The 127,444-nt window shown below is 45.3% G+C and overlaps 1 protein-coding gene across 1 annotated transcript; it reads right to left on the bottom strand.

The window, feature by feature from the left end:
• Positions 1 to 27,335: 27,335 nt before the first annotated feature.
• Positions 27,336 to 115,729, bottom strand: GALM (galactose mutarotase). Its single transcript, XM_038750724.1, has 8 exons — positions 115,531 to 115,729; positions 95,406 to 95,560; positions 92,207 to 92,413; positions 72,241 to 72,322; positions 35,628 to 35,769; positions 30,078 to 30,252; positions 27,870 to 27,951; positions 27,336 to 27,503 (listed from the first exon to the last, which is right to left on the bottom strand). Coding segments are annotated over exons 1-8 (1,044 nt in total). The 3' UTR covers positions 27,336 to 27,501.
• Positions 115,730 to 127,444: the final 11,715 nt, after the last annotated feature.

The following is a 127,444-nucleotide window of genomic DNA, read 5'->3' as shown; positions in this document are numbered from 1 at the left end:
CAGGACTAAATAGTAAGACCTAAACCAGCTTGGCAAAATTAGTCCAAATACCTCCCCACACTGAGGTGCAAAAGTCTTCCCCTTAGTCCACAAAAACATATTACCGGTTTGCTGCCAGGCTGGTGTAAGCCCAGGTAAACTGAAGATTTTAAAAGGTTAGAGCACATAACGGCTACGCTCATTTTTCCCATTATTTTTCCACACTCGACATTACATTTTTGTTTTAGCGTGGCTTGGGTCTCTAGGGTGTGGAATTCATCGAAGTGCACACCGGTTTCTTCATTCGGTGTAAAGAGCTGCAACTTTAATCCATATTGGTTCCTTCGGGGCTGTTTTCAGAACAGGCAAACGGCCCGCGGTTGCCACCCTGCTGCACCCTGGTTTTTTTTCAGGTTTGACGGCTCTGCGTAATCGTCCTGTCCACTGTGAGTAACAGAATTACAGCGGGAGGAGTAGCCAGGAGTCATAAGGTCCTTTGATTTGCTAAAGTATCGTACTTGAGACATTCCTACTATCCAGAGGCTAAGACAGAGCTTCATTCAGTATTTTGAGTGTTGATGGATTGAGCGGTGTAACTGGTTCTACAGCCACCCACGATGGTGTCAGCAGGCTCTTCGGTTGCGTTTCATCAGCTTCGACTGTTCCGTACTGTCTCGAGACAGACCTCAACAAAATCTCCAGAGACCAAAAAAAAACCCAGTGCTGCTCTATTTTTGGAAAAGCCGGAGATTCTGGGAGTGTTGGAAGAGTCCTGCCATGATGTTTTCTTCATGTGGATTGGCTGGAACGTAATGTTTCTCGTAATGTGGATACGGGGCAATCCAAGTCAGGCAAGTAGGTGGGTCAGAAGAAAGTTTTACACATGAAAGAGCGCAACCTTTGTGCCGTAGAACTGACAGGCTCGAATTTCGCTTTGGGTTCTGGAAAACCAAGACGGTAAGCCCTAGTGACCCTGAACCCCTTAATACCTTAGTATGTTTGGTTTTGTTCTCTGTCTCCCCCCTTTTAGACTGTGAGCCCACTGTTGGGTAGGGACTGTCTCTATATGTTGCCGTCTTGTACTGCCCAAGCGCTTAGTACAGTGCTCTGCACACAGTAAGCGCTCAATAAATGCGATTGATTAATGAGTTGGACGTGTTTCCGTGGAGCTGGCCTGCTGCTAAAGTAAGCCCACGGGTAAACTCGGTCCTTGAGATGTAAGGACCGTGAGACTCTGTACCTCAGTTCATCATCATCAATCATATTTATTGAGCGCTTACTGTGTGCAGAGCACTGTACTAAGCGCTTGGGAAGTACAAGTTGGCAACATACAGAGACGGTCCCTACCCAACAGTGGGTTCAGTTCCATCATCTACAACACCTACTTTGTCTTCTAGACTGCGAGCCCACTGTTGGGTAGGGACCGTCTCTATATGTTGCCAACCTGTACTTCCCAAGCGCTTAGTCCAGTGCTCTGCACACAGTAAGTGCTCAATAAATACGACTGAATGAATGGAAGCCCCATGTGGGACCTGATTTAGGGTAAGTGCTTAAATATTATTTGTCCTGGGTGCCCTGAGGCGTGGATGATGGCTAGGTTTGATGCTAGGTTCCTGCAGCTTCTCAGATGGGTTGGGAAGGAGTGGTGTCAATTGATGAGGGACCTGTGAATGATAATGGAGAAGCAGCGTGGCTCAGTGGAAAGAGCCCTGGCTTGGGAGGCAGAGGTCATGGGTTCAAATCCCGGCTCCGCCAACTGTCAGCTGGGTGACTTGGGGCAAGTCACTTCTGTGCCTCAGTGACCTCATCTGTAAAATGGGGATTAAAACCGTGAGCCCCCCCGTGGGACAACCCAATCACCTTGTAACCTCCCCAGTGCTTTGCACATAAGTGCTTAACAAATATGATCGTTATTATAATCGCACCCACCTTCCCACACTCAGCCATTGGCGTAATCAGCTTGAGGCCTGATTTGAAATGGGGACCCATCTGTTGATAGATTCATTGTCGTATTTATTGAGTGCTTACTGTGTGCAGAGCACTGTACTAAGCGCTTGGGAAGGACAAATCGGGAACATATAGATAGGCCGGCACTTGATAAATGCTTAACTGCTACTGTAGATATATTTTTGATCCTTACTGACCACTTAATATGTGTGGAGTACTGTCCTTATAGACTGAGAGCCCGTTGTTGAGTAGGGACCATCTCTATATGTTGCCAACTTGTAGTTCCCAAGCGCTTAGTACAGTGATCTGCGCACAGTAAGCGCTCAATAAATACGATTGAATGCATGAGTGAATGAAGTAAAATGCTTGGAAGTGTACAATCCAGGGCTCAGTGCCCATAACAAACTTAGTTTCTAAAGGTATTGTTGTATCCTAAGTGTCTGAAGATATTTGCTAAGGTTTATGAATTCAAAGTTGTGTACTGAAATGAGGGTTCCTGGGTTACTCAAGTTCATTGGCGGCTGGCTTTCTGATGGAATGTTGTTTTGGATTTCCCTTCGAGAAGCAGCGTGGCTCCGTGGAAAGAGCCCGAGCTTGGGAGTCAGAGGTCATGGGTTCAAATCCCAGCTCCTCCACTTATCAGCTGTGTGACTTTGGGCAAGTCACTTGCCTCTGTGCCTCAGTTCCCTCATCTGGAAAATGGGGATGAAGACCGGGAGCCCCACGTGGAACAACCTGATCAGCTGGTATCCTCCCCAGCGCTTGGAATGGTGCTTTGCACGTAGTAAGCGCTTAACAAATGCCATTATTATTCAATCAATCAATTGTATTGAGTGCTTACTGTGTGCTAAGCACTTGGGAAGTACAAGTTGAGCGCTTACTGTGTGCAGAACACTACTAAGCACTTCAGAAGTACGAGTTGGCAACATACAGACAATCCCTACGCAACAGTGGGCTCACAGTCTAGAAGGGGGAGACAGAGACCAAAACCAAACATATTAACAAAATAAAATAAATTTGTACAAGTAAAATAGAGTAATACATACATACACACATATACATATATACAGGTGCTGTGGCGAAGGGAAGGAGGTAAGATGGGGGTGGGGGATGGAGATGGTCCCTACCCAACAGTGGGCTCACAGTCTAGAAGAATTATTATCATTTTTATTGTGCAAATGCTGCCGGTAAAATTTGGCAAGAGTATCCTGATTGGAAAATATTTCTGAAGGGAAATTCCACTGAAATGAAAGGCTACGATCAGCTTTTTCCCTGCTGGACTAACCGGGCTGCCTGTCAGTTTGCCATGATATCAGTTGGCTGCAAATGAATAATAATAATAATGGTATTTATCAAGCGCTTACTATGTACAAAGCACTGTTCTAAGTGCTGGGGAGTTTACAAGGTGATCAGGAAGAAGCATGGGTTTGGGGGGATTTTTGTGATCAAGAAGCTTGAGACCTAAGTTGTTTGCCAAGTCCTGAACTGTTCACCTTTAGTAATAATAATAATAATGATGGCATTTATTAAGTGCTTACTATGTGCAAAGCACTGTTCTAAGCGCTGGGGAGTTTACAAGGTGATCAGGTTGTCCCATGGGCTCACAGTCTTAATCCCCATTTTCCAGATGAGGGAACTGAGGCCCAGAGAAGTGAAGTGACTTACCCAAAGTCACACAGCTGACAGTTGGCGGAGCTGGGATTTGAACCCATGACCTCTGACTCCAAAGCCCGGGCTCTTTCCAGTGAGCCACGCTGCTGGATCCAACGAGTAGAAATACCTGGTCCGATTGCTTGTCACCGCTCCTTTGACCCCGGCCAGCTCGGCCAAGGCAGAAGAGCAGCAGGTCTCAATAATAATAATAATGGTATTTGTTAAGTGCTTACTATGTGCAAAGCACTGCTCTAAGCACTGGGGAGATTACAAGGTGATCAGGTTGTCCCACGGGGGGCTCACAGTCTCAATCCTCATTTTACAGATGAGGGAACTGAGGCCCAGTGAAGTGACTTGCCCAAAGTCACACAGCTGACAATTGGCGGAGCCCGGATTTGAACCCATGACCTCGGACTCCAAAGCCCGGGCTCCTTCCACTGAGCCACGCTGCTTCTCATCTCGGTATAAGGATAATATTTGTTATGTGCTTATTACGTGCCAGGCACTGTACTAAGTGTGGCGGTAGATACAAGCAAATCAGGTTGGACAAAGTCCCTGTCTCCCGTGGTGCTGATGGTTTGAATCCTCATTTTACAGATGAGGTAACTGAGGCCCAGAGAAGTGACTTACTCAAGGTCACACAACAGACAAGTGGCAGCGCCGGGATTAGAACCCAGGTCCTTTGGACTCCCGGGTGCGTGCTCTATCCGCTCGGCAACACTGCTTTCTGGACCTTCCTGCCTCTCTTGTCCCTAGAGAAGCAGCGTGGCTCAGTGGAAAGAGCTTGGGAGGCAAGTCGCTTCTCCGGGCCTCAGTTCCCTCATCTGTAAAATGGGGATTAAAACTGTGAGCCCTCTGTGGGACAACCTGATCACTTTGTAACCTCCCCAGCGTGGAGGTTGTGGGTTCAGATCCCGGCTCTGCCACTTGTCAGCTGTGTGACTCGGGGCAAGTCACTTCACTTCTCTGGGCCTCAGTTCCCTCATCTATAAAATGGGGATTGAGACTGTGAGCCCCGCGTGGGAAAACCTGATTATCTTGTATCTCCCCCAGTGCTTAGGACAGTGTTTGGCACATAGTAAACATCTTACTATATCACTTACATACAACATACATACTTACATGTATGTTACTTTATCATCTTAAAGATCCCCATCTTACCTCCTTCCCTTCCCCACAGCACCTGTATATATGTATATATGTTTGTACATATTTATTATTCTATTTATTTTACTTGTACATATCTATTCTATTTATTTTGTCAGTATGTTTGGTTTTGTTCTCTGTCTCCCCCTTTTAGACTGTGACCCCGCTGTTGGGTCGGGACTGTCTCTATATGTTGCCAACTTGTACTTCCCAAGCACTTAGTACAGTGCTCTGCACACAGTAAGTGCTCAATAAATACGATTGATTGATTGATTAAACACTTAAGAAATACTATTGTTATTATTATGGAGGGGAGCTGTATTGAGCTAGTCCACGATTGATTGATTGATCGCTAAGCAGAGCGCTTAGTACAGTGCTCTGCACATAGTAAGCGCTCAATAAATACGATTGATGATGATGATGATTAAACACTGTAAGAAATACTATTATTATTGTAGAGGGGAGCTGTATTGAGCCAGTCCACACACATTGTATAAACCGTGCAGGGTTTGCAATGACAGGTTCTGGGGGAGGTGATTCATACAGTCAACTAGCCAAGCGCTTAGTACAGTGCTCTGCACTCAGTAAGCGCTCAATAAATACGATTGAAGGAATGAGGGCTTAGGAGGAAAGGCAAAGTGAAAGGAGCCCTGCTTTGCCACAAGACTTCTGTCCAGTTGTCTACCATCCTCCTTTCCTCCAAAAATACCTTATATTTGTGAAGCGCCTTTCTTTTTCCAAGGAAGACGAAACAGCCCAAGAAGACCAAAGCGACAGGAGTTCTGCTTGGCTGTAGGACTTCACTCTCCAGTTTTCTGCCTTCCTCCCTCCCTCCCTCCAAGAATACCTTACGTGTGGGGAAAAGTGTCTTTCTTTTTTCAAAAAGTGCATTCAAAATCATTCCATCCTCGCCATCCCTGTTGGGTAGTTTTCTGTGCCACAGTTACCTCATCTGTAAAAATGGAGATTGAGACTGTGAGCCCCTCATGGGACAGGGACCGTGTCCAACCCGATTTGCTTGTATCCACCCCAGCGCTTAGTACAGCGCCTGGCACATAGCAAGCACCTGACAAATATTAATATGGAAGCACAGAGAGGTTATGTAAGTTGACTTGGGTCACACAGCAGGCCAAAGAAGACCCAGGTGTGCTGACTCTCTACCCTAGTTTTCTCTGGAAATCTCAGTCAAGCCCAGACCTGTAAAGTGGAAGACCTCGGAGGAGGAAAAAGGTCATATAGGGATTGGTTTATCAGCACATCCTAGAAGATAACTCCCGGTCCTTGTTATTCCCACCTAGCACTCTAATACCTGGTTAGTATTTAAAACTGTGATGTGCATCTATCTATAATTCACTCATTCAATCGTATTGAGCGCTTACTGTGTGCAGAGCATTGTACTAAGCACTTGGGAAGTACAAGTTGGCAACATAATTCTATTTGTCCTGATGTTTTTGACACCTGTCTACATGTTTTGTTGTCTGTCTCCCCCCTTTTAGCCTGTAAGCCCGTTGTTGGGTAGGGACTGTCTCTATATGGTGCTGACTTGTACTTCCCAAGCGCTTAGTACAGTGCTTTGCACACAGTAAGCACTCATCCCCCCATCTTACCTCCTTCCCTTCCCCACAGCACATGTATATATGTTTGTACATATTTATTACTCTATTTATTTTACTTTGTACATATCTATTCTATTTTGTTAGTATGTTTGGTTTTGTCTCCCCCTTTTAGACTGTGAGCCCACTGCTGGGTAGGGACTGTCTCTATAGGTTGCCAATTTGTACTTCCCAAGCGCTTAGTACAGTGCTCTGCACACAGTAAGCGCTCAATAAATACGATTGATGATGATGATGATGATAAATGCAATTGAATGAATGAAGTAGAAAGCTAGATCCCTGCCTTATTGAGAAATTGAGAAGCAGCAAGGTGTAGTGGACAATAATAATGATGGTATTTGTTAACGATGGCATATATTAAGTGCTTACTATGCATAAAGAACTGTTCTAAGCGCTGGGGAGGTTACAAGGTGATCAGGTCGTGCCACAGGGGGCTCACAGTCTTTATCCCCATTTTACAGATGAGGGAACTGAGGCCCAGAGAAGTGAAGTGACTTGCCCAAAGTCACACAGCTGACAGTTGGCGGAGCTGGGATTCGAACCCACGACCTCTGACTCCAAAGCCCGGGCTCTTTCCACTGAGCCACGCTGCTTCTGTTAAGCGCTTACTATGTGCCAAGCACTGTTCTAAGCGCTGAATAGAGCACGTGTCTTGGAGTCAGAAGGTCGTGGGTCCTAATTACAGCTCCGCCACTGGGTCTGCTGTGACCTTGGGCAAGTCAGTTCACTTCCTGGGCCTCAGTTACCGCAAATGTAAAATGGGGATTGAGACTGTGAGCCCCATGTGGGGCAGGGACTGCTTTGCTTCATTCAATCGTATTTATTGAGCACTTACTGTGTGCAGAGCACTGTACTAACCGCTTATTTGCTTGTATCCACCCCAGCTTTTAGTACTGTGCCTGGCACATAGTAAGCGCTTAACAAATACCACAATTATTATTAGTTTGGAAAGCAGACTGGCAACTCTGCCTCTTCTCCTCACCCTCAGGGCCCATGAAGCAACTCCTGATGTTTGGGGAGCTTCTTGGATTACTGAGCAGCAAGTTGCTTACAGATCATTAATTAGTGGTATTTAAGTGCTTATAATAATAATTATTATTAATTAATCAATCAATCGTATTTATTGAGCGCTTACTGTGTGCAGAGCACTGGACTAAGCGCTTGGGAAGTCCAAGTTGGCAACATATAGAGACAGTCCCTACCCAGCAGTGGGCTCACAGTCTAAAAGGGGGAGATGGAGAACAAAACCAAACATACTAATAAAATAAATAGAATAGATATGTACAAGTAATATAAATAAATAGAGTAATAAATATGTACAAACATATATACAGGTGCTGTGGGGAAGGGAATATTATTATGGTATTAAGCTCTTACTATGTGCCAAGCACCGTTCTAAGCGTGGGGCAGGGGTGGGGGGATACAAGGTGATCAGGTTGTCCCACATGGGGCTCACAATTTTAATCCCCATTTTACAGATGAGGGAACTGAGGCACAGAGAAGTGACTTACCCAAGGTCACACAGCTGACAAGTGGCGGAGCTGGGATTAATAATAATAATAATAATAATAATAATAATAATGGTATTTAAGTGCTTACTATGGAGAAGCAGCATGGCTCAATGGAAAGAGCCCAGGCTTTGGAGTCAGAGGTCATGGAATCAAATCCCAGCTCTCCCACTTGTCAGCTGTGTGACTTTGGGCAAGTCACTTAATCAATCAATCAATAGTATTAAGCGCTTACTGTGTGCAGAGCAGTGTACTAAGTGCTTGGGAAGTACAAGTTGGCAACATCTAGAGACGGTCCCTACCCAACAGTGGGCTCACAGTCTAGAAGGAGGAGACAGAGAACAAAACCAAACTTATTAACAAAATAAAATAAATAGAATAGATAGGTACAAGTAAAATAAATAAATAGAGTTCTCTGGGCCTCAGTGACCTCATCTGTAAAATGGGGATTAAGACTATGAGCCCCCCGTGGGACAACCTGATCACCTGGTAACCTTCCCAGCGCTTAGAACAGTGCTTTGCACATAGTAAGTGCTTAATAAATGCTATCATTATTATTATTATTTGCAAAGCACTGTTCTAAGCGCGGCGGGGGGTGGGTGGGGTACAAGGTGATCAAGTTGTCCCACGTGGGGCTCACAATCTTAATCCCCGTTTTACAGATGGGTTAACTGAGGCCCAGAGAAGTGAAGTGACTTGCCCAAAGTCACCCAGCTGACAAGCGGCGGAGCCGGGATTAGAACCCCTGGCCTCTGACTCCAAAGCCCGGGCTCTTTCCACTGAGCCACGCTGCTTCTCATGCTGCTTATGCGTGAAGAGTATCATACTAAGCGGTTGGGAGAGTCCAGTAGAGTTAGAAACATTCCCTGCCCCCAACCAATGATATTGAGACCTTACTATAATAATAACAATAATAATAACGATGGCATTTGTTAAGCGATTACTATGTGCCAAGCACTGTTCTAAGCACTGGGGGGGGGGGGGGGAGATGCAAGGTAATCAGATTGTCCCACATGGGACTCACAGTCTTAATCCCCATTTTAAAGATGAGGTAACTGAGGCCCAGAGAAGTTAAAAGTGACTGGCCCAAAGTCACACAGCAGACAAGCCGGAATTAGAACCCATGACCTCCTAAGCCCTTACTCTTTCCACTAAGCCACCCTGCTGCTTCTTACTATGTGCAGGCCACTGTATTAAGCACTTGGGAAGGTACAATCTTAACAGAGTTGGTAGACACTTTCCCTCCTTACAATAATTTTTTAGCTTCTAGCTTCCTTAGAGGGAAGCAGCTTTCAGTTCTACTTAGCTTCCCTCCCACTGTGAGCCCGGGGTTGGGAGTCAGGAGGACCTGGGTTCTAATCCCAGCTCCGCCACTGGTCTTTCATTCATTCATTTAATCGCATTTATTGAGCGCTCACTGTGTGCAGACCACTGTACTAAGCGCTTGGGAAGAACAAGTTGGCAACCTATAGAGACGGTCCCTACCCAACAATGGGCTCACAGTCTAGAAGACAGACAACAAAACAAAACAAAACATGTGGAGAGGTGTGTTATGGGACCTCGGGTAAATCACTTTACTTATCTGGGCTTCAACTATCTCACCTATAAAATGGGGATTATTAGTACAGTAAGCGCTTAGTACCGTGCTCTGCACACAGTAAGCGCTCAGTAAATGTGATTGATTACTGTGAACCCCGCATAATAATTATTAAGTGCTTACTATGTGCAAAGCACTGTTCTAAGCGCTGGGGAGGTTACAAGGTTCATTCATTCATGCATTGTCGTATTTATTGAGCGCTTACTGCGTGCAGAGCACTTGGGAAGTACAAGTTGGCAACATAGAGAGATCGTCCCTACCCAACAGTGGGCTCACAGTCTAGAAGGGGGGGACAGACAACGAAACAAAACATATTAACAAAATAAATAGAATAATAAATACGTACAAACATACATATATACAGGTGCTGTGGGGAGGGGAAGGAGGTAAGGTGGAGGGGATGGGGAGGGGGCTCAGGTTGTCCCAAGAGGGGCTCATAGTCTTCATCCCCATTTTACAGATGAGGGAACTGAGGCCCAGAGAAGTGAAATGACTTGCCCAAAGTCACCCAGCTGACGATTGGCGGAGGCGGAATTTGAACCCATGACCTCTGACTCCCAAGCCCGGGCTCTTTCTACTGAGCCAAGATTCTGTTCAACCTGTTTAGCTTGTATCTGCCGCCGTGCTGAATACAGTGCCTGCTACATAGTAAGCCCTTAAGTAGGAAGCAGGGAGTGACTGCTATAGGTTGTGGACTTGCGCCTTCCCTTCAAGGCCCTACTGAGAGCTCACCTCCTCCAGGAGGCCTTCCCACACTGAGCCCCCTCCTTCCTTTCCCCCTCGTCCCCCTCTCCATCCCCCCTGTCTTACCTCCTTCCCTTCTCCACAGCACCGGTATATATGGATATATGTTTGTACATAGTTATTACTCTATTTATTTATTTTACTTGTACATATCTATTTATTTTATTTTGTTAGTATGTTTGGTTTTGTTCCCTGTCTCCCCCTTCTAGACTGTGAGCCCACTGTTGGGTAGGGACCGTCTCTATATGGTGCCAACTTGGACTTCCCAAGCGCTTAGTACAGTGCTCTGCACACAGTAAGCGCTCAATAAATATGATTGATTGATTAGCACCATTTTAGTTTGGAGGGCAGAACGGCCCCCTTTCCCCTTACCTCCGGAGCACAGAGGATGCGGGGGAATAGAGAGACCTATTTCCATGATGCCGATGTGTGCTATTTTTTTTCCACTTTTCCATCCTCTTCATCATCATCATCATCATCAATCGTATTTATTGAGCGCTTACTGTGTGCAGAGCACTGTACTAAGCGCTTGGGAAGTCCAAGTTGGCAACATCTAGAGACAGTCCCTACCAACAGTGGGCTCACAGTCTAAAAGGGGGAGACAGAGAACAAAACCAAACATACTAACAAAATAAAATAAATAGAATAGATATGCACAAGTAAAATAAATAAAAATATGGAACGCTTCACAAATTTGCGTGTCATTCTTGCGCATCTTCAGACACCAGTCATTCCAAAGAGCTGGAATAGGCCACAATAGTCACAACAGGGTGGCCAAGACTCCTGTCGTGGGTTCTAATAATAATAATGATAGCATTTATTAAGCACTTACTATGTGCAAAGCACTGTTCTAAGCGCTGGGGAGGTTACACGGTGATCAGGTTGTCCCACGGGGGGCTCACAGTCTTCATCCCCATTTTACAGATGAGGTAACAGTCTCAGAGAATAATAATACTAATAATGATGGTATTTGTTAAGCGCTTACTATGTGCAAAGCACTGTTCTAAGCGCCGGGGAGGTTACACGGTGATCAGGTTGTCCCACAGGGGGCTCGCAGTCTTCATCCCCATTTTACAGATGAGGGAACTGAGGCCCAGAGAAGTGAAGTGACTTGCCCAAAGTCACACAGCTGGCAATTGGCAGAGCTGGGATTTGAACCCAGGACCTCTGACTCCAAAGCCCAGGCTCATTCCACTGAGCCACGCTGCTTCTAATCCCAGCTCCGCCGCTTGTCAGCTGCCTGACTCTGGGCAAGTCACTTCACTTCTCCGGGCCTCAGTTCCCTCATCTGTAAAATGGGGATTAAGACTGTGAGCCCACCGTGGGACAACCTGATCACCTTGTATCCCCCCCCAGCGCTTAGAACAGTGCTTTGCTCATAGTAAGCGCTTAACAAATGCCATTATTATTATTATTATTATTATTATTCCCTCAACTGTAAAATGGGGATACAGACTGTGAGCCCCACGTAGGACAACCTGATCACCTTGTATCTCCCTCAGTGCTTAGAACAGTGCTTGGCACATAGTAAGCGCTTAACAAATACCATCATCATCATCATCCTGTGCTTTGTGCTGTAGCGTGGATGACTGAGCCCCACGTGGGACAGGAACAGTGTCTGATCTGATTAACTTGTATCTACCCCAGTGCTTAGAACAGTGCTCAACACCTGGTAAGTGCTTGACCCGTTTATTATTATTATCATTATTATTATTGTTATTATCATTATAACATTAATTTAAAATATATTATTTATTATAATATATCACAATACAAATATATTATATCTGTGATATTATAATATAATATGCCATATCGTATAATTATATATTAACTATATATAATATAACATATAATATATTATATTGCATATTATAATAATATATTATAATATTATAATACAAATATATATTAAATGCAATGTATTATAATATATTATTAATAAATAATATAATGATGGAGCTGGGAGTCAGAAGGACCTGAGTTCCAATGCTGGTTCCACCACTTGCCAGTTGTGTGACCTTGGGCAAGTCACTTCACTCTGCCTGTTTCCTCATGGCTCAGTGGAAAGAGCCCGGGCTTTGGAGTCAGAGGTCATGGGTTCAAATCCCGGCTCTGCCAATTGTCAGCTGGGTGACTTTGGGTAAGTCACTTCACTTCTCTGGGCCTGTTACCTCAACTGTAAAATGGGGATGAAGACTGTGGTGAGCGCCCCGTGGGACAACCTGATCACCTTGTAACCTCCCCAGCGCTTAGAAAAGTGCTTTGCACATAGTAAGCGCTTAATAAATGCCATTACTATTTTTATTATTTGTAAAATGGATGAAGAATGAAGATTGAGCCTCATGTGGGACAGGGACTGTATTCAACCTGATTAACTTGTATCTACCTCAGCGCTTAGTATAGTCCCTGACACATAGTGAGGGCTTAACAAATACCATTAAAAAAAAAAAAAGGATTTGGCAGTGCCTGCTTGGAGGTAAGTCACAGCTTAACCTGACGAGTTGGTTGGCAGCTCTTTAGCTATTTTTATTTTCTGGTACTTTTTAAGTGCTTGTAACTTGTACTTTAAAGTAACTTTAACTTGTACTTCCCAAGCTCTGCACACAGTAAGTGCTCAATAAATACGATTGAATGAATGAAGTGCTAACTATGAGCTAGGTACTGTACTAAACACTGTACTAATGCCCTTTGCACATAGTAAACGCTTAACAAATGCCATCATTTGTTTTGTTTCCCAGACTGAGCCCCCCTTTTCCTCTCCTCCTCCCCATCCCCCGTTGCCCTACCTCCTTTCCCTCCCCACAGCCCTTGTATATATTTGTACAGATTTATCACCCTATTTTACTTGTACGTATTTATTACTCATTAATGAAGTGCTTATTGCTGTAATTCTATTTATTTTGACGATTTTGACACGTCTCCATGTTTTGTTTTGTTGTCTGTCTCCCCCTTCTAGACTGTGAGCCCGCTGTTGGGTAGGAACCGGCTCTACTTGCACTTCCCAAGCGCTTAATACAGTGCTCTGCATACAGTAAGTGCTCAATAAATACGATTGAATGAATGAAGTGCTAACTATGAGCTAGGTACTGTACTAAACACTGTACTATTGCCCTTTGCTGTAATTCTATTTATTCTGACAATTTTGACACGTCTCCATGTTTTGTTTTGTCGTCTGTCTCCCCCTTCTAGACTGTAAGCCTGTTATTGGGAAGGGACCGTCTCTAGATGTTGCCAATTTGTACTTCCCAAGCGCTTAGTACAGTGCTCTGCATACAATAAGTGCTCAATAAATAAAATTGAGTGAGACTGAGTAAGCCCTGGGGTAGATAGGTGGGATACAGTTTCTGTCCAATACATGAGGCTCACTGTCTTAATCAGAGGGAGAAGGATTTAATTCTCATTTTACAGATGAGGTAACTGAGGTACAGAGAAGTTAAGTGACTTGCCCAAGGTCACACAGCAGGTACGGGGCAGAACTGGGATAAGGACCCACGTCTTCTGGCTCTTAGGTCTATGCCCTTCCTGCTAGGCTATGCTGCAATTGGACCAAGGTGTCCAATCAATCCATCACCTTATAATAATATATATATATAAGATTTACTTTGCCCTTCCTGTGTGCAGAGCGCTGTACTAAGCACTTGGGAAAATACAATACAATACTGTTCATAGATGTGATCCCTTCCCACTATGAATTTATTAATATTAATAATGATTGTGGTATTAGAGAAGCAGCGTGGCTCAGTGGAAAGGGCCCGGGCTTTGGAGTCAGAGGTCATGGGTTCAAATCCCGGCTCCACCACTGGTCAGCTGTGTGACTTGTTATTACCTCTATCCATCTAGCTGCCTGTCTGCCTCTTCCATGTTTTCCCTGGAAGAGAAGAGCATTAGTGTGTTCTCCAGATAATTAGTCCTCCTGATTATGTATCCCAAATATGCTAAGTCGAGTCGTTTGGCCTGCTTCATCATCATCATCATCATCATCAGTCGTGTTTATTGAGCGCTTACTGTGTGCAGAGCACTGTACTAAGCGCTTGGGAAGTACAAGTTGGCAACATATAGAGACAGTCCCTACCCAACAGTGGGCTCACAGTCTAAACTTCACTTCTCTGGGCCTCAGTTACCTCATCTGTAAAATGGGGATAAAGACCGTGAGCCCCCCGTGGGACAACATGATCACCTTGTTGCCTCCCCAGCGCTTAGAACAGTGCTTTGCACATAATAAGCGCTTAATAAATGCCGTCATTATTATTAAAGTGCTTACTTTTAGACTGTGAGCCCACTGTTGGGTAGGGACTGTCTCTATATGTTGCCAATTTGTACTTCCCAAGCACTTAGTACAGTGCTCTGCACATAGTAAGCGCTCAATAAATACGATTGATTGATTGATTGATTACTATGTTCCAGGCACTGTAGTTAGTGCTGGGGTAGATACAAGCAAATCAGGTTGAACACAGTCCCTGTCACACATGGGGCTCACGGTCTCAATCCCCATTTTCCAGATGAGGGAACTGAGGCTCAGAGAAGTGAAGTGACTTACCCAAGGTCACGCAGCAGAAAAGTGGCGGAGCTGCCAGGCCTGAGCTCTAATCACTAGGCCATGCTGCTTTTCGACTGTCAGTTTACCATTGACGGGGAGAAACATACATTAAGATAAATTAAGAGAAGCAGCATGGCTCAGTGGAAAGAGCCCGGGCTTGGGAGCCAGAGGTCATGGGTTCTAATCTCGGCTCCGCCACTTGTCAGCTGTGTGACTTTGGGCAAGTTACTTCGCTTCTCTGGGCCTCAGTTCCCTCATCTGTAAAATGGGGATGAAGACTGGTGAGCCCCACGTGGGACAACCTGATCACCTTGTATCCCCCCCCAGCGCTTAGAACAGTGCTTTGCACATAGTGAGCACTTAATAAATTCCATTATTATTATTATTATAAATTGCAGACAGGAGAAATGGAGTATAAGAATATGTATAAGAATGTGAATATGAATATGTATAAGAATATGTATAAGTATAAGAATATGTCACTTCACTTTTCTGTGCTTCAGTTCCCTCATCTGTAAAATGGAGATGAAGACTGTGAGCCCCCCGTGGGACAACCAGATCACCTTGTAATCTCCCCAGCGCTTAGAACAGTGCTTTGCACATAGTAAGCGCTTAATAAATGCCATTATTATTTATTATTATTATTATATATGAATAAGAATATGAATAAAAATATGGACTGCCTGAAAGACATACATGGATTTGGGAGCAAATTAAACCAAAGCGGTCTTTGGCAGGCCAAATGACTCGACTTAGATTAGCATATTTGGGATACATAATCAGGAGGACTAATTATCTGGAGAACACACCGATGCTCTTCTCTTCCAGGGAAAACATGGAAGAGGCAGACAGGCAGCTAGATGGACAGAGATCATAACAACGAGAACGGAAGAACCACTAGAAAGTTTAGAGATGATGGCAGAGGCCAGGACGTTCTGGAGAAAGTATATCCATGGAGTCGCTATGAATCAGAAACGACTCGATGGCACTTAATAATAATAATAAAAAAGAATATGTACGTAAGTATCGTGGGGCTGAAGTGCATTAGATGAGGCAGAGGAAAAATGAGGATTTAGGGAAGGCCTCTTGGAGATGTGATTTTAGAAGGATTATGAAATTGGGGAGAGTGGTGTATATATGTATATATGTTTGTACATATTTATTACTCTATTTTACTTGTACATATCTATTCTATTTTATTTTGTTAGTATGTTTGGTTTTGTTCTCTGTCTCCCCCTTTTAGACTGTGAGCCCACTGTTGGGTAGGGACTGTCTCTATATGTTGCCAACTTGGACTTCCCAAGCGCTTAGTCCAGTGCTCTGCACACAGTAAGCGCTCAATAAATACTATTGATTGATTGATTGATTGTTTTGTCAGATATGAAGAGCCCACTGTTGGGTAGGGACTGTCTCTATATGTTGCCAACTTGTACTTCCCAAGCGCTTAGTACAGTGCTCTGCACACAGTAAGCGCTCAATAAATACTATTGAATGATTCCAAGGGAGGATGTGGGCAAGGGATTGACGATGAGATAGATGAAATTGAGGTACGGAGAGTAGACAAAATTGAGGTACAGAGGTTGGCGTTAGCGGAGCAGAATATGCAGTTTAGATTGTATTTATGTTGCCAACTTGTACTTCCCAAGAGCTTAGTACAGTGCTCTGCACACAGTAAGCGCTCAATAACTACGATTGAATGAATGAATGGGTGAATTGTAGGAGATCAGCTAGGTAAAGAAGAGAGGAAGCTTGCTTGAGTGCTTAGAGCTGATGATAAAGGAGTTTCTTTTTGAGGCAGAGGATGGGCAACCACTTGGACGTTTTTGAAGTTTATGGAGATGCGCGCTGAACATTTTTTTCAGAAAAAATGATCTGGGCAGCAATCCCTGCTCTCTCGGGAGTTTGCAATCTAGCACGGGACCCAAGCCCAGGGTCAGGCAAAACGAAGGACAATTGCCAGGGGAGAGTAGACAAAATAGAGGTACAATCAATCAATCAATCAATCGTATTTATTGAGCACTTACTGTGTGCAGAACAGTGTACTAAGCGCTTGGGAAGTACAAGCTGGCAACATATAGAGACAGTCCCTACCCAACAGTAGGCTCACAGTCTAGAAGGGGGAGACAGAGAACAAAACCAAACATACTAAAAAAATAAAATAAATAGAATAGGTACAAGTAAAATAAATAAATAGAGTAATAAATATGTACAAACGTATATACATATATACAGGTGCTGTGGGGAAGGGAAGGAGGTAAGATGCGGGGGATGGACAGGGGGACGAGGGGGAGAGGAAGGAAGGGGCTCAAGTACAGAGGTTGGCGTTAGCGGAGCAGAATATGCAGTTTAGATTGTAGGAGATCAACTAGGTAAAATAGAGAGGAAGCTTGCTTGAGTGCTTAGAGCTGATGATAAAGGAGTTTCTTCTTGAGGCAGAGGTGGATGGGCAACCACTTGGACGTTTTTGAAGTTTATGGAGATGCGCGCTGAACATTTTTTTCAGAAAAAATGATCTGGGCAGCAATCCCTGCTCTCTCGGGAGTTTGCAATCTAGCATGGGACCCAAGCCCAGGGTCAGGCAAAACGAAGGACAATTGCCAGGGGCAAGAAATTCAAATATCATAAAAAGACTATAGTCAGCTCTCCTAGAAGAAGCTAGCATTGCGGTAATCTTGCCCTGAGCGATGTACAAAGTCGTTTCCTCCAACACTGGTGTCCAGGCAGGTTTGAGTTTTCCGGAGAACGTGGCATATTCTGCCACAGCGTTCTCTCCAAACCATGCAGGGGATCTGGCTGCGTGGACAAAAAAATTTACATGGAAAAATGCGAGCGTTAGGACAACTGGAAAAGATAGAAGGAGGAGGATAATACCAAGGAAGCAGCCTGGCCTGGTGGGAAGAACACAGACTTGGGAATGGAGGGGCTGGATTCTAATCCCAGCCCTGTCACTTGCCATCTGGGTGATCTTGAGCAACTCGCTGTACTTCCCTGTGCCTCAGTTTCCTCATTTGTCAAACGGGGATTAAATCTTGCTCCCTCCTACTTAGACTGTGAGTCCCATACGGAACAGAGACTGTCTGACGTGATTATCTTCTGTCTACCTCAGCACTTAGTACTAATAATAATGGTATTTGTATATATGTATATATGTTTGTACATATTTATTGCTCCATTTATTTTACTTGTACATATCTATTCTATTTATTTTATTTTGTTAATATGTTTGGTTTTGTTCTCTGTCTCCCCCTTCTAGACTGTGAGCCCACTGTTGGGTAGGGACCATCTCTATATGTTGCCAACTTGTACTTCCCAAGCACTTAGTACAGTGCTCTGCACACAGTAAGCGCTCAATAAATATGATTGATAAATTATGTGCCAGGCACCATTCTAAGCACTGGAATAATAATAATAAAAATGATGACATTTATTAAGCACTTACTATGTACAAAGCACTGTTCTAAGCACTGGGGAGGTTACAAGGTGATCAAGTTGTCCCACTGGGGGCTCACAGTCTTAATCCCCATTTTACAGATGAGGTCACTGAGGCCCAGAGAAGTGAAGTGACTTGCCCAAAGTCACACAGCTGACAATTGGCAGAGCCGGGATTTGAACCCATGATCTCTGACTCCAAAGCCCGGGCTCTTTCCACTGAGCCATGCTGCTCCTCTAACGGTTACAAGCAAATCAGGTTGGACACAGTCCCTGATCCACGTGGGACTCACAGTCTCAATCAGTACAGCTTCTCTGTGCCTCAGTTCCCTCATCTGTAAAATGGGGATTAAGACTGTGAGCCCCCTGAGGGACAACCTGATCTCCTTGTAACCTCCCCAGTGCTTAGAGCAGTGCTTTGCACATAGTAAGCGCTTAATAAATGCTATTATTATTATTATCATTATTATTATTATTATTATTATTATTATTACAGTTCTTGGCACTTAGTAAATGCTTCACCAATCCCACAACTATTATTATTACCGTTATTGTGATAGTAGGGCTCGATCTGAGATGGTTTCAGAGAGGCCCTGAATCTGATATATATATATATGTCGATATATATGGGGTGAGCCCTATGTGGGATAGGGACTGTGTCCAAACTGACTAGCTCATATCTACCTCAGTGCTTAGAACAGTCCTTGGCATATAGTAAGTGCTTAAAAGTACCATAACAATAATAATAATATATATGTAGAGATATATGTGTGTGTGTGTGTGTGTATAGATAGGTGTATATATATATATATACACCTATCTATCTATCTATCTAGGTATATACACATATACATCTCTCTCTATATATATATATAGCTCGTATATATACGAGCTAGTCAGTTTGGACACAGTCCCTATCCCACGTAGGGCTCACCCCATATATATCGACATATATACACCTATCTATCTATCTATCTATCTATCTATCTATCTATCTATCTATCTATCTATCTATCTATATCTATCTATCTATCTATCTATCTATGTATATGCACATATCTATGTATATACACATACACCTCTCTCTCTCTCTCTCTCTCTCTATATATATATATATATAGAGAGAGAGAGAGGTATATGTGTATATATAGAGAGAGGTATATGTGTGTATGTGTATATATATATATGTACATATAGGTATACAGAGAAGCAGCAGGGCTTATTGGAAAGAGCCTGGGCTTGGGAGTCAGAAGACGTGGGTTCTAATCCCGCCTCCACCACTTGTCTGCTGTGTGACCTTGGGCAAACCACTTAACTTCTCTGTGCCTCAATTACCTCATCTGTAAAATGGGGATTAAGGCTGAGCCCCACTTGGGACAATCTGCTTACCTTGTATCTACCCCAGCACTTAGTACAGTGCTTGGCACAGAGTAAGCGCTTAAGAAATACCATCATTATTTGCTATTATGTACATATCCATATCTACATATATAATATATATATATATGTGTGTGTATTTATCAGCGTGCCACTGATGCTCCTTACAACAAACAGCTTCTTGATAGCCAGGCCACTCTGATTTTCCGCTTGAGAGTCTGATTTTTGCCACTTGCAACAGGTTCGTTGGTCAAATTCACCTGGGGTTCCACTTGCATGTATCACAGATGTCTTCATTTATAAATATATTTATTTATAGCGATGGTATTGGTGCCTGTCTCCTTGTTTTGTTTTGTCTGTCTCCCCCACTTCTAGACCGTGAGCCCGTTGGTGGGCAGGGATTGTCTCTATCTGCTGCCGAACTGTACTTTCCAAGCGCTTAGTCCAGTGCTCTGCACACAGTAAGTGCTCAATAATAATAATAATAATAATGATGGTATTTGTTAAGCGCTTACTATGTGCCAAGCACTGTTCTTAATCAATACGATGGAATGAATGAATTTCTGGGGAGGAAACACCCGCAGCTCCCAAGCAGATGATCCGAGCGGGAATCCATTCCCTCCACAGTGGTGTGGTGGTGGATGTGTCATTGACACTATTCCTTCATTCAGTCATATTTATTGAGCGCTTACTATGTGCAGAGCACTGGACTAAGCGCTTGGGAAGTCCAAGTCGGCAACATATAGAGACGGTCCCTACCCACCAACGGGCTCACAGTCTAGAAGAAGCAGCGTGGCTCAGTGGAAAAGAGCCCGGGCTTTGGAATCAGAGGTCATGGGTTCAAATCCTGGCTCCGCCAATTGCCAGCTGGGTGACTTTGGGCAAGTCACTTCACTTCTCTGTGTCTCAGTGACCTCATCTGTAAAATGGGGATTAAGTAAATGGGGATTTGAACCCATGACCTCTGACTCCAAAGCCCGTGCTCTTTCCACTGAGCCACGCTGCTTCTCGGCGCTTAGAACAGCGCTCAGCGCTTAGAACAGTGCTTTGCACATAGTAAGTGCTTAATAAATGCCATCATCATCATCATCATAATAATAATTGGCATTTGTTAAGTGCTTACTATGTGCAAAGCACTGTTCTAAGCGCTGGGGAGGTTACAGGGTGATCAGGTTGTCCCACAGGGGGCTCACAGTCTTCATCCCCATTTTACAGATGAGGTAACTGAGGCTCAGAGAAGTTAAGTGACTTGCCCAAGATCACACAGCAGACATGTGGCGGAGCTGGGATTCGAACTCATGACCTCTGACTCCAAAGCCCAGGCTCTTTCCACTGAGCCACGCTGCTTCTCTGATGGATACAAGCAAATCAGGTTGGACACAGTCCCTGTCCCAAGTGGGACTCACAGTTCCAATCAGTACAGCTTCTCTGAGCCCCCCGTGGGACAACCTGATCACCTTGTAACCTCCCCAGCGCTTAGAACAGTGCTTTGCACATAGTAAACGCTTAATAAATGCCATCATCATCATTATTATTATTATTAGAAGGGGGAGACAGACAACAAAACGAAACCTGGAGATGGGTGTCAAAACCGTCAGAACAAATAGAATTCAAGCTATATGCCCATCATTAACAAAATAAATAGTAAATATGTACAAGTAATAATAATAATATTATTTAAAGATTATTATTAATAATAATATTAAGTAAAATAGAGTAATAAATCTGTACAAATATATAGACAGGTGCTGTGGGGAGGGCAAGGAGGTAGGGCGGGGGGATGGGGAGGAGGTGAGGGAAAAGGGGGCCAAGTCTGGGAAGGCCTCCTGGAGGAGGTGAGCGCTCACTAGCCCCCAGGACCTTCCCTGTGCCTCAGTTTCCTCATTTGTCAAACGGGGATTAAATCTTGCTCCCTCCTACTTAGACTGTGAGTCCCATATGGAACAGGAACTGTCTGACGGGATTATCTTCTGTCTACCTCAGCACTTAGTACTAATAATAATGGTATTTGTATATATGTATACATGTATATATGTATATATGTTTGTACATATTTATTGCTCTATTTATTTATTTTACTTGTACACATCTATTCTATTTATTTTATTTTGTTAGTATGTTTGGTTTCGTTCTCTGTCTCCCCCTTTTAGACTGTGAGCCCACTGTTGGGTAGGGATCGTCTCTATATGTTGCCAACTTGTACTTCCCAGGCGCTTAGTCCAGTGCTCTGCACACAGTAAGCGCTCAATAAATACGATTGATTGATTGATTGACCAGACTCTCGGGTCGCCCAGTTCCCTTCTGTGGTAGCCAGAAATTTACCCAGTAGGGGGGAGTGTCTTCCAAGTAATATAAGCATCAGCCTCCTGGCCAGCCAGTATATGATACAGGAATCTGCCTTTTCATGTTATTCCCGGAATTCCCGGTTTCATTGGCCCATTCATTCATTCGATCGTATTTATTGAGCGCTTACTGTGTGCAGAGCACTGGACTAAGCGCTTGGGAAGTCCAAGTCGGCAACATAGAGAGACGGTCCCTACCCAACAGCGGGCTCGCAGTCTAGAAGAGTAGGCTCACAAATCCCCTTTGCGTCAGTGGGCTAACGCAATCCGGTATTAGCTCCATGAAGATCAATCAATTAATCAATCAATCGTATTTATTGAACGCTTACTGTGTGCAGAGCACTGGACTAAGCGCTTGGGAAGTACAAGTTGGCAACATATAGAGACGGTCCTTACCCAACAACGGGCTCACAAATCCCCTTTGCGACAGTGCTAACGAAATCCAGTATTAACTCCATGAAGATGCCAGCGGCTGGCACGGATCCCCAGAGTGGGTGGAACCCGAACAAATATGTTTTCGTTTGGAGCGATTTGCGACTCAACGATCGGTTTGGGAGGGGGATGCAACCTTTCAAAATGACAGGGACCCACCCGGGACCTATCAATTTGGTTTTGTTTTATAATGGCATTTATTAAGCGCTTACAATGTGCAAAGCACTGTTCTAAGTGCTGGGGTTGATACGAGGTAATCAGGTTGTCCCACGGGGGGCTCACAGTCTTCATCCCCATTTGACAGATGAGGGAACTGAGGCACAGTGAAGTGACTTGCCCGAAGTCACACAGCTGATAAGTGGAGGAGCTGGGATTTGAACCCATGACCTCTGACTCCAAAGCCCGGGCTCTTTCCATTCCCGGCCTGCTGCTGATTCTTATTTCCCTCACAGAGAGGGCCACGTGTGATTAGTCCCGCTTCACGACAGCGTTATGTTTAGTACAGTCCGATTCACGCTGTGGGGGCTGCGTAATCAATCAATCATATTTATTGAGCGCTTACTGTGTGCAGAGCACTGTACTAAGTGCTTGGGAAGTACAAGTTGGCGACAAAGTTGCTTCACTTCTCTGTTCCTCAGTTTCCTCATCTGTAAAATGCGGATTAAGACTGGTGAGCCCCACGTGGGACAACCTGATCACCTTGTATCCCCCCCAATGCTTAGAACAGTGCTTCACACATAGTGAGCACTTAATAAATTCCATTATTATTATTATTATAAATTGCAGACAGGAGAAATAGAGTATAATAATATGAATATATATATATGTTGCCAACTTGTACTTCCCAAGCGGTTAGTACAGTGCTCTGCACACAGTAAGCGCTCAATAAATATGATAGATTGATTGAATAAGAACATGAATAAAAATATGGACTGCCGGAAAGACAGACATGGATTTGGGAGCAAATTAAACCAAAGCGGTCTTTGGCAGGCCAAATGACTCGACTTAGATTAGCATATTTGGGATACATAATCAAGAGGACTAATTATCTGGAGAACACACCGATGCTCTTCTCTCCCAGAAGATGGAAGAGCATGGAAGAGGCAGACAGGCAGCTAGAGGGATAGAGATCATAACAACGAGAACGGAAGAACCACTAGAAAGTTTACAGATTATGGCAGAGGCCAGGACGTTCTGGAGAAAGTATATCCATGGAGTCACTATGAATCAGAAACGACTCGACGGCACTTAATAATAATAATAAAAAAGAATATGCACGTAAGTATCGTGGGGCTTAAGGGCTTAGATGAGGCAGAGGGCAAACGAGGATTTAGGGAAGGCCTCTTGGAGGAGATATGATTTTAGAAGGATTATGAAATTGGGGAGAGTGGTGTATATATGTATATATGTTTGTACATATTTATTACTCTCTTTTACTTGTACATATCTATTCTATTTATTTTATTTTGTTAGTATGGTTTTGTTCTCTGTCTCCCCCTTTTAGACTGTGAGCCCACTGTTGGGTAGGGACCGTCTCTATATGGTGCCAACTTGGACTTGCCAAGCGCTTAGTACAGTGCTCTGCACACGGTAAGCGCTCAATAAATACAGTTGATTGATTGATATAGAGATGGTCCCTACCCAACAATGGGCTCATGGTCTAGAAGACTGTGCATAAATGTTGGCGTTTCCAGACGTAAGTGACGGTTGAGTCTCTCGGTCTAGGCATGAAGACTTGGGGACTGAGGACCGGCGCGAGGAACTCGATAATAATTCTGGTATTCGTGAAGTGCTTATTGTGTGCCGGCTTTGCACTAAGCGCCGGGGTGGATACAAGCAAATTGGGTTGGACGCAGTCCCTGTCCCACGTGGGGCTCACAGTCTCAATCCTCATTTTACGGAAGAGGAAACTGAGGCCCGGGGAAGTGAAGTGACTTGCCCAGGGGCAAGCAGCAGACAAGTGGCAGAGCCGGGATTTGAACCCATGACCTTCTGATGCCCAGGCTCGTGCTCTATCCACTAGGCCATGCTGCTTGGGGTTTGAGCAGTGCCATTTGCAAGCCCTTATCCCTCCTGGTCGTGTTCCCGCTGGAACTGACTGGATGACTGCATCGGCCTCCTCTCTGATCTCCCATCCTACTGTCTCTCCCCACTTCAGTCTATACTTCACGCCGCTGCCCGGATCATCTTTGTCCAGAAATGCTCTGGGCATATTACTCCCCTCCTCAAAAATCTCCAGTGGCTACCAATCAATCTGTGCATCAGGCAGAAACTCCTCACCCTGGGCTTCAAGGTTCTCCATCCCCTCGCCCCCTCCTCCCTCACCTCCCTTCTCTCCTTCTACTGCCCAGCCCGCACCCTCCTCTCCTCCGCCGCTAATCTCCTCCCCGTACCTCGTTCTCGCCTGTCCCGCCATCGACCCCCGGCCCACATCCTCCCCCTGGCCCGGAATGCCCTCCCTCCGCACATAATAATAATAATAATAATCATCATCAATCGTATTTATTGAGCGCTTACTATGTGCAGAGCACTGTACTAAGCGCTTGGGAAGTACAAATTGGCAACATATAGAGACAGTCCCTACCCAACAGTGGGCTCACAGTCTACAAGGGGGAGACAGAGAACAAAACCAAACATACTAACAAAATAAAATAAATAGAATAGATATGTACAAATAAAATAAATAAATAAATAGAGTAATAAATATGTACGTGCAAAGCACTGTTCTAAGCGCTGGGGAGGATACAAGGTGATCAGGTTGTCCCCCGTGGGGCTCACAGTCCTCATCCCCATTTTCCAGATGAGGCAACTGAGGCCCAGAGAACTGAAGTGGCTTGCCCCAAGTCACACAGATGACAAGCGGCAGAGCTGGGATTAGAACCCATAATAATAATAATAATAATAATAATAATAATAATAATAATAATAATATTTGTTAAGCGCTTACTACATGCAAAGCACCGTTCTAAGCGCTGGGGAGGTTACAAAGTGATCAGGTTGTCCCACGTGGGGCTCACAGTCCTCATCCCCATTTTCCAGATGAGGTAGCTGAGGCCCAGAGAAGTGAAGTGGCTTGCCCCAAGTCAAACTAGCTCTCTTTCTCCCTTCAAAGCCCTACTGAGAGCTCACCTCCTCCAGGAGGCCTTCCCACACTGAGCCCCCCTTTTCCTCTGTGCCTCCTCCCCTCCCCATTGCCCCTACTCCCTCCCTCTGCTATACTTCCTTCCTTGCCCCACAGCACTTGTGTATATATGTACATATTTATTACTCTATTAATTTTATTAATGATGTGTATATATCTATAATTCTATTTACATTGATGCCTGTCCACTTGCTTTGTTTTGTCGTCTGTCTCCCCCCTTCTAGACTGTGAGCCCGTTGGGCAGGGATCGTCTCTATTTGTCACCGAACTGCACTTTCCAAGCGCTTAGTACAGTGCTCTGCACGCAGTAAGCGCTCAATAAATACGATTGAATGAATGAATGAGCCACAGTGCTTCTCTGATCTCCTGGCTTCCAGGCCCTCGCGCCTTAGACGAGGTCATACTGCTTCTGGTCTCTGTTCCTTTGGTTTAGGACAAAAATCAGCAGTTTAAACCAATCTCCGGGCCTTTTATTGTTCTGGGAAACAGGCTACTGGTGAAATCTGCGCAAGTGGACAACGGCTGGGGATTGGATAATAATAATAATAATAATAATGATGGTATTTGTTAAGTACTTACTTTGTGCGAAGCCCAGTGATACTCACCACTTCTCCAGGTTCTCTCGAGCCCCGCTAACTCTAGGACTCTATTTCATTTAGTTATGAGCAACACCCTATTAATCACGGCTATTTTTTGAGCATCTGCTGGGTGACAAACATGAACTAGAGAGAGAAGCAGCGTGGCTCAGTGGAATGAGCCCGGGCTTGGGAGTCAGAGGTCATGGGTTCTAATTCTGACTCCGCCACATGTCAGCTGTGTGACCTTGGGCAAGCCACTTAACTTCTCTGAGCCTCAGTTCCCTCATCTGGAAAATGGGGGTGAAGACTGTGAGCCCCACGAGGGACAACCTGATCACCTTGAATCCCCCCCCAGCGCTTAGAACAGTGCTTGGCACATAGTAAGCGCTTAACAAATGCCACCATTATTATTACTAAGTGGGATATTAAGTACCAGAAAGGGAAAAGATGCTCTTCAGGTGAAAATCGAAACCAGCTAGGTCGGCTCTACTTTCCCGTTACAGAAGCAGGATGGCCTAATGGATACAGCCCAGGTTTGGGAATCAGAGGACGTGGGTTCTAATCTCGGCTCCGCTACCTGTCTGCTGTGTGACCTGGGGCAAGTCACTTCATTTCTCTGGGCCTCAGTTCCCTCATTTGTAAAATGGGGATGAAGACTGTGAGCGCTATGTGGGGCATGGACTGTGTCCAACCTGATTGCCTTGTATCTACCCCAGGCTTGGTACAGCGCCCGACACATAGTAAGCGCTTAACAGATACCATCAAATAAAAATAAAACAACGGGTGGGGATTCTCCTATGAATCGATGCCTTATCATGGCTGGAGAGTTTGCGTGCTGTGATGAAGCTTAGAGCTGCGTCATATAAGACTATTCAGAATGTGAAGCAGAAGCAACGGACAAGGTCGATTCACCTGTGCTGGACGGCAGTGGCATGGGAGAGTCAGAGGCGGATAATCAAGTGCTCAAAATGCTGATCAAAGACAACAGCAGAGACTCAAGTTTTTACTGCGCAAAAGAAGGCGAGGGTTTCTCCTTGCAACTTCCGTTTCTCTGCCAAGAAAACCCTATGGATGCACATGCCAGAATGACTTTACGACAGAAGAAGGGACGTTCTGAGGAGGATATATCCGCGGAGTCGCTATCGGTTGGACTCGATGGCATTTGAAGAAGAGGAGGCGGAAATCAACAACTACGGGGTGGGGCGAACTAGGATTTTCCCCAGTGGAGCACAAACGCTTGTTTCTATACAATCCAGATGAAGCGCGTTTCTCCAAAAAGCACGGACAATGAGTGAGGTACTAGGTGGCTATTTCAACAGTTGCAACTTTATTGCATTTTGAGGTGCCGCAAACCACAGGCCTCCAAGCCTCCCCTTTATCTGGCTCCCTGTGGGAGAAGATGACGGCAGGCAGACACAGCTTCGGTGCCCAGACGCTTTGTCCTCGGCCCAGGGCTGCGGGAGACTCGGGGCTACTGTTTTTTGACCACGGAAAAGTTGAACCAGGTGGTGTGATTATATTCTTCTCCCGGCTGCAGTAACACGCTTGGAAAATGGGGCTGTTGGAAAGAAAACACCTCAGGTCACAAACAGCAAGCCTCACCCTTACTCAGGGATGAGCTCTAGGCCTCTTTTTAAGAGGAAAAAAATTGTGAGGGAACAAGCTGGAGGGGAGAAGATCCTGAGAAAAGTCAAATTCCTTTGTCCCCATCGGTTGGGATGGTCACCGGGTGAATTCCCGAGGGAACCCTTGCCCACGTCCTCCCACGGGCCTTGAACTCCCCCGTCGTATCTAATGGACCATCGATCAATCAATTGGATTTACTGAGCACTTAGGGCGAATATTTTTTGACCACGGAAAAGTTGAACCAGGTGGTGTGATTATATTCTTCTCCCGGCTGCAGTAACACGCTTGGAAAATGGGGCTGTTGGAAAGAAAACACCTCAGGTCACAAACAGCAAGCCTCGCCCTCACCCAGGGATGAGCTCTAGGCCTCTTTTTAAGAGGAAAAAAATTGTGAGGGAACAAGCTGGAGGGGAGAAGATCCTGAGAAAAGTCAATTCCTTTGTCCCCGTCGGGCGGGATGGACACCGGGTGAATTCCTGAAGGAACCCTTGCCCACGTCCTTCCTCGGGCCTTGAACTCCCCTGTCGTATCTAATGGACCTTCAATCAATCAATTGGATTTACTGAGCGCTTACTATGTGCAGAGCACTGTACTAAGTGCTTGGGAGAGTATAATACAACAATAAACACACATTCCCTGCCCACAATGACTGTTCCCACCCTCAAAACCTTATTAAAATGACATCTCCAAGAGGCCTTTCCAGTCTCCTCATCTCCCCTACTTCCTCTCCCTTCCGCGTCGCTTTTGCAGTTGGATTTATCCTCTATATTCACTCTCCCTTCAGCCTCCCACCTCTTACGTTCCCAGCCGCAATTTTAACGCCTGTCTCCCCTTCGAGATTGTAAGCTTGCTGTGGGCAGGGAACGTGTCTCCCAACTCTCCTAAGCACTTAATACACAGCACTTTATGTACGTGAGAAGCGGCGCGGCTCAGTGGAAAGAGTGCGGGCTTTGGAGTCAGAGGTCGTGGCTTCAAATCCCGGCTCTGCTAATTGTCAGCTGTGTGACTTTGGGCAAGTCACAGTGCTTTGCACATAGTAAGAGCTTAATAAATGCCATCATTATTATCACTGTTATTTTCTGGGCCTCAGTTCCCTCATCTGTAAAATGGGGATTAAGACTTTGAGCCCCCCGTGGGACAACTGTATCACTTTATAACCTCCCCAGCGCTTAGAACAGTCTTAATAGTAAGTGCTTAATAAATGCCATCATTATTATATCCAGAGCACTTATGTACATATCTGTAATTTATTTATATTAATATTAATGCCTCTCTCGCCCTTTAGACTGTAAGCTTGTTGCGGGCGGGGAACGTGTCTACCAACTCTGTTACAGTGTCCTCTCCCAAGCGCTTAGTACAGTGCTCTGTGCGCAGTAAGCGCTCAATAAATAAGGACAAGCAGCGTGGCTCAATGGAACGAGCGCAGGCTTTGGAGTCAGAGGTCATGGGTTCAAATCCCGGCTCAGCCAATTGTCAGCCGTGTGACTTTGGGCAAGTCACTTAACTTCTCTGGGCCTCAGTTACCTCATCTGTAAAATGGGGATTAAGACTGTGAGCGCCCCGTGGGACAACCTGATCACTTTGTAACCTCCCCAGCGCTTAGAACAGTGCTTTGCACATAGTAAGTGCTTAATAAATGCCATTAATATTATTAATAAATACCATCGATTGAAATACTGTTGATTGTTCGATGGTCCCAAGAAAATCTGCCTCCTTAGCCCACTGTGGGCAGGGAGACTGGGCTTCCAGTGGTTTTGCCGTAACTCGGCACTGAACTACTGGATCGAGATGGGGGAGATTTTTGGTAAGGTGACCTGGGCGCAGATTTGAGTCAGAAAAGGCGTTTTCCGCTTGGTTGGTTAAAGCGCCTGTCTAGTAAACAGGAGATCCTGGGTTCGAATCCCAGTAGGGCCTGGTTATTTTCCCCTTCCTTCCTCTCCCCCTCGTCCCCCTCTCCATCCCCCCATCTTACCTCCTTCCCTTCCCCACAGCACCTGTATATATGTATCTATGTTTGTACATATTTATTACTCTATTTATTTATTTTACTTGTACATATCGATTCTATTTATTTTATTTTGTTAGTATGTTTGGTTTTGTTCTCCTTCTACCCCTTTTAGACTGCGAGCCCGCCGTTGGGTAGGGACCGTCTCTATTATATGGTGCCAACTTGGACTTGCCAAGCGCTTAGTCCAGTGCTCTGCACACGGTAAGCGCTCAATAAATACGATTGATTGATTGATTAGATACGATTAAATGAAATACAGTTGAATACCGTACTCTCCCAGGTGCTTAGTACAGTGCTCTGCACGCGGGAAGCCACTGATCGACCGATGGATGGATCTTCCCTGTGCTGCTACTGTGGGGGTGGGCCCTGCCTCCCCCGGACGCCCGGGCTGCGGCCCCCCCGAGGCTGCGCCTTACCTTATTGACCGCGTCCGGCCAGTTTTGGGTCTCCAGGCAGAAGCCGGAGTGCTTGGGATAGCTGACACCGCCTTTCCCCTTCAGCGATTCTTCCAGGAAATTGCCAGTGTAAAACTGGACCCCGGGCTGCGTGGTGTACACCTCTAGCTGCCGGCCGCTGGGAGGGTGGTACACCCTGGGAAAGGTCAAAGGTTACGCGGGCACCGCCGGGGCAGGTGGTGGTCGGCGGCCGGGGGGGACCAGAGATGGGAGGTAGGGAAGGAGCGAGGGTCGGTCGATCAATCATTCAATCCCTCCTTTCCTCCCCATCCAAATTGCTGCCACTTTCTTCTAGACTGGGAGCCCACTGTCGGGTAGGGACCGTCTCTATACGTTGCCAACTTGGACTTCCCAAGCGCTTAGTCCAGTGCTCCGCACACAGTAAGCGCTCGATAAATACGATTGATTGATTTCATCCAAGCACTCGTCCTAGCCCGCCTTGATTACTGTATAATAATAATGATGATGGCATTTGTTAAGCGCTTACTACGTGCCAAGCACCGTCCTAAGCGCTGGGGGAGGATACAAGGGCATCAGGTTGTCCCACGTGGGGCTCCCAGGCTTCATCCCCATTTTACAGATGAGGTAACTGAGGCTCAGAGAAGTTAAGTGACTTGCCCACTGTCACCCAGATGACAAGTGGCGGAGCCAGGATTAGAACTCATGGCCTTCCCAGACTGAGCCCCCTCCTTCCTCTCCCCCTCACCCCCCTCTCCATCCCCCCGTCTTACCTCGTTCCCTTCCCCACAGCACCAGTATATATGTATATATGTTTGTACATATTTATTACTCTATTTATTTATTTATTTTACTTGTACATATCTATTCTATTTATTTTATTTTGTTACTATGTTTTGTTTTGTTGTCTGTCTCCCCCTTCTAGACTGTGAGCCCACTGTTGGGTAGGGACTTTATATGTTGCCAACTTGTACTTCCCAAGCGCTTAGTACAGTGCTCTGCACACAGTAAGCGCTCAATAAATACGATTGATGATTGATTGATTGATTGATTGACCTCTTCCCCCAAGCCCGGGCTCTTGCAGCTGAGCCACGCTGCTTCTCATTAGCCTCCTCGCTGACCTCCCTGCCTCCTGTCTCTCCCCACTACAGTCAGTCAGTAGATCGGATTTTATGAGAAGCAGCGTGGCTCAGTGGAAAGAGGCCGGGCTTTGGAGTCAGAGGTCATGGGTTCAAATCCCGGCTCCGCCACTTGTCAGCTGGGTGACTTTGGGCAAGTCACTTCACTTCTCTGGGCCTCAGTTCCCTCATCTGTAAAATGGGGATGAAGACTGTGAGCCCCCCATCGGACAACCTGATCACCTTGTAACCTCTCCAGTGCTTAGAACAGTGATTTGCACATAGTAAGTGCTTAATAAATGCCATCATTATTATTGAGCACTTACCGTGTGCAGAGCACTGGACTAAGCGCTTGGGAAGTACAAGTTGGCAACATATAGAGACGGTCCCTACCCAACAGCGGGCTCAAGGCCCATCTCCTCCAAGAGGCCTTCCCTGACTAAGCCCGCCTCTACTCTTCTTCCATTCCCTTTCATTCATTCATTCATTCATTCATTCATTCGTCCCCCTCTCCATCCCCACCGTCTTACCTCCTTCCCTTCCCCACAGCACCTGTATATATGGATATATGCTTGTACATATTTATTACTCTATTTATTTATTTATTTATTTATTTTACTTGTACATATCTATTCTATTTATTTTATTTTGTTAATATGTTTGGTTTTGTTCTCTGTCTCCCGCTTCTAGACTGTGAGCCCGCTGTTGGGTAGGGACCGTCTCTATATGTTGCCAACTTGGGCTTCCCAAGCGCTTAGCACAGTGCTCTGCACACAGTAAGCACTCAATAAATACGATTGATTAATTCATTCATTCAATCATATTTATTGAGCGCTTACTGTGTGCAGAGCACTGGACTAAGCGCTTGGGAAGTTCTGTGTCATCCTGATCCGTTCCCTTTATTTACCAGCCCCCCGGCCCCACAACACTTCTGTACATATCTGTAATTTATTTATTTATATTAATGTCTGTCCCTACCTCTAAACTATCAACTCACTGTGGGCAGGGAACAAGTCTGTTATATAGTTATAATGCACTCTCCCAAGCGCTTAGCACAGTGCTCCGCACACAATAATGTTGCCAACTTGTACTTCCCAGGGCTCTGCACACAATAACGTTGCCAACTTGTACTTCCCAGTGCTCTGCACACAGTAAGCGCTCAATAAATACGATTGAATGAATGAATGAATAAGTACTCAATAAATGCGACCGATTGATTGATTGATTGACTGAAAATATTAGTGGTATTTACTGAGCATTTTACTGGGTGCATTTTACCCCTCAGTGGAGTTGGAAGACACATTCCCTGCCCGGTAGGCACTTACCGGGGGGAGACAGACATTTGTATGTTTGGTTTTGTTCTCTGTCTTCCCCCTTTTAGACTGTGAGCCCACTGTTGGGTCTCTATATGTTGCCAATTTGTACTTCCCAAGAGCTTAGTACAGTGCTCTGCACATAGTAAGTGCTCAATAAATACGATTGATGATGATGATTTGAATAAATACCACATGGGGAAATAGAAAAGTTTAAGGGGATGTACATAAGTGCTCTGGGGCTGGGGGGGAGTATCAAAGTGCATAAAGGAAGCATCATGGCCTAGTGGAAAGAGCCTTGGAGTCAGAGGCCCCCGATTCTAATCCTGACTCCACCACTTGTCTGCCCGGTGACCTTGGGTAAGTCACTTCACTCCTCTGTGCCTCCGTTTCTTCAACTGTAAAACGCGGATTCAACACCAGTTCTCCCTTCTACTTCGGTTAGGGCTGGGGTACCGTCCGCTGTGTAACCTCGGGCGAGTCATTTTACTTCTCCGTGCCTCAGTTGCCTCATCTGAATAATGGGGGTTAAGACTGTGAGTCCCATATAATAATAATAATAATGATGGCATTTGTTAAGCGCTTACTATGTGCAAAGCACTGTTCTAAGCGCTGGGGAGGCTACAATAATAATAATAATAATGGCATTTGTTAAGCACTTACTATGTGCAAAGCACTGTTCTAAGCGCTGGGGGGGGGATACAAGGTGATCAGGTTGCCCCGCGCGGGGCTCACAGCCTTCACCCCCATTTTACAGATGAGGGAACTGAGGCTCTGAGAAGTGAAGTGATTTGCCCAAGGTCACATAGCAGACATGTGGCGGAGCCGGGATTCGAACCCACGACCTCTGACTCCAAAGCCCGTGCTCTTTCCACTGAGCCATGCTGCTTCACCTCAAGGTGATGAGGTTGTCCCACGGGGGGCTCACAGTCAATCCCCATTTTACAGATGAGGTAACTGAGGCCCAGAGAAGGGACTGTGCCTGACCTGACTTTTTCTGTTGTTTTTTTTATATTTGTTCAGTATGTGCCAGACACTGTACTAAAAACTGGGGTAGATAATAATAATAATAATAATAATAATAATGGCATTTATTAAGCGCTTACTATTCATTCATTCATTCAATCGTACTTATTGAGCACTTACTGTGTGCAGAGCACTGTACTAAGCGCTTGGGAAGTACAAGTTGGCAACATATAGAGACGGTCCCTACCCGACAGTGGGCTCACAGTCTAGAAGTGGGCTTACTCTGTGCAAAGCACTGTTCTAAGCGCCGGGGAGGTTACAAGGTGATCGGGTTGTCCCACGGGGGGCTCACAGTCTTAATCCCCATTTTACAGATGAGGGTACTGAGGCACAGAGAAGTTAAGTGACTTGCCCAAAGTCACACTGCTGACAATTAATAATAATAGTAATAATAATAACGTTGGTATTTGTTAAGCGCTTACTATGTGCAAAGCACTGTTCTAAGCGCTGGGGTAGAAACAAGGTGATCAGGTTGTCCCACATGGGGCTCACAGTCTTCATCCCCATTTTACAGATGAGGGAACTGAGGCCCAGAGAAGTAAAGTGACTTGCCCAAAGTCACACAGCTGACAAGTAGCGGAGCCAGGATTTGAACCCACGACCTCTGACTCCAAAGCCCGGGCTCTTTCCACTGAGCCACACTGCTTCCCAATTGGCAGAGCCGGGATTTGAACCCCTGACCTCTGACTCCAAAGCCCGGGCTCTTTCCACTGAGCCACGCTGTAGACACCAGTTTATCAGGTTGGACACAGTCCACGGCCACACGGGGCTCACAGTCTTAATCCCCGTTTTCCAGGTGAGGCAACTGAGGCCCAGAGAAGTAAAGTGACTTGCCAAGGTCCCACAGCAGACAAGATAAGTGGTGGAGAGCCCGGACCTGGGCTCTCTAGCCTCATGGAGGACCAGTCTCAAAAAGGGGCTGGGAAATCAATCAATCAATCAATCATATTTACTGAGCGCTTACTGTGTGCAGAGCACTGTACTAAGCGCTTGGGAAGTCCAAGTTGGCAACATATAGAGACGGTGTTCTTACCAAACAGAAATTCGGTGTTTCTGGGGTCCCGGGGTGGGCTCAGACAGCCCGAAGCCTGCCACGGGGGAACCTATCTCTAGACTGTGAGCCCACTGTTGGGTAGGGACCGTCTCTCTATGTTGCCAACTTGGACTTCCCAAGCGCTTAGTCCAGTGCTCTGCACACAGTAAGCGCTCAATAAATACGATTGAATGAATGAATGAATGAACCTATTGGGGTTTTAGCCTTCAGGACCACCCCCCACCCCCACCAATCTCCCCCAACCGAACCTGGGGCCAACAGGTTGTCCCACGGGGGGCTCACAGTCTTCATCCCCATTTTACAGATGAGGGAACTGAGGCCCAGAGAAGTGAAGTGACTTGCCCAAAGTCACCCAGCTGACAAGTGGCGGAGCCGGGATTTGAACCCGTGACCTCCGACTCCAAAGCCCGGGCTCTTTCCACTGAGCCACGCTGCTTCTCAGATTAAAGACAGATAGGATTTAAGGCTACGCCGAGTACTACAGATGATCACTTAATGCGAATTGTACTGTCCAAGGGCTTTGTACAGTGCTGTGCACACAGTAAGCGCTCAATAAATACGACTGAATGAATGAATGACGTGGAAGGGGCGCTTCGCTTCTGACTCTTTTCCAGAAATGTGTCCAGTGGGTTGCCCCATCCGCCAAGCTAGCTCTCTTCCTCCCTTCAAGGCCCTACTGAGAGCTCACCTCCTCCAGGAGGCCTTCCCAGACTGAGCCCCTTCCTTCCTCTCCCCCTCGTCCCCCTCTCCATCCCCCATCTTACCTCCTTCCCTTCCCCACAGCACCTGTATATATGTATATATGTTTGTATATATTTATTACTCTATTTATTTTACTTGTACATATCTATTCTATTCATTTTATTTTGTTAGTATGTTTGGTTTTGTTCTCTGTCTCCCCCTTTTAGACTGGGAGCCCACGGTTGGGTAGGGACTGTCTCTCTATGTTGCCAACTTGGACTTCCCAAGCGCTTAGTACAGTGCTCTGCACACAGTAAGCGCTCAGTAAATACGATTGATGATGGTGATGATAGCATCTGACCTGGCGCAGAAGTGTTTTTCGTTGGTTTGCTTCAGGCAGAAATTGTGATCAAAGCCGTCAATCTGAAACTTCTTCATCTGCTCTCCAAGGTTCACGGGCTTTCTCAGATCGAAGGCGGTTCCCTGCACCGAAGCAACCTCTCCTGCGGGGAAGGGGATGATAAAAATCAAGATTCAATCTGTCAATGGTACGGACTGAACGTTTCTGCAGATCCTAAGAGCCGACGTGGCGTTCATTCATTCATTCAATCGTATTTATTGAGCGCTTACTGTGTGCAGAGCACTGGACTAAGCGCCTGGGAGGTACAAGGTGCAGCAGCGCTTGCAACCATTAAGGCCATTCACGGGGCTCTAATTCCATTTCCGTCCAGAATTGGCTGTGTGACCCTGCGAAACTCACTCCCTCTTTCTGAGCCTTGGTTTCTTCATCTGTAAAATGGGAATTTCAATCAATCAATCAATCAATTGCATTTATTGAGCACTTACTGTGTGCAGAGCACTGTACTAAGCGGTTGGGAAGTACAAGTTGGCAACATATAGAGGCAGTCCCTACCCAACAGTGGGCTCACAGTCCATTCATTCAATCATATTTATTGAGCACTTACTGTGTGCAGAGCACTGTACTAAGCACTTGGGAAGTCCAAGTTGGCGACATGTAGAGACGGTCCCTACCCGACAGTGGGCTCACAGTCTAGAAGGGGGAGACGGACAACAAAACAAAACATATTAACAAAATAAAATAAATAGAATAGTAAATATGTACGAGCAAAATGGAGTAATCAATCTGTACAAACATATATATAGGTGCTGTGGGGAGGGGAAGGACGTAAGGTGGGGGGATTCATTCATTCAATTCTATTTATTGAGCGCTTACTGTGTGCAGAGCACTGTACTAAGCGCTTGGGATGTACAAGTTGGCAACATCTAGAGACGGTTCCTACCCAACAGCGGGCTCACAGTCTAGAAGGGGGGAGATGGAGAACAAAACAAAACATATTAAGAAACTAAAATAGATAGAATAAATATGTACAAATAAAATAAGTAAATAAATGGAGTAATAAGTACATACAAACATATATCCATATATACAGGTGCTGTGGGGAGGGGAAGGAGGTAAGGCGGGGGGGATGGAGAGGGGGAAGAAGGATTAGAACCCGTGTCCTCTGACTCCCCCGTGCATGCTCTTTCGGATACAGTCCCCTGTGCCACATGAGGCTTACAGTTTAAGTGACCTTATTTCCTGCACTATTTTACCCAACTGTAATTATTTTAACGTGTGTCTCCCCCTGTAGATTATACGCTCCTTGTGGGCAGGAAATGAGTTTACCACCTCGTATATTCCCAAGCACTTGGTACAGTGCTCTCTATAATCAATCAATCAATCATATTTATTGAGTGCTTACTGTGGGAAGAGCACTGTACTAAGCGCTTGGGAGTGTACAGTATGACAGCGTTGGTAAACAAGCTTCCTGCCCACAATAAGCTTACAGTCTAGAGAGGGGGACAGACGTTAAAATAAATAGATTACAGATATGTACGTTAAGTGGTGTGGGGCTGAAGGAGGGGTGAATAAATCAATCAATCGTATTTATTGAACGCTTACTGTGTGCAGAGCGCTGTACTAAGCGCTTGGGAAGTCCAAGTTGGCAACATATAGAGACAGTCCCTACCCAACAGTGGGCTTACGGTCTAGAAGGGGGAGACAGAGAACAAAGCCAAACATATTAACAAAATAGAATAGATATGTACAAGTAAAATAAATAAATAAATAAATAAATAAATAAATAAATAAATAAATAAATAAATAAAAAGAGTAATAAATAATGCAAGTACAAGGGTGATGCAGAAATGAGTGGGAAAAGATGAAATGAAGGCTTAGTCAGGGAAGGCCTCTTGGAGGAGACGGGCCTTCAATAAGAGGCTTTGAAGGGGGGGAGTGTGATCGTCTGACAAATATGAAGAGGGAAGGCGTTCCAGGCCAGAGGCAGGATATGAGTGAGAAGTCGAGGTACAGTGAGTAGGTTGCCTTAGAGGAGTGACATTCATTCATTCAATCGTATTTATTGAGCACTTACTGTGTGCAGAGCCCTGTACTAAGCGCTTGGGAAGTACAAGTTGGCAGCATATAGAGATGGTCCCTACCCAACAGCGGGCTCACAGTCTAGTGACGTGCGCCGGCGGGGTTGTGGTAAGAAATCGCGGAGGTAAGGTAGGAGGGGGCGAGGTGATTGAGTGTTTTAAAGTCGACTGTAAGGAGTTTTAGTTTGGTGCGGAGGAGTGTGGGCAACCAGTGGGGGTTCTTGAGGAGTGGGGAAACATGGACTGAACGTTTTCATAGAAAAATGATCCAGCCAGCAGAGTGAAGAACGGTCTGGAGTGGGGAGAGACCGGAGGCAGAGAGGTCAGCAAGGAGGCTGATACAGTAATTCCCATCTGTTTGTTCCTTTCTCCTCAGGGATACCACTGACAGTGACACCAAATCCAGCCTGAGGGACCCTGTTCTGGATTGGGGGGATGGGGGATGCTCAGAAATCACTCCAATGAAAAATGATCCGGGCAGCCGAGTGAAGAACGGTCTGGAGTGGGGAGAGACAGGAGGCAGAGAGGTCAGCAAGGAGGCTGATACAGTAATTCCCGTCTGTTTTTTCCTGTCTCCTCAGGCAGACCATTGACAGTGACATCCAAACCCATCTGAGGGACCCCATTCTGGATTGGGAGGATGGGGGGTGCTCAGAAATCACTCCAATAAGGCCAAGGTCACCCAGGGCTACCTAAGGGAGCAATCCTTTCGCAGGGAGGGGTGGGGAGCTGGTGGAATATTTTGGATATTTCAGGTCCAGCGGGGGGCTCGTCCTGCCATCAGCCTCAGGAAAGACCCTACTCCGGTTGGGAGTGCTCAATAAATGCCACTGATTGATCGGAAGATGGGGGACTGTACATGAGACCCAAACAGGCCTGTGATCCAGGACAGAGCTGCTTAGCTGCTGCTAATTCTGCTGTACTCTCCCGAGTGCTCCGCATTCATTCATTCATTCAATCGTATTTATTGAGCGCTTACTGTGTGCAGAGCACTGTACTAAGCGCTTGGGAAGTACAAGTCGGCAGCATATAGAGACAGTCCCTACCCAACAGCGGGCTCACGGTCTAGAAGGGGGAGACAGACAACAAAACGAAACATGTGGACAGGTGTCAAGTCATCAGAATAAAGAGAAGGAAAGCTAGATTCATTCATTCACTCATTCAATCGTATTAATTGAGCGCTTACCGTGTGCAGAGCACTGGACTAAGCGCTTGGGAAGAACAAGTCGGCAACATATAGAGATGGTCCCTACCCAACAGCGGGTTCACAGTCTAGAAGGATGATGGCAGAGGCCAGGACTTTCTGCAGAAAATGTATCCACGGAGTCGCTATGAATCAGAAACGCCTCGATGGCACTTGGTAACAATAAATGTACAGTGCCCGGCCCAGAGTAAGCGCTTAATAAATAGTCAGCGCTCAAAAAATACCATTGATTCATTGATTGATTGATTGATTGGACGCTCCTCAGCAAGCCAGTCCCTGCCCTCCAGAGGAATACACTCTTGCCAGCCCCGCAAGAGCTCACGAATGGCACCTCCCGGCATCAAGGCAACTGCCCAGGTTTTCTTCCTTCCCATCGGGGAGCCTGGGCAAACTCAGATTTCCCAACTGGCGAGCGGGAACGGCCCGGGATGGGAAGTTCTGAGGGTTCTGGGAAAAAGGGGAACCAGAAACTTGGGCCAGGTGGCGGAGAGAGAAAACAGAACTGCTCAGAAACCACCCCGCAGCTGGTTCTGCTGAGAGGCAGCCAGTGGGGAAGTCCAAAACCGCTACTCCGCTGTCTCTGGGAGGGAAACCGACTGTCCGTCCCCTTGGCTGAAAGCCCTTCTTTCATTCATTCAATCGTATTTATTGAGCGCTTACTGTGTGCAGAGCACTGTACTAGGCTCTTGGGAAGTACAAGTTTTGGCAACATCTGTCCGGCCCTGCTTTTGGGGAGACGGACCAGCCCCTCGTGGGGAGCCCGGCCACTTCACGGCTCCTGGCGCGGGGAGACTGGTGTTTCCCTTAACCTCCCCAGTGCTTAGAACAGTGCTTTGCACATAGTAAGCGCTTAATAAATGCCTTAGTAGTAGTAGTACTAGTATTCATTGGGAATGTAATAATGATGGTATGAAGCGCTTACTATGTGATAAACACTGTTCTAAGTACCGGAATGTGTCCACCAACCCTTCTAGACTGTGAGCTCGTTGTTGGGGAGGGACCGTCTCTATATGTTGCCAACTTGTACTTCCCTAGCGCTTAGTACAGTGCCCTGCACACAGTAAGCGCTCAATAAATACGATTGAATGAATGAATGAACCCTGTTGTACTCTCTCAAGTGTTTAGTCCAGTGCTCTGCATACGGTAAACGCTCAATAAATACCATTGATTGATGAAGTACTGTGTTCAGAGCACTGCATTAAGTGCCGGGAAAGAGAATACACGGACAGATTCTGTCCTTCGGGGATGCACAGTCTCCGAATACTGGGAGGGCACACTGGTGATAAACGCTTTGGGAGCAATGAAACATCAAAACATTAAAAGAGCACAGGGGACGAGGAACTGTAAACCAGTACACAGAATTAAAAAGTCATTAGGAAGCTGAAAAGAGGAGCAGAATTTCTCAGCCACCGTGGAAAAAAGTGCAATTCAGGCCCGGGTGGGAGATGGGATAAGATGTTTAGAGCCTGGCTTTTTTCTCTTTTCCTGTTGCCTAAGCGATTTTCCTCTCATCGAATCTCAGGATATCTTGCCCCATTTGCGGGATTTATGATGTTCTCCTTTCCGAGTGGCAGTCAGATTGCATTAATAATAATAATAATGATGGCATTTGTTAAGCGCTTACTATGTGCAAAGCACTGTTCTAAGCGCTGGGGAGGTTAGAAGGTGATCAGGTTGTCCCACGGGAGGCTCACAGTCTTCATCCCCATTTTCCAGATGAGGGAACTGAGGCCCAGAGAAGTGAAGTGACTTGCCCAAAGTCACACAGCTGACAATTGGCAGATGCGGGATTTGAACCCGTGACCTCTGACTCCAAAGCCCGGGCTCTTAGCTGGCATGTTCTTACTAGGCTGCTCAGCTTCCATGTGCACTGTTGCCTAGGGAACTGGCTGCCGGATCCCACATTCCCGAAGAAAAATCAGCACCACAGAGTCCCAGAGTAATAATAATTATAATAATAATGATGGGATTTGTTAAGTGCTTACTACGTGCAAAGCACTGAGCAGGGTCCCAGAGTAATAATAATAATAATGATGGTATTTGTTAAGCGCTTACTATGTGCAAAGCACTGTTCTAAGTGCTGGGGAGGTTACAAGGTGATCAGGTTGTCCCCCCATTTTACAGATGAGGTAACTGAGGCACACGTAACCACGAGTAACCATGTCCACGGCCAAGTGCTGTAGGAAGAGCATGGGAGTGGGAGTCGGGAGACCTGGGATTCATTCATTCAATCGTATTTATTGAGCGCTTACTGTGTGCAGAGCACTGGACTAAGCGCTTGGGAACTACAAGTTGGCAACATCTAGAGACGGTCCCTACCCAACAGTGGACTCACAGTCTAGATACTTTGTATCCCCCCAAGCGCTTAGAACAGTGCTTTGCACATAGTAAGCGCTTAACAAATGCCAACATTATTATTATTATAGAAGGTATTTGTTAAGCGCTTACTATGTGCAAAGCACTATTCCAAGCTCTCTGGAGGTTACAAGGTGATCAGGTTGTCCCCACAGGGGGCTCACAGTTTTTAATCTCCATGTTACACATGAGGTAACTCTAATAATAATAATTGTAGTATTTGTTAAACGCTTACTACATGCCAGGCACTGTACTAAGCGCTGGGGTGGATACAAGCAAATCGGGTTGGATACAGTCCCTGTCCCATGAGGGGCTCACAGTCTCAATCCCCGTTTTCCAGATGAGGTAACTGAGGCCCTGAGAAGTGAAGTGACTTGCCCAAGCTCACACGGCAGACACAGGACAGAGACAGGACCTTCTGACTTCTGACCTTCTGGACTCTCAGGCTCGTGCTCCATGTGACTTTGGGCAAGTCACTTAACTTCTCTGTGCCTCAGTTACCTCATCTGTAAAATGGGGATTAAAACTATGAGCCCCCCAACGGACAACCTGATCACCTTGTAAGCTCCCCAGTGCTTAGAACAGTGCTTTGCACATAGTAAGCGCTTAACAAATACCGTTATTATTATTATTATTACTATCCACTATGCCATGAGAAAAATCACTTGGGAAACAGAGAAGAGCCAGGCTCTAAACATGATGGTGATGATGGTATTTGTTAAGTGCTTACTATAATAATAATAATAATGATGGCATTTATTAAGCGCTTACTGTGTGCCAAGCACTGTTCTAAGCACTGGGGGGAATACAAGGTGATCAGGTTGTCCCACGTGGGGTTTACGGTCTTAATCCCCATTTTCCAGATGAGGTCACTGAGGCCCAGAGAAGTGAAGTGACTTGCCCCAAGTCACCCAGCTGACAAGCGGCGGAGCCGGGATTAGAATCCATGACCTCTGACTCCCGAGCCCCGGCTCTTTCCACTGGTGCTTCTCTATTTTATCCTATCTCCCACCCTGGCCCGAATTGGACTAATCCAGCCCAGGCCACGGCAGCGTGGCTCAGTGGAAAGAGCCCGGGCTTTGGAGTCAGAGGTCATGGGTTCGAATCCCGGCTCCCCCACATGTCTGCTGTGTGACCTTGGGCAAGTCACTTAACTTCTCGGAGCCTCAGTTACCTCATTTGTAAATTGGGAATGATGACTGTGAGCCCTATGCGGGGCAACCTGATCACTTTGTATCCCCCCCCCAGCGCTTAGAACAGTGCTTTGCACATAGTAAGCGCTTAACAAATGCCACTATTATTATTATTATTATTATTATTCTCTGGGCCTCAGTTCCCTCATCTGGAAAATGGGGATGAAGACTGTGAGCCCCCCCCCCTCCCCCCCGTGGGACAACCTGATCACCTTGTAACCTCCCCAGTGCTTAGAACAGTGCTTTGCACATAGTAAACGCTTAATTAATGCCATTAAACAAAAAAACAGATGACCAAATCACTCCCCTTCTCTGTGCCTCAGTTTTCACTCCTGTTAGGATGGGGGCTCCTGAGCCCTTCGATGGACACCACCACGTAGCAGCGTGTGCAGCACATTGTAAGCACTTAATTACCATCATTAACTAACTATTTAGCACCAAGTCCTTGTGGGAGGGGAATATATCTCTTTATTGCACCATCCCAAGCGGCCTCTGCCCCTCCCCCTGGAGTGTTTGTTTGCTTGTTTATTTTTTTACACTGGTATGTACAATTCATAGGATATTTGTTACTCATCATCATCATCATCATCAATCGTATTTATTGAGCGCTTACTGTGTGCAGACCACTGTACTAAGCACTTGGGAAGTACAAATTGGCAACATATAGAGACGGTCCCTACCCAACAGTGGGCTCACAGTCTAAAAGGGGGAGACAGAGAACAAAACCAAACATAGTAACAGAATAAAATAAATAGAATAAATAGAATAGAATAGATATGTACAAGTAAAATAAATAAATAAATAAATAGAGTAATAAATATGTACAAACATATATACATATATACAGGTGCTGTGGGGAAGGGAAGGAGGTAAGATGGGGGGGATGGAGAGGGGGACGGTAGAGGTTATCTGTCGTGTATGTACAATTCATAGGATATTTGTTACTGACTAGGTAGAGGTTATCTGTCGTATGTACAATTCATAGGATATTTGTTACTCATTGATTAGGTAGAGGTTATCTGTCGTATGTACAATTCATAGGATATTCGTTACTTACTGACTAGGTAGAGGTCATCTGTTGTGTGTACAATTCATAGGATATTTGTTACTCACTGACTAGGTAGACGTCATCTGTCGTATGTACAATTCATAGGATATTTGTTACTCATTGACTAGGTAGAGGTTATCTGTCATATGTACAATTCATAGGATATTTGTTACTCACTGACTAGGTAGACGTCATCTGTCGTATGTACAATTCATAGGATATTTGTTACTCATTGACTAGGTAGAGGTTATCTGTCGTATGTACAATTCATAGGATATTTGTTACTCATTGACTAGGTAGAGGTTATCTGTTGTATGTACAATTCATAGGATATTTGTTACTCATTGACTAGGTAGAGGTTATCTGTCCTATGTACAATTCATAGGATATTTGTTACTCACTGACTAAGTAGAGGTTATCTGTCGTATGTACAATTCATAGGATATTTGTTACTCACTGACTAGGTAGAGGTTATCTGTCGTATGTACAATTCATAGGATATTTGTTACTCACTGACTAGGTAGAGGTTATCTGTCGTATGTACAATTCATAGGATATTTGTTACTCACTGACTAGGTAGAGGTTATCTGTCCTATGTACAATTCATAGGATATTTGTTGCTCGTTGACTAGGTAGAGGTTATCTGTCGTATGTACAATTCATAGGATATTTGTTACTCACTGACTAGGTAGAGGTTATCTGTCCTATGTACAATTCATAGGATATTTGTTACTCACTGACTAGGTAGAGGTTATCTGTCTACAAGACTTTCTCCAAACAATGAAATTCTCCAATGCCCTGCTATGGGACAAGGAAGATTCAGATGCGGGAGGTATCAAATATTTCTTTCTGCACCAGATATTTAAGAGACATCTATAAGACCATGTTGAAAATACAATTGAGACTTTTTCCTCTTGGCTGGGTCATCACAACATCACAACACTATGTTAGGGAATATTTGTACTGTGTTAGCCATTGGAAAACGTTTAGTACATATTTACTCTTCTTTTTATTTTGTTAATGATGTGCATACAGGTTTAATTCTATTTGTTCTGATGATTTTGACACCTGTCTCCATGTTTTGTTTTGTTGTCTGTCTCCCCCTTCTAGACTGTGAGCCCGTTGTTGGGTAGGGACCGTCTCTATATGGTGCCGACTTGTACTTCCCAAGCGCTTAGTACAGTGCTCTGCACACAGTAAGCGCTCAACGATTGAATGAATGAATGAAATGCTTTGCCAACAGTCAGTGCTCACTAAATACGACTGAGTCAATGAATGAATGCGAGTCAAATCGGCCCTCTGTTGGGTTTCTTCAATTTTCCCCACTCTCCCGGGGAATTCCGCGTCTCCAGGACATCAGACACAGTAAGCGCTCAATAAATACGATTGATGGATTGATCATCGGCCACTACTTTCCGAGAGCCCGCCCACTGAATGGAAAACATGATCAGACTCGTCAACCTCCAAAACAACTGAAAGTGGGAAAATAAATGGGGCCGAGGAGGTTTCCAGCACACACCCACGCCTGGGTCTATATTTCCTGCTTCAGAAGGCATGATTTTCTGCGCCTAGCAAAGTGCCTGGCACACAGTAAGCTCTTAACAAATACCAAATACAAATACCAAAAACAAATACCCAAAGAGAAGCTGCGTGGCTCAGTGGAAAGAGCCCGGGCTTTGGAGTCAGAGGTCATGGGTTCAAATCCCTGCTCCGCCACTTGTCAGCTCTGTGACTTTGGGCAAGTCACTTAGCTTCTCTGTGCCTCAGTTCCCTCATCTGTCAAATGGGGATTAAAATTGTGAGCCCCCCCGTGGGACAACCTGATCACCTTGTAGCCTCCCCAGCGCTTAGAACAGTGCTTTGCACATAGTAAGCGCTTAAAAATGCTATTATTATTATTTTCTGAATATGGCTTCTTGAAAACCTGAATGCCAGCCCTAGTGCTGCTGATGGTGAGTTTTTTACATTTGGCAGTCAATCAATCAATCAATCGTATTTACTGAGCGCTTACTGTGTGCAGAGCTCTGTACTAAGCGCTTGGGAAGTACAAGTTGGCAACATATAGAGACACTGTTGGGTCCCTACCCAACAGTGGGCTCACAGTCTAGAAGAGTCCTAGAGTAAGCAGCCCAGTGGCTGCCTTGAAAGAAGGATCGGGTTTGAAGGATAAAAGATGAAACTCTGAGAGATTCTCTCCTTGATGAGCACCAAGACTCAGAGCGCTTCATTAGAGAAGCAGCGTGGCGTAGTCAGAAGGTCATGGGTTCTAATTCCGCTATGCCCCTTGTCTGCTGTGTGATTCATTCATTCATTCAATCATATTTATTGAGCACTTACTGTGTGCAGAGCACTGTACTAAGCACTTGGGAAGTACAAGTTGGCAACATAGAGAGACGGTCCCTAACCAACAATGGGCTCACAGTCTAGAAATCTAAATAAGATCACCTTGTATCCCCCCAGCACTTAGAATGGTGCTTTGCACATAGTAAGCGCTTAACAAATACCATCATTATTATTAGTATTATTAAGATTGTGTGCCCCACGTGGGACAACCTGATTACCTTGTATCTACCCCAGCTTAGTACAGTGCTCTGCACACAGTAAGCGCTCAATAAATACGATTGAAATACGATTGAATCTCTGACCCAAGTTACCCGAGTAATTGCTGCCTCATTCATTCATTCAATCAATCGTATTTATTGAGCGCTTACTGTGTGCAGAGCACTGTACCAATTGCTTGGGAAGTACAAGTTGGCAACATATAGGGACGGTCTCTACCCAACAACGGGCTCACAGTCTAGAAATGGGCTCACAGTCTAGAACGGGCTCATTCATTCATTCATTCATTCATTCAATCGTATTTATTGAGCCCTTACTGTGTGCAGAGCACTGTACTAAGCACTTGGGAAGTACAAGTTGGCAACATATAGAGACAGTCCCTGCCCAACAGTGGGCTCACAGTCTAGAAGGGGGAGACAGACAACAAAACAAAACGTATTAACTCACAAGCTAGAAACGGGCTCACAGATTTTAGCAGTTTTTTGGAAGGTAGGACTTACAAGGGTTTGGTGACAGATTCGTTCATTCAATCATATTTATTGAGCGCTTACTGTGCACAGAGCACTGTACTAAGAGCTTGGGAAGTACAATTTGGCAACATATAGAGACGGTCCCTACCCAACAGCGGGCTCACAGTCTGGAAGGGGGAGACAGACAACAAAACAAAACATATAAACCAAATAAAATAAATAGAATAAATATGTACAAGTAAATAAATAAATAGAGTAATAAATATGTACAAACATATATACATATAAGCAGGTGCTGTGGGGAGGGGAAGGAGGTAAGGCGGGGAGGATGGGGAGGGATGAATGAATGAATCACCATAATCTCCTCACCGTACCTCGTTCTCGCCTGTCCTGCCATCGACCCCCGGCCCACGTCATCCCCCGAGCCTGGACTGCCCTCCCTCTGCCCATCCGCCAAGCTCGCTCTCTTCCTCCCTTCAAGGCCCTACTGAGAGCTCACCTCCTCCAGGAGGCCTTCCCACACTGAGCCCCTTCCTTCCTCTGCCCCTCGTCCCCCTCTCCATCCCCCTCATCTTACCTCCTTCCCTTCCCCACAGCACCTGTATATGTGTATATATGTTTGTACATATTTATTACTCTATTTATTTATTTTACTTGTACATATCTATTCTATTTATTTTATTTTGTTAGTATGTTTGGTTTTGTTCTCTGTCTCCCTCTTTTAGACTGTGAGCCCACTGTTGGGTAGGGCCTATCTCTATATGTTGCCAACTTGTACTTCCCAAGCGCTTAATACAGTGCTCTGCACACAGTAAGCGCTCAATAAATACGATTGATTGATTGATTGATTGATTGTTGGGTAGGGACCGCCTCTATATGTTGCCAACTTGGACTTCCCAAGTGCTTAGTACAGTGCTCTGCACACAGAAAGCGCTCAATAAATACGATTGAATGAATGAATAATACCACAAACAAAACAATGTGCTCTGCACATAGTAAGCTCTTAATCAATGCCACTATTATTATTATTATTATTATTAAATACGATTGAATGAATGAAGGAAGGAAGGAAGGAAGGAAGGAGGGGAAGAAGGTGGGGGAGGTTGTTTTGTTGTCTGTCTCCCCCTTCTAGACTGTGAGCCCGCTGTTGGGTAGGGACCGTCTCTATATGTTGCCAACTTGAACTTCCCAAGCGCTTAGTACAGTGCTCTGCACACAGAAAGGGCTCAATAAATACGATTGAATGAATGAATGAATGGATGAATGAATGAATGAATGAAATACATCTACCCTTCTCTTTAGCTCTGGAGAACAAAGCAGTTAGCCCACAGCGCCTAAGGAAGTAAGATCAGGAATCATAAACATGGGCACAGGTACCAGCCTGGAACACATATAGTAATTACGCTACCTCACTAAAATATCATCAAAGCATCCAGGTAAACAACAAGAAGGAACACTAATTACACAGGGCACCCTCTCAGGTGGGATTTTAACAATTCCAGGGGCTGGCTGATGAAACACTGCCTGCTTAGCTCAAAGCAGCCTCCGTGGAGGGCTTTGTAGCTCCTATAACCTCAGAGGCCCCGGTCCATTTAATGTGCAATTCGGTTTTTTCCTTTTTTCTCTTGCTCTGCTCGGGCTTTCGGTTTGTGGCTTTGTTCTAGGGCTGCTTTTTCCATGGAGCCTCTTTCAGATTCAACTGATTTGGGCCTTTGTTTTTGGATATTAGACCATCTGAAGCGCCTCCCACTAGGCAGAAGTGCACGTCTAGTTGAGGTGAGGGATACTTACTGTCTTGGCATGGGCGTGGAACTGGCCAACATAAATCGCTGTTTGCCTGGCAATAATAATAATAATAATAATAATAATAATAATATTTGTTAAGCACTTACTATGTGCCAAGCACATAGCAGCAGATAAGTAGCGGAGCCGGGATTAGAAGTCAGGTCCTCTGATTCCCAGGTCTGTGCTCTTTCCATTCCACCTAGCTGAGGTGAGGGATACTTACTGTCTTGGCATGGACATGGAACTGGCCAACATAAATGGCTGTTTGCCTGGCATTATTATTATTATTATTATTATTATTAATAATAATAATAATGGTATTTGTTAAGCACTTACTATGTGCCAAGCACATAGTAGCAGATAAGTAGCGGAGCCGGGATTAGAAGTCAGGTCCTCTGATTCCCAGGTCTGTGCTCTTTCCATTCCACCTAGCTGAGGTGAGGGATACTTACTGTCTTGGCATGGGCATGGAACTGGCCAACATAAATGGCTGTTTGCCTGGCATTATTATTATTATTAATAATAATAATAATAATGGTATTTGTTAAGCACTTACTATGTGCCAAGCACATAGTAGCAGATAAGTAGTGGAGCCGGGATTAGAAGTCAGGTCCTCTGATTCCCAGGTCTGTGCTCTTTCCATTCCAACTAGCTGAGGTGAGGGATACTTACTGTCTTGGCATGGACATGGAACTGGCCAACATAAATGGCTGTTTGCCTGGCATTATTATTATTATTAATAATAATAATAATAATGGTATTTGTTAAGCACTTACTATGTGCCAAGCACATAGTAGCAGATAAGTAGCGGAGCCGGGATTAGAAGTCAGGTCCTCTGATTCCCAGGTCTGTGCTCTTTCCATTCCACCTAGCTGAGGTGAGGGATACTTACTGCCTTGGCATGGGCATGGAACTGGCCAACATAAATGGCTGTTTGCCTGGCATTATTATTAATAATAATAATAATAATAATAATGGTATTTGTTAAGCACTTACTATGTGCCAAGCACATAGTAGCAGATAAGTAGCGGAGCCGGGATTAGAAGTCAGGTCCTCTGATTCCCAGGTCTGTGCTCTTTCCATTAAGCCATGCTGCTGCCTAGTGGATTGCCTGCTGTGTGAGCCAGACACTTAACTCCTCTGTGCCTCAGTTTCCTCATCTGCTAAAACAGTTTATTGAGGGCTCACTGTGTGTACAGCACTGCACTAAGCGCTTGGGAGAGCACAATATAACAGAGTTGGTAGTCTCGTTCCCTACCCACCATGAGCTTACAAAACAGATTTATTACTCTATTTTACTTATACATATTTACTATTCTATTTATTTTGGTAATGACGTGCATTTAGCTTTCATTCTATTTGTTCTGACGGCTTGACACCTGTCCACGTGTTTTGTTTTGTCGTCTGTCTCCCCCTTCTAGACTGCGAGCCCGTTGTTGGGTAGGGACCGTCTCTATCTGTTGCCAACTTGGACTTCCCAAGCACTTAGTCCAGTGCTCTGCACACAGTAAGCGCTCAATAAATACGACTGAATGAATGAATGAATGAGGATAAAATACCTGTTCTCCCTTCCTCTAAGACTGTGAACCCTGGGTGGAAAAGGGGCTTTGTCCAGTTTATTATCTTGTATCTACCCCAACAGAGGAAGTGCTAAATTAATACCACAATCATTATTATTATTTTCTGAGACAGAGGCTATCCACTATCATCCCTGATCCAAGTAGCCCGTGGGACCTGGTTCTTCCTAGGACCACCTTCACCTCTGATGCAAGGGATTACGGGACGATCTTTTTATAATGGCATTTATTAAGCGCTTATTATGTGCAAAGCACTGTTCTAAGCGCTGGGGAGGTTACAAGGAGATCAGGTTGTCCCACGGGGGGCTCACAGTCTTCATCCCTATTTTACAGATGAGGTAACTGAGGCCCAGAGAAGTGAAGTGACTTGCCCAAAGTCACACAGCAGACAATTGGCGGAGCCGGGATTTGGACCCATGACCTCTGACTCCAAAGCCCGGGCTCTTTCCACTGAGCCACGCTGCTTCTCCTGATCATCACCTTACCCCAGTGGCTTAGTGGATAGAACACAGGCCTACGAGTCAGAGGGACCTGGGTTCTAATCCCGGCTCCATCGCATGTCTGCTGTGTGACCTTGGACTGTGAGCCCACTGTTGGGTAGGGACTGTCTCTATATGTTGCCAGCTTGTACTTCCCAAGCGCTTAGTCCAGTGCTGTGCACACAGTAAGCGCTCAATAAATACGATTGATTGATTGATTCTCTGAGCCTCAGTTACCTCATCTGTAAAAATGGGGATTTAGACGATAAACCCCATGTGGGGCAGGGACTGTGTCCAACCTGCTTGACGTATAGCCACGCCAGTGCTTGGCACATAGTAAGCGCTTAACAAATCTTGTCTTGTCTTAGGCCGTCGAGTCGTTTCCGACCCATAGCGACACCACGGACACGTCTCTCCCAGAACGCCCCGCTCTCCGTCGGCCATCGTTCTGGTAGTCGATCCACGGAGTTTTCTTGGTCAAAATACAGAAGCGGTTGACCACCGCCGCCTTCTGCGCGGCCAACTCGAGTCTCCGTCCTCAACTTTCTCCCCTGCCACCGCTGCCCAGCGTGGGTGAGTTTTGACTCGTAGCAGATGGCCTCCTACTCGCTAGCCACTGGCCAAGCTAGGAATGGAATGGGTAGGCCTCTGTTCGACTCTCCCTCCCGTAGCCGAGGTACGGTAAGAGGACTGGAAACTCTCCAGGTGCGACCCTGAGATGGGAGCTTAACAAATACCATAATAATAACCCAGAAGTCCCATCCTAGGCTCTCCTACTGGCTTGGGATAATCCAGGGGGAAATCTTGGGGCCACTCTAGACCAAAGCGTGAGCCCCTCGGTCTGATTCTGGGATAACGAGGGGCCTCAGGAAATTTTTCTTGCCATTGAACTCACATCTCCAGTGCCCTGCACTGGAGTACAGTGCTCTGCACACAGTAAGCACTCAATAAATACGATTGATTGATTGATTGATCTCCAAGATGGGGCCACAACAGTTCTCCAGAAAGAACTGTTTCAAATGCATCAGCCTACAACTATGTTCCTGATCACTTTCAACATCTTCCCGTTCTGAGGGAAGTTGGGCAGGGAGCTTTTCCTTTTTGCCACTATCCCCTTTTCCTTCTGCATTGCCTATGCTCTAGGATCTAGGGTGTATTGTGGGCAGAGCTCTGTACTAGTCACTCGGGAGAGAGTACAATACAATAGAATCGGTATTTATGGGGGTAAATACAAGATTAAACGGTTAGACATGGTCCCTGTCCCACATTGGTCTCACAGTCCAAGAAGCAGTGTGGTTCACTGGAAAGAGCCCGGGCTTTAGAGTCAGAGGTCATGGGTTCAAATCCCGGCTCCGCCAATTGTCAGCTGGGTGACTTTGGGCAAGTCACTCGACTTCTCTGGGCCTCAGTTACCTCATCTGGAAAATGGGGATTAAAACTGTAGCCCCCCGTGGGACAACCTGATCACCTTGTAACCTCCCCAGTACTTAGAACAGTGCTTTGCACATAGTAAGAGCTTAACAAACACCATTATTATTATTATTATCTGTATTCTTTAAGCACTTGATATTCACCCCACCCTTAGCCCCACAGCACTTATGTACACATAATGACTGTCTCCTCCTTTCTATGAAAGCTCCCCATGGGCAGGGAATATATCTACCAACCCTGGTGTATTGTCCTCTCTCAAGACCTTAGTCCCATTAATTGGTTACAAGTACGTAGTTTAGCACTGTTCTAGTCTATTTCGGTTGTTTTTTATGTAGCTGCCTATTCTCACTTAGACTGGGAGACCAATGTGGGACAGGGACCATGTCTAACCATATAATCTTGAATTTACCCCCATAAACACCAATTCTATCATATTGTACTCTCTCCCGAATGATTAGTATAGAGCTCTGCACACAATACACCCTCTATAAATAGCACTGGTTGACGGACTGATAAGTAAGCGCTTAAAAAGTTATATCTCTAACTGCAAAGCCCATTTTTAAGAAACCCTGGGCAGGCTGAAAGCTGTTCATTCATTCATTCATTCATTCAATTGTATTTATTGAGCGCTTACTGTGTGCAGAGCACTGTACTAAGCGCTTGGGAAGTATAAATCGGCAACAGATAGAGACGGTCCCTACCCAGCAGCGGGCTCACAGTCTAGAAGGGGGAGACAGACGACAAAACAAAACATGGAGACAGGTGTTATTCGAAGAGAGGGTACAGGTCATCATGCTCATCATCCGTTCATTCATATTTATTAAACATTTACTACGTGCAGAGCACTGTACTAGCATTTGAGAGAGTACGATATAATAATAGACACATTCCCTGCCCACAAAGAGCTCAGTGGGCAGAGATGGGTCTGTTATTTCTGTTGTATCATACACTCCCAAGCGCTAAGAACCGTGCTCGGTAAATACCACTGACAGACTGATTGATTCAGTGCTCTTTTCATGGTAGCAATAACTCATTTTAATGCTAATATTTCTTACAGATCTGTGTCTCTTAATGACAACAGCCAGCAAGCTAAATTTACGTTGGCTTAAACATCTCCTTTCATTCCCTGCACTCTTCTCCATCCCATCAACTTTTGGCACACTTTATCTGACTTGATTAGAAAGAGTAAAAGCCTATTTCAGCAGCTGCTTTTTCCATTTGGCTTTAGATAAGGAGAAATCTGTTAATTTGGTAGCCCCAGGTGTCCTTTTCCTGAATAGGATGTGAAAGGTAACACTTGGAAGGTTAATGATTTATAAAGGTATACAAAAAACCAAATTACCAATATTTTATTTATAATAATAATCTTATTTATTAAGTGCTTACTAGGTACCAAGCGCTGTTCTAAGTGCTGGGGTAGATACAAGGTAATCAGGTTGGACACAGTCCCTGTTCCACGCTGGGGCTCACAGTCTTAATCCCCATTTTATAGATGAGGTAACTGAGGCACAGAGAAGTTAACTGACTTTCCCAAGGTCAACAGCAGACAAGTAATGGGGCCGGGATTAGAACCCACGTCCTCTGACTCTCAAACCCATAGTCTTGCCACTAGGCCATGCTGCTTCCTAAGATTAATAATAATAATAATAATGGCATTTATTAAGCGCTTACTATGTGCAAAGCACTGTTCTAAGCGCTGGGGAGGTTACAAGGTGATCAGGTTGTCCCACGTGGGGCTCACAGTCTTAATCCCCATTTTACAGATGAGGTCACTGAGGCACAGAGAAGTGAAGCGACTTGCCCAAAGTCATACAGCTGACACTTGGCAGAGCCGGGATTCGAACCCATGACCTCTGACTCCAAAGCCCGGGCTCTTTCCATTGAGCCACACTGCTTCCCCCAATATTGTTACATATTTACATCCCTATTGACTATATACTGATGACATATGATCATCCCTATTGATCTCTCCATTTACTACATTTTAAATCATTGTTTTATTATATTTACATCGGTTTGATGAATTTTCAGCATTTGGGGCGCGTATTAATAGCACTTCCTATGAGCCACGATCTTTTTCTTAGCCCTTTTTGGATGGACACTCAGGGAAACAGTGAGGAAAGCACTGGGAAAGAGTATGTTAGAATTGGTAGACACGTTCCCTGCCCACAACAAACTTACAGTCTAGAGGGGGAGACAGACATTCATATAAATACATAAATTATGAATATGTACATCAGTGGAGGGCTAAAGAAAGGATGCAAATTCAAGTGCAAGGGTCTTTCTCAGGCCTGTATTTCCCTGCATTGTCCTTGGCCTTGGTCCCATAGCTAGGGGTATTTCAAAATGTTGAATTCTTGTCAGGGAATTCGGCTTTCATGCCATTAGCAGGGGAGGTTTCCTGCCTCTCCCTCTTTCCTCCCTCCAATAAATGTCAAAGAGTGATTTTTGTTTTGTTTCAGCCACACCCTCCCCAGTCTTGCCCGCAGAAGGGGGAGTTTGATAAAACAGAGCCAGCAGAAGAGCAAACAACTAGGTTAGGAAAAACAAGGCAAAAGAAGAGTCTAAAGGGTGACCAGACGTCATGTCCACAGTCCGGCCCGCATGGCTAACCACAGCCAGACCCAAAAGTTGGAACTTCTGGGACTGGTTTTTGTAGGGAAAAAACACATGCTTACAAAGGGTGTGTGGAAACCAACTCCTAACCATCCTTACTCCATCTTGTTTTCAGTCTCCATTTTGCATTAATCTACCTTAATAATGATCGTATTTGTTAAGCGCTTACTATGTGCCCAAGCACTGTTCTAAGCCCTGGGGTAGATACAAATTAATCAGAACAAGATAACACTGGGAAGGTTAATGATTAATACAAAAAATCAAATTACCAATATTTTAATGATAATAATAATATTTATTAAGCACTCATTATGTACCAAGCACTGTTCTCAGCGCTGGGGTTGATCAAATTAATCAGAACAAGATAACACTGGGAAGGTTAATGATTGCTACAAAAAATCAAATTACCAATATTTTAATGATAATAATAATATTTATTAAGCACTCATTATGTACCAAGCACTGTTCTCAGTGCTGGGGTTGATACAAGATAATCAGGTTGGACACATTCCCTGTTCCACTTTGGGGCTCCCAGTCTCAACACCCATTTTGCGGATGAGGTAACTGAGGCACAGAGAAGTGAAGCGACTTGTCAAAGGTCACACAGCGGACACGCGGTGGAGGCAGCATTAGAACCCACGTCCTCTGACTCTCAAACCGGTGCTCTGCCCACTAAGCCACACTGCTTCTGTTTTCCTTGTTTTCTTAAAACGCGGTTTAGCCACAGCCTTCCCCTGTTAGCAATTTCAGCCACACCCTGCCATCCATTAGGAAAACTGCGGACACACTTAATTGGATTCTGTTGTTGGTGTGAGGGAACACCACTCCCACCACAGAATATAAATACCTACCTCTCCCTCCTTTCCTTGTTGAAGTCGAGCCTGCTTTTAAGGCAACAGATGGTGTATGTCCTCATCCATACAGGTCTGTATTTAATATTGCAATAAGCACCCTTTTTGCTATGTTGCCGCGATTTGATTTTTTGTTGACATGACAGGTGTCAATCAACTGCTAGTACTTTTGGAGTGCTTATTGCGTGCAGAGCACTGTATTAAGCATTAACTTCAGCTGGGGAAATCTTGGGACAATGGCTACGGCCTGGTTTCCCACACCCGCTTTTCCTACCAAAATGCAGGGTCATCATCATAATCAATCGTATTTATTGAGCACTTACTGTGTGCAGAGCACTGTACTAAGCGCTTGGGAAGTACAAATTGGCAACATATAGAGACAGTCCCTACCCAACAGTGGGCTCACAGTCTAAAAGGGGGAGACAAAACCAAACATACTAACAAAATAAAATAAATAGAATAGATATGTACAAGTAAAATAAATAAATAAATAAATAAATCAGATCCCCTTCTAGACTGTGAGCCCGTTGTTGGATAGGGATCGTCTCTATATGTTGCCAACTTGTACTTCCCAAGCGCTTAGTACAGTACTCTGCACACAGTAAGTGCTCAATAAATATGAATGAATACCAAACCATTCCTGCCAGATACTTAACTGAAAGTGGGACAAAGCCCATTCTGCATAATAAATAATAAATGTGGTACTTAAGTGCTTACTCTGTACCAGGTACTGTACTAAATGTTGGGGTAGATACAAGCTAATTGGGTTGGGCACAGTTCCTGTTGCACATTGGACTCCCAATCTTAATCTCCATTTTCCAGATAAGGTAACTGAGGCCCAGAGAAGTGAAATGAGTTGCCCACGGCAGACAAGTGAGAAGCAGCGTGGCCCAGTGGAAAGCGCACAGGCTTTGGAGTCAGAGGTCATGGGTTCAAATCCCTGCTCCGCCAACTGTCAGCTGTGTGACTTTGGGCAAGTCACTTCACTTCTCTGTGCCTCAGTTACCTCAGCTGTAAAATGGGGATTAAGACTGTGAGCCCTCCGTGGGACAACCTGATCACCTTGTAACCTCTCCAGCGCTTAGAACAGTGCTTTGCGCATACTAAGCGCTTAACAAATACCATCATCATCACAAGTGGTGGAACTGGGATTAGAACCCAGGTCCTTCTGAGTCCCCGGCCTGTATTCCAAAACTGCTTCCCATGGTTCCACGTGTTATAGACATTCGACCACCTTCCTCCTCTCTTTCCTCTCTCTTCCCAGCTGGGCTTAATTCAATCAATCCATCGATTGTCTTTATGGAACACTGTACTGAACGCTTGGGAGAGTTCAATATAACACACTTCCCTGCCCACAGTCAGCTCACATGCCATGTGTTATAGACACGTGACCACCTTCCTCCTCCCTTTCCTCTCTCTTCCCAGCTGGGCTTAGTTCAATCAATCCATCGATCGTCTTTATGGAGCACTGTACTAAACGCTTGGGAGAGTTCAATGTAACACATTTCCCGGCCCACAATGAGCTCACATGTGCTGTGATCCTTATTGGAAAGGCTAACAAGAGGCCTCTGAGGTGCTAGGGGATGGGAGAGTTTTTCTTTAGGATGTCTGACCTGATTGCAGCTTCAAGACCCAGGAGGTGGATCGCGTTTGTTTCCAGTCATAGTTACTGGAAGACCAGAAGGGTAGGAGACTAATAATAATAATGTCATTTATTAAGTGATTACTATGTGCAAAGCACTGTTCTAAGCGCTGGGGTAGATACAAGGTAATCAAGTTGTCCCACGTGGGGCTCACAGACTTACTCCCCATTTTACAGATGAGGGAACTGAGGCACGGAGAAGTCAAGTGACTTGCCCAGAGTCACACAGCTGACAAGTGTCTCCCTCTTCCAGACTGTGAGCCCGCTGTTGGGTAGGGACCGTCTCTATATGTTGCCAACTTGTACTTCCCAAGCGCTCAGTACAGTGCTCTGCACACAGTAAGCGCTCAATAAATACGATTGAATGAAAGTGGTGGAGCTGGGATTCGAACCCGTGACCTCTGACTCCAAAGCCCGGGCTCTTTAGTGGTAGGGCTAAGAGCCTCCATCCCCCGCAGGAAACTATTCGGTGCTTTCAAGAGCTAGCTGTGTCACCTTCAGCAAGCCGCTTATCTTCTCCGTGCCTCACTTCCTCTTCTGTAAAATGGGGATTCCATACCTGTTCTCCTTTCCACTTAGACTGCCAGTCCCATGTGGGACCAGGGTTGTGTCTGATCTGCTTTATCTTTTATCTACCCCGGAGCTGAACAAATACCATTATTATCATTACTAATATAACGACGAATTGTTGTGTTGCATTTCCATTACCCCATCTCCAGAAAGCACAGCCCTGGCTTATTGCTAAGACTTATTGCTTATTTCTAGACTGTGAGCCCACTGTTGGGTAGGGACCGTCTCTATATGTTGCCAACTTGTACTTCCCAAGCGCTTAGTACAGTGCTCTGCACACAGTAAGCGCTCAATAAATACGATTGATTGTATATATGTTTGTTCATATTTATTACTCTATTTTACTTGTACATATCTATTCTATTTTATTTTGTTAGTATGTTTGGTTTTGTTCTGTCTCCCCCTTTTAGACTGTGAGCCCACTGTTGGGTAGGGACCATCTCTATATGTCTCCCACTTGTACTTCCCACTTGTCTCCCACTTGTACTTGTACTTGATTGATTGATTGCTAAGGGTGCACGACTGTCAGAAAGAGAAGCAGCAAAAATGCAGCAAATTCACCACTGGAGCCAAAGCAGATATAGCTTCAATTTGCCTCTTGGTTACTGGGCAGGAAGCTTGTTTTGGTTTTTGTTGTTTTTTTTTTCTCCCCCTTCTAACTCCATCCACTGAGCCCCAGTGATTGGAAAACTTAATAGGAAGAGCAGAAGCAGCAGGCTCAGTGCATTCGATCAGCTTGGGTTAAGAAAGGTAAGGAGGCTGTGAGTTCTATTTATTTATTTTATTTATTTATTATTATTAAATACTATTTAGTTCTATTTACTTTACTTGTACATATCTATTCTACTTATTTTTATTTTGTTAGTATGTTTGGTTTTGTTCTCTGTCTCCCCCTTTTAGACTGTGAGCCCACTGTTGGGTAGGTACTGTCTCTATATGTTGCCGACTTGGACTTCCCAAGCACTTAGTACAGTGCTCTGCACACAGTAAGCACTCAATAAATATGATTGATTGATTGATTGATCCTGCCCTTGGTTTCCCTGGGTCTCTGGCACGATTCAGAATTGTGGTTTGGAGAATAAGGGCTTTGGTTGCAAAATATGGCTTCACCTGGGCTCTGCTCTTGCAGAAGAGTGAACTGCCCACCATAACAGAGGATTTAGTCACTCCTGCTGAGGGGATTAATCAATCAATTAATCATATACTGTGGTATTATTAATAATATAATATAATATTATTATTATTATTTTTTTTTTTAATGGTATTTTGAGTCAGCCCCATGTGGGACAGGGATCGGGTCCAACCTGATTAGCTTGCATCTACCCCAGGGCTTAGCAGTGCCTGGCACATAGTAAGCGTTTAACAAATACCATTAAAAATTAAATAATTATATTATTATTAACCATGAATAATATAATATTAATAACAATAATAATAAATTGTGGTATTTAAGTACCTATTGTGTGCCAAGCATTGTTCTAAGCACTGGGGTAGATACAAGGTAATCAGGTTGGTCAGGGTCCCTGTCCCACATGGGGCTCACAGTCCTAAAATCCATTTTACTTATGAGGTACCAGAGGCCCAGAGAACTGAAGTGACTTACCCAAGGTCACACAGCAGACATAATAATAATAATTATGGTATTTAATAATAATAATAATAATGGTGTTTAGTGCTTACTATGTGCAAAGCACTGTTCTAAGTGCTGGGGAGGTTACAAGGTGATCAGGTTGTCCCACTGGGGGGGGGGCCCACAGTTTTAATCCCCATTTTACAGATGAGGTAACTGAGGCGCAGAGAAGTTAAATGACTTGTCCAAAGTCACACACATGACAGTTGGCGGAGCTGGGATTTGAACCCATGACCTCTGACTCCAAAGCCCGGGCTCTTTCCACTGAGCCGATTAATTCACCCTGCAGGGAACCCCCCAGAACTTCCTTCTCTACAGCCGGCTCTGTGCCCGATCACCTCTGGAGCTCACCTCCTCCAGGAGGCCTTCCCAGACTGAGCCCCTTCCTTCCTGTCCCCCTCTCCATCTCCCCCATCTTACCTCCTTCCCTTCCCCACAGCACCTGTATATATGTATATATGTTTGGACATATTATTACTCTATTTATTTTACTTGTACTTATCTATTGTATTTATTTTATTTTGTTAATATGTTTGGTTTTGTTCTCTGTCTCCCCCTTCTAGACTGTGAGCCCGTTGTTGGGAAGGGATTGTCTCTATCCGTGGCCGAATTGTACTTTCCAAGCGCTTAGTACAGTGCCCTGCACACAGTAAGCACTCAATAAATACGATTGAATGAATGAATTTGAGCACTATATGCAGAGCCCTGAACCAAGCCCTTGGGAGAATAAGGTACAACAGAGTTGACAGATACTTTCCCTGTCCACAATGAGCTTAGAGTATCCCTGAGGGGTTCTCATTTTATTTCCCCTCCCTCCAGTTAATCAGCTGGCATTGGCTGCAAACTCGGTAAGGGCAGGGAATGAGTCTGCCACTTCTGTCGTACTCTCCCAAGTACTTAGTACAGTGCTCTGCACGTAGTAAGCGCTCAATAAACATGATTGATTGATGGAAAGGAGTGCCCCGCTTTTCCCTCTGGCCTCCGATTGAGCAGGTGGGCAAACTGGCCACTGCCACCGCAGCCACAAGCCAAGCCACAGCGCTCTCACAGTGGGAAAGACCACTAGCCAAGACGTCCTCAAAGGTGACATCGAGGAAGCAGAGCATGTTCTAAGGGCGCTTGGGCTTTCCCACCTTGGCGGAATTACCCTGTTCCACTTGCTCCTGGACTCGGCCTCAGGACTGTCCCAGAGAACATTGCCTTTCCTGGTTTCTGTGACGAAAAGACCAAGAGGCAGCAGCCAAGAGTGAACTGGGTTACAAATACACCGTAATATTTGAGCGCGTGACTGTGAAAGGGAGGCTATTAAATATCTCCGGGGACAGCAGAGGCATAGCAAATGAGAAGGCAGACTGTGGCTTTGCTGGGAACTGATGTGAGGTTAATTAAAAACCGGATGGTAATCTTCAATCTTCTCTATATGCAACAGTATGCTTGACACACCCATGCTACTGACTGCGGGTTTGAGATATATATATCAGCATATATAGGTATATACACACACACACATATATATGTATATATATACACACCCACATATCGCCTTCAGGTTCAAAGATGCGACTCTCAGTGTGCGAGTTTGTCTGAAAAAACAGATGTGCAGCCCACTGACCCTTCCACCCAAAATAATTAACCCTTCCTGGGTTTTGGCCATTAGCTATTAGAAGCCCTGGGCTGTAGCTTGAATTCGACTTCTTGCTAACCCAATCTCCCCTAAACTGCTTTTTTTTTTTTTTTTTTTTTACAAAAAGTATTTGTTACACACTTGCTCTGTTCCAAGCATTGTAATAATAATGATGATGGCGTTTGTTAAGTGCTTACTCTGTGAAACGCAATCAATCAATCTTATTTATTGAGCGCTTACTGTGTGCAGAGCACTGTACTAAGTGCTTGGGAAGTACAAATTGGCAACATATAGAGACAGTGGGGAGGATACAAGGTCATCAGGTTGTCCCATGTGGGGCTCACAGTCTTAATCCCCATTTTACAGATGAGGTCACGGAGGCTCAGAGAAGTGAAGTGACTTGCCCAAAGTCACACAGCTGACAGTTGGTGGAGCTGGAATTTGAACCCATGACCTCTGACTCCCACTGAGCCACGTTGCTTCTCTGTACTAAGCGCTGGGGTAGATACAAGCTAATCAGGTTGGACACAGTCCCTGTCCAACAGAGGACTCACAGTCTTAATCCCCATTTTACGGATGAGGTAACTGAGGACCAGAGAGGGAAGGACTTGTCCAAGGTCACTCAGCAGACAAATGGTGGACGTCCTCTGACTCCCAAACCCATGTATGCTCTTTCCGCAAGGCCATGTTTTTTTTTAATGGCATTTATTATTAATAATACTAATAATAATGGCATTTATTAAGCGCTTACTATGTGCAAAGCACTGTTCTAAGCGCTGGGGAGGTTACAAGGTGATCAGGTCGTCCCACGGGGGGCTCACAGTCTTCATCCCCATTTTACAGATGAGGCAACTGAGGCCCAGAGAAGTGAAGTGACTTGCCCAAAGTCACACAGCTGACAACTGGTGGAGCCGGGATTTGAACCCCTGACTTCTGACTCCAAAGCTTGGGCCCTTTCCACTGAGCCACTCATTAAGCGCTTACTATGTGCAAAGCACTGTTCTAAGAGCTGGGGAGGTTACAAGGTGATCAGGTTGTCCCATGGGGGACTCACAGTCTTAATCCCCATTTTACAGATGAGGTAACTGAGGCTCGGAGAAGTGAAGTGACTTTCCCAAAGTCACACAGCTGACAAGTGGCAGAGCCGGGATTTGAACCCCTGACCTCCGACTCTTTCCACTGAACCACGCTGCTTCTTGTCTCCCAGTGAGTCAATCAATCAATCAATCGTATTTATTGAGCGCTTACTGTGTGCAGAGCACTGTACTAAGCGCTTGGGAAGTACAAGCTGGCAACATATAGAGACAGTCCCTACCCAACCGTGCGCTCACAGTCTAGAAGGGGGAGACAGAGAACAAAACCAAACATACTAACAAAATAAAATAAATAGAATAGATAGGTACAAGTAAAATAAATAAATAGAGTAATAAATATGTACAAAGATATATACAGGTGCTGTGGGGAAAGGAAGGAGGTAAGATGGGGAGGATGGAAAGGGGGACGAGGGGGAGAGGAAGGAAGGGGCTCAGTCCTTAGCGATGCCGATTCTTCTGGGTCACCTGTGCCTTTAGAAACACTTCTTCCTCGCTTCTGGTCTCCCGAATTGCAGCTCCTGGGGATCTGTGACTCCCATTTTCCCCGCGTGCCCTGACCAGTGGAGCCGACCCGGAGTGAGGCTGGTAGGTTTTCCCGAGTCCCACGTCCTTGTTGTCGGGGATCCTGCCTGGCCAGGTGACGTTTAAGCCACGGGAGGGAGGCGAGGCCTTCGGTTTGAAAACTGTGATCCCGCAGTTGGGTAGGGACGGTCTCTATATGTTGCCAACTTGTACTTCCCAAGCGCTTAGTACAGTGCTCTGCACACAGTAAGCGCTCAATACATACGATTGATTGAAAACAAAACTCAGGGAGAATCAATGGTGGTCTCTAAGGAGGAAGGAACAATTTCAGCCCTGTCTGGGACGGGCAGGGCAGCCCCCATCTTATCTCCTTCCCTTCCCCACAGCACCTGTATATATATATATATATGTTTGTTCAGATTTATTACTCTATTTATTTTACTTGTACATATCTATTCTATTTATTTTATTTTGTTAGTATGTTTGGTTTTGTTCTCTGTCTTCCCCCTTCTAGACTGTGAGCCCACTGTTGGGTAGGGACTGTCTCTATATGTTGCCAGCTTGTACTTCCCAAGCGCTTAGTACAGTGCTCTGCACACAGTAAGTGCTCATTAAATACAATTGATTGACGCCTAGAACAGTACTTGCCACAGAGGAAGCACTTAACAAATACCACAATTATTATTATTATTATTGATAAAAGTTCAGGAAAAACAACGGAATTAGTTGCTAGTAATACAAGCAGCATGGAGAAATGGATAAAGCCTAAAACTGGGAGGCTGAGAACCTGGGTTCTAATTCCGGCTCCGCTGCTTGACTGCTGTGTGACCTTGGGCATGTCACTTTTTTTTTTAATGGCATTTATTAAGTGCTTACTATGTGCAAAGCACTGTTCTAAGTGCTGGGGAGGTTACAAGGTGACCAGGTTGTCCCACGGGGGGCTCACAGTCTTCATCCCCATTTTACGGATGAGGTCACTGAGGCACAGAGAAGTTAAGTGACTTGCCCAAAGTCACACAGCTGACAGTGTTTATTAAGCGCTTACTATGCACAAAGCACTGTTCTAAGCGCTGGAGAGGTTACAAGGTGATCAGGTCGTCCCCCGGGGGGCTCACAGTCTTCACCCCCATTTTACAGATGAGGTCACTGAGGCACAGAAGTTGTGACTTGCCCAAAATCACACAGCTGACAGTGTTTATTAAGTGCTTACTATGTACAAAGCACTGTTCTAAGCACTGGAGAGGTTACAAGGTGATCAGGTCATCCCCCGGGTGGCTCACAGTCTTCACCCCCATTTTACAGATGAGGTCACTGAGGCACGGAGAAGTTAAGTGACTTGCCCAAAGTCACACAGCTGACAAGTGGAGGAGTCGGGATTTGAACCCATGACCACTTAACTTCTCTGTGCCTCAGGTTCCTCATCTGTACAATGGAGATTTGATTCCTTTTCTCCCTCCCCCTTAATAATGACATTTATTAAGCGCTTCCTATGTGCAAAGCACTGTTCTAAGCGCTGGGAAAGTTACAAGGTGATCAGGTTGCCCCACAGGGGGCCCCTTAGACTGTGACCTCTGTGTGTGAGAGGGGGATTATGCCCAGTCTGATTATCCTGTATCAATCCCGGTGTTTAGCACAGCGCTTGACACATAGTAAGGGCTCCACAAATCCCACAACTGCTACTGTTAAAAATAACATCATTAAAAAAGCATTAAAAAATCAATGAATCAATGGCCTCCAACAACTGTTCAACGACTGGCAGTAGAGGAAGCATCACAGCCATGGCAGGGGACATCATCCAGTCGGGCAAGGGGTTTACAGGGGTGGAGTTGGTGGAAATATTCAAAAACAGACCCCTGTTGAAGCACTCTCTCTCAAGGAATCTGGAAAAACGCAAAAAATCTTCTCTTCTGTCAAGCTTTGCTGGAAATATTCAAAAACGGACCCCTGTTGAAGCGCTCTCTCTTTAGGAATCTGGAAAAAACACAAAAAATCTTCTCTTCTGTCAAGCTTTGCTGGAAATATTCAAAAACAGACCCCTGTTGAAGCGCTCTCTCTTTAGGAATCTGGAAAAAACACAAAAAATCTTCTCTTCTGTCAAGCTTTGCTGGAGTTGGCCGGCTAGGTTCAAAAGCCACTGACTGGGGCACGGTGCCAGTGGAAATTTCTTTCCTGACACGAATCCCAGCGGCAAAGAGGCAGACATGAAGATCAGGGTAGAACACCATTCGTCTGCTGTGTGGCCCCGGGCACATCACTTTAATAATAATAATAATAATAATAATAATAATAATAATAATAATAATTGGCATTTATTAAGCCAATTTATATTGCCAATTTGTACTTCCCAAGCGCTTAGTACAGTGCTCTGCACAAAGTAAGCGCTCAATAAATACAATTGATGGTGATTAAGTGCTTACTATGTGCAAAGCACTGTTCTAAGCGCTGGGGAGGATACAGGGTGATCAGGTTGTCCCACGTGGGGCTCACAGTCTTAATCCCCATTTTACAGATGAGGTAACTGAGGCCCAGAGAAGTTGTGACTTGCCCAAGATCACACAGCAGACATCCTCAGTTTCCTCATCTGCAAAATGGGCATTCAGTCCCTGTTCGCCCTCCTCCTTAGACTGTGGGTCCCACGTGAGACCTGCTGATCTTGTATCTACCCCAGTGCTGTGTTCGGCACATAGTGAGCGCTTAGCAAATCCCACAATTATTATGATCCGGGTGGAAGATCCTGAGCAGAACCTCCTCCCGGGGCCGGGGGTAGGGCTGAGGTGGCAGGAAGCTGGTTGATGGGCATTACAGTGACATGTTCTTTTAGACTGTGAGCCCACTGTTGGGTAGGGACTGTCTCTATATGTTGCCAACTTGTACTTCCCAAGCGCTTAGTCCAGTGCTCTGCACACAGTAAGCACTCAATAAATACGATTGATTGATTGATGTTCTTCCCCCTCCTCCCCCTCTCCATCCCCCCTGCCTTACCTCCTTCCCTTCCCCACAGCACCTGTATATATGTTTTTATGTATTTAATACTCTATTTTACTTGTACATATTCTATTTATTTTACTTTGTTAATATGTTTTGTTTTGTTCTCTGTCTCCCCCTTCTAGACTGTGAGCCCACTGTTGGGTAGGGACCGTCTCTATATGTTGCCAACTTGTACTTCCCAAGCGCTTAGTACAGTGCTCTGCACACAGTAAGTGCTCAATAAATACGATTGATTGATTGATGTTCTCCCCCTCCTCCCCCTCTCCATCCCCCCCGCCTTACCTCCTTCCCTTCCCCACAGCACCTGTATATATGTTTTTACGTATTTAATATTCTATTTATTTTACTTGTACATATTCTATTTATTTTATTTTGTTAATATGTTTTGCTTTGTTGTCTGTCTCCCCCTTCTAGACTGTGAGCCCACTGTTGGGTAGGGACCGCCTCTCTGTGTTGCCAACTTGGACTTCCCAAGCGCTTAGTCCAGTGCTCTGCACACAGTAAGCGCTCAATAAATACGATTGAATGAATGAATGAGTGTTCTTCATCCATTCATCTCCAGCTCCAACTGCTCTTAAGCAAAGTGAGGGCATGCAGCGGATGCACGGCTGAAAAAGCAGTCCGCGCGGTCCCGTTGCAATTGTGGGTTTTCAGCGGAGACCACCGGTATCTGATTCTGTCCCGATGCCGACCGCGAGACCTTACGGTAAATCGTTTGGGTTTCCAACAGCAAGCCGATCTGCACCCTCAGCTGCGTTAGGTGTCAATAGCTACAGCCCGCTGCGCTGGTTTTCTCTCGCAAGGCTGAAAAATGTTCTCTTTGACCCCTTAATTCTGTATTTTGTGGCTTTCAGTTTATTTAAACTTAGCAGCACCACAGAAGAAATGCAAGTACACATCTCGCTCTCTCCCCCGCCACACAAACACATGCACACGGATTTTGTTAGGTATTCATCCATTCAATTGTATTTACTGAGAGCTTACTGTGTGCAGAACACTGTAGTAAGCGCTTGGGAAGTCCAAGTCGGCAACATATAGAGACTGATTGATTTTTTTTTATGGTATTTGTCGAGTGCTTACTATGGGCGTTAGCCATAAAAATGGCACTGGCCTGTTTTCTGCCCCTGCTGATCACGAGATCACGCTGTAGCGTACCAACCGCCTCCGGCGCTTCCCCATCCCGAAGGGCCAGTCATCATCATCATCATCATCAATCGTATTTATTGAGCGCTTACTGTGTGCAGAGCACTGTACTAAGCGCTTGGGAAGTACAAATTGGCAACATAGAGAGACAGTCCCTACCCAACAGTGGGCTCACAGTCTAAAAGGGGGAGAGGCCTGAGGCCTGCTAAGCTGTGCCAGGCGGCCTCCGCTTCCCCACTTAATCATCATCATCATCATCATCAATCGTATTTATTGAGCGCTTACTGTGTGCAGAGCACTGTACTAAGCGCTTGGGAAGTACAAATTGGCAACATAGAGAGACAGTCCCTACCCAACAGTGGGCTCACAGTCTAAAAGGGGGAGAGGCCTGAGGCCCGCTAAGCTGTGCCAGGCGGCCTCCGCTTCCCCACTTAATGCATCTAGACTGTGAGCCCGCTGTTGGGTAGGGACCGTCTCTCTATGTTGCCAACTTGTGCTTCCCAAGCGCTCAGTCCAGTGCTCTGCCCACAGTAAGCGCTCAATAAATACGATTGAGTGGATGAATGAATCAGCCCTTAAATCGGGCCTTGCAAAATGGGGAAATGTCCAGTTAGTCTCGAGCCGAACAACGGCATTCGTTCACCCGCCTCCTTTGGCCCGAGGGCTTCGAGAGTTACCACGAGACCAGAGGCATCTCTTTTCTTCTGACTTGCGGGTGGTGACGTCTCCCAAGTCGAAGCGCCACTCTGCCTCTGTGTTGGCCGACGAGAGTGTGGGGTCCCGGGGGCGAGGCCACGGGAACCTACCGGCCGGAGGTTCTAGGGCTCCGCTGGGAAAACCAAGCCTCGTCCGCTCGTCCGTTGGGAAAACCAAGCCTCAGTGGTCCAAAAAGGCACTGTTGTAGCCTCCGTACCAGACGGCCTCTCCCTTTTGCTCCCCCTTATTTCGGTGAGACCCCCACTTAGGCTGGGGAGGCCTGGTGGGTCCTGAATCATGGGGAAGCCCTCTTTCATTCATTCAGTCGTATTTATTGAGCGCTTACTGTGTGCAGAGCACTGGACTAAGCGCTTGGGAAGTACAAGTCGGCAACATAGAGAGACGGTCCCTACCCAACAACGGGCTCAGAGTCTAGAAGCCTTCTTCTTCAGTTACCTCATCTGGAAAAATGGGGATTAAGACTGTGAGCCCCACGTGGGACAACTTGATCACATTGTATCCCCCCAGCGCTTAGAACAGTGCTTTGCACATAGTAAGCGCTTAACAAATGCCATTATTATTATTATTATTACCAACTTGTACTTCCCAAGCGCTTAGTACAGTGCTCTGCACACAGTAGGCGCTCAATAAATACGATTGATTGATTCTTTTCCAATTTTCCAATCAATCAGTGCTGTTTACTGAACATTTACTTTGTGCAGAGCACTATACTAAGTGCTGAGAAAATACAATAAAGAGAAGCAACATGGTGCAGTGGATAGAGCGAGGCCCTGGGAGTCCGAAGGTCGTGGGTTCTTGTCGGCTGTGTGACCTTGGGCAAGTCACCTTCTCTGTGCCCCAGTTACCTAGACTTCTAGACTGTGAGCCCACTGTTGGGTAGGGACTGTCTCTGTATGTTGCCAACTTGTACTTCCCAAGCGCTTAGTACAGTGCTCTGCACACAGTAAGCGCTCAATAAATACGACTGATTGATTACCTCATCTGTAAAATGGGGATTGAGACTATGAGCCCTGTGTGGGACAGGGACTGTGTCCAACCTGAATTGCTTGTACCCACCCCAGCGCTTAGTACAGTGCCTGGCGTATAGTAAGCGCTCAACAAATACCACAAGTGGTGTTGTTATCATCGCAACAGAGTGGGGGGAGATGAGAGATTAATCAGGAAGGCCTCCTGGAGGAGATGGGCTTTGAAGATGTGGAGAGGAATAGCGTGCTCAGTGTTAAGGGGGAGGAAATTCATTCATTCAATCATATTTATTGAGCGCTTACTGTGTGCAGAGGACTGTACTAAGCGCTTGGGAAGTCCAAGTCGGCAACATATAGAGACTGATTTTTTTTTAATGGTATTTGTTGAGTGCTTACTATGTGCGTCAGCCATAAAAATGGCACTGGCCTGTTTTCTGTTTTCTAGCATCTCCCCCTTTTAGACTGTGAGCCCACTGTTGGGTAGGGACTGTCTCTATATGTTGCCAACTTGTACTTCCCAAGTGCTTAGTACAGTGCTCTGCACACAGTAAGCGCTCAATAAATACGATTGATTGATTGATTCTGCCCCTGCTGATCACCAGATTGTTACTGTCATTATTATCATCGCAACAGAGTGGGCAGGTGCGATTCCAGCCCACAAGGAGCCTACAGTCAGTTCCTCCTTCCTACCTTATTTATTTATATAAGTACTTAATTTTACATTTATTTACTTATTTATTTCTACTAATGTCTGTCTCCCCCTCCAGACTGTGAGCCCACTGTGGGTAGGGACTGTGTCCGTTTATTGTACCGTGCTCTCTCAAACACCTATTACAGTGCTCTTCGGAGTAAGTGCTCAAAGAATACGACTGAATGAATGAACGAATGAAGGTACACCTCCACACATCCGCCAAGCTCGCTCTCTTCCTCCCTTCAAAGCCCTACTGAGAGCTCACCTCCTCCAAGAGGCCTTCCCAGATTGAGCACCTTTTTTCAATCAATCAATCAATCATATTTATTGAGCGCTTACCGTGTGCAGAGCACTGTACTAAGCTCTTGGGAAGTACAAGTTGGCAACATATAGAGACAGTCCCTACCCAACAGTGGGCTCACAGTCTAAAAGGGGGAGACAGAGAACAAAACCAAACATACTAATAAAATAAATAGAATAGATACGTACAAGTAAAATAAATGGAGTAATAAATATGTACAAACATATATACATACCTCTCCTCCTCCCCATCCCCCCTGCCCTACCTCCTTCCCCTCCCCACTGCACCTGTATATATGTATATATGTTTGTATGTATTTATTACTCTATTATTTATTTTATTTGCACATATTCTATTTATTTTATTTTAATATGTTTTGTTTTGTTCTCTGTCTCCCCCTTCTAGACTGTGAGCTCGCTGTTGGGTAGGAACCGTCTCTATATGTTGCCAGCTTGTACTTCCCAAGCGCTTAGTCCAGTGCTCTGCACACAGTAAGTGCTCAATAAATACAATTGAATGAATAAATGAATAATAAAGTAGGGGCTCCACACCACTTACGGATTTATCACTCTGTTTTCCTTGTACATATTTACTATTCTATTTATTTTGTTAATGAGGTGCCTCTAGCTTTACTTCTATTTGTTCTGACGACTTGACACCCGTCCACATGTTTTGTTTTGTGGTCCGTCTCCCCCTTCTAGACTGGGAGCCCGCTGTTGGGTAGGGACCGTCTCTATACGTTGCCGACTTGCGCTTCCCAAGCGCTTAGTACAGTGCTCCGCACACAGTAAGCGCTCAAAAAATACGATTGAACGAATGACTGTAGCTTCTGCTCACCCTGCACGCTGTGCCGTCCCCAACCCCTGCTTCCTCATGCGGCATCTCACTGTTCTCCCTCCGTGCACATCCCTCTTCTATCCCACGAAAAACCCAACCAGAACAGTAATCTTTCATTTAGGGAGGCATACGGATTCGCATCCTTCGGCTAAGCCTTCACCTAACTGGGAAGCAACAAGGCCTAGGGAAAAGAGGCAGAGGGCCTGGTTTTTAATCCTGGCTCTGCCATCAGCCTGCTGGGTGACTTTGAGCAAGTCGCTTCACTTCCCTGGGCCTCAGTTTCCTCAACTGTAAAATGGGGATGAAATACCTGTCCTTTAGACTGTAAACCCCTGTGGGACAGGGACTGTGTCTGAATGGACTGACTTCTATCTACCTCAGCGCTTGACACACGGTAAGCGATTAAGAAAGACGGTAGTTATTATCATTTATTCAGCAATTATGGGCTGTACCCAAACCCCTGCCAGCTTTCTGTTTAGGGGCATCAACTAGCTCCCCCAACAGCTGCCAGAGGTGGATGTGTGTAGTGGAGGCGAGTCATTTCACTTTCCAAGTGCTTAGTACAGTGCTCTCCACACATAAGTGCTCAATAAATACGACTGAATGAATGAATAAGTGCTCAATAAGTCCGATTGAATGAATTTTGAATGAATCGAATGAATTAGAGAAGCCGTGTGGCCTAATGGAAAGAGCATGGGCTTTGGGTCAGAGGTCGTGGGTTTTAATCCCGCCTCTGCCACTTGTCAGCTGTGTGACTTTGGGGAAGTCACTTCTCTGTGCCTCACTTATCTATAAAATGTGGATGAAGCCTGTGAGCCCCACGTGGGACAACTTGATTACTTTGTATCTACTCCAGTGCTCCATCACTGAAAACTGCCAGTCTCACCTCCATAACATTGCCAAGATCCACCCTTTCCTCTCCATCCAAACTGCTACCTTGCTGGTTCAATCTGTCATCCTATCCCGACTGGATTACTGCATCAGCCTCCTCTCTGATCTCCCATCCTCCTGTCTCTCCCCGCTTCGGTCTATACTTCACTCTGCTGCCCGGATTATCTTTGTACAGAAACGCTCTGAGCGTGTCACTGCCCTCCTCGAAAATTTCCAGTGGTTGCCTGTCAACCTACGAGTCAAGCAAAAACTCCTCACTCGGCTTCAAAGCTCTCCTTCACCTCGCCCCCTCCTACCTCACCTCCCTTCCGTCCTACTACAACCCAGCCCGCACCCTCCGCTCCTCTGTCACTCACCTCCTCACCGGGCCTCGTTCTCGCCTGTCCCGCCGTCGACCCCCGGCCCACGTCTTTCCCCTGGCCTGGAATTCCCTCCCTCTGCACATCTGCCAAGCTAGCTCTCTGCCTCCCTTCAAAGCCCTACTGAGAGCTCACCTCCTCCAGCCCTACTTCCTTCCCCTCCCCACAGCACTTGTATATATTTGTACAGATTTATTACTCTATTTCACTTGCACATATTTACTATTCTATTTTGTTAATGATGTGCACATGGCTATAATTCTATTTATTCTGACGATTTTGACACCTGTCTACATGTTTAGTTTTGTTGTCTGTCTCAATCCATCAATCGTATTTATTGAGCACTTACTGTGTGCAGAGCACTGTACTAAGCGCTTGGGAAGTACAAGTCGGCAACATATAGAGACAGTCCCTACCCAACAGTGGGCTCACAGTCTAAAAGGGGATTCAATTCCTGAAAAGGGGAATTGAATGGTCTCCCCCTTCTAGACTGTGAGACTGCTGTTGGGTAGGGACCGTCTCTATATGTTGCCGACTTGTACTTCCCAAGCACTTAGTACAGAGCTCTGCACACAGTAAGTGCTCAATAAATACGATTGAATGAATGAATGCTTAGAACAGTGCTTGGCGCATCATAAGCGCTTAACAAATGCCATTATCATTATTATATTATTATTATTAATTTCAAGAGGACCACTTCCAACACCAATCCCGTCTGCTGCGAACAAGAAGTAACTTCACCAGACCCCGTCCATTGATAGCCCTCTCCAATCAATCAATCAATCGTATTTATTGAGCGATTACTGTGTGCAGAGCACTGGACTAAGCGCTTGGGAAGTCCAAGTTGGCAACCTATAGAGACGGTCCCTACCCACCAGTGGGCTCACAGTCTAGAAGGGGGAAACACAAGATAGGCTTCCGGTTAATCTGGACACCCCCGCCCCAAAACCGTGCACATCCAGGAAAACCAAAATTAGAAACAGAGTCACCAACCTGTAGGAACCAGAGTATCGTCTACGGGCAAGTATGCATCGGCTTCGATAGAAACTTCGTGATCGTATATATTCGGGGAACCCTGAAGCGAAGGAGGAGAGAGGAAGAGAGAAAGAGTCAGAGAGAGAGACAGAGAGGGAAGTGCTAATGTCAAATTTCATTCTTGATCATCGAGACACATCGCAACTCACAATGATGCCGAGAGGCTAGTCAGGTGATCTCTTTCTCGGTATGAAGGGCATAGGGAGAGTGGCTTCTTTTATTATGAATCCATAAATACTCACGGGGGGACTTTCGGGGATGCGCATGGGTTTGGTTAACCACCCCAATGAGCTTTCCTGTCAGAGGCCGTGGTGCTGCTGAGAGGTCAGAAACCAGAGTGGTTGGAGTGCATTTTTAAACCCTTGAGGCTCTAGGTTGGTCTTCCCTCTAGACTGTAAGTTCCTTGTGGGCAGGGAACATGTCTATCGACTCTGTTGTACGCGAGAAGCAGTGTGGCCTAGTGGAAAGAGCACGGGGCTGGGAGTCAGAGGGCCTGGGACTTAATAAATGCCATTATTATTATTATTTTTATTAGTAGTAGTAGTAGTAGTATCTAATCCTGGCTCTGCCAATAGCTTGCTGTTTGACCTCAGGCAAATCACTTCACTTCTCTGGGCTTCAGACTGTAAGCTCCTTATGGACAGGGACTGCGCCTGCTAATTCTGTTGCCTTGTACGCTCCCAAGCTCTGAGTACAGTGCTCTGCACATAGTGCTCAATAATAATAATAATAATGGTCATAATAATGGTATCTGTTAAGCACTTACTACTCAATAATAATAATAATAACAACGGTATCTGTTAAGCACTTACTACTCAATAATAATAATAATAACAACGGTATCTGTTAATAATAATAATAATAATAGCATTTATTAAGTGCTTACTATGTGCAAAGCACTGTTCTAAGCGCTGTGGGGTTACAAGGTGATCAGGTTGTCCCACAGGGGGCTCACAGTCTTCATCCCCATTTTACAGATGAGGGAACTGAGGCCCAGAGAAGTGAAGTGACTTGCCCAAAGTCACACAGCTGACAGTTGGCGGAGCCGGGATTCGAACCCACGACCTCCAACTCCAAAGCCCGGGCTCTTTCCACTGAGCCACGCTGCTTCTCTGTTAAGCACTTACTACTCAATAATAATAATAATAACAACGGTATCTGTTAAGCACTTACTACTCAATAATAATAATAATAACAACGGTATCTGTTAAGCACTTATTATGCGCCAGGCACTTTACTAAGCGCCGCGATGGTTATGAGCAAATTGGGTTGGACACCGTCCCTTGTCCCACATGGGGCTCACAGTCTCAATCCCCATTTTACAGATGAGGTAACTGAGGCACAGAGAATAACAATAATGATGGCCTTTATTAAGCGCTTACTATGTGCAAAGCACTGTTCTAAGCGCTGGGGAGGTTACCAGGTGATCAGATTGTCCCATGGGGGGGGGCTCACAGTCTTAATCCCCATTTTACAGATGAGGGAACGGAGGCCCAGAGAAGTGAAGTCACACAGCTGATAAGCGGCAGAGCGGGGATTAGAACCCACGACCTCCGACTCCCAAGCCCAGACTATTTCCACGAAGCCACGCTGCTCTTCTACACGTACACGAGTGCTGCATCTCTCAGGATGGCACCCGGAGAGTTTCCAGTCCTCTACCAGTCTCGACTACGGGAGGGAGAGTCAAGCAGAGGCCTGTCCGTTCCTTTCCCAGCTTGGCCAGTGGCTAGCGAGTGGAAGGCCATCGGCTACGAGTCAAAACTCACCCACGCTGGGCAGAAGCGGCGTGGGAGGGAGTCGAGGGCGAGCAAGAAAACTCTGAATTTACTACCAGAACGACCGCAGGCGGAGGTGGGGCTTCTGGGGACGGATGCGTCCATGGCGTCGCCATGGGTCGGACACGACTCGACAGCGTAAGACGACAACAACATAAGCGCTGAGGGCGGAGTGGATACCAAGTTCATTCCTTCAGTCGCATTTATTGAGCGCTTACTGTATTTATTTATTTATTTATTTTACTTGTACATTCCTATCCTACTTATTTTATTTTGTTGGTATGTTTGGTTCTGTTCTCTGTCTCCCCCTTTTAGACTGTGAGCCCACTGTTGGGTAGGGACTGTCTCTATGTGATGCCAATTTGTACTTCCCAAGCGCTTAGTACAGTGCTCTGCACATAGTAAGCGCTCAATAAATATGATTGATTGATTGATTGATTGATTGCAGAGCAGTGTACTAAGCGCTTGGGAAGTCCAAGTTGGCAACAGATAGAGATGGTCCCTACCCAACATTCATTCAATCGTATTTTTTTGAGCGCTTACCGTGTGCTGTGTCCACAGCACCTGTATGTATGTATATATGGTTGTACATATTTATTACTCTACTTATTTTACTTGTACATATCTACCCTATTTATTTTATTTTGTTAGTATGTTTGGTTTTGTTCTCTGTCTCCCCCTTTTAGACTGTGAGCCCACTGTTGGGTAGGGACTGTCTCTATATGTTATGTATGTATATATGGTTGTACATATTTATTACTCTATTTTACTTGTACATATCTATCCTATTTATTTTATTTTGTTAGTATGTTTGGTTTTGTTCTCTGTCTCCCCCTTTTAGACTGTGAGCCCACTGTTGGGTAGGGACTGCCTCTATATGTTGCCAATTTGTACTTCCCAAGCGCTTAGTACAGTGCTCTGCACATAGTAAGCGCTCAATAAATACGATTGATGATGATGATGATGCAGAGCACTGTACTAAGCGCTTGGGAAGTACAAGGCGGCAACATATAGAGACGGTCCCTACCCAATAACGGGCTCAACAGGGGGCTCACGGTCTAGAAAGTGCTTATCCAAGTGCAGAGGTGATTCAGAAGGGAGACAGAGTAGGGGAAATAAAGGCTTAGACGAAGGAGATGTGATTTTACTAGGGCATTGAAGGATGGGGAATTCTAGGCCAGAATAATAATAATAATAATAATGACATTTATTAAGCACTTACTTTGTGCAAAGCACTGTTCTAAGCGCTGGGGGGATGGTCTCTTGGAGGAGATGTGATTTTACTAGGGCATTGAAGGATGGGGAATTCTAGGCCAGAATAATAATAATAATAATGGCATTTATTAAGTGCTTACTTTGTGCAAAGCACTGTTCTAAGCGCTGGGGGGATGGTCTCCTGGAGGAGATGTGATTTTACTAGGGCATTGAAGGATGGGGAGTTTCAGGCCAGAATAATAATAATAATAATGGCATTTATTAAGCACTTACTTTGTGCAAAGCACTGTTCTAAGCGCTGGGGGGATGGTCTCTTGGAGGAGATGTGATTTTACTAGGGCATTGAAGGATGGGGAGTTTCAGGCCAGAATAATAAGAATAATAATGGCATTTATTAAGCACTTACTTTGTGCAAAGCACTGTTCTAAGCGCTGGGGGGATGGTCTCTTGGAGGAGATGTGATTTTACTAGGGCATTGAAGGATGGGGAGTTTCAGGCCAGAATAATACTAATAATGGCATTTATTAAGCGCTTACTTTGTGCAAAGCACTGCTCTAAGCGCTGGGGGGATGGTCTCTTGGAGGAGATGTGATTTTACTAGGGCATTGAAGGATGGGGAGTTTCAGGCCAGAATAATAAGAATAATGGCATTTATTAAGCGCTTACTTTCTGCAAAGCACTGTTCTAAGCGCTGGGGGGATGGTCTCTTGGAGGAGATGTGATTTTACTAGGGCATTGAAGGATGGGGAATTCTAGGCCAGAATAATAATGATAATAATGGCATTTATTAAGCACTTACTTTGTGCAAAGCACTGTTCTAAGCGCTGGGGGGATGGTCTCTTGGAGGAGATGTGATTTTACTAGGGCATTGAAGATGGGGAGTTTCAGGCCAGAATAATAATAATAATAATGGCATTTATTAAGCACTTACTTTGTGCAAAGCACTGTTCTAAGCGCTGGGGGGATGGTCTCTTGGAGGAGATGTGATTTTACTAGGGCATTGAAGGATGGGGAGTTTCAGGCCAGAATAATAATAATAATAATGGCATTTATTAAGCACTTACTTTGTGCAAAGCACTGTTCTAAGCCCTGGGGGGATGGTCTCTTGGAGGAGATGTGGTTTTACTAGGGCATTGATGGATGGGGAGTTTCAGGCCAGAATAATAATAATAATGGCATTTATTAAGCACTTTGTGCAAAGTACTGTTTTAAGCGCTGGGGGGATGGTCTCTTGGAGGAGATGTGATTTTACTAGGGCACTGAAGGATGGGGAGTTTCAGGCCAGAATAATAATAATAATGGCATTTATTAAGCACTTACTTTGTGCAAAGCACTGTTCTAAGCGCTGGGGGGATGGTCTCTTGGAGGAGATGTGATTTTACCAGGGCATTGAAGATGGGGAGTTCCAGGCCAGAATAATAATAATAATAATAATAATGACATTTATTAAGCGCTTACTATGTGCAAAGCACTGTCCTAAGCGCTGGCACTGTTCTAAGCGCTGAAGCAGTTCAGGGGCAAGTGACAAAGGTACAGTAAGTAGGTTGGCGTTGAAGGAGCGAAGTATGTGGGCTGGGTTGTAGAAGGAAATCCGTGTGAGCTAAGGTAGGAGTGGGAGAACTGACTGAGCGCTTTATAGCCAATTTATACCATCGTCTTGTTCTCCTCCCAAGCCCTTACGAAACTTCTCGGGGAGAAATGCCAATTCGCACACCAACCTGGAAAGCAAGCACAGCTTGGATTGATAATCCGTGCCCCTCTTGTTTGACTGTTTTTAACTATGTAATTGCAAGCTCATATAGAGCCTGTTATGTCTTGCAGTGTACTTTGTTATCACTGTATTTTGCGAGAATTTTTTTTATTTCGGGCCTGGGAGTCAAAGGACCTGCATTCTAATCCCAGCTCTGCCATTTGCCTGCTGGGTGACCTTGGGTGAATCACTTGATCAATCAATCGTATTTATTGAGCGCTTACTGTGTGCAGAGCACTGGACTAAGCGCTTCGGAAGTACAAGTTGGCAACATATAGAGACGGTCCCTACCCAACAGTGGGCTCACTTAACTTCTCTGTGCCTTGATTTCCTCATCTGTAAACAGCAGATTCAATACCTACCTTCCTTCCTACTTCGACTTTGAGCCCCACGTGGGACAGGGACTGTGTCTGACCTACCTCGTATTTCCCTCGGCTCTTAGTACAGTGCTTGGCACATAATAATAATAATGATAGTAATAATTTTGTTAATATGTTTGGTTTTGTTCTCTGTCTTCCCCTTCTAGACTGTGAGCCCACTGTTGGGTAGGGACCGTCTCTATATGTTGCCAACCTGTACTTCCCAAGCGCTTAGTACAGTGCTCTGCACACAGTAAGCGCTCAATAAATACTATTGATTGATTGATTGATAATAAACATTCTGCAAGTTCCAGAAGCAGCAGGGCCTAGTGGCTAGAGCCTGGGCCTGGGAATCAGAAGGACCTGGGTTCTAATCCCGGCCCCACCACTTGTCTGCTGTGTCACCTTGGGCAGCAGCATATCAGACTGGGTAGAGAACGGGCCTGGGAATCAGAAGGACCTGGGTTCTAATCCCGGCCCCACCACTTGTCTGCTGTGTCACCTTGGGCAAGTCGCTTCACTTCTCTGTGGCTCGCTTACCTCATCTGTAAAATGGGGATTAAGACTGTGAGCCCCATGTGGGACAGGGACTATGTATATCCTGATTATCTTGTATCTACCAGAGCACTTAGAACAATAGTAGACACATAGAGGTGCTTAATAAATACCACAATTATTAGTATTATTATTCTCTGGGCCTCAATTGCTTCATCTGTAAAATGGGGATTAAGATTGTGAGCCCCATGTGGGACAGGGACTGTGTACAACCTGATTATCTTGTATCTACCAGAGCACTTAGAACAATACTAGACACATAGTAAGTGCTTAATAAATACCATAATTATTATTATTATTCGCTGGGCCTCAACTGCTTCATCTGTAAAATGGGGATTAAGATTGTGAGCCCCATGTGGGACAGGGACTATGTACAACCTGATTATCTTGGATCTACCAGAGCACTTAGAACAATACTAGACATATAGTAAGTGCTTAATGAATACCACAATTATTATTATTATTCTCTGGGCCTTAATTGCTTCTTCTGTAAAATAGGGATTAAGATTGCGAGCCCCATGTGGGACAGGGACTATGCACAACCTGATTATCTTGGATCTACCAGGGCACTTAGAACAATACTAGGCACGTAGTAAGTGCTTAATGAATACCGCAATTATTATTATTCTCTGGGCCTCAATTGCTTCATCTGTAAAATGGGGATTAAGATTGTGATGTCCCACCCCATGTGGGACAGGGCCTATGTCCAACCTAATTATCTTGTATCTTCCCCAGTGCTACTACTACTAATAATAGTAACGATGGCATTTATTAAGCGCTTACTATGTGCAAAGCACTGTTCTAAGCGCCGGGGAGGTTACAAGGTGATCAGGTTGTCCCACGTGGCACATAGTAGGTGTTTGACAAATACCATTATTATTCCTTGTGAATACGAGTTGGGGTTGCATAAAGATTTCCGTTACAACTTCCTCTTGCTGACGCCAACACTATTCTTTGTCGCCTGAAATTTCCCAGGCGCAGCTCTTTTAGCAAAGTTTCGGTGAAACCCGGGGTGAAACAAAAAACGATCCCCACCGGTTTACCAGCTTTGAAAGCCATTTTTCTTCTTTTTTAAAAAAAAACCCAATGGGAACTCCAAAGCGCCTAAAACTTCAAAGCAGAAACTGGCGCCGATGACACCGAAAACCACTTTCTTCGAGAAACAGATACGCTTCCTCTTAGGCAAATGCTCTTCGACTTCCCCACCATTTCTCGGATGGGTCGGGGCTCTGCGTTTCATCGTTGAGGTGCAGAGGTGTCCTCTTGAGCAATGCACGCAAAAACGGGATCCCTGACTTTGAGGACCCTTCCCTGCTCCCCCTAAAATCTGCCTCGTGGCATAGCTGGGGCCTCGATCCACCCTTCCTTTGCAAAGACACTTTTCTATCCCTCCTCCCTCCCTTCCCCACCTCCCAGGATGGCATCCGTTAAGTGCTTACTATGTGTTAAGCGTTGTTCTATGCGCCGGGGTAGATACGAGTTAATCAGGCCAGATACAGTCCCTATCCCACGTGGGGCTCACGGTCGAAGTAGGACTTACCTCATTCCCTTCCCCACAGCACCTGTATATATGTATATATGTTTGTACGTATTTATTACTCTATTTATTTATTTTATTTGTACATATCTATTCCATTTATTTTATTTTGTTAGTATGTTCGGTTTGTTCTCTGTCTCCCCCTTTTAGACTGTGAGCCCACTGTTGGGTAGGGACTGTCTCGATATGTTGCCAATTTGTACTTCCCAAGCGCTTAGTACAGTGCTCTGCACATAGTAAGCGCTCAATAAATACGATTGATGATGATGATGATGAAGTAGGTGGGAGAACAGAGAAGCAGCATGGCCTAGTGGAAAGAGCACGGGCCTGGGTTCTAATAATAATAATTAATAATAACTGGGGCATTTGTCCCGCCGTCGACCTCCGGCCCATGTCCTTCCCCTGGCCTGGATGCCCTCCCTCCACACATCCGCCAAACTAGCGCTCTTCCAGCCCACTGTTGGATAGGGACCTTCTCTATATGTTGCCAACTTGTACTTCCCAAGCGCTTAGTACAGTGCTCTGCACACAGTAAGCGCTCAATAAATACGATTGATTCCTCCCTTTAAAGTCCTACTGAGAGCTCACCTCCTCCAGGAGGCCTTCCCACACTGAGCCCCCTCTTTCCTCTCCTCCTCCCCTTCCCCCCCCCACCAGCATCTGTATGTATTTCTACAGATATATTACTCGATTTTACTTGTACATATTTACTATTTTATTTAGTTAATGATGGGCATTAGTTATAATTCTATTTATTCGGACGATTTTGACACCTGTCTCCATGTTTTGTTGTCTGTCTCCCCTTTCTAGACTGTAAGCCCGTTGTTGGGTAAGGACTGTCTTTATATGTTGCCAACTTGGACTTCCCAAGCGCTTAGTACAGTGCTCTGCACACAGTAAGTGCTCAATAAATATGATTAAATGAATGAATGAATGAATGTGCATTTAGCTTTAATTCTATTTGTTCTGATGATTTTGACACCTGTCTCCATGTTTTGTTTTGTTGTCTGTCTCCCCCTTGTAGGCTATGAGCCCATTGTTGGGTAGGGACCGTCTCTATACGTTGCTGACTTGTACTTCCCAAGCGCTCAGTCCAGTGCTCTGCACACAGTAAGCGCTCAATAAATACGATTGAATGAATGAATGCGCATATAGCTTTAATTCTATTTGTTCTGATGATTTTGACACCTGTCTACATGTTTTGTTTTGTCTGCCTCCCCCTCCTATTCATTCAATCGTATTTATTGAGCACTTACTGTGTGCAGAGCACTGTACTAAGCACTTGGGAAGTACAAGTCGGCAACATATAGAGACGGTCCCTACCCAACAGTGGGCTCACAGTCTAGAAGGGGGAGACAGAGAACAAAACAAAACATATTAACAAAATAAAATAAATAGAATAAATATGTACAAGTAAAATAAATAGAGTAATAAATACGTACAAACATGTATACATATATACAGGTGCTGTGGGGAAGTTGGGTAGGGACCATCTCTATATGTTGCCAACTTGTACTTCCCAAGCGCTTAGTACAGTGCTCTGCACACAGTAAGCGCTCAATAAATATGATTGATTGATTGATTGAGCCCATTGTTGGGTAGGGACCGTCTCTCTATGTTGCCGACTAGTACTTCCCAAGCGCTTAGTACAGTGCTCTGCACACAGTAAGCACCCAATAAATACAATTGAATGAATGAATGAATGCCAGGCACTGTACTAAGCACTAGGGTGCTCGTCCCTCGCCCCCCTCTCCATCCCCCCATCTTACCTCCTTCCCTTCCCCACAGCACCTGTATATATGTATATATGTTTGTACATATTTGTTACTCTGTTTATTTATTTGTTTATTTTACTTGTACATATCTATTCTATTTATTTTAGTTTGTTAGTATGTTTGGTTTTGTTCTCTGTCTCCCCCTTTTAGACTGTGAGCCCCCTGTTGGGTAGGGACTGTCTCTATATGTTGCCAACTTGGACTTCCCAAGCGCTTAGTACAGTGCTCTGCACACAGTAAGCACTCAATAAATACGATTGATGATGATGATAGGGTGGATAGAAACAGTTCAGATTGGACACAGTCCCTGTCCCACATAGCTCTCTCAGCCTTAATCCCCATTCTGCAGACAGAGTAACTGAGGTAGAGAGAAGTGAAGTGATTTGCCCAAGGTCACAAAGCAGACGTGTGCCGGGATTAGAACTCATGTCCTTCTGACTCCCAGAGCCGACTTCTTTCCACTAGGCCAGGCAGCTTCTCAGTTCTCATCCTGGCTCTGCCACTTAGTCTGCTGTGGGGTGGGGAGGGGGGAAGACCAAAGGTAGCAAGTCAGGGCGATGCAGAAGGGAGTGGGAGATGAAGAAAGGGGGGCTTAGTCTGGGAAGGCCTCTTGGAGGAGATGGGCCTTCAGTAAGGATTTGAAGGAGGGGAGAGTCATTGCCTCTCAGGTTTGAGAAGGGAGGGCATTCCAGGCCAGAGGCAGGACGCGGGCGAGAGGTCGGCGGCGAAATCGGAGAGATCGAAGATGAATGAAGGAAGCGCGTCAGGCCGACAGAGAAGGTAGTGGGAGAAGAAGAAAGGAGGGCTTAGTCAGGGAAGGCCTCTTGGAGGAGATGGGCCTTCAGTAAGGCTGTGAAGGTGGGGAGAGTAATGAGCACGCACCTCCGTCCCATCATTTTGGCGGGGACACAAATGCATTCCAAGAAACCTGAGAAGGGAGGTGGGGCAGATCCTGAAATCTTTGAAAGGTTCTACCTCCGTCAGGATGTTCAGTCACCTTGGTTCAGGGCTACCGGAGTGTGGAGGGGAGACCCGGAGCAGGTCCAGTCAATCAATCAATGGTAATTATTGAGCAGTTCCTGTATGCAGAGTACTGAACTAAGCGCTTGGGAAAGTACAATACATTAGCGTTGGCAGATAAGAAGAAGAACTTGAAACTGGAAACCATAAGACACTTGCAGTTTACAGGAGGAGACAGACATTGAAATAAATTACAGGTAGGGGAAATAATAAAGTATAAAAATACGCGCATAACTGAACATAAACAGCTCTAATAGATTGGGAACTGGGTTTCCTTTCAAATTTGTGCGATAGTTAACACTGCCAGAGCACGAACTGCCAGTCATGATATTCATTTCTATCGGAGGTTACCAAGATTACTTGCAGTTTACAGGAGGAGACAGACATTGAAATAAATTACAGGTAGGGGAAATAATAAAGTATAAAAATAGGCGCATAACTGAACATAAACAGCTCTAATAGATTGGGAACTGGGTTTCCTTTCAAATTTGTGCGATAGTTAACACTGCCAGAACACGAACTGCCAGTCATGATATTCATTTCTATTGGAGGTTACCAAGATTTCTCTCCCACTAAAAACTGCAATTAGGGGTGTAATCGGGTATTGTAGAAGCTGCTCCTTTCCCTCTTTCGCAGCTACTAAAACACATAGTAGGAAGAAGGTTCAAGAAGAAACGTGAGAAGACAGCTCACAAAACCCTAGCTGTCTTCCTAAAGCCAGCTGAAATTTAAAAACGGGGGAAGCATAATTTTCACTGGATTCTAATGTACTGCCTTTGGATCAGTCAAATTTGAAACTGATGGGTTTTTAATGATACTTTTCCTTTGCAATACATTTCTAAAAGGAATGTCAACTCTCAAAAAAGAATAATTTAACGTGTGGTGTTTCATTAAAAGCAGAAGCATTTACTGAGCATCCACAGTATGTACTAAGTGCTTTTGAAAGTACAGCAGAATGAATTACTTGACATGAACCCTGCCCTCAGAGAGCTTAATCTGAATGTACAACAGAATGAATTATTTGACATGAACGAGAGCTTAATCTGAATCCCTAAACCTGTCCCATTGGAAAAAAATTTTGGTTTAATTCACTTCACTTCTCTGTGCCTCAGTTTTCCTCATCTATAAAGTAGGGATTAAGTCTGTGAGCCCCATGTGGGACAGGGACTGTGTCCAACCAGATTTGCTTGTATCCGCCCCAGTGCTTTGTACCAGAGACTGAACGTGTCCATAGTGAGCGCTTAACAAATACCACTGTTAGGATTGAGAGAGATTTTTTAAATGTTTTTAATCCCCAGAGCTTGGGAACTGTGGTCTTGGGAACTTCATCTCCATGGAGAAACTGCACTCCTTCCCTCCTGCCTCCCCGGATCTGTGCTTCCGGCAGGCTCAGGGCCCTCCAGAACCGAGATGAGCCGTTCCTGCGGCCCTCCACTGCATGAGGCCTCCACAACTCCCCAGGAATAATTATAATAATGATGGTATTTGTTAAGCGCTGACTATGTGCCAAGCACTGTTCAGACTAATGGCTGCACGTGTGCCTGAACTCTGAGTCCCGAGAAGCCCGAAATTCCGCTCCTCTAGCCACAGCTCCTCACCGATTTTGTTCGTATTTTGGGCATGCTTGTCTGGTTTGTGTTTTAATCAATCAATCAATCGTATTTATTGAGCGCTTACTGTGTGCAGAGCACTGTACTAAGCGCTTGGAAAGTACAAGTTGGCAACATATATGTTTCATCATTCCTGGTGGGTCTAAGTCCAGTTCCTTCACCTGACTCACACCCTTAAATTGTAAACCCCTTTCCCCGCAGCTCCGCAAGGGACAGAGGAATCCCTGCGTACTCTCTTCCAGCATTTCAGTGTTCTGCACCCAGTAAGCCCTTAATAATCAATCAGTGGTATTTATTGAGCACTTACAGTGTGCAGAGCACTCTACTAAGCACTTAGGAGAGTACAATATAACGGAGTTGATAGAAGCATTAAATATTATTGTCTTGTCTTATGCTGTTGAGTCACCACCGACCCATAGTGGTTCCAGGGACACGTCTCTCCCAGAACGCCCCACCTCCATCGGCAATCATTCATTTCATTCATTCATTCAATCATATTTATTGAGCGCTTACTGTGTGCAGAGCACTGTACTAAGCGCTTGGGAAGTACAAGTTGGCAATATGTATACATGTTTGTACGTATTTATTACTCTATTTTACTTGTACATATCTATTCTATTTATTTTCTTTTGTTAATATGTTTGGTTTTGTTCGCTCTGGTCGTGGATCCATAGAGTTTTTCTGGTAAAATACAGAAGTCGTTTGCCCTTGCCTTCTTCCGCCCGGTAAACCTGAGTCTCCGCCCTCGACTCTCAGCACAGGTGAGTTTGGACTTGTAGCAATCAATCAATCAATCAATCATATTTATTGAGCGCTTACTGTGTGCAGAGCACTGTACTAAGCGCTTGGGAAGTCCAAGTTGGCAACATATCGAGACAGTCCCTACCCAACAGTGGGCTCACAGTCTAAAAGGGGGAGACAGAGAACAAAACCAAACATACTAACAAAATAAAATAAATAGATTAGATAGGTACAAGTAAAATAAATAAATAGAGTAATAAATACGTACAAACATATATACATATATAGCAGATGGCCTTCCTCTCGCTAGCCACTGGCCAAGCTGGGAATGGAATGGGCAGGCCTCTGCTGGACCCTCCCTCCCACAGCCGAGACTGAGAGAGGACTGGAAACTCTCCAGATGCCAATCTGAGAGGGGTATATATATTCTTACTTTGGGCTTCCATTCTGTTGGGTGGGGAGACAAGGATGGAGGGAATGGACGGACCCAACAAAAACAGGATGAAGTTGATTCGGAACATGGATCAATGGGACCAAACTGCCTGGAAAATATGGTAACAGTCAATCAAGCCAGGAAATAAGAGGTCTGGGAATATACAATAATTACGTGGCTAATCCTAGATCCTTGTCTTTTATTCTTCTTCCAATTCTCTCCAGCACCTAGCCCATGCCCCTTTCCTCTTTCTCTTCCATATTCACTCACTCAGTCGTATTTATTGAGCACTTATTGGGAGCAAAGCACTGTACTAAGGGCTTGGGAGAGAACGATATAACATCAGACACGTTCAGAGAAGCAGCGTGGCTCAATGGAAAGAGCACGAGCTGTGGAGTCAGAGGTCATGGGTTCAAATCCTGGCTCTGCCAATTGTCAGCTGTGTGACTTTGGGCAAGCCACTTAACTTCTCTGGGCCTCAGTTCCCTCATCTGGAAAATGGGGATTAAGACTGTGAGCCCCCCGGGGGGACAACCTGATCACCTTGTAACCTCGCCAGTGCTTAGAACAGTGCTTTGCACATAGTAAGTGCTTAACAAATGCCATCATTATTACTATTATTATTATTCCCTGTCCAAACGAGCTCACAATCGTCCTCCTTGTTCATAGCGCCTTCTTGTTCAAACCAAACAAACCTCTTATCATCCTTCATCCCAACTTTCCTGCAGCCAAATCACTGCTTCTAGCGTATCCTTTCCTGGGACACCATCCCCACTCGGTTTCACCCAGCCCCAACCCTCCCTCCTTTAATGGATCCAAGAGGCATTCCCTGAGGGCAGGGATTATATAATAATAGTGATATTTGTTAAGCGCTTACTATGTGCCAAACCCTGTCATATCCACTGAACTCTCCCACATCGTGCTCTGCACACAGCAAGTACTCCATAAACTCTTCCTCCCTCCAACTTACAATGTGAACCCCATGTTGGACAGGGACTGTGTCTAACATGATAAACTTGTACCTACCCCAGAACTTTTTTTTAAAATGGTATTTGTTAAGCACTTACTATGTGACAGGAACTGTAATAATTACTTCCCCTCCTTCCTCTCCCCCTCCTCCTCCTCCCCATCCCCCCGGCCTTACCTCCTTCCCCTCCCCACAGCACCTGTATATATGTATACAGGTTTGTATGTATTTATTATTCTATTTATGTATTTATTTTATTTGTACATATTTATTCTATTTATTTTATTTTGTTAATATGTTTTGTTTTGTCATCTGTCTCCCCCTTCTAGACTGTGAGCCCGCTGTTGGGTAGGGACCGTCTCTATATGTTGCCAACTTGTACTTCCCAAGCACTTAGTACAGTGCTCTGCACACAGTAAGCACTCAATAAATACAACTGAATGAATGAATAAATGAATACTGGAGTAGATACAAGGTAATCTCCTGGGGTAGATCCGAGCTAATTGGGTTGGACACAGTCCCCGTCCCACAAGGGACTCACATTCTTAATCCCCATTTTACAGATGAGGCAAGTGAAGTGGCTAGTCCAAGGTCACACAGAAGATAAGTGGCGGTTCTGGCATTGATAATAATAATAGCATTTATTAAGCACTTACTATGTGCAAAGCACTGTTCTAAGCGCTGGGGAGGTTACAAGGTGATCAGGTTGTCCCACGGGGGGCTCACAGTCTTAATCCCCGTTTTACAGATGAGGGAACTGAGGCCAGAGAAGTGAAGTGACTTGCCCAAAGTCACACAGCTGACAAATGCAGTAAACGCTCAATAAATACGATTGAATGAATGAATGAATGAAAGTGGCGGAGTCGGGATTTGAACCCATGACCTCTGACTCCATTAGAACCCAGATCTTTCTGACTTTCAGGCCCATTCTATCCACTAGCCTACGCTGCCTCCCTCTTAGAACAGTGTTTGACACATAGTAAGCACTTCACAAATATTGTGAATATTTGAATATTGAATATTTGAATAATTGTGAATATCCTTCCTCTCCCCCTCCTCCCCCTCCCCCTCTCCCCACCTTACCTCCTTCCCCTCCCCACAGCACCTGCATATTTGTATATATGTTTGTACGCACTTATTACTCTATTTATTTATTTATTTTATTTGTACATATTTATTCTATTTATTTTATTTTGTTAATATGTTTGGTTTTGTTGTCTGTCTCCCCCTTCTAGACTGTGAGCCCGTTGTTGGGTAGGGACCATCTCTATATGTTGCCAACTTGGACTTCCCAAGCGCTTAGTCCAGTGCTCCGCACACAGTAAGCGCTCAATAAATACGATTGAATGAATGAATGAATGATTAAAAAAATTTAAAAATAAGCAAATACTATTGATTGATTCCATTCTTTCAGCCACGGGGCACCCTAATTTACAGCACCCTTATTTCTATTTGATTTATTTATCATTCATTCAATCGTACTTATTGAGCGCTTACTGTGGGCAGAGCACTGTACTAAGCGCTTGGGAAGTACAAGTCGGTAACATATAGAGACGGTCCCTACCCAACTATGGGCTTACAGTCTAGTAAGTCTGTAAGTAAGTAAGTAAGTAATTAAGTCCACATGTGGACTTATTTTTTTTTTTTTTAACATTCTCATGCTTTTAGACTGTGAGCCCACTGTTGGGTAGGGACTGTCTCTATAGGTTGCCAGCTTGTACTTCCCAAGCGCTTAGTACAGTGCTCTGCACACAGTAAGCGCTCAATAAATACGATTGAATGAATGAATGAATGAATGCTCTGCACACAGTAAGCGCTCAATAAATATGATTGATTGATTGATTTTAACGACTGCATGTTATTCAATTTGTCTTCCCCTTAGTCTGTAAGCTCCCCAAGGGGCGGGGACCGTGTCTTCTGTTTTTTTCAAATGTTTCCAGGCATCTTATACAGTGGTCTCCACATAGCGGTCGCTCAGTCTATACTCTTGAAACCAATAGTCATACTCATCTTTCCCAGGGGGGCAGGGGAAGAAAGAAGTGAAGCTCAAAATGACTCACTTCCTATTTCATAGGAACGGGGCGACAGGAATATATCTTCAGCAGCAGGACTGGCTGAGTGGATAGGCCCACTGTTGGGTAGGGACCGTCTCTCTATGTTGCCAACTTGTACTTCCCAAGCGCTTAGTACAGTGCTCTGCACACAGTAAGCGCTCAATAAATACGATTGATTGATTGACTGATTGATTGAGCGCTCAATAGGTCTATTGAGCGCTCAATAGATACGGTTGAATGAATGAATGAATGACTAGAGCACGGGACTGAGAGTCAGAAGGTCATGGGGTCTAATCCCGCCTCCACCTCCTGTCTGCTGTGTGACCTTGGACAAGTCACTTTACTTCTCTTGGCCTCGGTTACCTCATCTGTAAAACGGGGATTGAGACTGTGAGCCCTACCTGGGACAGGGACTGTGTCCATTCCGATTTGCTTGTATCCACCCCAGTGCTTAGTAGAGTGGTGGGCACATAGTAAGCGCTTAACACCATAATTATCATTATTATTATTATTATCATCTTTGTAGCATACAGGGTTTCGTGTGGAGGGCACGTGCAGAAGCAGTGTGGCCTCGTGGGTAGAGTCAGAGGTCATGGGTTCGAATCCCGGCTCCGCCACATGTCTGCTGTGTGACCTTGGGCAAGTCACTTAACTTCTCTGAGCTTCAGTTACCTCATCTATAAAATGGGGATTAAGACTGTGAGCCCCACGTGGGACAACTGGATCCCATTGTATCCCCCAGTGCTTAGAACAGTGCTTTGCACATAGTAAGCACTTAACAAATGCCATCATTATTATTATTACTGTTATTATTATTATTATTAGAGCACGGGCCTTGGCATCAGAAGGACTTAGGTTTTCATCCTGCCTCTGATACGTGTCTGTTGTATTTATTCTGATGACTTGACACCTGTTCACATGTTTTGCTTTGTTGTCTGTCTCCCCCTTCTAGACTGCGAGCCCGTTGTTGGATAGGGACCATCTCTATATGTTGCCAACTTGTTCTTCCCAAGCGCTTAGTACAGTGCTCTGCACACAGTAAGCGCTCAATAAATACGATTGAATGAAGAAATATGATTGAATGAATGAACGAATGTTGTATGACGCTGGGCAAATCACTTCACGTCTCTGGGCCTCAGTTACCTCATGTGAAAAATGGAGATTAAGACTGCGAGTCCTATGTGGGACAGGGACTGTGTCCGACCCGATTAGCTTGTATCTACCCTAGCGCTTAGTACAGTGCCTGGCACATAGTAGGCGCTTAACAAATACCACTAAAGAGTGGTGGGGTAGGTACAAGTTTACCACATAGAAGCGCTTAACAAATACCACTAAAAAAAAGAGGGAGAAGTACATGACAAGGTCCTTCCATTCATTCAATCGTATTTATTGAGCGCTTACTGTGTGCAGAGCACTGTACTGAGCGCTTGGGAAGTACAAGTTGGCAACATATAGAGACGGTCCCTACCCAACAGCGGGCTCACCGTCTTGCCAACTTGTTGCCAACTTGTACTTCCCAAGCACTTAGTACAGTGCTCTGCGCACAGTAAGCGCTCAGTAAATACGATTGAATGAATGAATGAAAGAAGCTCGCAGTCTAAAGGGCAGGGCACGCCATGCATTTCTTACAAGTTGGGCTCAGATACCTCCTCCGATGACGGGCAGGCCAAGGCTCAATCAATCAATCAATCAATCAATTGTATTTATTGAGCGCTTACTGTGTGCAGAGCACTGTACTAAGCGCTTGGGAAGTACAAGTTGGCAACATATGGAGACGGTCCCTACCCAACAGTGGGCTCACAGTCTAAAAAGGGTCGGTTTCAGCGGGCAGGAAATTCTGGGAATTTGGAGGAAGGGGTGGCAGAGGCTCTGGGCTGCCCATTTTATCAAACCCACTGGGCCAGAGTGATGTCTGATTGTCGGCTGGATTGTAAATTCCTTCAGGGCATCGACAGTGTCTCCAATTCTACTGTAACCCCCGAGTGCTTAGTGCAATGCTCTGCACAGAGTAAGCACTCAATAAATAGCACCGGTTGACCTTTTAAGTAGTTGATCTTCACCCCACCCGCAGCCCCACAGCACTGACGTTCACGCCCGGAGTTTATTTTAATGTCGGACTCCCTCTCTATCAATCAATCAATCAATCAATCAATCGTATTTATTGAGCGCTTACTGTGTGCAGAGCACTGTACTATGCGCTTGGGAAGTACAAGTTGACCATAAACTTCTTGTGGACAGGGAACGTGTCGACCAACTCTGCTATACTGTACCCTCCCAAGTGCTTTAAGGAGTGCCCTGCGCACAGTAAGCGCTTAATCTGAGCACTTATGAGAAGCAGCGTGGTTCAGTGGAAAGAGCCCGGGCTTTGGAGTCAGAGGTCGTGGGTTCAAACCCTGGCTCCGCTGATTGACAGCTGGGTGACTTTGGGCAAGTCACTTCACTCCTCTGAGCCTCAGTTACCTCATCTGTAAAATGGCGATTCATTAGTTCATTCATTCGATTGTATTTATTGAGCGCTTACTGTGTGCAGAGCACGGTACTAAGCGCTTGGGAAGTGCAAGTTATTGGGAAGTGATTGGGGAAGCAGCATGGCTCAGTGGAAAGAGCAGGGGATTTGGAGTCAGAGGTCAGGGGTTCAAATCCCGGCTCCGCCAATTGTCAGCTGTGTGACTTTGGGCAAGTCACTTCACTTCTCTGGGCCTCAGTTATCTCATCTGTAAAACGGGGATTAAAACTGTGAGCCCCCCATGGGACAACCTGATTACCTTGTAACCTCCCCAGCGCTTAGAACAGTGCTTTGCACATAGTAAGCGCTTAATAAATGCCATCATTATTATTATTATTATTATTAAGACTGTGAGCCCCCTGTGGGACAACTTGATCACCTTGTAACCTCCCCAGCGCTTAGAACAGTGCTTTGCACATAGTAAGTGCTTAATAAATGCCATCATTATTATTATTAATAAATACCACCGATTGGTCCTTCCCACAACACTTATGTACACATCTGTAGTTTATTTTATTGGCTATCATCCTGTCTAGACTGTAAGCTCCTTGTGGACAGGGAAACGGGTCTATCGATTCTGTGGTACATTACTGTCTCGAGTGCTTAGCACAGTGCTCTTCCCAAATAATAATAATAATAATAATAGTGGCATTTATTAAGCGCTTACTATGTGCAAAGCACTGTTCTGAGCACTGGGGAGTTTACAAGGTGATAAATTCCCAAGGTGATTACTTCCCAAAGTAAGTGCTCACTAAATACCATCGCTTGGGTGATCAGTGTAACCATTCTGGGGTGACTTCTGGGCAGGGCCTCCCATCCTGTGGGCTTGCAATATGTGACAATATCCTTGTGCTTCCCAAGCGCTTAGTACAGTGCTCTGCACACAGTAAGCGCTCAATAAATACGATTGATTGATTGATTCTAGGAGAAAAGCGATCGCTCATGTCAGGGAGGTGCACTTTCTGAGCATTGGGTGGTCATTTAGTGGCCTGAGAGAGAGACTTTACTAAAGTCCTGGTTCCTTGGAAGCATTAATGCTGGGAAGCAGCATGGCCTAGCGGATAAAGAAGCAGCGTGGCTCAATGGAAAAGAGCCCGGGCTTTGGAGTCAGAGGTCATGGGTTCAAATCCCGGCTCCGCCAATTGTCAGCTGTGTGACTTTGGGCAAGTCACTTAGCTTCTCTGGGCCTCAGTTCCCTCTTCTGCAAAATGGGGATTAAGACTGTGAGCCCCCCGTGGGACAATCTGATCACCCTGTAAACAGTGAACAGTGCTTTGCACATAGTAAGCGCTTAATAAATGCCATCATTATCATTATTATAAAGCACAAATCTAGAAGTCAGTAGGACCTGGGTTTCTAATCCCGGCTCCGCCACTTGTCTGCTGTGTGACGTCGGACAGGTCACAGTGCTTCTCTGCGCTTCAGTTTCCTCCTCCTCTGGAAAATGGGGTTTAATGCTGGGACCCTCATGGCCGTGTCTCACCGCGCCCAACCTATCTGCCCGCCAGAGCCATCATCATCATCATCATCGTCCCGATCAGTGGTATTTATTAAGCGCTTCCTGTGTGCAGAGCACTGTACATGGCCAGGGCGCCTGCAGCGAGTCACCCGGGCCACGGGCACTTACCTGACCGGCCAAGTTAAAATATGTATGGTTGGTCAGGTTGACGGGCGTGGGCTTGTTGGTCTGAGCTCTGTAGTTCACCGCCAGCTCCCCTCCGTCGAGCGTGTACGTCACCCAAACCTTCAGCTCCCCGGGGTAGCCTTCCTCGCCGTCTGGACTGATCCGGAAGAACTGAACACCACTGGGCAACTCTTGCGCGCTCCACAGGAACTGGAGAAGACGTCGTTGGAAGGAAGGCGTTTAATCCACGGACAAAGACGGAAAAACTACACGTCACGGATCGAGCCCGGTCCTTTCCGGGAAGCCAAGTGTCTCCAATTTCTTATTTACGGCTAAGTGGTTTCTGAACAACAGCTTTTCACATCCCCAGTATCGTGTTCTTTAGGTGGGGGACGGTCTCTTGAGAGAAAAAATGAGGCTTTTCTTTTCCAATTCCCAAATACAATGATATACTTTTATCCTGAGGGTTTTTTTTTTTAAACTCTTAATTCTTTCCTCTCATATTTTTCTTCCTTGGTTCCACAGTACAGGCTCTAGCAGATCATCATCATCATCATCAATCGTATTTATTGAGCGCTTACTATGTGCAGAGCACTGTACTAAGCGCTTGGGAAGTACAAGTTGGCAACATATAGAGACAGTCCCTACCCAACAGTGGGCTCACAGTCTAAATCCCACCACTAAATCCATCCAACTAATGCCATCGCTAAATCCTGTCAGTTCCACCTTCACAACGTCGCCAAAACCCGCCCCTTCCTCTCCATCTAAACGGCTACCATATTAATGCAAGCATTTATTCTATCCCACCTTGATTATTGCACCGGCCTCCTTGCTGACCTCCCAGCCTCCTGTCTCTTTCCACTCCAGTCCATACTCCATTCTGCTGCCCGAATCATTTTCCTTCAAAAACGTTCAGACCCTATTTACCCCCTCCTCAAGAAACTCCAGTGGTTGCCCATCCAAGTCCACATCAAGCAAAAACGCCTCGCCATTGGCTTTAAAGAAGTCAACCATCTTGCCCCCTCATCATCATCATCCTCAATCGTATTTATTGAGCGCTTACTGTGTGCAGAGCACTGAACTAAGCGCTTGGGAAGTACAAGTTGGCAACATATAGAGACGGTCCCTACCCAACAGTGGGCTCACAGTCTAAAAGGGGGAGACAGAGAACAAAACCAAACATACTAACAAAATAAAATAAATAGAATAGATATGTACAAGTAAAATAAATATGTCACCTTGCTGCTCTCCAACTACAACCCAGCCCGCACACTCTGTTCTTCTAAGGCTAACCTTCTCACTGTACCTCAATCTCACCTATCTCTCCGCTGACCTCTCGCCCACATCTTACCTCCGGCCTGGAATGCCCTCCCTCCTCATCTCAGACAGATAATTGCTCTCCCCGACTTCAAAGATTTATTGAAGGTGCATCTCCTCCAGGAAGCCTTCCCTAAGCCCTTGTCTTCTGTTCTCCCACTCCCTTCTGCGCCCCTCATACTTGCTTCTTCATTCATCTTCCCTCCCTTCCCCATAGCATACATATATTACTTGTACATATCTATTCTATTTATTTTATTTTGTTAGTATGTTTGGTTTTGTTCTCTGTCTCCACCTTTTAGACTGTGAGCCCACTGTTGGGTAGGGACTGTCTCTATATATTGCCAACTTGTACTTCCCAAGCGCTTAGTACAGTGCTCTGCACACAGTAAGCGCTCAATAAATACGATTGATTGATTGATATATATGTCTATAAATATCTCCCCCTCCCCATCCCCATCCCCCCGCCTTACCTCCTTCCCCTCCCCACAGCACCTGTATAGATGTATATATGTTTGTACGGATTTCTTACTCTATTTATTTATTTGTACATATTTATTCTACTTATTTTATTTGGTTAATATGTTTTGTTTTGTTGTCTGTGTCCCCCTTCTAGACTGTGAGCCCGCTGTTGGGTAGGGACTGTCTCTATAGGTTGCCAACTTGGACTTCCCAAGCGCTTTGTACAGTGCTCTGCACACAGTAAGCGCTCAATAAATACGATTGAATGAATGAATCTGTGATTGATTGACAGATTTATATTCACGTCTGTCTCCCCTGTAGACTGTGAGCTCATTGTGGGCAGAGAATGTGTCTGATGTTATAGTGTACTCTTCAAAGTGCTTTGCACGCAATGAGTGCTTAATAACTATGATTATTAATTATCAATCAATCAATTGCCTTTACTGACCACTTTCTGTGTGCAGAGCACTGTACTTAACTTCTCTGTGCCTCAGTTACCTCATCTGTAAAATGGGGATTAAGACTGTGAGCCCCACATGGGACAACCTGATCACCTTGTTTCCTCCCCAGCGCTTAGAACACTGCTTTGCCCATAGTAAGCGCTTAACAAAGGCCATCATCGTTATTATTATTATTACCACGCCCTAGGGAGAGTACAATATAACAGAGCTGGTAGACACATTCACTGCCCACAAGGAGCTTACAGTCTGGAGAACATAACTGGGAACCTCAGTGAAATCAATTTCACTCCCAAGTCACTAGGTAGAGAGGTTGTGAAAGGGATCAATCAATCAATCAATCAATCGTATTTATTGAGCACTTACTGTGTGCAGAGCACTGTACTAAGTGCTTGGGAAGTACAAGTTGGCAACATATAGAGACAGTCCCTACCCAACAGTGGGCTCACAGTCTAAAAGGGGGAGACAGAGAACAAAACCAAACATACTAACAAAATAAAATAAATGGAATAGATATGAACAAGTAAAATAAATAAATAGAGTAATAAATATGTGCAAACATATATACATATATACAGGTGCTGTGGGGAAGGGAAGGAGGTAAGATGGTGGGGGGGAACTTTCAACATCAGTAAAACATGTGCCCTGAAGCATTACTGGATAATCAATCAATCAATCAGTGGTACTTATTGAGCTCTAACCGTATTAAGTGCTGGGGAGAGTCCACTACAGTAGAGTTGGTAGACACGTTCCTGACCACATCGATTCTACAGTCTAAAGGATATCAGCAGGATATTCATGAACTGTAAGCTCGCTGTGGGCGGGGAAGGTGTCTGTAGTATTGTTATAGTGTACTCTCCCAAGCGGTTAGTATAATGCTGTGCGCACAGTAAGCGCTCAGTAAATATGACTGACTGAGGCCGGGGCGTTGACCCATTCAACCACTGTAGCATCCTCCAGCTTACCTTGTCAAACCCTCGATTCCCTCCATGCAGGGAGTTGGGTTCCCTGTTGATGGGAAGCTGGAATTCTTCTCCGTTCACCGAAAACTTTCCTTTGGCAATGCGGTTTGCGACTCTCCCAATTACCGCTCCCAAATAAGGCTGCTTGCCGAGGTAGCCTGTAAAGTAAGGAATTACCCTTTAAAACTTTGAGCCTCGGTGACCTCATCTGTAAAATGGGGATTAAGACTGTGAGCCCCACGTGGGACAACCTCATCACCTTGCATCCCCCCCAGTGCTTAGAACAGTGCTTTGCACATAGTAAACGCTTAACCAATGCCATCATTATTATTATTATTATTAAAATTCTCAAGAATCCTGGCCCATCTCCTATTTATCAGGATATCATTATTAAAACTCTCAAGAATCCTGGCCCATCTCCTATTTATCAGGATATCGTAAAGATGGAGTCTATCCATGAGGTGGGATTGTTGGCGGCCAGCACTAAAAAGTTACAGAGGCACAGGTTAGTGGTAATATTTAATGCTAATTGTCTCAGTGTTTAAGGGCCTTTAAATTCAACTACATGGTGAAATGTGAAGGAAAGAGGTTGTACGCTGAAAGTGCTTTTAGCAACTTTGTCCCATGATATTCCTCCGCGCTAAACTTTCACCTATTACAAAATAGGGGAGGATTAAACTCAGGAAAGACTTCTCTTTGATCTGGATTTGGAAGCAAGGTTTTTCCCCTCTTCTTCTCTCTAGTTCTCCAATGTTTCCTCTTCTGATAACGTTTCTCTTGACTGCTCCTAATGAGCAGTTGAGCTTTCTCAGGATTTACAATGGACGACAGGATTTTGCCTTGATCCTGTCTCTCTTGCTTTCGACCCAGCCCTCCCTTTGACTGAAACTCCTTCCCCCCTTCATTTGCGACACACCACTCTTCCCATCTTCAAAGCCCTCTTTGAGGTCCCATCTCCTCCAGGAAGCCTTCCCTGACTAGCCTTGTATCTCCTCCATCCTATATTCTAATAATAATAATAATAAAGGCATTTATTAAGCGCTTACTATGTGCAAAGCACTGTTCTAAGCGCTGGGGAGGTTACAAGGTGATCAGGTTGTCCCATGTGGGGCTCACAGTCTTAATCCCCATTTTACAGATGAGGGAACTGAGGCACAGAGAAGTTAAGTATCTTGCCCAAAGTCACACAGCTGACAACTGGCGGAGCCGGGATTTGAACCCATGACCTCTGACTCCAAAGCCTACGCTCTTTCCACTGCGCCACACTGCTTCCCCAAGCGCTTAGTACAGTGCTCTGCACACAGTAAGCGCTCAATAAATACGACTGAATGAATGAATATCCCCCTTCCTACTCCCTTGTCCTACTCCCTAACACTTAGGGGAAGCTGTGAGGCAAAGTGAATACAGCACGGGCCTGGGAATCAGAGGTCATGAGTTCTAATCCTAGCTCCGCCACTTGTCTGTTGCGTGGCCTTGGGCAAGTCATTTCACTTTTCTGCGCCTCGGTTCCCTCATCTGTCAAATGGGGACGAAGACCGTGAGCCCCATGTGGGACAACCAGATTACCTTGTATCAGCTCTGTGACTTTGGGCAAGTCACTTAACTTCTCTGGGCCTCAGTTACCTCATCTGTAAAATGAGGATGAAGACTGCGAGCCCCCCGTGGGACAACCTGATCACCTTGTAACCTCCCCAGCGCTTAGAACAGTGCTTTGCACATAGTAAGCGCTTAATAAATGCCATCATTATTATTATTATTATTACCCCAGTGCTAAGAACATCTATAAAATGAGGATTCACTACCTGTTCTCCCTCCTATCTAGTCTGTGAGCCCTAATTATCTTGTACCTTCCCCCAGAGCCTAGTACAATGCCAGGGCACATAGTAAGTGCTTAACAAACAGTATTATTATTACTATTATCCCAGATCTGACAATCAGTCGAGTCAGCAAGCAGCTTATTTAAGTGAAATTCTGTCTGCTGAGCAAGTGGGTTACCACCCCGGTTCACTTGCAAGATAAAAATTGCCCAATATGTAGGGGCCACGTTCCAATGCCGAATGGGTAGGGCTCTCAAATCACTAGGCACAGTACAGTCTAAGAATTGGGGGGGGGTCCCATGATTCATTCATTCATTTATTCAATCGTATTTATTGAGCGCTTACTGCGTGCAGAGCCCACGATAACTCTCCTCCCAGCAGGGAGGAGATAATAATACTAATAATAACAATCATGAGATTTGTCAAGGGCTTACTATGAGGTTGGCACTGTTCTAAGCACTGGGAGTGGATACGAGCGAACAGGGTTGGACACAGTCCAACGGGGCTCACAGTCTCAATCCCCATTTTACAGATGAGACAACCGAGGCACAGAGAAGTGAGGTGACTTGTCCAAGGTCCCACAGCAGGCAAGTGGCAGAACCAGTACTAGAACCCGTGACCTTCTGACTCCAGGCCCGTGCTCTATCCACTATGCCATGCTACTTCTCAGATACAACTGAAGGGGATCCTCTTAAACTCTCAGTTTAAGAAATGATATTTATGAAATATTTAAGAAATTTATTATTATTATTATTATTAAAGAAATTTAAGAAATTATATTTAGAAATTTTGAAGAGAGAACCTCCTAACGAGCTGCGAAGTGGTGTGGCCTTACATGTTTTGTTTTGTTGCCTGTCTCCCCCTTCTAGACGGTGAGCCCGTTGTTGGGTAGGGACCGTCTCTATATGTTGCCGACTTGTACTTCCTAAGTGCTTAGTACAGTGCTCTGCACACAGTAAGCGCTCAGTAAATACGATTGAATGAATGAATGAATAAATGGGAGTCAGAAGGACCCAGGTTCTAATCCCAGCTCCGCCACTTATCTGCTGGGTGAGCTTGGATACTTTAACTTCTCTGCGCCTCATTTCCCTCATCTGTAAAATGGGGATTAAGACTGTGAGCCCTTGTATTTACTGCATTGCTTAGCACAGTGCCTGGCAAATAGTAAGCGCTTAACAAATATCATTTTAAAAAGTTCTGGTAGATTAATGAGGAAAGGGTTGTTGGAGAGAGATGAGATGTTAATAATAATGGTGGCATTTGTTAAGCGTTTCCTATGTGCAAAGCACTGTTCTAAGCACTGGAGGGGATACAAGATGATCACGTTGTCCCATGTGGGGCTCACAGTCTTAATCCCCATTTTACAGATGAGGGAACTGAGGCTCAGAGAAGTTAAGTGACTTGCCCAAGGTCACATAGCAGACATGTGGGGAAGCCAGGATTAGAACTCATGACCTCTGACTCCCAAGCCCGGGCTTTTTCCACGGTTTTCAATGTGGGGAGAGCTATTGCTTCCTCCTACCTGTAATTGGAGAGGAGTGAGAGAAGTGGATGGAGAGAAGATTGACAATTCTTGTTGACAATTTTGATCTTTGCTCTGCCACTTGTCTGCTGTGTGACCTTGGGCAAGTCACTTAATTTCTTTGGGCCTCAGTTCCCTCATCTGTAAAATGGGGATTAAGACTGTGAGCCTTATGTGGGACGGGTATTAAGTTGACAATTTTTCTCTCCTGGGATTGATAATCAATAATAAAAGAAATAGTAGCCAAGAAATACAATAAAGATTAATGTTAGGAAGACTAGCTATGAAGAGCCTGGAAAAAAAGTCATGAAACGTGCTGATGTAACTTTTGCCACAAAAATACAAATTGTCAACTCTATGGTATTTCCAGCGACACTGTATGGATCCGAAAGCTGGACGGTGAAAAAGCAGGATAGAAAGAACATCGATTCTTTTGAAATGTGGTGTTTCGAAATGTGGTGTGAATACCACGGACTGCCCAAAAGACAAACAAATCGATTTTAGAGCAAATTTGACCAAAGTGGTCTTTGGAAGGCCAAATGACTCGACTTAGATAAGCATATTTTGGACACATAATCAGGAGGATTAATTCTCTGGAGAAGACATTAATGTTAGGAAAAGTCCAGGGAAAACGTGTTAGAGGTAGACCAGCAGCCAGATGGATAGAGACCATAACAACGATAATGGAAGAACTGTTAGAAAGGTTGTGGATTATGGCAGAGGTCAGGACTTTCTGGAGAAAGTATATCCATGGAGTCGCCTATGAATAGGAAATGACTCGAAGGCACTTAATAATAATAATAATAATAATAATAATAATGATAATAATAATGACCTGTAATTTCAGCATCTATCTCCTCTAGTAGAACGTAAGCTCCCGAAGAGGATGAATCGTGTCTCTCAACTCTACTCTCCCAAATGCTTAGTTCAGTGCTCCACACAGAGCAAGTGCATAATAAATAATTTTTGTAAATTAGTAATTCATCTGTCAGATGGAGGGAGTTCCAAATTAGAGGAGAAGCTAAAAATGATCAGGAAGCACCATTTTGTTTTAAAGTGTTAGATCTCCTCCAAATGAGCACTTATCATGGCTCCACCCTCCACCTACCAAATACAAGGCAAAGGAGTCCGTTTTTGAACCATCACCTGTTACTCAGAGTAGACAACTGTCTATGAAGATGTGATTATTTTATATTATTTTAAAAGAAGATTCATCTGCCTCTTGCTGCCAACTTTTCCATTAGAGTGGGAAATTAATTCATCCTGGGAAGTAACTATTTCCCCCCAAAGATCATTTCGATATTTAAAGTGGCAAAGTGTTTGCCAGATCCCCTGTGCCCCAGTGGTTTGTAAGTCAGATGTAACAGATGTGGGCTGTACTTTATTCATCAATCAATCATTTACTGCGTACTTATTATGGTATTTTTATGGTATTATGGTATTTGTTAAGCGCTTGGGAGAGTATGATATAGCAGAGTTGGTAAACACACTCCTTGCCCACAAGGAGCTTACAGTGTAGAGGGAGAGACACACATTAATATAAATATATAATTTATAGATATGAACCTAAGTGCTTTGGGGCTGAAGGTGGGATGAAGCAGCAAGGCCTAGTGGTTAGAGCATGGGCCTGGGAGTTTGAGGTCATGGGTTCTAATCTTTGCTCTGCCACTTGTCTGCTGTGTGACCTTGGGCAAGTCACTTAGTTTCTCTGGGCCTCAATTCCCTCATCTGTAAAATGGGGATTAAGACTGGGAGCCTTATGTGGGACAGGTATTATGTCCAACCCAATTATCTTGAATCTACCCAGTGTCTGACACATAGTTAGAGCTTAACAAATACCATCATTGCGAAAAGCAGCACGGTGTAGTGCATAGAGCACGGACCTACGAAGCCAGAAGGTCATGGGTTCTAATCCCGGCTCCGCCACTTGTCTGCTGTGTGACTCTGGGCACGTCACTTAATTTCCCTGGGCCTCAGTTTCCCTCATTTGTAAAACAGGGATTAAGACTGTGAGCTCCATGTGGGTCAGGGACTACGTCCAACCTGATTGCTTGTATCCAGCACTTCTTAAGGTACCTGGCACATGGTAAGCGCTTAACAAATATAATTATTATTGTTATTCTGAATAAAGGGTGCAAATTCAAGTGGGAGGGCAAAATGGTTTCAAATTATGCACCAAGAGAGAAGCAAGGAGTCTGAGCATATGGTGCTTCTAGGAAAATGTTCTTAGGAATGGTTTTAAAAAATAAACAATGGTGTAATCCCCCTAAGGGCAAGGAGTCTGTCACACTTCTGTCGGTTCCCTTTGTGCTTAGTACAGGGCTTTGCATGTCCTGAAAAATTACTGATGATCAATGCTTAAGTGGCGAGAAGAATGTTTTAAATTTAGTGAAGCTAAATCGCGGAACACACACCACTGATCGTTTTTGAGGGGACAATTCAAAAAGAGCCCTCCGATGATCTCCTCGGCATTCTGCAGAGGAGAGATCTGTTCTTTTCCCCCAGGGTATCATTGAATTATTCGACTCTCATCTGTCACTCATCTGAGCATATGGTGTTTCTATGAAAATGTTCTTAGTAGTGGTTTTAAAAAATAAACAATGGTGTAATCCCCCTAAGGGCAAGGAGTCTGTCACACTTCTGTCAGTTCCCTTTGCGCTTGATACAGGGCTTTGCATGTCCTGAAAAATTACTGATGATCGATGCTCAAGTGGCGAGAAGAATGTTTTAAATTTAGTGAAGCTAAATCGCGGAACACACACCGCTGATCGTTTTTGAGGGGACAACTCAAAAAGAAACGTTCGATGATCTCCTCGGCATTCTGCAGAGGAGAGATCTGTTTTTTTCCCCAGGGGTATCATTGAATCTTTCGACTCTCATCTGTCACTGCGGTTACCCAAGAGATTTATGTAATCTTACCCTGAAATTAAGAGGCACGGTATCTCATACATAGCTAGCAGCCCCTCCGGGGCCTGAGAGTCATGGGATTGGATGTGCTCAGCTGTTCCTCATTGTTCAGAACATCTTTGGCATGTGATTATCTCAAGGCAACCATTTCCCCTGTCAAGGCTTATCGTTTAAACTTGCTTACTATGGGTTATTAATAAACCAGAACTCTGCAATATAATCACGGGGCCTGTTAGTGCCGCTCTAGTTAAATCTGTTCCGGCTTCTGTTCCAAAGCTCCATAATCCAGCTTCTCTTTCTCCCCGCTAAAAATCCACTTTGAATTAAAAGGTCTATTCATTCATTCAGTCGTACTGATTGAGCGTTTTCCGTGTGCAAAGCACTGTACTACTATCACTACTACTAATAATAATGATGATGGCATTTGTTAAGCGTTTACTATGTGCAAAGCACTGTTCTAAGCACTGGGGAGGATACCAGGTGATCAGCTTGTCCCACGTGGGGCTCACACTCTCAATCCCCATTTGACAGATGAGGTAACTGAGGCCCAGAGAAGTTAAGTGGCTTGCCCTAAGTCACACAGCTGACAAGCAGCAGAGGCGGGATTTGAACCCATGACCTCTGACTCCCAAGCCCGGGCTCTTTCCACTGAGCCATGCTGCTTCAATTAAGCGCTTGGGAGAGTACAACAACAGACACATTTCCTGCCCACAAGGAACAAGGAGACATTTATATTTATTACTCTATTTATTTATTTTACTTGTACATATCTATTCTATTTATTTTATTTTGTTAGTATGTTTGGTTTTGTTCTCTGTCTCCCCCTTTTAGACTGTGAGCCCACTGTTGGGTAGGGACTGTCTCTATGTGTTGCCAACTTGTACTTCCCAAGCGCTTAGTACAGTGCTCCGCACACAGTAAGCGCTCAATAAATACGATTGATTGATTGATTTATACTTAATCTAAACACAGGTGGAAGTCCGCTGAACTAGGAGTGGGAAAAAGAAGTTTTTTTTCTGATTTTTTTTTAAATGTTGTATTTGTTAAGCCCTTATTATGTGTCAGGCACTGTACTAAGCACTGGGGTAGACACAAGCTAATCAGGTTGGACACAGTCCAGGTTCCACATGGGGCTCGCAGTCTTGATCCCCATTTTCCAGATGAGGGAACTGAGGCACAGAGAAGCTAAGTGACTAGGCGAAGGTCACACAGCAGAAATGTGGCTGAGCCGGAATTAGAACCCAGGCCCTATCTGCTCTATCCACCAGGCCACGCTACATCTCTGGCACCGACATGCAAATGTTGCTTCTAAGCTTTCATTCTTTTAAAAGTCGTTCCCCGGGGGCGGCACCTTTCGAAAAATAATTTAAAAAAGGATATAGAATTTATTAAACCACAGCCTCAAAAATGTGTGTTCAAAAACTGTCAAAAACCAAGGCAGCAGTCTAGATAAATGCTCTAATTGCTTGGGTGATGCTACTGAAGGCCTGGAGAAGGATGACAAGATTTTTGCAGATAGTCCAAAGAACTTACCGAACATCTGTTGTGTGTGTGTGTACATATCTATAGAATATTAATCATCATCAATCATATTTATTGAGCACTTACTGTGTGCAGAGCACTGTATTAAGCGCTTGGGAGGTACAAATTGGCAACATATAGAAACAATCCCTACCCAACAGTGGGCTCACAGTCTAAAAGTCTATTTTTGATGCTATTGATGCCTGTCTACTTGTTTTGTTTTGTTGTCTGTCTCCCCCTTCTTGATTGTGAGCCTGTTGTTGGGTTGGGACCATCTCTATATGTTGCCAGTTTGTACTTTTCAAGCGCTTAGTACAGTGCTCTGCACACAGTAAGCGCTCAATAAATCTGATTGAATGAATGAATGTAGGAAGGCAGCACGAATCTGAGCATCCCAGTGGGGCCCCAGGGGAGTTTCAAGGGAATCACAAGACACAATCCCTCATCTCAAGGAGCTTCCAATAATAATGATGGTATTTGTTGAGCGCTTACTACGTGCCAAGCACTGTTCTAAGCGCTGGAGCTAGCGGAGGACCCAGGACAAGCACAAATACCAAACTTACAGATGGATACGGAACTTTAGCTCATTGTGGCAGGGAATGCGTCCGTTCTGTTGCTATACTGTACTCTCCCAAGCGCTCAGTACAGTGCTCTGTACATAGTAACTGCACAATAAATATGAGTGGCTGACTAAAAGATCAAATGGTACAAATATTGAAAAGATACCTAAGAACGGAAAGAATATTAACAACTAAACCTGTGATACATTAGGGAAGTGATTAGAGTGACCTATAGCCAGGAAGGAAATATTTACTGAGCGCTTACTGAGTGCACAGACTAAATTTTCCGTAACCCTGACTTGCTCCCTTTGTTCTCCCCCCATCCCAGCTCCATAGCATTTATGAACATATCTGTAATTTATTTATTTGTACTGATGTCTGCTTGCTCTCCTCTAAACTTTACACTCAGGGGCAGGGAATGTGTTTCGTGTTGTATTGTACTCTCCCAAGCACTTAATACGGTGCTCTGCACATAGTAAGTGCTCAATATATACGATTGATTGATTGATTGATTGATTCAATGAATTGAGGGCTTGGTAGACAAGGTAAAGTTGGTAGTCATATTCCCCTGCCCACAAGGAGCTTACAGTCTAGAGGAGATATCAGTGTGAGCCCACTGTTGGGTAGGGACTGTCTCTATATGTTGCCACCTTGTACTTCCCAAGCGCTTAGTACAGTGCTCTGCACACAGTAAGTGCTCAATAAATACGATTGATTGATTGATTGATTGACAGAATGAATTGAGGGCTTGGTAGACATGGTAAAGTTGGGAGTCATATTCCCCTGCCCACGAGGAGCTTACAGTCTAGAGGAGATATCACGGAGGGTTTAAAAATAGGAAGGACAAAAATGGAGAGGACATCCTGGAGAGAAGGACAAATGCAGTGGCTCAGTGGCAGGAGATGATGACGTGTGCGTGTGTGCGTTCGTATATAAATCATTCTTCTTTTTCGACGTCTCATTCGTGTTTGCGAATGTGCCTGAAAAGACCAAGGTGAGCCTGAAAACCCTCTTGCCTTACTTAATAATAATAATAATAATAGTGGCATTTATTAAGCGCTTACTATGTGCATAGCACTGTTCTAAGCGCTGGGGAGGATACAAGGTGATCAGGTTGTCCCCCCGGGGGCTCACAGTCTTAATCCCCATTTTGCAGATGAGGGAACTGAGGCGCAGAGAAGCTAAGTGACTTGCCCAAAGTCACACAGCTGACAATTGGAGGAGCTGGGATTTGAACCCCTAACCTCAGACTCCAAAGCCCGTGCTCTTTCACTGAGCCACACTGCTTCTTACTTATAGTAATAATGATGGTATTTGTTAAGCGCTTGCTATGTGTGAATCAATCAATCAATCGTATTTATTGAGCGCTTACTGTGTGCAGAGCACTGTACTAAGCGCTTGGGAAGTCCAAGTTGGCAACATATAGAGACGGTCCCTACCCAACAGTGGGCTCACAGTCTAGAAGGGGGAGACAGAGAACAAAACCAAACATATTAAGAAAATAAAATAAATAGAATAGATATCAATCAATCAATCAATCGTATTTATTGAGCACTTACTGTGTGCAGAGCACTGTACTAAGCGCTTGGGAAGTACAACCTGGCAACATATGGAGACAGTCCCTACCCAACAGTGGGCTCACAGTCTAGAAGGGGGAGACAGAGAACAAAACCAAACATATTAACAAAATAAAATAAATAGAATAGATATGTACAAGTAAAATAAATACACAAATAAATAGATAGATAAATAAATAAATAAATAAATAAATAAATAATAAACAGTGCAAAGCATTGTTCTAAGCACTGGGGGGATACAAGATGATCGGGTTGTCCCACATCTCGGCATCATCTTCGACTTATCTCTTTCTTTTCTTTGTTTATGGTATCTGTTAAGCATTTACTACCTGCCAGGCACTGTACTAAGCGCTGAGGCAGACATAAGGTAATCATGTTGGACGGAGTCCCTGTCCCACATTAGGCTCACAGTCTTAATCCCCATTTTCCAGATGAGGGAAAAGAGGTCCAGAGAAGTGAAGTGACTCGCCCAAGGTCACACAGCAGACACGTGGCGGAGCCGCGATTAGAACCCAGGTCCTCCTGAAGCCCAGGCCCGTGCTCTAACCATTAGACCACGCTGCTTCTCCATGCACACATTCAGTCCGTCACCGAATCCTCTCAGCTGTACCTTCACAACAGCTCTCGAACCCAACCCTTCCTTTCCCTCCGAGCTGCTACTTTCATTCATTCAGTCGCATTTACTGAGCGCTTACTGTGTGCAGAGCACTGTACTAGGCGCTACCACACTGATTTAAGCACTCCTCCTAGCCCGCTTTCACGACGGCATCAGCCTCTTTGGTGATCTGAGAGAAGCAGTGTGGCTTCCTGGAAACAGCCTGGGCTTGGGAGTCATTCATTCATTCAATCAATCGTATTTATCGAGCGCTTACTGTGTGCAGAGCACTGTACTAAGCGCTTGGGAAGTACAAGTCAGAGGTCGTGGGTTCCAATCCCAGCTCCACCACTTGTCAGCTGGGTGACTTTGGGTAAGTCACTTCACTTCTCTGGGCCTCAGTTCCCTCATCTGTAAAATGGGGATTAAGACTGTGAGCCCCACGTGGGACAACCTGATTACCCCAGCGCTTAGAACAGTGCTTGGCACATATGAGAAGCAGTGTGGCTCAGTGGAAAGAGCCTGGGCTTTGGAGTCAGAGGTCATGGGTTCAAATCCCGGCTCCACCAACTGTCAGCTGTGTGACTTTGGGTAAATCACTTCACTTCTCTGTGCCTCAGTTCCCTCATCTGTAAAATGGGGATTAAGACTGTGAGCCCCATGTGGGACAACCTGATTACCTTGTATCTACCCCAGTGCTTAGAACAGTGCTTGGCACATATGAGAAGCAGCGTGGCTCAGTGGAAAGAGCCTGGGCTTTGGAGTCAGAGGTCATGGGTTCAAATCCCGACTCCGCCAATTGTCAGCTGTTTGACTTTGGGCAAGTCACTTCACTTCTCTGTGCCTCAGTTCCCTCATCTGTAAAATGGGGATTAAGACTGTGAGCCCCAATGAGGGACAACCTGATTACCTTGTATCATCGTCATCATCAATCATATTTATTGAGCGCTTACAGTGTGCAGAGCACTGTACTAAGTGCTTGGGAAGTACAAGTTGGCAACACATAGAGACAGTCCCTACCCAACAGTGGGCTCACAGTCTATCTACCCCAGTGCTTAGAACAGTGCTTGGCACATTCATTCATTCATCCATTCATTCAATCGTATTTATTGAGCACTTACTATGTGCAAAGCACTGGACTAAGCGCTTGGGAAATACAAGTCGGCAACATATAGAGACGGTCTCTACCCAACAACAGGCTCACAGTCTAGAAGGGGGGCTTCTAGTCTAGAAGGGGATAGTAAGCGCTTAACAAATACCATCTTTATTATTATTATTATTATTATGATCCCCCCGCCTCATCTCTCCCCGCTCCAGTCAATAACCTTCACCACTGTCCAGATCATTTACAAAAAATCAAACAAAAACAATTATTCTGTGCATATCACTCAACTCCTCAGAAACCTCCAATGGCTGCCCATCCATCTCCACATCAAACAGAAACTCCGTACCACTGGATTCAGGGTACTCAATCAGCTCTCCCCCTCCCATTTAGCTTTGATCAATAATAATAATAATAATTATGGCATTTATTAAGCACTTTCTTTGTGCAAAGCACTGTTCTAAGCGCTGGGGAGGTAACAAGGTGATCAGGTTGTCCCATGGGGGGCTCACAGTCTTCATCCCCATTTGACAGATGAGGTAACTGAGGCACAGAGAAGTGACTTGCTCAAAGTCACAGAGCTGACAATTGGCGGAGTCGGGATTTGAACCCATGACCTCTGACTCCAAAGCCCGGGCTCTTTCCATTGAGCCACGTTGCTTCTCTAATTGTGACTCCTCCTACAAGACTTCTAGACTGTGAGCGCACTGTTGGGTAGGGACCGTCTCTATATGTTGCCAACTTGGGCTTCCCAAGCGCTTAGTACAGTGCTCTGCACACAGTAAGTGCTCAATAAATACAATTGAATGACTGAATGAATGAATACAACCCAGGCCGCACTCTTTACTCCTGTAACACTAACTGACCTATTATATACTTCAATCTCATCTCTTTTGCCACAGATTTTTGTTCCCCTCCCTTTTCCCCCTCCCAGCCTGGAATTCCCTTCTCCTTCATGAGAAGCAGCATGGCTCAGGGGAAAGAGCCCGGGCTTTGGAGTTGGAGGCCATGGGTTCAAATCCCGGCTCCGCCAATTGTCAGCTGTGTGACTTCGGGCAAGTCACTTCACTTCTCTGTGCCTCAGTTCCCTCATCTGTAAAATGGGGATTAAGACTGTGAGCCCCAAGTAGGACAACCTGATCACTTTGTATCCCCCCAGCGCTTAGAACAGTGCTTTGCACATAGTAAGCGCTTAACAAGTACCGTCATTATTATTATTATTATTCATGTCGACAGCCCACCAACTTCAAAGCCGTTCTAAAATCGTGTCTCCTCCAAGGAGTCTTCTACGTCTCTATATGTTGCCGACTTGTACTTCCCAAGCGCTTAGTACAGTGCTCTGCACACAGTAAGTCCTCAGTAAATTCCAACTTTTTTTTTTCATGGTATTAAGAAGACTTGACACCTGTCCACATGTTTTGTTTCGTTGTCTGTCTCCCCCTTCTAGACTGTGAGCCCGTTGTTGGGTAGGGACCGTCTCTGTCTGTTGCCAACTTGTACTTCCCAAGCGCTTAGTACAGTGCTCTGCACACAGTATGCACTCAATAAATACGATTGAATGAATGAATGAATACGATTAAATGAACGAATGTTCCTGTCATTTCCCCAACCTTCTGTGTCTCACCTCTGAGCCCCTTCAGTACTTTCTTACTTAGAGAAGCAGCGTGGCTCAGTGGAAAGACCCTGGGCTTGGGAGTCAGAGGTCGTGGGTTCTAATCCCGGCTCCGCTACTTGTCAGCTGTGTGACTTTGGGCAAGTCACTTCACTTCTCTGGGCCTCAGTTCCCTCATCTGTCAACTGGGGATTAGGGCTGTGAGCCCCACGTGGGACAACCTGATCACCTTGTATCCCCCCAGCGCTTAGAATAGTGCTTGGCGCATAATAAGCACTTAACAAGTACCATAATAATAATATACTATAACAACATAACATTATATTATACTATTATATATGATATAGTATATATACTATACTATATAATATATGCTATATAGTATATATTATATAATATAATATATTATAGTATATACTATAATATATTATGATATAATTTATTATATTATATATTATATTGTATATTATATTATAATGGTAATATTATTATTAGTCTAGCAGGGCTTGTTGTGGGGCTGGGGTAAGTAATAATAATAATGATGGTATTTGTTAAGTGCTTACTATGTGCAAAGCACTGTTCTAACCGCTGGGGTAGATATAAGGTAAGCAGGTTGTCCCACGTGGGGCTCACAAGCTTAATACCCATTTTACAGATGAGGATGTAAGCCAGCTCACCCCTCTAGACTGAAAACTCATCCCTCTAGATTGTAAACCAGTCCTCTACACAGTAATAATAATATTAATGATGGCATTTATTAAGCACTTACTATGTGCAAAGCACTGTTCTAAGCAGTGGGGAGGATACAAGGTCATCAGGTTATCCCACTGGGGGCTCACAGTCTTCATCCCCATTTTACAGATGAGGTCACTGAGGCCCAGAGAAGTTAAGTGACTTGCCCAAAGTCACACAGCTGACAAGTAGGGAACATGTCTACCATGTCTCTATTATATCGTACTCTCCCAAGTGCTTAGTACAGTACTCTGCCCACAGTAAGCATTCAGCAACACCACTGATTAACTGACTGATTGATTTATGTACAAATCCTTGTACTCTGCCATGTCTCTTATTTAGACTGTGAGCCCACTGTTGGGTAGGGATTGTCTCCATATGTTGCCAACTTGTACTTCCCAAGCGCTTAGTACAGTGCTCTGCACACAGTAAGCGCTCAATAAATATGATTGATTGATTGATTGATTGTAATTTATTTTATTGCCTTGTATCCCCAGCTAGCTTCTTACAAGCAGGGATCAAACTTACCAACTCCACTGCATTGAACTCTCCCAAGAAGAAATGTAGACTTATAGCTATAATTCTATTCATTGTGAGGGTATTGACACCTGTCTTACTTGTTCTGTTTTGTTGTCTGTCTCCCCCTTCTATTCATTCATTCATTCAATCGTATTTATTGAGCGCTTACTGTGTGCACTGGACTGAACCCCACGTGGGACAACCTGATCACCTTGTATCGACCCCAGCACTTAGAACAGTGCTTGGCACAGAGTAAGCACTTAACAAATACCATCATTATTATCATTATTATTATCCTCCCCCTCCCCATCCCCCCCGCCTTACCTCCTTCCCCTCCCCACAGCACCTGTATACATGTATATATGTTTGTACATATTTATTACCCTATTTTACTTGTACATATTTATTCTATTTATTTTACTTTGTGTATATATTGTGTTTTGTTGTCTGTCTCCCCCTTCTAGACTGTGAGCCCGCTGTTGGGTAGGGACCGTCTCTAGATGTTGCCAACTTGTACTTCCCAAGTGCTTAGTACAGTGCTCTGCACACAGTAAGCACTCAATAAATACGATTGAATGAATGTTTTGTTTTGTTGTCGTCTCCCCCTTCTAGACTGTGAGCCCACTGTTGGGTAGGGACCACCTGTATATGTTGCCAACTTGTACTTCCCAAGCGCTTAGTAGCCTGGCTCAGTGGAAAGAGCCCGGGCTTTGGAGTCAGAGGTCATGGGTTCAAATCCTGGCTCTGCCACATGTCTGCTGTGTGACCTTGGGCAAGCCACTTAACTTCTCTGAGCCTCAGTTACCCCATCTGTAAAATGGGGATTAAGACTGTGAGCCCCATGTGGGACAACTTGATCACCTTGTATCCCCCCCCAGCGCTTATGTTATGTTATGAACATAACATATTAACAAAATAAAATAGAATATTTTATTTCTAAACCCTGAGCCCGTTGTTGGGTAGGGACCGTCTCTACATATTGCCGACTTGGACTTCCCAAGCGCTTAGTCCAGTGCTCTGCACACAGTAAGCCCTCAATAAATACGACTGAATGAATGAATGCTCTGAACGCACTAAGTGCTCAATAAATACCATTGATAGATTGATTGCTTGATTGAAAGGAACCAACTTTAGAAATACAGCCGGAGAACTGGGGACCAACTGGATGTAAAGCAAAAGGGACAGAGTGACTGACTGAATGAATGACTGAGCCCCCTCCTACCTCTCCGCCTTACCTCCCTCCCCTCCCTACAGTACCTGTATATATGTATATATGTTCGTACGGATTTATTACTCTATTTATTTATACATATTTATTCTATATATTTTATTTCGTTAACATGTCTTGTTTTGTTGTCTGTCTCCCCCTTCTAGACCGTGAGCCCGCTGTTGGGTAGGAACCGTCACTATACGTTGCCAACTTGGACTTCCCAAGCGCTTAGTACAGTGCTCTGCACACAGTAAGTGCTCAATAAATGCGATTAAATGACTGAATGAATGAGCCCCCTCCCCACCCCCCCGCCTTACCTCCTTCCCCTCCCCACAGCACCTGTGTATATGTTTGTACGTACTTATTGCTCTATTTATACATATTTATTCTATTTATTTTATTTCGTTAATATGTCTTGTTTCGTTGTCTGTCTCCCCCTTCTAGACTGTGAGCCCGCTGTTGGGTAGGGACTGTCATTACTTGTTGCCAACTTGGACTTCCCAAGCGCTTAGTACAGCGCTCTGCACACAGTAAGTGCTCAATAAATACAATTGATGATGATGAATAAATGTGATTGAATGAATGAATGAAAGTAACACTATGGAGGGGGTTCAAACTCGGTTCTTTTCCACTTAGACTGTGAGACCCATTTGTGGCAGGGACTGTGTCTGATGGTGATTACCCTGGACCTTTCCCAGCACTTAGAACAGTGCTCGACACATAGTAAGCGCTTAACAAATACCACAATTATCACAAACCAGCTGCTTGGCCAGCTTCAACAGAAGACAAGGGCCAGGCGTCGGCACCAGGGCCGTTCTCCGCTCCCGGATTTCCGGATCTAAAATCTGCGGGGCCCCTGGGGAAGGAGGGGAGAGGGATGCGGGAAAGGAAGGAGAAAAAGCTTGAAATAATCATGACGGCATTTATTAAGCGCTTACTATGCGCCGAGCACTGTTTGAAATCCCAGGGAGTGACAGGCTGCAGGCTTTGGAAGTGCCAACGGGCTGGAGACTTGGGCGCTGATCCCAGCTCCGTCACTTGACTGCTTTGGGCAATTCACTTAACATCTCTGAGCCTCGGTTTCCTCACCCGTAAAAAGGGGATTCAATCAATCAATCAATCAATCAATCGTATTTATTTAGGGCTTACTGTGTGCAGAGCACTGTACTAAGTGCTTGGGAAGTCCAAGTTGGCAACATATAGAGCCAGTCCCTACCCAACAGCGGGCTCACAGTCTAGAAGGGGGAGGCAGAGAATAAAACCAAACATATTAACAAAATAAAATAGAATAGATATGTTTCCATACCCTTATGTTGCCGACTTCCCAAGCGCTCAGTACAGTGCTCTGCATACAGTAAGCGCTCAATAAATACGATTGAATGAATGAATGAGTGACTACCTAGTCTCCCCAATACTTTGACAGTGAGCCCCACATGGGACAGGGATTGTGTTCGTTAGCATCTATCTATGCCATTATTATCATTATTATTATTATTATTATTGTTATTGTTATTATTATTATCTTCCCCAGTGCTTAGCACACTAAAAGCACTTAACAAAACCACAACTATTATTTATTAACACGTGATCCGGAGTTTTCCTGAGGGTTCCATTCGGAGAACTAGTGTGGCTCAGTGGAAAGAGCAAGGGCTCGGGAGTCAGAGGTCCTGGGTTCGAATCCCGGCTCCGCCACTTGTCAGCTGTGTGACCTTGGGCAAGCCACTTAACTTCTCTGTGCCTCAGTGACCTCATCTGTAAAATGGGGGTGAAGACTGTGAGCCCCACGTGGGACAACCTGATCACCTTGTGTCCCCCCTGCGCTTAGAACAGTGCTTTGCACATAGTAAGCGCTTAACAAATACCGTTATTATTATTATTATTATTTAAAGGATTGAGGCTGGTCTTTAGAAATAAGATCAGCTTCAGTGGTTTGCTAAAATTGCTTTACAACCCTCCATCGGAGGCAGAGCAAAGTCCAGGTTCTGTGGCCGGGCTCTGAACTCCTGCCCTCGGGGGCAGGCCGCTCCTCTCTGGGGCTACCTAACCCCAACAGAGCTAGCCCAGGCCCGGAAATCAGAAATAATAATAAAAATAATAATAATAATGGCATTTGTTAAGCGCTTACTATGTGCAAAGCACTGTTCTAAGCGCTGGGGCGGATACAAGGTGATCAGGTTGTCCCACGCGGGGCTCACAGTCATCATCCCCATTTTACCGATGAGGTCACTGAGGCTCTGAGAAGTGAAGTGACTTGCCCAAGGTCACACAGCAGACATGCGGCGGGGCCGGGATTCGGACCCACGACCTCTGACTCCAAAGCCCGGGCTCTTGCCACTGAGCCACGCTGCTTCTCAAGGACCCGGGTTCTAATCCTGACTCCGCCCCGGTCTGCTGTGTGGCCATGGGCAAGTCACTTGGCTTCTCTGTGCCTTAGTTCCCTCATCTGTAAAATGGGAACTGAGTCCGTGAGCCCCAGGTGGGGCACGGACTGTGTCCAACCTGATTAGTGTGTATCTTACCCCCGCGCTTAGGACAGTGCCTGGCACGTAGTAAGCGCTTAACAAATATCTCAATTATTATAATCCCAGCTCCAGCACGTGTCTGCTGTGTGACTGCGAGTCACTTCACTTCTCTGTGCCTCAATGACCTCATCATCAATCGTATTTATTGAGCGCTTACTGTGTGCAGAGCACTGGACTAAGCAGTTAACCTCATCTGTAAAATGGGATTGAGATTCATTCATTCATTCAGTCGTATTTACTGAGCGCTTTCTGTGTGCAGAGCACTGTACTAAGCGCTGGGGAAGTACAAGTTGGCAACATATAGCGACCTGCGAGCCCCACGTGGGACAGGGACTGTGTCCAACCTGATAAGCTTGGATCTACCCTGGCGTTTAGTACAGTGCCTGGCACCTAATAGGTGCTGAAAAGATACGATTTTTAAAATAGAGGTGGGGGGCGGGGTCGCTTGCTCGGTTATCTCCCCCTTTCCCTCCCTCGCCCTGTCGGGGGGTTCAGGGAGTTTGGGGTTGGGGGGGACGCCCACCCTGCACCCATCCTTCCTCGATATCTGTCTCGTGGGGGACGGGGTCTTGCTTCGCCCCCTCCTCCAGGCGTCACTTGTCTGCTGTGTGACCTTGGGCAAATCACTTGACTTCTCTGGGCCTCAGTTCCCTCATCTGTCAAATGGGGATAGAGACTATGGGACAGGGACTGTATCCGACCCGATTGGCTTGTATCCACCCCACTGCTCAGTACAGTGCTTGGTACATAGTAAATGCTTACAAATACCGTCATTATTATTATTATAATAATAATTATTATTATGAAGCAGCATGGCTCAGTGAAAAGCCCGGGCTTGGGAGTCAGAGGTCATGGGTTCTAATCTCTGCTCCACCACTAGTCAGCTGGGTGACTTGGGGCAAGTCACTTCACTTCTCTGGGCCTAGGTGACCTCATCTGGAAAATGGGGATGAAGACTGTGAGCCCCACGTAGGACAACCTGATCACCTTGTATCTCCTTCAGTGCTTAGAACAGTGCTAGGCACAGAGTAAGCGCTTAACAAATACCAACACAGTGCCTAGAACAGCGCTGGGCACAGAGTAAGTGCTTAACAAATACCAACCCAGCGCCTAGAACAGTGCTGGGCACAGAGTAAGCGCATGGCTCAGTGGAAAGAACCTGGGTTTGGGAGTCAGAGGTCGTGGGTTCTAATCCCGGCTCCACCACTTGTCAGCTGTGTGACTTTGGGCAAGTCATTTCACTTCTCTGGGCCTCAGTGACCTCATCTGGAAAATGGGGATGATGACTGTGAGCCCTACGTGGGACAACCTGATCACTTTGTATCCCCCCCCCCCCAGCGCTTAGAACAGTGCTGGGCACAGAGTAAGTGCTTTACAAATACCAACCCAGTGCCTAGAACAGCACTGGGCACAGAGTAAGCGCTTAACAAATGCCAACCCAGTGCCTAGAACAGCGCTGGGCACAGAGTAAGCGCTTAACAAATGCCAACCCAGTGCCTAGAACAGTGCTGGGCACAAAGTAAGCGCTTAATGAATACCAACACAGCGCCTAGAACAGAGCTGGGCACAGAGTAAGCGCTTAACAAATGCCAACCCAGCAACTAGAACAGCGCTGGGCACAGAGTAAGCGCTTAACGAACACCAACCAAGCGCCTAGAACAGTGCTGGGCACATAATAAGCACTTCTAGACTGTGAGCCCACTGTTGGGTAGGGACCGTCTCTATATGTTGCCAACCTCTACTTCCCAAGCGCTTAGTACAGTGCTCTGCACACAGTAAGCGCTCAATAAATACGATGGATTGATTGATTGATTAACAACTACCAAAACTGTTATTATTAACAAATGCCCTTATTAGTAGTAGTATTATTATTGTTGTTGGTGTGAGTTTCTGCGGGGTCCTGGGGTCGGGTCCGGGGGTGCGGACACCCACCTTTTAGGTCTGAGAATCCGAGGACGAGGTCGGCGTGTTGTGTCCGGGGGTGGCCGTCGGTCAGACGGAGGGCGGTGAGTGTGGCCCCCCAGGAGATGAGGCTGAGGTCCAGCTGGTCCGACTGCAGGCGGAACTGGGCCACGTCTGGGCCCCCCCCCGGGCCCCCCGCCCCCCACGGCCCCCGGCTCACCCGCGCCATGCCCACCGGCCGCCCCGGCGCCCATCGGCCGCACCACCGAAATGCCCACTCCTTCTTTCCCACGCCCCCTTTTCGCCCTCCCCTTCCTCCTCCTTCTTCTCCCTCCCCTTTTCCCCCCTTTTTTTCTCCTTTTCTTTCCCCCTCCCCTGCCTCTTCTTTTTCCCCTCCCCTTCTTCTCTTTTCCCCTCCCTTTTCTCCCTCCCCTTCCCCCTTTTCTTTCTCCCTTCCTTTTCCCCTCCCCTTCTTCTCCTTTCTCTCCCTCCCTTCCCCCTTTTCTTTCTCCCTTCCTTTTCCCCTCCCCTTCCTCTCCTTTCCCCCCTTTTTCACCTTCCCCTTTCCCCCCCTTTTCTTTCTCCCTTCTTTTTCCCCTCCCCTTCCTCTCCTTTCCCCTCCTTTTTCTCCTTCGCCTTTCCCCCCTTTTCTTTCTCCCTTCCTTTCCCCTCCTCTGCCCCTTCTTTTCCCCCTCCCTTTCCTTTCCCCTCTTTTTTCTCCTTCCCCTTCCCGCCCTTTTCTTTCTCCCTTCCTTTTCCTCTCCCAGCCTCTTCTTTTTCCCCTCCCCTTCTCCCACTTCTTTTCTCCCCTCCCCTGCCTCTTCTTTTTCCCCTCCCCACCCCCTCCTTTTCCCTCCTTTTTCTCCCTCCCCTTTTCCCGGCCTTCACTTTCTCCCCTCCTTTCCCCCTCCCCTGTCTCTTCTTTTCCCCTCCCCTTCCTCTCCTTTCCCCTCCTTTTTCTCCTTTCCCCTTTTCCCCCTTTTCTTTCTCCCTTCCTTTTCCCCTCCCCTGCCTCTTCTTTCCCCCCTCCCCTTCCTCTCCTTTCTCCTCCTTTTTCTCCTTCCCCCTTTCCCCCTTTTCTTTCTCCCTTCCTTTTCCCCTCCCCTGCCTCTTCTTTCCCCCCTTCCTTTCCTTTCCCCTCCTTCTTCTCCCACCCCTTCCCCCCCTTTACTTTCTCCCTTCCTTTTCCCCTCCCCTGCCTCTTCTTTTTTCCCTCCCCTTCCTCTCCTTTCCCCTTCTTTTTCTCCCTCCCCTTTCCCCAGCTTTCTTTCTCCCCTCCTTTCCCCCTCCTCTGCCCTTCCCTTCCCTTCCTCTCCCTCCTCCTTTCCCCCTTTTTCTTTCCCCCTTTCTTTTCCCCCTCCCCTGCCTCTTCTTTCCCCCCTCCCCTTTCTCTCCTTTCCCCTCCTTTTTCTCCCTCCCTTCCCTCCTTTTCTTTCTCCCTTCCTTTCCCCCCTCCCTTGCCTCTTCTTTTTCCCCTCCCCACCCTCTCCTTTTCCCCTCCCCTTTCTCTCCTTTTGCCTCCCTTTTCCTTCTCACTTCCTTTTCTCCCCTCCCCTTTTCCCTCCTTTTCCTTTTCCCTTCCTTTTCCCCTCCCCTTTCCCCCCTCCTTCCCTTCCCCCTTCCCCTTTTCCTTCTTTCCTTTTCCTTCTTTCCTTTTCCCTCTCCCCTTCCTCTCCTTTTACCCCTTTTCTCCTCCCTTCCTTTCCCCTCTCCCCTTCCCCCCTTTTCCTCCTCCCATCCTATCCCCCCTCCCTCTCTTTTTCCCTCCCTCTCTTTTCCCCACCTCCCCTTCTTTCCCTCCCTTCCCTTTCCCACTCCCCTCCCCCTGCTCTTCCCTCTTCCACCTCCTCCTTCTCCCCCCCTTTAATAATTGTGGCGTTTGTTAAGCACTTACTATGTGCCAGGCAGTGTGGATTAGTGGAAAGACCCCGGGCTTGGGATTCAGAGGTCGTAGGTTCTGATCCCAGCTCTGCCACTTGTCAGCTGTGTGACCTTGGCAAGTCACTTCACTTCTCTGTGCCTCAGTTATCTCATCTGTAAAATGGGGATCAAGTCTGTGAGCCCCACGTGGAACAACCTGATTACCTTGTATCTACCCCAGCGCTTTGAACAGTGCTTGGCACATAGTAAGCACTTAACAAATACCAACATTATTATTCCTATTACGAAGAGGTGGGGTGGTTATCAGCAAATCAGGTTGGACGCGGTCCCTGTCCCATGTGGGGCTGACAGGCTCAATTTCCATTTCATAGATGAGGGAATGGAGGCCCAGAGAAGTCAAGTGACTTGCCCAAGGTCACACACGGGGTGGAGCAGGGATTAGAACCTTCTAACTCCCATGCTGCTTCTCCTCAATGGAAATACACGGGCTTTGGAGCCAGAGGTCATGGGTTCAAATCCCGGCTCCGCCACTTGTCTGCTGTGTGACTTTGGGCGAGTCACTTAACTTCACTGGGCCTCAGTTACCTCATCTGTAAAACGGGGATTAAGACCGGGAGCCCCACGTGGGACAACCTGATCACCTTGTATCCCCCCAGCGCTTAGAACAGTGCTTTGCCCATAGTAAGCGCTTAATAAATGCCATTTTTGTTATTTTATTTATTCTCATGCTGCTTTCCTCTGTTATTCTCACCCCCCCCCTTCCCTGCCCTCCTCCTCCTCTTCTCCTTCCGCTCCCCCTCTTCCCCCCTTCCTTTTCTCAGGCCTGCGAGTCAGAAGGTCATGGGTTCTAATCCCGGCTCCGCCACTTGTCTGCCGTGTGACTTTGGGCAAGTCACTTCACTTCTCTGGGCCTCAGTTACCTCATCTGTAAAGTGGGGATTAAGTCTGTGAGCCCCATGTGGGACAGGGACTGTGTCCAACCTGATTACCTTGTAGCAACCCAGCACTTAGAACAGCATTTGGCACATAGTAAGTGCTTAACAGATACCGGTATGACGATGATGATGATGATGATGATATCCACCCTAGAGCTTAGTACAGTGCCTGGCACTCAGTAAGCACTTGGAAATATTCTAAATTGTGAGCACGCTGTGGCCAGGAAATGCCACTATTTATTGTTGTATTGTACTTTCCCTAAACACTTAGTACAGTGCTCTGCTCACCATAAGGGCTCAATAAATACGATGGAATGAATGAAATACCACAATTATTATTATTATTGTAGTTGTTGTTATTTTCCCACTCCTTCTTCTCCTCTTCCTCCTACTCCTCTTCCTCTTCCCAGTCCGGCCTTGCCTGGGGATCACGAGGAAGCCTCAAATGACATCCGACCAAGCCCTCGGAGTCCGGCACACGTGGACAGATTTCTGGTTTTCCTCCCCGCTCTGGTTGCTCCCCTGGCTCTGCCACAGTGTCTGGAGCAAAATTTTCCTCTGTGTGCAACGCCAGTTTGAGAACAAGGCCGGATTTGGGATAATAATAATAATTATGGAATTTCTGAAGCGTGGTAGAGCATGGGGCTCACAGTCTAAGGAGTAGCAGTCGAGAAGCAGCTTGTTTATACATATTTATTACTCTATTTATTTTACTTGTACATATCTATTCTATTTGTATATATGTACATATGTATACATGTATATATGTATATATACATACACATGTATATATATACACCTGTATATATGTTTGTACATATTTATTACTCTATTTATTTATTTATTTATTTTATTTGTACATATCTATTCTATTTATTTTATTTTGTTAGTATGTTTGGTTTTGTTCTCTGTCTCCCCCTTTTAGACTGTGAGCCCACTGTTGGGTAGGGACTGTCTCTGTATGTTGCCAATTTGTACTTCCCAAGCGCTTAGTACAGTGCTCTGCACATAGTAAGCGCTCAATAAATACGATTGATGATGATGATGATGATGATGATCTATGCTATTTATTTTATTTTGTTAGTATGTTTGGTTTTGTTCTCTGTCTCCCCCTTTTAGACTGTGAGCCCACTGTTGGGTAGGGACTGTCCCTATATGTTGCCAACTTGGACTTCCCAAGCACTTAGTACAGTGCTCTGCACACAGTAAGCGCTCAATAAATATGATTGATTGATTGATTGATTGATTGATTGGCATAGTGGATAGAGCTTAGCGCTTAGTACATAAGCGCTTAGTACAGTGCTCTGTACAGAGTAAGCGCTCAATAAACACAATTGAATAGAGCACGGGCCTGAGAGTTGGGAGGTCGTGGGTTCTAATCCCGGACCCTTCCTATGTCTGCTGCATGACCCGTTGTTGGTTAGGGACCGTCTCAATATGTTGCCGACTTGTACTTCCCAAGCACTTAGTACAGTGCTCTGCACACAGTAAGTGCTCAATAAATACAATTGAATGAATGACTGTCTCTATCTGTTGCCAAATTGTATTTTCCAAGCGCTTCGTACAGTGCTCCGCACAGAGTAAGCGCTCGATAAATACGATTGAATGAATGAACTTCACTTCTCTGTGCCTCAATCAGCCTATCTGTAAAATGGGGATTGAGACTCTGAGCCCCATGTGGGACAGGGACTGTGTCCAGTCCAATTTGCTTATATCCACTCCAACGCTTAGTACAGTGCTTGACACATAGTAAGTACTTAACAAATACCACAATTATTATTATAACTATTAAGTAGGAGGGAGAATAGATATTTAATCCTTGTTTTATACTTAAGGAAATAATAAGGATAATAATGATGGTATTTGTTAAGCGCTTACTATGTGCAAAGCACTGTTCTAAGCGCTGGGGAGGTTACAAGGTGATCAGGTTGTCCCACCGGGGGCTCACAGTCTTCATCCCCATTTTACAGATGAGGTAACTGAGGCCCAGAGAAGTGAAGTGACTTACCCAAAGTCACACAGCTGACAGGTGGCGGAGCCGGGATTTGAACCCATGACCTCTGACTCCAAAGCCCGGGCTCTTTCCACTGAGCCACGCTGGCGCAGAGAAGTTAAGTGATTTGCCCATGGTCACACAGCAAACAATTAGCAGGGCTGGGATTAGAACTCAGGTCCTCTGTTGTCCAGGCCTGGGCTCTTTCCACTGGCCCACACTGCTTCAATCTTACATGTGTTAAGATTGCTTTTTAAATGCCAGGGAAATCCTTTTGTAACCTATGTTCCTAGTAGCGGCTGCGTCCAACTACGTGATTCTGAAGAGAAACCTAAAATTATGGGCATGATTATTCAATTTGACTTCAAGAGAAGGGAAAGGGGATAACAATAATAATAATAATAATAATAATAATAAAATAATAATGGCATTTATTAAGCGCTTACTATGTGCAAAGCACTGTTCTAAGCACTGGGGAGGTTACAAGGTGATCAGGTTGTCCCACGGGGGGCTCACAGTCTTAATCCCCATTTTACAGACGAGGGAACTGAGGCCCAGAGAAGTGAAGTGACTTGCCCAAAGTCACACAGCTGACAAGTGGTGGAGCCGGGATTTCAACCCATGACCTCTGACTCCAAAGCCCGGGCTCTTTCCACTGGGCCACGCTGCTTCTCCTAGATCTGTTCTAGAGTCAGACTTGTGCTAACGCTTTAGCAAGTCCTAGATATTCATTTATTCATTCATTCAATCGTATTTATTGAGCGCTTACTGTGTGCAGAGCACTGGACTAAGGGCTTGGAAAGTGCAATTCAGCAACAAATAGAGACAATTCCTACCCAATGGGCTCACAGTCTAGAAGCGGGGAAGACAGACAAAACAAAGCAAGCCGACAGGTATCAATAACATCAATATAAATAGAATTGTAGATAAATACACATCATTAATGAAATACATAGAATAATCAATAAGTACATATAATAATAATAATGGCATTTGTTAAGAGCTTACTATGTGCAAAGCCCTGTACTATGCACTGGAGGGATATAAGGTGATTAGGTCGTCCCACGTGGGGCTCACAGTCTTAATCCCCGTTTTACAGAAGAGGGAACTGAGGCACTGAGAAGTGAAGTGGCTTGCCCAAGGTCACACAGCTGACAAGTGGAGGACCTGGGATTCGAACCCATGACCTCTGACTCCCAAACCCACTCTCTTTCCACTGAGCCAAGCTGCTCCTTTTGTGTTATATGTGAATTCCTATCCCTCCCCATCCCCCCTGCCTTACCTCCTTCCCCTCCCCATGGATTTATTACTCTATTTATTTTACTTGTACATATTTATTCTATTTATTTTATTTTGTTAATATGTTTTGCTTTGTTGTCTGTCTCCCCCTTCTAGACTGTGAGCCCACTGTTGGGTAGGGACCGTCTCTATATGTTGCCAACTTGCAGCGCTTAGTACAGTGCTCTGCACACAGTAAGCGCTCAATAAATACGATTGAATGAATGAAATGAATATATACACAAGTACTGTGGGGCGGGGAGGGGTAGAGCAGAGGGAAGGAGTCGGGGCGATAGGGAGGGGAGGAGGAGAAGAAGAAAAGGGGGGCTCAGTGTGGGAAGGCCTCCTGGAGGAGGTGGGCTTTCAGTAGGGCTTTGAAGGGGAGAAGTGTGCTAGTTTGGCGGATATCAATGCTGAATCCTGAAAGCAGTTTTTTATTATTACATACCAAGCGATGTATTAAGCACCAGGGTAGATAGGATATGGGCAAACCAGGGAAGTTTCTGCTTCACATGGAACTCACAGTCCAAGGGGGCGGAAGAACTGGTATTTTTAATCCCCGCATTAAAATAAGGAGACAGAACCATAGAAAACCAAAGCGACTTGCCCCAAATCACAGAGCGGGAAAGAGGCAGATCTGGGATCAAAACCCGGATCTCCCGATTGCCAGTGTAGTTGAAATTGTCTGTGCTCCTTCCACTAAAGGAAAATCATTCATTCATTCATTCAATCGTATTTATTGAGCGCTTACTGTGTGCAGAGCACTGTACTAAGCGCTTGGCAAGTACAATCAATCAATCAATCGTATTTATTGATAAGCGCTTCGGAAGTACAAGTTGGCAACGTATAGAGACGGTCCCTACCCAACAGTGGGCTCACAGTCTAGAAATCAGAGCAGATTCCCAAAACAAAATCTTCCTGGTTTTGTTAGGAGTGAAGACATTCAGTCAGACTATCATATTTATTGCGCACTTACTGTGTGCAGGCCAAATCAAGGCTGGTGGCGTGGCTTGGCTTCTAGAATTTGGGCCTTTCCTGCTCCTGTGAGGCCCCTAAGGGACAGGGAATATATCTAATTTTTTAATGATATTTATTAAGTCCTTACTATGTGCCAGGCACTCTACTGAGCACTGGGGTAGATACAAGCTAATGAGGTGGGACACATGGGGTTCAGGGTCATTTTACAGATGAAGCAGCATGGCTCAGTGGAAAGAGCCCGGGCTTTGGAGTCAGAGGTCATGGGTTCAAATCCCGGCTCCACCAACTGTCAGCTGTGTGACTTTGGGCAAGTCACTTCACTTCTCTGGGCCTCAGAAACCTCATCTGTAAAATGGGGATTAAGACTGTGAGCCCCCTGTGGGACAACCTGATCACCTTGTAACCTCCCCAGCGCTTAGAACAGTGCTTTGCACATAGTAAGTGCTTAATAAATACCGTCATTTATTATTATTATTGTTATGAGGTAACTGAGGCACGGAGAAGTAAAGTGACTTACCCAAATCACCCAGCAGACAAGTCGCGGAGCTGGAATTAGAACCCACGTCCTTCTCACTTCCCGGACCCTGCTCTATCTACTAGGCCACGCTGCTTCTTATCCCCGATGTGTATTCTTTGCCGGCGCTTAGTACAGTGTTTGGTGCACAGTAGGGGCTTAATAAATACTACTACTTCTAATAAAAATAATGTGGTATTTGTTAAGCACTTACTATGGGCCAAACCTTTATATATGTATGTACGTATTTATTATTCTATTTATTTATCGATTTTATTTGTACATATTTATTCTATTTATTTTATTTTGTTAATATAATTTGTTTTGTTGTCTGTCTCCCCCTTCCAGGCTGTGAGCCCGCTGTTGGGTAGGGACCGTCTCTAGATGTTGCCAATTTGTACTTCCCAAGCGCTTAGTACAGTGCTCTGCACAGAGTAAGCGCTCAATAAATATGATTGAATGAATGAATGAAACACTGCACTGAGCACTGGGTTAGATACAGGATAATTGGGGTGGACGCAGTCCCTGTCCCACATGGGGCTCACAGTCTCTATCCCCAGTTTACAGATGAGGGAACGGAGGCCCAGAGAAATGAAGTGACTTGCCCAACGTCACACAGCAGACAAGTCCCCTCCCCACAGCATTTGTATATATTTGTACAGATTTATTACTCTACTTATTTTACTTGTACATATTTACTATTCCATTTATTGTGTTAATGATGTGCATATAGCTTTTATTCTATTTGTTCTGACGATTTGGACCCCCGTCTCCATGTTTTGTTTTGTTGTCTGTCTCCCCCTTCTAGACTGTGAGCCCGTTGGCGGGTAGGGACCGTCTCTCTATGTTGCCGATTTGGACTTCCCAAGCGCTTAGTCCAGTGCTCTGCACACAGTAAGCGCTCAATAAATCCGATTGAATGAATGAATGAAAAGTAGTGGAGCTGGGATTAGACGCCAGTTCGTTCTGGCTACTAGGCTGACGACTACTATTACTACTACTACTATTCATGTGAGTTCCCTTTCCATGGCAGAGAAACTAGAAAAATGCTGTTCCCTGGGCTGCTGTTGCCCGGGCCTCCTTCAACTCCCCAAACACTTCCTTAATAGTTCGCCTTTACCTCCTGCTGAACTATTTATTTTACTTGTACATATCTATTCTATTTATTTTATTTTGTTAGTATGTTTGGTTTTGTTCTCTGTCTCCCCCTTTTAGACTGTGAGCCCACTGTTGGGTAGGGACTGTCTCTATATGTTGCCAACTTGGACTTCCCAAGCGCTTAGTACAGTGCTCTGCACACAGTAAGCGCTCAATAAATACGATTGATTGATTGATGGATTAAATGGAACCCAGGCTGGGGCTCTGGAAGGGCTAAAAAGGATTAAAAAAGGATAAGTGTTCTTGTCCCAATGCCCAACACACCATCAAAACAAATCAACAGAAAGAATGCTCATCGGCTTAAAGGGGAAGTGAAAATTTATTACGTCGCTAGGAACAAAATCAGCCCAATTCCACGTTTGGTTTGGTTTCGGTCAACAACAGACGCACGTAAATTCTCCCGAAACGTCCGTAAATATAGAGATGCGGCACGGCCTGTGGAAAGCACGTGGGCCTGGATGTCGGAGCACCTGAGTTCTAATCCCAGCTCTGCCACTTGCCTGCTCGGTGGCCTTGGCCAAGTCACTTGACTTCTCTTGGCCTCAGTTACCCCATCTTGTAAAATGGAGATTCAATCCCAGAGCCCCATGTGGGACAGGAACTGTGCCTGACCTCACTACCTTATCCCTTCCCCAGACCTTAGAACAGTATGTGACACATAGTAAGCACCGAAACAGCCATTCCCTTCATCTCTCCTCTTTTCTTGCAGTCAGATAATAATAATAATAATAATAATAATGGCATTTATTAAGCGCTTACTATGTGCAAAGCACTGTTCTAAGCACTGGGGAGGTTACAAGGTGATCAGGTTGTCCCACAGGGGGTTCACAGTCTTAATCCCCATTTTACAAATAAGAGAACTGAGGCCCAGAGAAGTGACTTGCCCGAAGTCACACAGCTGACAATTGGCGGAGCTGGGATTTGAACCCATGACCTCTGACTCCAAAGCCCAGGCTCTTTCCACTGAGCCATGCTGCTTCTCCATTCAGGGTGTGGCAGCCTAACCCACAGGTGACAATATTATGTTTCAAAAGCCACCTGCCTTCACACCTACTCTGCCGGGAAGGAGTGGTGGGAAGGGAGGACCGGGATGGGCTGACAGGAGGGGTGGAGGGGAGGGCATTGAAGAGTCATGGTGGGGTCCTTGAGGTAAATAATAATAATAATAATAATAATATTTGTTAAACGCTTACTATGTGCCATGCACTGTTCTAAGCGCTGATGACAGCAATAGCAGTTTAATCCAGTGATACACAGAGGAGATGGTTGAATTTTCCTTGGGTAGGTGAGAGTGAAAAGGCCAGGGGCTAGGATAGGAGAGATGGTCAATCCCTGTCCCGCTTGGGGCTCTGGGACTGAATCTCCCTTTTACAGATGAGGTAACTGAGGCCCAGAGATGTCAAGTGACTTGGCCAAGGTCTCAGACATCCTGACTCAGGCCCTCCTCAAATCCGACAATTACTCTTCCCCCACTTCAAACCCTTACTGAAGGCACGTAATAATAATAATAATAATAATAATAGTAATAATAATGGCATTTATTAAGCGCTTAATCTCCTCCAAGATTAATCCTCCAAGCGCTTAATCTCCTTCAAGACATCTCCTCCAAGAGGTCTTCCCAGAATAAGCCCCGCCTTTCCTCATCTCCCACTCCCTTCTGCGTCGACCTGCCTGGCTCCCTTGGTTCTCCCCCTTCTCCCAGCCCCACAGCACTTATGTACATATCTGTAATTTATTTATTTATATTAATGTCTGTCGTCTTCGTAATCCCCCACCAACCCGCTCTAGACCAAAAGTTCGTTGTGGACAGGGAATGTGTCTGTTTATTGTTACATTGTACTCTCCCAAGCTCTGTATACAGTACACACTCAATAAATATGACTGAATTGAATGAATAATAATAATAACAATAATGATGGCATTTATTAATTGCTTACTACATGCAAAGCACTGTTCTAAGTGCTGGGGAGGTTACAAGGTGATCAGGTTGTCCCACGGGGGGCTCACAGTCTCAATCCCCATTTTACAGATGAGGGAACTGAGGCACAGAGAAGTTAAGGGACTAGCCCAAAGTCACACAGCTGACAATCAGCGGAGCTGGAGTTTGAACCCATGACCTCTAACTCCAAAGCCTGGGCTCTTTCCACTGAGCCACGCTGCTTCTCTAATGAATAAATGAATTCATTCTCTAATGAATTCATTCTCTAATGAATTCATAATATGTTTTGTTATGTTTGTAATATGCTATGTTCTGTTAATATGTTTTGTTTTGTTGTCTGTCTCCCCCTTCTAGACTCTGAGCCCGCTGTTGGGTAGGGACCGTCTCTATATGTTGCCAACTTGTACTCCCAAGCGCTTAGTACAGTGCTCTGCACACAGTAAGCACTCAATAAATACTATTAAAAAAAAGAATGAATGATTATTATAAACTGAGAAAAGAGCCTTTCAGTTTAATTAAGAACCTGCCAACGATTTTCAAACCCTTTTAATCACGTATCCATGGAAATGATCTGACCACACTTGTGCAGGGAACAAAGCCTCTTGTCATGAGGATTAAAGTCACTTCAAAAAAGAAAGGACTGGAAAGCAGCATGGCCTAGTGGATAAAATGATTTCACTTATTACACTAACTTTGCGCATGAAATGTTCAGATGCCTCAGTCTGTTTGTCTTGGTTTCATGCCCAGCGCTTAGAACAGTGCTTTGCACATAGTAAGCGCTTAATAAATGCCATTATTATTATTACTATTGTTATTACTATTATTATAAAACACAGGCTTGGGAGTCAGAGGACATGGGTTCTAATTCGGACTCCACCACTTGCCTGCTGTGTGACCTTGGGGAAGTCACTTAACTTCTCTGTGCCTCAGTTTCCTCAACTGCAAAATGGGGATTAAATATGTGTTCTCCTGCCTAGTTAGACTGTAAGCCTTGTAAGGCTTAGATTGTAAGACTTATACCTACCCCAGCTCTTAGAAAAGTGCTTCACACATTCATTTATTCATTCAATCGTATTTATTGAGCGCTTACTGTGTGCAGAGCACTGGACTAAGCGCTTGGGAAGTACAAGTCGGCAACATAGAGAGATGGTCCCTACCCAACAATGGGCTCACAGAGTGAGTGCTTATCAAATACCATTAAAAAATAAAAAAGGACTACATGCTATACAGCTCAAGTATTTCTAAGGAAGTATTTCAGAAGAAGCAGC

Source organism: Tachyglossus aculeatus, chromosome 1 (assembly GCF_015852505.1).
Source record: "Tachyglossus aculeatus isolate mTacAcu1 chromosome 1, mTacAcu1.pri, whole genome shotgun sequence".
Classification (NCBI taxonomy): Eukaryota; Metazoa; Chordata; class Mammalia; order Monotremata; family Tachyglossidae; genus Tachyglossus; species Tachyglossus aculeatus.
The sequence above is the reverse complement of the archived record's forward strand: the minus strand, read 5'-3'. Positions and strand labels throughout refer to the sequence as shown.

Bases quoted from the DNA above. Each gene is read 5' to 3' on its own strand.
- GALM (XM_038750724.1), bottom strand. From the start codon at position 115,729: ATGGCGCGGGTGAGCCGGGGGCCGTGGGGGGCGGGGGGCCCGGGGGGG. The intron at 92,414-95,405 runs GTAAGCTGGAGG...CGTCTTCTCCAG, and splicing joins GGAATCGAGGGTTTGACAAG to TTCCTGTGGAGCGCGCAAGA. The intron at 35,770-72,240 runs GTTGGTGACTCT...CCTTCCCCGCAG, and splicing joins CGATACTCTGGTTCCTACAG to GAGAGGTTGCTTCGGTGCAG.